At 54.7% G+C, this 139,036-nt stretch overlaps 4 protein-coding genes across 6 annotated transcripts; 2 read left to right on the forward strand and 2 right to left on the reverse strand.

The window, feature by feature from the left end:
- The first annotated feature begins 10,131 nt into the window (after nucleotides 1-10,131).
- ARSI (arylsulfatase family member I) lies at nucleotides 10,132-16,404 on the forward strand. Its single transcript, XM_070417108.1, has 2 exons — nucleotides 10,132-10,442; nucleotides 14,225-16,404. The coding sequence occupies exons 1-2, from the start codon at nucleotides 10,132-10,134 to the stop codon at nucleotides 15,627-15,629; spliced, it is 1,716 nt and encodes a 571-aa protein (XP_070273209.1). The 3' UTR covers nucleotides 15,630-16,404.
- A 6,490-nt stretch (nucleotides 16,405-22,894) lies between these two features.
- CAMK2A (calcium/calmodulin dependent protein kinase II alpha) lies at nucleotides 22,895-83,324 on the forward strand. 3 transcript variants are annotated; one of them, XM_070414601.1, is made up of 19 exons: nucleotides 22,895-23,117; nucleotides 37,145-37,239; nucleotides 44,027-44,086; nucleotides 49,481-49,535; nucleotides 50,312-50,377; nucleotides 50,472-50,544; nucleotides 53,423-53,525; nucleotides 54,788-54,871; nucleotides 55,006-55,100; nucleotides 56,100-56,222; nucleotides 56,546-56,629; nucleotides 57,968-58,010; nucleotides 60,473-60,513; nucleotides 65,179-65,211; nucleotides 66,190-66,238; nucleotides 73,300-73,375; nucleotides 75,933-76,027; nucleotides 79,684-79,912; nucleotides 80,146-83,324. In XM_070414601.1, exons 1-19 carry the CDS (start codon nucleotides 23,056-23,058, stop codon nucleotides 80,147-80,149), a joined length of 1,470 nt encoding a protein of 489 aa, XP_070270702.1. In that variant the 5' UTR covers nucleotides 22,895-23,055; the 3' UTR covers nucleotides 80,150-83,324. The 3 variants fall into 3 exon arrangements, with proteins under 3 accessions (XP_070270702.1, XP_070270703.1, XP_070270704.1); XM_070414602.1 differs by lacking the exon at nucleotides 65,179-65,211 and having other exon boundaries at nucleotides 22,896-23,117; XM_070414603.1 differs by lacking the exons at nucleotides 65,179-65,211; nucleotides 80,146-83,324 and having other exon boundaries at nucleotides 22,896-23,117; nucleotides 79,684-79,916.
- Nucleotides 83,325-90,396: 7,072 nt separating this feature from the next.
- On the reverse strand, nucleotides 90,397-108,914 carry SLC6A7 (solute carrier family 6 member 7). Its single transcript, XM_070414604.1, has 14 exons — nucleotides 108,581-108,914; nucleotides 103,897-104,080; nucleotides 102,124-102,255; nucleotides 101,732-101,966; nucleotides 100,078-100,216; nucleotides 98,431-98,565; nucleotides 97,433-97,536; nucleotides 97,184-97,308; nucleotides 96,405-96,517; nucleotides 95,956-96,087; nucleotides 95,343-95,442; nucleotides 95,044-95,144; nucleotides 94,314-94,481; nucleotides 90,397-91,852 (listed from the first exon to the last, which is right to left on the reverse strand). The coding sequence occupies exons 1-14, from the start codon at nucleotides 108,611-108,613 to the stop codon at nucleotides 91,643-91,645; spliced, it is 1,911 nt and encodes a 636-aa protein (XP_070270705.1). The 5' UTR covers nucleotides 108,614-108,914; the 3' UTR covers nucleotides 90,397-91,642.
- A 5,605-nt stretch (nucleotides 108,915-114,519) lies between these two features.
- Nucleotides 114,520-130,424, reverse strand: CDX1 (caudal type homeobox 1). Its single transcript, XM_070417109.1, has 3 exons — nucleotides 129,911-130,424; nucleotides 116,071-116,216; nucleotides 114,520-115,516 (listed from the first exon to the last, which is right to left on the reverse strand). Exons 1-3 carry the CDS (start codon nucleotides 130,347-130,349, stop codon nucleotides 115,298-115,300), a joined length of 804 nt encoding a protein of 267 aa, XP_070273210.1. The 5' UTR covers nucleotides 130,350-130,424; the 3' UTR covers nucleotides 114,520-115,297.
- Between the last annotated feature and the right edge of the window lie 8,612 nt (nucleotides 130,425-139,036).

Raw genomic sequence — 139,036 nt, forward strand, 5'->3', positions numbered from 1 at the left:
AGCTCCTGGTGCTTTGCTGACTATCTTAGGTGTTCCCTGGCCTATAGCTGCATCGCCCGGATCTCTGCCTTTGTCTTTACATATTTACATGGAGTTTCCCCCGTGTATGTCTGTAGCTGTGTCCAAACTTCCCCTTTTTATAAGGACACCAGTCACATTGGAGTAGAGCCCTCCCTAATGACCTCACTTTAACCTGATGACCTCTGTAAAGACCCTATTTCTAAAGAAGTTCCCATTTTCAGGTAGTGGTGGGTTAGGGCTTCACATATCTCTTTGGAGGGATACGGTTCAACTCATTAACAACGTGATACCATCAAAAAGGGTGGAAAAGTTTACAGTGCATTTATAATTGTATCCATTGTATTACCGAGCCTATTCCTGACAAGAAATAACTTCCATCTACTCTAAGCATCTCTGAGCAGCAAGTCCTCTGCTTACAATTGTGCAGGACTCATAATTGGAAGAATTTTCCATAGCCTAAGCTGCTGGCTCCTTAGATTTCCAACACACACAGTCCTGTTGCCAGGTACCGGAGGGCACGTTCACATCACCACGAAGCTCTGAGCCTGCACCTTTGTGTCATTATGCCAGGTGAGTCAGCTCAGCGGACAGCAAGATGCTTCTGTACCAAGACAGCCGACCTAACTATGCATGGAACCCTGACAGCCACCAAGTGCAAACTAAATGTATCCTGAATTCAACTTCCCCTTAGCCCCAAAATGCCACTGCTATTCCAAAGCCAGCTGACACGAGGAAAATATGACAGTGAGAAAGAAGGTCAGAGTGGGAAGAGTCAGTGATCTCAACTGCTTTTAATTAAAATGACTTGTGCAAATTTCACAGAAGCGCATGACCGTGTGAACATATTGTTGGGCCTCTCCTGGGATTAAGAGAGGGGCCCATGCCAGGAGAGGACCTGAAGCTTAAGCTGTACTCGTTTCATGGTCAGTCTGCCTTGGGATGATGCCCGACACTAATCCATCTCCTACATATCAGATGCTGTGCTAGATATGGATGAGGCAGAGACAGACAAGCAAGCCGAGTGCAAATCCAACTTCTAGACATCACAGCCTCCCCGAGGGGCTCAGCCCGCAGAGCCTGTGCTTTCCCAGGGCCGAGTCACTGGCTAAAGGAGAAACACTAGCCTTAGCCGAGGCTGGAAAGTGGGGCCTTTCCCTTTAAGAAGTGGGAAAGATCCTGTGAGAGGCAGAACCTTTAACAATCAGAATTCCAGCCCCAAGGGCAGGGTTATCCATGAAGCCAGGAGCATGGGAGTCATATCCCTGAAATTAGATTTGGAACCATGCTGCTCCCAGGAACCTTCCCCTGCCTGCAGTCCTGGTCCTGGAGGACTAGAGCCTCACCCAGCCTTCAAGTCCAACCTCTGACCTTGGCCCAGAGCCTTCCTGCGTTGACCTGGGATGAGCAGATACTCATGAATGCCTCAAGCCTTCCTCCCTGCCAGTGGCCAACCAGTCCCAGCTGCCGGCCTCAGCTCCTGCCCAGCCTCAGTGAAGACGGTGGCACTCTAAATAATGGAAGGACATTCCCCTCTCTGAGCCTCAGTCTCTTCATGTCAAGGGGAATGACGATGGACTGTCAACTCCAGAGGGCCAGACAAGTTTGTCTTTCCCACGCCCCTAGTCTCAGCCCAGGTGAGTGGAAGTCACATAGTAGGTGCTCAAGAAGCGTTTGCTGAGTGAATGACTGGAACAAAGAGAGCCTTGACTTCTGTATGGAGGAGACAGCATACTTGTAATAGCTGGTACTGGCTTAGTTGCAAGTGTTAGGCACCAACGCAAATTGGCATGAGAAGGAGACTATTCTCAGTTCATATCACTGAAATCCAGGGGTAGCTCTACCTCTAGGACTCATGTGTTCAACTAATATTATGAATCTGTCTCCACCTTTGTGCTTCGCTTTCCTCTCTGTTAGAGTGAGCCCCAGGCAGGTCCAGGCTTAGAATCCAGCAGAAAAGAGGCAATTTCGTCCTCAAAAATTCAAACAAAGTCTCGGAATTGAGTCTCGTTGGACAGATTTGGGTCACTTGCCCATCCCCGAATGAATCATGGTGTCCGTGGACATGTGATGCTCGAATATCCAAGCCTGCTCCTGCAGACCCACCACAGCATTCGACTAAAGTCTGAACCCTTCGGCAAACCTTTCACTCGCTCCCTGAGCTTCATCTCTTCATATGTCATCGATGATGATGACACTAACAAAAGCTCTGCCCTTCTTCACATCCTAGAGCTTTTGTGAGGTCCAAATGAGACCATGACTCATAATAATAGCTAACATTTGTCGAGGCATCGCTAGGCATCTGGCCCTGAGCTAAGCAAACTCTTTACACGTTTATTTTTATATTTACAACAATCCATTACTGATGAGAAGCAGGTTATGAGCGGTTACAAGGCTTGTACACTGTCACACAGCTAGCAAGGGTGGAGCTGGGGTTTAAAGCAGTGCCCTCAAGCATGAAGCTATATATAAACTGTAAATAATTTTACAAGCATAAGGGATTATTAGTAATGGCCTGTACTGTTCATAATAGTTATTTAAAAAAAGACTCTGAACGGGAAATTCAAATAAATTCAAACAAATGTTTGTTTAGCACCTACTATGGGCTGATCACTCACCAGGGGCTCAGAAGGAGACACATAAATAACTGTGAAACAGGCAGGCTGTGATCTAATAGAACCATAAACACTCCCCAAGGGAGTGTGGGGAGCAAGAGATTGACTCCACGTGGGGAGGGGAGAGGGGGTCTGGAAAGGTCTCTTAGAAGAGGTGGGATTTGAGCTGAGCGTTAAAGATGAAAGGAATTCCACAAAGGGAGGAAAGAGAAAATCAACTTTATAAGGAACCTGCAAGGATCTAAAGACCCAGAGTAGAGTTCCTGGATAAGAGTTAAGCACTTCTATGCAAAACAACTTTCACACCAGCAAGAGCTTCAAAAAGTGATCGACTAAGTGGAGCACAGCAGTTACCATGGGAACAGAAGCACGCCTCAGTCCCTGTCATTAGTGAGTCTCCCTGGCTTCAAGCTGTCTAGTCAAGGCCAGGAACAGTGGGGAAGGGGGTGGAGGGTTGTGCTACATCCTTTACAAGAAAAGCCCAGCAGGATTGCTGCTCTGGGAGGCTGACTCTTGTTTCACGGGGAGGCTGAGCTGACAGGTGACATCTGGGTCTGAGAAGATAGACAGCTAGGGGAAGCCTCTGCCTTGCAGGGCTTTGGGACATACAGAAGCTACTAAGGAAGTACTGGGGGGCTCAGGGAAGGAATGTGAAGGGCAGGGAACAGGCCTGAGAGCAGGCTTGCAAGGTGGTTCCATTCCCACTTGGAGCCCGAGGGTGGAGAATGCAAAAGTCACTGGATGTTGGAGAGGAAGGGAGCCTCCCAAACCATGTATCTGTGTCATTTCTAGGCCCACTCAGACCTCCTAGGGCCCCTGGGGACTTCCAGGCTATTCCAATGCACTGGGAACAGAGTTGGCATCTAACCACTCAAGTGCCGAGGGGAAGCTGTAAGTGAAGAGCCCCTGACAGGCTGGCTGTCTCTAAGAGGAGAATGGAAGGTTGGGTATCTAATACAGCAGGCATTAGACTCCAGACCTGGGTTCAAATCCCATCTCGGACACTTTCTAGCTGTGTGACTTTGGGCAAATTACTTACTCTTTCTTGGCTTCTTGGTTTCTCCATCTGTAAGATTCAGGAAGTGATAATAATTTTACCCACGCCACTGGCCTGTGTGAGAATTAAGCAGAGTCCTGCATGGTGCCTAACACGTAGTGGATGTTCAATCAATACAAGCCATTATATTCTTATTATTACTTTCAAATGTCAATTCGGTGTTGATTCAGGGTTTTGCACCTAGGCGGGGTCTCCTTATAGCTGTGCTACTAGCCAGTTTCTCCAAATACAGTAGATGATAGGAACAACAGTAATAGCAGTGATGGGACCATTTACCTTCCAGATAGCCAGTGGCTATTATAAAGAAGGAAGTTAAAGTTCTATCTCTGAATGCCAAGCCAAGATGCTTGAGCTTGCTACTGCAGGCAGTTGGTAGCCGCTGGAAATTTTGGAGGAGAGGACTGACTTGATCAGGGGAATACAGACTTTTGTTCCTGAGGAAGCTATATATTTGCAGGAACAGACTCCTAGGGCAATGACAACAGAATCTAAATATAGGAACAATAATAACAATAGTGATCATTTCTGGAGAGCCCATTATGCACCAGGCACTGAGCTAAAAGCTTTACATGCCTTGTCTGTTGTAATCCTCACAACAACCTCATGAGGCAGGTACTGCTATTATTCCCATTTTACAGACAGGGTACTGAGAGGCTAACTCAGGTCGCTAAGTCACACAGCTAGCAAATGGAGGAACTGGGCTGGAACACAGGCAATCTGGCTCCCGGCGTCTCACATTTGACCAGGACACACTTTTGCCTGCTCTGAATCTGGAAGAAACCACTTTTGCCTTCTCTGAATCTGGAAGGAGGGGGTGCTGGTGGGCAGCCTGTCATTCTCACTTTTAGGAGCCCCTCCATCTATTTACCTTGATCTCAGCAGCCCCACTCCATGTGTGTGTGTTCGTGGGTGCATGTGTGTATGAGAGAGAGAGAAATGTCAGCTGACCAGCGAGGAGGGAAGCCTCTGGACATTAAAGTGGGCAGAGCCCCGGATGGATGGGCTGGAGGCAGACCTGGGTCCCGTTAGGCTAATTCTTTCCGAGGCTGGCAGAGCCACGGCGGGAACTTCTGAGAAGACGGAGAACAAGTCCTTTCAGACGGCCTCCCTTTGAGCTGGCCTCGAGATGGGGTGTGGGGCCGGGGTCGGGTGGGTGGAGGGTGGGGAGTGTGAGGAGAGGCGAGGCCGCAGTCAGGCTGGGCAAACAGATTGGGCAGCGGCTGTGAGCACAGAGCACCCATTGTGTACTCAGAGCTCTGCTTTCAATAATCTACTTGGAAGAATGTTTCATTGAGCGCCAGAGAAAGGAGCCATTGAAATGCCCCGGCCGGGGCCCCGTGAAGGGTTAAAGGCAAGGGGCTGCGGGTGCCCGGGCTCTTGCCACTCCTGGCTCCAATGTCTGATATGGGGATTTCGACACCAAGGGACACTCAATGAGACCACAGAGAGAGGACCAGAAGCAAGGGTCAGGGGGCATGTGTGTCTCTCCCGGAAATGCTAACGAGGGTGCCCCAGCATCAAAGAAAACACTTTTCCTCTAAGAATCATTTTCCCCAAGTAATATTCAGGAAGAACTGGGCCTCAGGTGTCCCAAAGCCTGCCCACTGGGGAGAACAGCTCGTCTGGGCAAGCCTGTCTCCACTTGGCCTTCCTACGTGGACTCTTCATGGGGGCCTTTGCAATACATTCTCCATGATGTAGCCAGCATGGCTTTCTTAAACACCCCCAAGCTTTCCATGAATCATAAATAATTCTAATTAATGATGCCTTAGTCGAGATCATGGGAGCTAACGTGAGAACCAGCGGTCACTAGACTAGGTGTCCAGGGGAACCTGTGGAATTTCCCCTGTGGAGGTCTTTTTCAGAGAGAGAAGCTGCTCATTAGGAGGATACGGCCTCACTGTCGGGAAGGGCACCGGAGCTGGAATTCTGTGCTCCACTCAGTGTGCTTCTTACCCAGGGACATTCGCCCTTTCCAGATACAGAGGCTTTGGGGCTCGAAGTGCTGGCATCTGAGAGCTGCGAAGAGGAGGCAGGAGGTGGACGAGCCAGGCCTGCCACTGGGGAGGAGCACGCTATTGGGTTTCTGAGCCTGACCTCTAGCATCCTCATCACCATGGAACCCACTGCAGACGTTGCTGCCTCCTAAGCCTGCATCTTCAGGGAGGATGCTCTAGAACTGAAGCTGAGCTTAAACCATGAATTTGTCATAGTAACCACTTTTGGATGGAAAACTTAAAAAAAATAGCCCATGCCCTCCCCGTCTTCCTTAGAGAGAGGATCCTGAACTAAATTTAAACTCTGGGGGGCAACCCATCATTCACTTCTGTGCTGGGGCGTGATTTGGTGATGCCCTTGGGTCCGTTCAGGTAGATATGGCTCGTTTCTCCTATATAAATGGCCCCCAACTCCCAGCCTTTTGACATTCGTCAGTCTGATTTTTATTCTTTTGTTTCTCCCTAATGTTTCACTTTGAAACTATATTAGTATAAAACCGACAGTTTCCTCACGCCCACCTTATATATTTTTTTCTGAGCTGCTTCCCATATTCTTGGGCTAGGAAACGAAACCATAGGCCTCATAAGAACTGTGCACAAAGTAAGAGCCCACGGGCTTGGAGTGAAGAAAGCCTGAGGAGCGCTCCTCTGAGTTAAGGGACTGAGCTCTGACATTTTTGACTGCTCAGAGGCCTTCTGTATTTTCTCTCAGGTCCTTGATTGGGTCCAGCCTAAGACAAATGGACCTCCAGAGGGTGACAGCAGGCATAATCTGGACATAAGATCTTTGCCAAGGTCAATGAAGTCAGAAGGAAATAATATCTGCACTGAAATAATTTCAGTTTAAAGGTGGTCAAACATACCTACACACACACACACACAACTACATATACATACATACACACACACTAACATACATGTCATGCATAGCAATGAAAGACGAAGCCACAAAACAGACTCACCCAGTTTTTCACTTCTATATCTCTGTGCCCTAAAAAGCTTTATGAGGATAAATAATTAGAATCATAACATTTTCAAGTTGGAAAGAACTTTTAAAGTCCTTGAGTTTTGCTCCCCTTTTTAGTTCAGGAATCTTTCCTGTTACTTCCTGGACAGATGGGCACTCTATCCCCTTCTTGCATAATACCAGTAAGGAGGAGCTCAGTGCTTCTTTGAAGTCTGATTTCATCAATGGAAATTTCTGTCAGGAAGTAACCACACTGGATCCCTCCCACATCTGATCTGCATTTCGTGTGCAGATGTTAGGCTTCTCCCAGCTGTCCTTTGGGGGTTATGGGGTGAGTGCTCACCTGAGTGAATGGATGGACAGATCTTACCTGTATGGGGTAGATACTCCAGCTGTCGATCGTCTTGGAAGCTGGTAGGTCCTGAGTTAGAGACTGCAAAGGCTAGCTTCTGTTTCTCTGAGACCTTGGAGTTGTTGAGAGTCTACCTAGGTGGGAGTAGGGCTGATGGTCATTGACCCAGGAGAGAAGGCAGGCAGGCATCCTGTAGCGGACACAAAGGGAAGATGAGTGAGTCACACCTTGAAAAAGATATGACCTGAATTCACATGACTCTTTGCAGTTATTTTCCCCTTGTCAACTCTGAGCCTTTGAAAATGTCTGGTTTAAACGTTCCAGCCTGGTCTCATTGTGTAATGGCACTAAAAGAAGAACTGAGGTTCAGTATTTATCTCCCTAGAACATTAGAGGGGGAATGGTGTCCTCTGAGGCCACCGTGGGTTTGGGTGATTACTGAGGGGCTCTTAAAAGAAATGTGACTATTAGGGAACAAGAGTTAGGCCCAAGAGCTCCACCCACTCTTCTCCACATTCTGATTCATCCATCACTGTCATCCTTTTATTAAGCAAGCTGCCAGATTACTTACAAAAGTAATTCCCTAAATTGGCCTGAAATCTGTTTTCTAGTCCCTTTCACTCATAAGACGCAGTTTTCTCTCTCAGAACCCAGGAGGACAATCGTGAAAACCACTCACATTCGCTGAGTGCTTACTATGTGCCGGCCACTTTACTGAGCACTGTATTGTAACTCATTAATATTATCATCCCATTTTACAGATGGAGGAACTGAGGCTGATGGAAGTAAAATAATTTGCCCAATTAAGTGGCAAGATTCGAACTCACGCAGTCTGATGTCAGAGGCCACAGTCATGAACTCGCAGAAACTCTGCTTGTCCTGCCTTGTCTTGTCCTTGTGACAGCCTCATAGAGATCTGTGGCCTGTGAGCCTCCTAGACTGCTTTTCTTTTAGGCTGAGTCCTCTCCCCCTCTCCCTTGCCATTTATCCTTGTGCCATTTCTCCAGTTCCTCCTGACCAAGGTCTGGGACAATGCAAAGAGTGCAAAACCCAAGCCCATTGACCCCCCTGGGACTTGTCCCACTTTGACCTCCAGAATTGCCTCTGCCAAAGCCCCATTTTAGCAGCCTTCTCCTCAGGAGGCTGCATTTTTCCCGTCTGTCCTCGACATTTCTTGTGCAGGAACAGGCTCAGTTTTCCCTTTTGATAAATCTGGTCACCCTAAATATGGGCCTTTGAGCAAACAGGAGCAGCGGCCCCACGCAGCCCTCATTTCCAAATGCAGATCGACTATTTTGGAGGCATGGCGGCTCTCCCCACACACCGTGGTTCTGAGGAAGTGGGAGGGATCTCGACAGAACACTGGCAGGGGGAAGGCGCTAGAAGAGAAGACACGCACCTGGGCAGTCTTTGTTTCCCAAAGTTCACAAAACACTGGCTCTTGCAGAGACTCTGTGAAAAAGGGATCCTCGTTCACATGAGACTGAGAAATACAGCTTCACCAGCCTCCCTCCTGGAGATTAGCATATTAAACCTTTGAAGTCCTGGTGGTAAAGAAACCTAACTGGTGTTGTTTAATTCAGTTCTCTCATTTAAAAATGTAGTCGAGTAAACATTTGGAAAACAATCCAAAAGTTGCAATCGGGCACCCAATGGCCTAAAATAGTCCTCAAATAGGTTTGATTTGGCCTGCATGGTGTTTAAATTTGGCTTGAAATTAGGTACTAGCACGTAACACCTGGAATATTTCTCATAATAGACTACAGTTGGGTTTCCTTTAAAAAAAAAAATCAGAAGATCCAGACGCGCTGGTCCGCGTTCTTCCACTGCCTTCCTCGGCCATACAGCCGGCCCCCTGCTTTCCAGGCAGTGGAGATTTTCTTGGGTGGGAGTTGGCATGGACGACCCTTGAGGCCCATTCATCCATTCATTCACGCATGTTACATATACTGAGGAGCTTCCAGATCCTGTGGGTACAAGATGTATACAACAACCCCTGCCTTCTGGATTCTAGCGCCGGCATTCTAAGATTCCAGTTGTGAATTGCAGAATGAGGAGGGGGAGGGGTTGAGGAGAGGGAAGCTGGCAAGGCCAGAACCTAGTTTCCTGATTTCCAGCCCCTGGTGCTTGCCAAAGTCATCTCCTATTTTCCACTGCTCTCTCTACTGCCACTCAAACAGCCACTGTGAGCCCCAGGGAAGAAGCCACTAACTTGTTCCGTGACTTAGAAGAGTTCCCACCCATCGCAGGGCCTCAGTTTCTCTCACTGTAGGTGACCCGGTTGGAACAGAAAATTAGGCGCGTCCTTCAAGGGCTGGCAATTCAGAGACGCCAAGACTCCATAATCGAGGAATGTCAGACCGGGCCACGCCGGAGCGGTTCCATCGAATTCCAAGAAGCCCCCTCCCTCCTTTCCCCAGCCCCGGGGCGAGGGCGGGCGCTGAAGCTGGAGGGCCGAGCGGGCCTGGGCTTCCCGCCCGGGGGCGGAGCCGCCTCCCGGCGTCCGCCCCTCCACCTGGAGCTCCGCCGGCAGATGTTACAACTTTTTCTCATTCTCTCTGGCGGTGTCAACCCCAGACCCGCCCTACCCGTGCCTCCCTCCCCTTCCCCGCTGGGGTCCTGCCCACCTTCCTGCGGGGAGGCCAACTGTTCTCGAGACTCCGGGCGGGGCGAGAGGCCGGGCCTGGGGCTGGAGGGTCGGGGGGAGGAGAAAGGGAAAGCAGAGGCGAGAGAAATTAGGAGGCGGGAGAAATCGAGGGCTAGAAGGAGAGGCGAGTCCGAGGATGGTGGAGAGCACATTTTGGAAGTCACCACGCCGCGTCTCAGGCTGGCCTGGCTGAGCTGGGGGAGAGGGAACGAGGGCGGCACAGGGCGGGCGAGAGGGCGGCAGAAGATAGCTGGGCGCGGGTCTGACCTCCCCAGAGTGCCCGGCTGCAGCCGCGCAGGTCCGGCCTTGCCGTCCGGTCTCCAGTCCCAGAAAATTCGCCGGACCGCCCCCGGGGGCGCTAAGCGCTTTGCATCGTCCGGGCCGGCGGCCGGCGGGCGTGCGGGCCGTGCGCCCTGGGCGCGCTCGGCGGTGAGGCCTGGGGAGCCCTGCGCGCCGGGACGCACGGGCCGGCCTGGCGATGCACGCCCTTACTGGCTTCTCGCTGGTCAGCCTGCTCAGCTTCGGCTACCTGTCCTGGGACTGGACCAAGCCGAGTCTGGTGGCCGACGGCCCCAGTGAGGCCAGCGAGCAGCCCTCCGTCGCTCCACCCCAGCCTCCCCACATTATCTTCATCCTTACCGACGACCAGGGCTACCACGACGTGGGCTACCATGGCTCAGATATTGAGACCCCTACGCTGGACCGTCTGGCCGCCGAGGGTGTCAAGTTGGAGAATTACTACATCCAGCCCATCTGCACGCCTTCGCGGAGCCAACTTCTCACGGGCAGGTAGGCATGGCCCAGGCCACCGGCCGTCCAAGTCCCAAATAAACCCAGTCGGAGATTTCCCCGGCATTTACAGTCGCCCCTCTGGGACCCGAGAAACCAGGGCTCCTGGCCAATTCTGTCTCCAACTAGCTGTGTGATCATTAGTAAATCCTTTGCCCTCTCTGGGCCTCAGTTTCCCTGCCTGTACACTGACGGGGTTGGATCATCTTTGAGGTCTTCTCCCTCGGGTGTTCTAGGACACTCACACTCCACGCCATGTGAAGGGGACATCTGACACTTAGGTCTGAATGGCGCTCCTGTTTACATGCCCTGAGGCCCTGAACAAATTACTTAATATCTCTAAGCCTCAGTTTTCTTGTCCATAAAATGGGGTGAAGAACAGTTTTTATCGTGAGAAACAGTGGTAAGGATGGAATGAATTTCGTGTAACCTGCTTGGCTGTCAGTGCATGGCAGCCTCTATGTCACTGGAGGGATTCGAATCCCCAAACTGATGACTATATTGGGAAGAAACCAAAGAATTGATAGTTGGAGGTGAAAGACACACACAGGATGCCAGGACCTAAGTAGCCTTAGGCTAGTTACTTAATTTCTCCAAAGATCTGTTTTTTTCATATGCAAAAGCCTCCCACTTTGGCTGGGGGTCCCAAGGAGACATGCTGCTTTCTCTTAAGGAGTTGTCCACAGGCAAGGTGGCAGGACTACAGGATTAAAAGAGCAGGGGAACAGGACGTGGGGGTGTGGAAAGCAAACTTTGGCCACTTAAGAGAAAATCCTTTGGCAAGGCTGAAGCTAATCCTCCCTGGATGGGGTCCAAGGCCTGCTTTCTCCCAAGTTCTACCCAAAAGCCACTAGCGTGAACTCGGGAACCAGAGCCGTAATCTCCCCAATTCCTGGATGGGGGAAACTGAGGCGTGGAGTCAGGCAAGACCCAACTCGTTCATGCCCATACCGACTTTGGGGTCTGTCTGAGAGGGGCTGAGAGGCCAATAGCTGCCTTTTCTTCCTGGCACTCAGCATTTCCATCTAAGAACAGAGAGAGAGAACAGGAGGAAGAGGGGCCACTGTATGTGGTGCGCGTGGCAGCGGTGATGAAGACCAAATGGTGACTAACCTCCAGCAGAGGGAGGGGGAATCTGTGTTCTCGGGAGTTGTGCACAAGTTAGCGTTTCTGTCCCAAGAGGTGACGTTGGTGTAAGCAGGGGAATGAGCAGCCAGCAGGGCAGCGTTCCAGCCCCCTGATCGGTGAAGTTAGCTGAGCGTGGCTGGGCAGCGCCCCTTGCAGCTGGCTCCATCTGACTGATGCTGACGACTCTCATTAGTGTTTGTTAATAAGTCCAGTCGTGTCTGGTGAAGCTGGAGAGAGCCAAGGTTTCTCATGTTACTCACTTGCACATGGGCTTCAGGGACTCTGAGCCGGCCCACCCACTTTATACAACAGTGCTCCATGGTGCTCAGCCCCTAGAAAGAGAGGCTTGGCCTCTAACCCACTCTAATCATTCATTAGCTCGGCTGAGGTCTGCAGAGGCCGCATCACTGAGAAATTTTGAGCATGAGTTGCACACACTGGGTTCAAAGCTCAGCTCCACTGCCAGCTGTCTGGGCCCGTGGCTGCACTTTTGGGAGCTTCAGTCTTATCATTTGTAGAATGAAGTTCATAGTAGTCTTTCCTGCAGGATTTTTTGAGGATTAAGTGAAATAATGTATGTGGCATATAGCATTAAAAATGGCAGTAGCCCTGGCTGGTGTGGCTTGGTGGGTTGGAGTGCCGTTCCATAAACTGAAAGGTCACAGGTTTGCTTCCCAGTCAGGGCACATGCCCGGATTACAGGTTTGATCCCCAGTTGTGGTTCGTACTGGAGGCAGCTGATTGGTGTTTCTCTCTCACATCAATGTTTCTCTCTCTTTCTCTCCCTCTTCCTTTCTCTTTAAAATAAAACATAAAAAATGTCAGTAGTAGCTAATGATAGCTAATAATAACAGCTATAAGATAAGGAAACCAAAACAGATCCCTCCCCTACTCCCCCAGTACCTGAGTTAAAAGTGTCAGTTATTCAAGTCTTGACTTAGTTTGGATACCCCAGGGAAAAGGGGGTGAGAGGTGTGGGCTTCTAATACTCCTGTGAGGTTCCAGGCTTCTTATTTACTCTGGACTTTTAAGACTTGAGTAAAGGCAAGACCCCATAAGCAGATCACATGAGGGCCTTTACCGCAGATTTGAATGAATGAATGAGCAATGAGGAATGCAGGCTAACCATTTGCTTTTGCCTCAGGGTGTTAGCCTTTGTAAGTGACCCAGATCCAGGGGCCACATGAATTTACAGGCAGGCACAGAAGAACTAGTCTCATAGAGTTTGGGAACTGAAATGTTTTTATTGATTTTTTTTTCCATTTATTTTAAAAGAGAGAGGAAGGGAGAGAGAGGGAAAGAGGCATGGATCTGTTGTTCCACTTGTTTATACATTCATTGGTTGATTCTTGTATGTGCCTGCCCAAGGGATGAAACCCACAACCTTGGCATATCAGGACGATGCTCTAACCAACTGAGCTACCAGGGCAGGGCTAGAAAGACTTGTAAAAATCTCCCATTTCAACCAACTCACTCCTGCACATGAGCAAACAGGGCAGGGAAGTGGCAGCCTAGTTTGCTGGAAAAGAGTCTGTGCTTGGACTCTGTTTATATTTATGTTCAAGTCCTGGCTCTGCCCCTGACCAATGAATGACCTTGGGAAGGCCCTTCCCCTATTCTAGATCTTAGTTCCTTTTAAAAACAAGGCGACTAAGCTAGAAGATGACTTAGGTACCTTCTGACTCTAAATCCTGTGAGCATCATTCTTTTATTCCATAAGTAATTGTATGTTTCTTTAAATACCACATGAGCCCTGACTGGTTTGGCTCAGTGGATAGAGCGTTGGCCTGTGGACTGAAGGGTCCCAGGTTTGATTCCAGTCACGTGCACCAAAAATAAATAAATATAAATACCACCTGAGTGCTAGGAATACAGAGATGAGTATGTACACTGAGTAGAATCTCATGGCCAAGTGTGACAATGATCATGGGTACTAAATGCTGAGGGAACTCAGAAGCAAAAGTGACTCAGTTTTTGAAAGATTTGTGAGAGACTTTACAGTGGGAGACTTTGGGCTGGGCTTTGAAGAGTGAGTAGGAGTTTGCCCAAGAGAGCAGGACTTCTCTAGGCCCCATAGCAAGTTAGTGGCTTAGAACTGAGGTACTCAGAAGTCTCTAAAGACTGCCAGGGATACAAAGCCCAACGCCAGTTACTAACTGTATGAATCACTGGGTGAGTGATTTATGTTACTGAGTCTCAGTTTCCTTATTTGGGAAATGGGAAAACAATGATATGTACCTCCTAGGTTGCAGCTAGGATCTTGTGAGATAATTCATATAGGGGCTTCGTTCAGTACTGAGCACATAGTGAGTACTTGTGTTAGCTATTATTATTTTGTTGTTAAGATGAACCTGGGTTTGACGCTTAACTCCCCAGCTTCCTAGCTGTGCTGTCTTGGGTGAGTGGCTTAACCATTCTGAGCTTCAGTCTCCTCAAGTGGTAATAATATCCGCTTCGGCTGATTTTGATGATTCAAAGAGATAATGCATTTGAAGTGCTCAGCACATTGGCTAATACCTGCTGGTTACTATTACTATGAATGCTCGTAACGCTGGGACCAGAGCCCACTTCAGGGTGAGTATTGGGGTTGGGTGACCAGGGCAGTGGTTTGTAGCTCACTTTGTGCCTTCTGTGCCCTCTGCTCTTGTCACCAGGTACCAGATCCACACGGGACTTCAGCACTCCATCATCCGCCCTCGGCAGCCCAACTGCCTGCCCTTGGACCAGGTGACGCTGCCCCAGAAGCTGCAGGAGGCAGGTTACTCTACCCACATGGTGGGTAAGTGGCACCTGGGCTTCTACCGGAAGGAGTGCCTGCCCACCCGCCGGGGCTTTGACACCTTCCTGGGCTCGCTCACGGGCAATGTGGACTACTACACCTATGACAACTGCGATGGCCCTGGGGTGTGTGGCTTTGACCTGCACGAGGGCGAGAATGTGGCCTGGGGGCTCAGTGGCCAGTATTCCACCATGCTCTATGCCCAGCGTGTCAGCCACATCCTAGCCAGCCACAGCCCCCGGCAGCCCCTCTTCCTCTATGTGGCCTTCCAGGCGGTGCACACGCCCCTGCAGTCCCCTCGTGAGTACCTGTACCGCTACCGCTCCATGGGGAACGTGGCCCGGCGGAAATACGCAGCCATGGTGACCTGCATGGACGAGGCCGTGCGCAATATCACCTGGGCCCTGAAGCGCTATGGCTTCTACAACAACAGTGTCATCATCTTCTCCAGTGACAATGGCGGCCAGACCTTCTCCGGCGGCAGCAACTGGCCGCTGCGAGGACGCAAGGGCACTTACTGGGAAGGTGGTGTGCGGGGCCTGGGCTTCGTCCACAGCCCTCTGCTCAAGCGAAAGCGACGGACCAGCCGGGCACTGGTGCACATCACTGACTGGTACCCGACCCTGGTGGGTCTGGCAGGTGGCACTGTCTCTGTGGCCGATGGGCTAGATGGCTATGACGTGTGGCCAGCCATCAGCGAGGGCCGGGCCTCGCCACGCACGGAGATCCTGCACAACATTGACCCGCTCTACAACCACGCCCGGCACGGCTCCCTTGAGGGTGGCTTCGGCATCTGGAACACGGCTGTGCAGGCTGCCATCCGTGTGGGCGAGTGGAAGCTGCTGACGGGAGACCCGGGCTATGGCGACTGGATCCCACCGCAGACACTGGCCGCCTTCCCAGGCAGCTGGTGGAACCTGGAGCGGATGGCCAGTGCCCGCCAGGCTGTGTGGCTCTTCAACATCAGTGCTGACCCCTACGAACGGGAGGACCTCGCTGGCCAGCGGCCAGACGTGGTCCGCGCCCTGCTGGCCCGCCTGGTGGACTATAACCGCACAGCCATCCCTGTGCGCTACCCGGCTGAGAATCCCCGGGCCCATCCTGACTTTAATGGGGGTGCTTGGGGGCCTTGGGCCAGTGATGAGGAAGAAGAGGAGGAGGAGGAGGAAGCCAGGTCTCGAAGCCTCTCCCGGGGGCGCCGCAAGAAAAAATGCAAGATTTGCAAGCTGCGATCCTTTTTCCGTAAACTCAACACCAGACTGATGTCCCACCGGATCTGATGTAGGAGGAGTGGGGGGAGGATCTCTATCCTCCTAAATGTATTCCTCCTCTCAAGCCTGGTCCTGCTCCTCAACCAGGGAGGGGCCTGAGGTCACGGCTCCATCTGCAGGGACATGTAGGGTATATAGCCGCTCAGTTGAAGGGTAGGGAGTTTGGCTTGGGCGTAGGGGTAGAATAAACTAGACGGGATGGATGCCCGGATCCCAGTCCTGCCTCTCCATTGACTTACTCTGTGACCTCGGGTGACCTGCACAAGCTCTCTGGGCCTCACTTTCCTCATCTGTGAAATGATGTTGTGGCTCTGTGGTGTGGACCTGGTGCCGGTGCCATGGTGCAGTTCCTGGGACCTCACCACCTCCCAGCTCATTTAAGGTCTCATCCTCGAACCCTGCCCTCTGCGGTACTGCTTGGGCGGGCGAGGGGCCACATGGAGGCAAGTCCAGGCCTGGACCCCAGCCGAGGCATGGCAATCTGGCCACTCTCCGAAGAGACCCCTGAGTGCTGGGTGCAAGAGCAGGGGTCCAGGGAGGTGGCCCTCCTGGTTCTTCACATGGCCTGGGGCCGGACTGTTGGGTGGGGGTGGCTATGGTAGAGAGCTCTCCTTCCTGTCCCCAGCGCCCAGAGGAATTGGCCCGGCTGTCAGCTGCTGCAGGACCAACACTCAGGACATCTGGGTTCTGCTTTGACCTTGGGCCCAGTCCTTTCCCTCTGGGCTTCGATTTCCCCACTTGCAAATGGGGATGCTATCTCTGGCTCTGCCTACCTCACAGGGCTATAAAGGACTGGCCCAGCTAGTGGTTGTGGAGGAGCCCATGAACTTGATTAAAATGCAGTAACACAGAAGCAAGGGCTGTAGTGCTGTTTATGAGCACAGGTGGGTGTGTGCACGTGCATCCAGGTGTGAGCTCACCACTGGCCAACTGAATGGGAGAGGAGGTGGGCAGCCTAACCTGGAGGTGGAATGTGTGGGTTCTGGGGTTCTGGTCACATCCTGGCACAAATCCACTATGTACCCTCAGGTAAATCCCAGACCCGCTCTGGGCCTCAGTGTCCCCTGTGTATAGTGGATGATCTAAGAGCCCTTCCTACCTGGCTGTTCTGGGTTCCCCTGTGAATGTGTGTGTGTTGCAGGACATGGGCTGAGTGGTGGGAGGAGGGGCATGGGGGTTTCAGAGCCTCCTTGCTGCACAGCGTGCCTCATCCGCACACTGCGTTCTGCAGATCTCCCTTCAGGTTCCAGTCGGCACAGCGTGTGTAGGCGAAAGCCCTGCTGTGAATTTTGAAAATAGTTATTTTTGTCACTGGCAAAGGAGGCCTGTTAGGACTCGTCAGCTTGTGGATGGGGTGGGGTGCGGTGGGTGCGGTGCAGTGGAGAGGGTTTGGGTTTTAAGAGCTGCATCCCCACTGCAGAGGTGGCTCAACCCAGGAGGGAGGGTCTGTCCTGGGGCTGCAGGGCAGAGGCAACCATTCATGTCCTGGGCTCCTTACTTTCAACCTTGGTCCCCCAACTGAAACCTTTCCCATTTCCCAGGATGTTGGTGCCAGGGCCATGGTGGGCAGGGACCAGGAGTGGCTGAGGCCTCTGATTCCAGCCAGCCCCAGCTTCTGCCTGCTCAGGAGGGAGACTTGGAAGAAGTCACCCATTGGGATGTGTCCCAGACCCAGTGTGCCCCAGGGAGGGTTGTCCACAGTCTGCCCATTACCCAGGATACCCCTGCTCTGTTGGAGGCTCGTCCCAGCTTTGTGGGCTGGGCCATGCCAGAGTGACATGGAGCCAGGCTCCCCCGTGGCTCTAGGCTTGTACCAGTTGAGTGATAGGCTTGCCCATGCCTGCTGAGTTGGCTCTGCCCAAGGTGGCCCAGCCTCCATCTACAGCCCTGCTTCTCTGCACAAGTGCAGAGCCATAAAAAGTCCTTTCTACTCTTTCCTACACACCAAGGCCCACCGTTTGGTCAACCTGGCCCCAAACAGGGAGCCCAGGTGGGGTTGGAGGCTTGCTCCATTCTGATTCCTGAGAAGGAGGCTTGGTTTAATCTCCAACTCAGCCTAGAGCTCACCTGGCAGAGTCCTACCTAACTCAGAGCCCAGCAACAGCCCAGAAGCCCCCCTCAAGCTTCAGCTTGCCATCTGATCCACAGCCCAGCAGCCCCCAAGCCTGCCCAGCAGGGGTGCTGGCAGCTGGCCCTGACCTGAGATTGAGGGAGGGCTTGAGATGAGAAGTGACCAGGACCTAGGACATTGTGACAAGAGGCTCAGTCTGCTTGCTGTGGCTTCTGCTCTGCCCAGCAGTCAGCATGCTCCCTCTCCCCCCTGTCTTGCCTCTCATGGCCCCTGCATTCCCTCCAGCCAGGGCACCTTGGTCTGGACTCTGTGTCAAGCCTCTGACTGGTATCAGCAGGCAGATGCTTGCACCATGGGAGGGATGGGCGGCAGGCAGACCAGAGGCAGCTCTGACCTCTTGGGTCTTTGATCTGGGGGAGTGCAGCCCAGGGATGCCAGACAAGCCCCGTTTCCCCCTTGGCTGGACCAGATGGCAGCAGGTCCGCCGGCCTGATGGGTTTGAGCCAGGGGCAGCCCTATCTGAGCTGGGCCCCACTTACAGAATCCTGAACAGTGACGGCCAGTCTCCTAGAAACCAGGAGAGAGCCCCAGACCCGGCTGGAGGGGCTTGAGCCCCACCCTGGGCCTTGGCACCGTTTCCTCCTCTCCTCAGTGCCTGTTGTCTCTCTTGGGACCTGGGCAAGCAGCCCTGCAGTGTCAGAAAGGGGAAAGGCAGAGCAGGGTAAGGGAAGGAGCTGGGAGTCAGGGGTTCAGATTGTGGCCCTGGCTCTGCCCCTGACTTGTGTGACTGCGGGAGGGCAGCTTCCTTCCTCTGTGCCTCGGCCACCGAGCTGTAGGGGACATGGGCTCCCTGAGGGCCCTTCCAATCCTAGTGGAGGCCAAAGAGCTCAGGGCCGGGTGCTGAAGTCACACAGACCCCAGATGGGTAAATCACGTCTCATCTCTGCAAAACAGACAATGACTGTACCTGTCTCATGGACATTCGTTGTGAGGTACAAATAGTGCAATATGTCAAGTGCTTAGCACAGGACCTGGCTTTAAAGTGGAAATAGCTATTTTTCATATCCTTGAAGTCTGTGAAGGAACATCTTGTCCCCATACTTCTCCGGAGGAAGTGAAGGCCCCAATGGAGAAAAGATGTGCCACGAGTACTCATAGCCAACAGGAGGACTTGAACTTGGGTCATCTAACTGCAGGTCGTGCTGTGCAGACATTGGCCCGGCAGCTGTTGTCCTCTGTCCCGTGGCTCCCTGCTCCCTCTCCCCTGCAGGGATGCCTCCTGTGGGGGACATCTCAGAGGACGGTGCTGCTCCCTGACCCCCGACTTCTCTCCCTTCTGAGTCAAGCCTGGCATTACTACAACGAATTCACCACATCACCCTCTGCCTAGACCCTCTGCGGGAGCATTTCTCTCTTGGCCCACTTTCCACCGGTTCTGCCCCTTATGCTCACTGCCCTTAGTGGGACAGGCCTCATGGGGACCCTTTGGCTGGCACGTTTCCCGGGGGCCCTGCAGGACCCCGAGGCACTTGGGCATGTGCACATGAGCACCTGAGAGGCTGTGGAAGGTGGACTTGGAGTCAGCTCTCATGGTGCTACTGGGACTCCAATCTCCCCCACCCCCCATCCTTACCATGGCCTAGGAACTTGGCCCTGGTCCCCAGTTGTCCCTCCCCATATACAAGGGGTACAGCCTGTATTCATGCTCACATTTTCTATCCTAGCATGTCAGAGCTGTGCTCAGTGCCCTGGAGGGCTCCCATTGCTGGCCACCAGCCCGCAGCATGCAGTCCTGCTCTTGAGTACCGCACACATGTTGCGGATGGGGGCACACGTGCCGGCTCGCATGCCTGCCTTGGCCCTGGGGAGTGGAGAGTCTGGTAGGAACAGTCTCCCCTGATGCAATCATCAACTCATTCTCTCAGCGCCACGGAGGCAGGGCCAGCTCCTTGCTCCCTGCAACCACTGGGCACAGCTGGCAGCCTTTCTGGCACAGGGGAGGCAGTGAATTAGTGGGGCCTTACACTCTGGATGGGGTGCTCGTCCAAGGCAGCATCCGCATGCCTGTGCTAGGTTCTCAAAGGTTCAGAGGTGTGTGTGTGTGTGTGTGTGTGTGTGTGTGTGTGTGAGAGAGAGTTGCCAAGGAGACCTTTTTAGCTTCTTTCCCTTCTCTCCCCCCCGCCCCCATCTCCTCTCCAGCCATCTCTCTACCATCAGGATCCTGCAGTCTGGGTCCTGCCCATCCCCCAGGATCCTGTGCACTGGGTCCAGCCAGTGCTGGGAAGAGAGAAGAGTGATGGAGACTGACAGAAGGAAAGGAAGATGGAGACAAGAAGGGAGGTGAAAAGGAATGGGAGGGGAGATAGGTAGCACTGAGGAAGAAGAGCTCTAGGGAGGGAAGGAAGGAAACAGGGGAAAGGCAAGAAAGAAAAAAGGAGAGCTGAAAGGAGAAATGGAAGTGGAAGAATAGGCGGATTTGGTGATGGGGGTGATGGCTGGAGTGGGGCTGGACTGACCCTGCCCCCTGAAGCCATCTCCATGGTTTCTGTCAGAGTCAGAGTGAAAGCTGGTCATCTATGCCTCCCTCCTCCCTCTTGTCCTCTAGTCACTGCTGGCTCTTCCAGGATGACCCTGGGACCTCCCCCCATGGGCTCTGCTCTCTTCTGACATGCTCCATTTCATGGGGGAAGGCTAGGAGGAGAAACAGGGTGGTCAGGCCAAGCCATCACCTCCTTTGTTCAGAACATTAGATTCCCATGACTATAGCCTCAGACCTTGTGAGCCCTCTCGCTCTAGCTCCAAGTCCTTTGTTCTACAGGAACTGCTGCAAACCAGGCCTGGGCAACAATGTTCAAATCATGAGCTCTACTCCAGTGGGGCCTCAGAGAATGACACCCCAAAGTGCTGGGACTCGAAGATGTTGGTGTGAGCTTCCATGGTGCAGAGAGAGCAATGCATCGGGAAATCTTCAGAGTCCTTCAATAATAGCAATTCCTATCTATTGAGTACTTTCAAGGTCAGCCACTGGGCTCATCTCATTTAAGCCATAGAATAACCCTGGAGGTAGGGAATATTTTTAACTCTGCAGACAAGAAACTGAGGCACAGAGACGTTAGGATACCTATCCAAAATCACACAGCCTGTAGATCGTGGAGTTGCTCTAACCACTGCACGTTCCCTCTCTCCTGGACAATAACCGGGGTGTCCTCAGTGGTCACTAAGGGGTGTTCCAGCATTTTCATGTGTGGAAGTCTGGGAACCGGTTCCAAGGTCGGCAGGGAGCGGTGGTGCGGCCCTTCCCCCACGTCCCCATTTACATAGCTAGCCTCTAGCGGGCGTTCCCGTGTTCCGTGCCCTGCCTGCTGCCCACCGGCTGTGAGCCCAGAGCACAGGCTTCTCTTCTTTGCCTCTGAATTGCAACGTTGGCGGCAGAAGCGGGAAGCATATTGTGCACAGAAACAAAACTGAGTGGTTTTTCCTTTTTCTGAAGGTGGTAATGGTACAATTAGTGGCTAAGCCATCACCCCTCCTCCCTTGCTTGCTTCTCCTCCTTCCCCTCTGCCTCCCTCCTGTTTCTCTCCTGGGAAGAAGTGGCTGCATCATTCCCACCCTCGACTTCCAGGAATAGGGGTAGAATTTGGGGGATGGGGTACCTGATGTCTCCAGGGACCCCTGGACCTAGGGATGTGAGTCGGGGACCTGCTGGGGTTGGGGATTACCAACAAGCAGACACCATGTCCAGAAAATGAAGTGACCAGTAAGGCAATTTAGAGGTTCTCAGGGGCTGGGCTAGACACCCAGAGGGTTCGGATCCCATTATCCAACCTGTGCTCATTATGGGCAAATGCTGGCCTGAGACCTCAGCCTGGTGGGCTGTTAAATGGGCTTGAATGGAGGGAGAGGGTGCGAAGGGTCTGAGATTCTAAGTGCAAGCTGGGAGTGATGCAGGTGGTCATGGTCCTGCCTTAGACCTTCCCTTTCCTCTTCTAGAAACTAACAAGAGACCTCCGCAGCCATAAGCCCACTCCATCTTCACACCCTCCTCTGAGGGGCAGCTTTGCTCTGTTTTGCAGAAAAGGAGCTGAAGGCTCAGAGGGGAACATTGACTTTCCAAGGGTCACACAGCCAACAAATGTCAGAGCTCCAAGTGAGCTCAGATCCTCAGACTCCAGTCTTCTTCCTTCTTAACCCCCCAGGCCTTGGGGTGAGATTTTGGGGCCACATATATGGCTCCTGCCCTGAAGAGTTGAAGTTGGCTAGGAAAGTACCCACAGGATTTGGTAATGAGGGCTTCAGGGCAGGTCTGTGGCCGCTTCTCTCCATGCCAGGCCATGCTCCCCTCCTCACTGCCTCCTCCACCTCTTTCACCTTGACTTGAAGCGCCAGCAGAAACTGGGACACAAACCCCAGGAGACCAGCTATCCAAGGTCCCTCAGGGGCATGGGCCTGGGGAGAGGTTATGGGAGAGCCTCAGGAGGGATCAACTGTTACAGCTGTGAAAGGGGGACTTCTTCCCCAAGCTAGAGCACCCGGGTGATGGGCAAAGTGGGAAGGAGCAGAGATAAGAAAAAAATAAGAAAAAAAGGCAGAAGAAAAAAAACACAGAGAGGAGCAGAGAGACAGTTATAGAGACTACAGTGAGAGAGAGAGAGAGAGAGGAGAGAGAGATCCCAATGAATTAGCCATCATTTCCCTATAAACCTTAGAACCCCGCTGTTGCCAGGACAACGGGGCAATACCTGTCTCTCCAGAGGAGCTGAAGTTGCCAGGGTAACTGCATCCTGTCTTTCCTGGGGACTATCCTGGAATGTGGCATCCACCATTACCATGGCAACTGCCTTTTTGCCCCATTTAATCCCATCTGAGGGCCCCACAGTTGGAGCTGGGGGAGGTGGGAAGAGAGCAGATCACTTGTGGATGAAGTTTGTTCTCCTCCCCCTCCTGCAGTCCTTTCCCCCACCCCCCCACCCCCAGCCCCCCCCTCCCCACCTCCAGGGTGCTTTAGCCACCTGCCCCCAGCCCACACATGCCTGCAGTATTGTGTGCGGTCAGGCCAGGGCGTCCTGGAGGAGCAGGTTTTGCAGTGGAAGGCAGGCAGGTGTTGGGGAGGCAGTTACCGGGGCAACGGGAACAGGGCGTTTCCGAGTTGGTTGCCATGGGGACCTGGATGCTGACGAAGGCTCGCGAGGCTGTGAGCAGCCACAGCGCCCTGCTCAGAAGCTGGGGGCTCCTCAGTCAAGCCGGTTCTAGGTTCTCACTAGGCAGCACGGGCAGGCGAGTGGCTCCTGGTTCCGGGAGCAGAACAGCAGTGCCCCAGCCCTGGTCCTCCAGCCCTGAGCCTCGCCTGCCCCGCACGGCACCAGGATGGCCACCATCACCTGCACCCGCTTCACGGAAGAGTACCAGCTCTTCGAGGAATTGGGAAAGTGAGTTACACCTTAGAGAGTCCTGGAGGGCCCAGGGGCTCCGTGCCATGGGCGGGGGTGTGCACCTGCGGTGTTTCCTGTGTTCACAGAGGAAGGCTGTATGTGTTTGGGGGCACTTGCATGTGCAGAGTGTCCAGAACTGGCACGGGCATGTTTGTGGGTACACAGATGTGCCCAAACCAGCTGGGCGAATGTGTGTATAGAGGTGAAGGACTGATGATGCAGGCCAGTGAGTGCACACACATGTATGTGCACACACACATCCCATGACCTGGGCGCACACGGATTCTTAGAAACTCGGGGTTAAAAAGGGATTTTCCTGTCAGCTGAGTCTAAGGCTGGAATTCCCTGTGAGTTTCTCGGGAGGTGGCCAACTGGCATCCATGTGGGTGCCTCTGGTGACAGAGTTCAGCACCTCCGGGAAGTCCTCCCTGACATTAGGCAGCTTCCACGATGGCAGAACAGCCAACTTCTCCCGGGAAGCTCATCCTCCCCCGACTCTCCCCTCCCAGCTCCTGTAGGAGCGAGGGCATCGGCACAGCAGGGGTTAATAACTGAGCGAAGGCCGAGGCTTTCTGGGGTTGGGAGGAGGGGAAGGGCGGCCGGGCAAGTTGGGAGGGGGCACTGCAGTTGCAGGGGCCAGTGGTGTGAGGTGCACCAGCGCTGGTCCTTGGCAAAGTTGTCCAGCCCAGAGCTCATTTACTGCCTCTGATGACTGGTGTGGAGAGAAGGGTGGGGAGATGGGGGACGAAGAGCCCCTGGGGGTAGCCCTGAGGCGATGGAGTGCTAGGGAAGCATTCCTGGATGCCCCCAGTAGAATTTGAGGAAGGTGCAGGAATGGATCCAGGGTAAGGGTACAGTTTGGGGGCAGTTTGCCCTTTGGGCAAAACCACTCCAGTGCCCTGGGTGTAGCGGCAGGGGTGCAGGGAGAGGGGCTCTGTAAGCAGGTCTGGGCTGCTGTGAGGTCAGGAAGTGCACACACAAGTGTTCATTTGATGTGTGTTGTATAAGGACTGACTCTGGCGTACACTCTGTGCACCGAAAGGGTGTGCGAGTGTTCAAGTGTGTGCGAGTGTTCAAGCGTGTGCACCAGGAGGAGGTGCTGGTGTGTGAAGCCTGAAAATGCAAGTGTGCCCTGCAAGCGTGGATGTGTGCAAGTGGCACAAGGAATGCTGTTGGCTGGTCTGCATGGGAGTGAAGGTGTGAGTGTGCGTCACATGTATGGCAAGTCAGCTGTGTGCACATCAGCAGGCAAATATGTGTGAGGTCTGGGCATGTGCAAACATATGTTTGTGTAAGGATGCACATCTGAGACTTAGGCACAGTGGTGACCCTATGAGGTCTGGTCGTGCATTTCCATGTGAGGACCTGGGAACATGCACACAAGAAGGTTTATGTGTGTGCGTGTGAGGCCTGAGCCCACAGGCTAGGGTGGGAGTGTGGGTGTTTTGAGCTCTTGCTGGTGTCTGCATATGTGTAGGAGGTGGGCCTGTGGCTGTGTACAAGTGGGCTGCCTGCACACACACACACACACTTGCACACTGGGCAAGCCTGACACCTACAGGCACACGCCAGTTCCTTCGTACAGACACCCCTGTGCAGACGTGTGCTCACTCTTGTCTGCAGACTACCTGTCTTTCTGAGTGTGTTTTTGTGCTGGGGAGGCAGCAGGAACAAAATGTTTAGGGCTGCCCTGGAGGACTGAGGCTGTCTGCCAAGCTTGTGTGGGGACCCCCTTCTCAGCTGGTTTCCAGGGCCCACTGGAAGGCAGGATTCCCTGATTAGCTGGGAGCTGCCTTTCAGGGTGCGCCGGCAGGACTGCGTCACAGAGCGCAGTGAAAAGGAGTTAAAATGTGACTCAGGTGCTCAAAATGACAATAAAAGTGATGTTTTGCCCCACGAGGAGATGGAGCTCATGAAGACTGGGTGCTGTGGGGGCGACTTGGCAGAGAGCCTTCTCAGCCCCACTGCCTGCCAGGGTGCTTGGAGGGACCTGGGCCATGGCAGCGCTTCAGGAGACAGGGAGCCCTGGTGTGTCCATGGCAGGAACGCTGAGGGTGGCAGGCGTGGCCAGGCCTTGTCTAATCCATTTCAGAGCTCTTCCTTCCAGAATCATCAGTGCTCTTAACCTTTTCTAGGTCACATATTCCTCCAGGAATCTGTCGAAAGGCTAAGTCTACATTCCTCAGGAAAATGCGCAAAACTAAGATGTGTTGCATGCAATGTCAGGAGCTTGCAGGACCTCAGGAAGGCTGCGGCTGGGCCTCAGGTTAAGGATGCTTGCATTGGAAAAAAGGGGATGAGGACCCACACCTCTGATCCTAGCTGAAAAAGGCCAGGGGACCACGGGGAGGGGGTCTTCTGCTCTGCGTGACAGCTGCAGCCCAAGAGGCCAGTAGGAACAGTGCCCAGCTCAGGGTATAGCCTCTGGACCTCACCACCTACAGCTTAGTGACATTGGACAGGCTATGGCACTCCCCTCCCCCCCCCTCCCCCAGCCGCCCTATAAGCTGGAGATAAAAAAGGGCGGCTGTGAGGATGAGATGAGATGGCGCATGTGAAGACGTAGTGACAAGCCCGGCACACAGTGGGCCTTCCAGACAGCATTGCTTCTGGGGACTGGGGCACCAAAGATGCGTGTAGGGCCCATCCTTCAGTTTGGTGACTCAAGGTCCCTGCCAGCTGGGACACTGCAGTCACCACCCAAAGCTGAGCCCCTGTTCCAGGAGCCCACTTCAGATCACTGGCAGGGTGACTGGCAGAGACAGCTGGGTGGGCCCTACAAGGGGACAGGGAGCCTTTAGACCTCCTTCGGCAGGGCCCTGGGCTGCCCAGCTGGAGAGGAGGGCACGTGCCTCTCGAGGGCTTCCTGGTGTCCTGCCTGATGAGGTCTGGCTCGTGACTGCAGGCCTTCCTTCAAGGAGCCCAGGGGTAGGGCTGGCTGTGGGTGGAACCGAAGCTGCCCGTCTCCCTCCAGATGGGCAGCCAGCTGGGGGTGTGGGCTGGAGTCAGTGCCCTGGGCAGGGGCTTCTAAGGGCTTCTCGATGCCACTGGAGGAAGGTCCCACTGTAGATGTGAGTCAGATAAGCCAGGAATTGATTCCAGGTCCCTGAGAGGGGTGAGGTGGGGCTGTCTCTTGGACCCAGAGCCTCGCTCACTCTCCCCTCCCTCAACCCCAATCCTCCTCCCTCCCAGGGAATGAGAGAAATGAAAGCCAGACCTCAGGAGCACAGAAGCTCACTGGGAGGCAGGCTGCAGCGACACCAGCTCAGGGTCAGGGTGGGCCTGGGCAGTCGGGCCATTGCTCCCGGCAGACCAGACAGGCGTTCTCCGTTCTCCGGAGACTGGGATCAGGGGAAGGGGTTAGTTTCCAGCAGGTGGAGCAGGGGGTGCCTCGTCCAGCCTCTGACATTCTCTGGGCTTTGGCTCCCACTGCCAGGGGCGGTTAGGGAGCCGAGCACTGCCCTGCAGCCTGTGTAATCACCAGGCATAAGCAGGAGCCTCGGAAGGAGACGATGCTTGAGAGAGGGAGAGGGAGGGAGACCGGAGAGCGGGTGCAGCCCACTCTTTTCTCCCGAGACACAGGGATCTGAAACTGTCTCAAGGGCGTGTGGGGCTGGGGGAGGGCTTTCAAGGGCCAGCGAGGTTGGCAGAGGGCGGGCGGAGAGCTGGCTCTGGAACCGCTGCCCCCTCTGCTTTGTGTGGTGAACCGGCCGTGGGCTGGGCTGATCAGGGGTCCACACTGGGGTCCAGAGGCAGCTCCCTGCACTTGGGTGTCCAGGGTCCTGGGTGCCCCTCTGGGGACCCAAACTCGAATGTCTGCCCAATGTGTGCAGCTCTCTGGTCCTTCCCGAGCTGTTAGGAGGCTCGATGATATAACACTGGGGAGAGAGGGCACCTGGGCATGGACGCACCACCCCGAGATGGGTGTTGTGCGTTTATTTTGCTTCTAATAACATATTACATTCACAGCACTGTGGGGCTGGCGGGGCTGTTCTCCCCCGATGAGCTCATCTGGGCGGGAGGCCGGGGGCTTACTTATCCATCTCACAGATGAACAGACTGATGCTTGAGCAGGTGGGATGACTGGCTCGGGGGGGCTGGGGACAGGGCTTAGACTTGCATGTAGGTCTCCGGCACCTGCATACGGGGGAAGGTTGATGAGAGGGTCCCCTCCTGGTGCAGTGGCTGGGGAACACTACTAGGAAGAGGGGCGGTGGCCTGGTGGGCGAGGGGACTCTAAGCTGTGGCTTGTTTTCCAATCACGATTCTGCCTCTCATTCACTGGGCCACCCTGGATGGATCCCTTGTCCTCGGTGTCCCTCAACTTTGCCATCTGTATAATGGGATCGGAATAACTTTGCAGATGCTAAAACGCCCCCATTAGAGTTGCTGTCCTCGTTAGGCTCCCTCTGTGGGAGGCACACGCTCCCAGAACCTCAGGACTGAAAGGACCATGGGCACGTCTCTACTCATAGCACAGATGGTGAAGTCAATACCCACAGAGAAATGAAATGGTTTGCCCAAGGCCACAGGGAGAGGCAGTGCCAAGCCAGGGGAGGGGGCCCGATGATGTGCAGGGGCCAGAGGCCAAGGATGGAAAGTTGGGGCGCAGGTCCTCAGGAGGGGGTGGCAGGGACAGGGAGGGTACAGCCTTTCTCCCTCCCCCTGCAAGCCATCAGAGCGGCAGGCACGCACATGTTCTGGTGCATGCAGCAGCCCTCCGCCCCCACACAACCGCCCCCACACAGGCTGAGACACACTGACACTCTGCCGAGCCGCCCGCCTGCCCGCCTCCTGCACAGGCACACAGTGACACTGCTGCCAGCACCCCTGCAGGCTGGGGCCCCGGCTCTCTCAGGGAGTGAGGGCAGAGCCCTGGGATGCAATAGCAGCATCCTTTTGCTAGTGCACACACACACACACACACACATGCACACGCACACACACGTGCATACATATGCATGAGGGCATACACACACCGGCTCCAACTGGGCTTTAAGTACAAGTTCACCTCCCAGTGCAGAGAGAGCAACATGATACTTGGCCGGGCTTCAGGGCTCTCTCTCTCTCTCTCTCTCTCTCTCTCTCTCTCTCTCTCTCATCTCTGTCTCTATATCTCTATCTCCCCTTCCCTCTCTCCCTTTCTCTGTGTCTCTCTGGTCTCTGTCTCCTCTGTCTCTTTTTCTTTCTCTCCCCTGCCCTGTCTTGTGTGGGTCTCTTGGCCACAGTTCACCCTCCTGTGTGCATGTTGCCCATGTCACGTTCTCCTCGGAGCCTCTCTGTGGCTGGTAGGAAGCCTCATATCCCAGGACAGCCTGGGGCAGCCCCCAGACCATGTCGAAACCGGCTGAAGCACAGCCCAGGCTCTCTGGGTGCTCGTGGGGCATGGCTGCCCACCAAGACGGCAGGTGGGGCTGTAAGGCCAGAGGGATGTTCTGTGCTGGAGAAGGTTGAAGGCCTGGTGTCTTGGGGATCACCTAAAAGGAGGAACGTCTATGACTCTGGCATCTATTCAACAAGTGTTTCCTGAGCCCATACTCTGCTCCCAGCAGGTGCCACATGCAAGACTTACGATTTAATGGGAAGCTGACGTTAATTAAATCACCCCAGAAATTATTTAAATGCAACCGGACAAGGACTATGAGCACAAACATGAAGCTATGAGCTACGAAGAGACCCTAACTAGCTGGGGTAAGGAAGGTATCAGGGAGGGCTCCCCTGAGGAGGTGACATTGGGAAGCTGGAGGCTGAATAAGAGTTCATCAGAGGGCAGAGGTGGAAGAGTGTTCCTCAGAGTGGGAACAGCACAGGCAAAGGCTCTGAGGTGTGTATTTTGATGGAACATGTCAGTCCTGGGGGAATGGAGGGTCTCACTCTTCTTAGACCTGCTCAGCCTGCCCCCAACCTTTGGATTCCGGGAGCCTAGAAGGAATGTGAAAAACCTGTTTGTGAAAAACCTGTTGATTGTCTAGAAGAGAGGGCAGGCAGGGTGTGGAAGGTCTGAAAGCCACATCAAGTGAGAGAGGGCTAAGGAGCTGGGGGACTTCAGCAGGAAGAAGGGACCCTGAGGTGGGGGGTGTCCTTTCCCCTCATCTCTGCAGGGATGTCCGGGGGCCCTAGGGCAGAGAGCAGACTGCTCCGTGAGGCCCCGGAAAGCAGAGCAGGACCAAATGTGTAGAGGAACAGGGAGGTGGATTTCAGCTCAACGAAACAAAGAACCTTCTAATGGTCAGAACTGCTCTTCTGCCCCCTGGATGGACATGCCCTCAGGAGGCAGCGGGCACTCTGGCAGCAGGGATATGCACACTCACAGCCCGGTCCCACCCCCACGCCTCTGTCCCCTCCTGCCCACCTCCCTGCCCTCACCCAGTGAGATGCTTTGCTGCATGTGTGATGTGGAGATGGTTTCGGGGCCAGAATATCCTCGGTCCCACTCAGAACAGTGGCGTGAGGAGTGCGCCCTGACTTACGGATGGAAAACTGAGGCCCAGAGAGGGCCAGACGCTTGCCTGAGGTCACACAAGCCAGTAACACAGGAGACTTGGGCACATTATTCGCCTCTTTCCAGTCCGGTGTTTGGCCCTTGCGGCACCTCTCTGAGCCTCTGGGAGCCTTGGGGGTGTGCAGGTGGACGGAGCCAGCCTGGAGGCCATCTGAGTCCGGGGAGCAATCAGCCCCTCAGCACCCCCCTGCTTTGCCTGCTCTGGCCCTGTCTCCAAGTTCTGTGAATATTTTTTTCAGTTCCCTTTTGGTAACCCATTCAAGAAAACCCAGGCACAGCCCAAACAAGGAACTTCTGTTGGTTCAATGTTCCCTGCAGCAAAGAGAATCTTCCGGTCCCCAGGCCTTCTGTGTCCCCCACAAGACTTCTGCTGGGTTGGCGTGGGGCAGGCCCGGGGGTGCGGGACAGCTCCAACACACAATGTCCCTGCGGCATCTTCTGGCGTCTGAGAGTGGGCGGCTGCAGCCGGGCTGGGAGGAGGGATGCGCGGTTTCTGTAACAGGGCTCTGGATTTTCTGGCTGTAAAATGCTGTCATTTGTGGAGTCTGGGCAGAGCTGCTGTGGTGAGCTGGGGAGAAGAGAGAGAAAACCAAGCAGAGGGGATCCTGAGCCCCCAAAGCCTATTTCCTTTGCTCTGTTGGCTATTCGGGGACTTGCATAGCTATCCTTTGTTTGTTATAAAGAAAGGGTACTCTTGCTTAAAAAGAAATAAACAAAAAGAGAGGGGGCTTAAAAATGATGATCAACAGGTGATTTCACAGATGAGTAAACTGAGGCCCACAAAGGTGAAGGGATTTGCTTGAAGTTCATAGAGGTGGATGTTGTGGGAACAGGGTAATCCTTTTGTTTCTGAACAAATCTGACACCAGTTTTTTAATTGTTTTGGGACTCTAGGAGCCCTCACAGAATCTCCTACGAGCCACAGCCACTCTCCCCAGAAAAATGCACCTCACGGTGACTCACACAGAATGTTGTATATTACTTCCCACAGGTCTCCCTACTCTAAAGCCTACCTGTGGACCCCCAAGTGAGGGGCCCTTCTGATCTGAGAGTATGGGTATTGGAAAGAGCACTGGAAGATGAAGCAGGAATACTGGGCTCAAGGTCTTGGCCTCAGTTTCTCCATCTGTGGAATGGGGAGATAGTAGACCTCTATGGTAAGATATTACAAGGCATACAAGCTTCTGATGCAGCCACAGGTGGCCCACACTGGCCCCCTGAGGAGCTGCTCCCATGGCCTACCCCAGCTCTGTCCCGTTCCCCAGACATTCTAACCCTGTCTGCTCTGGGTTCCACATGCCCAGGCCTTACTCTGTGCTGAGTGATTAGGTCCGTTGACTTGGGCTATGAGTTGCTGGCCACCAAGAGGTTTTGGATGAGAATCCTCCCACAGATAGCAGGTCTATCTGCATTAGACCAGGCACTTCTGAAACCACCCTCATCTCAGAGAGGGAGAATGCTTAGGTGTCTTCACTGGCAGTGGGGAGGCCTTTGGGGGGAAGACTGGACTTCGATTGTCTGGTGCCTGTCACCAACATCCAGACAAGATGGAGTAGCTAGGAATCTGGGACTAGAATTCTGGAGAGAGGGGGGCTAGCTAGAAGCAACTTTCCATCTTGGATGATGGCCAATGGCTTCCACCATTTTTTGGGGGGCGAGGGGGGGTTCACAGAATCTTTTGTGAAGCTGACAAAAAATATGCATCCTCTGCTCAGAACAATGCACAGACACAGAATAATTTTATTAAAATTGCACGTGTGTCCACGAATGCCCAGGGCCTCCCCAGAGATCCAAGCTAATGGCCTGGGTAGATGGGATGAAGGGGAAATGGTAAGAGAATGATGGAGAGAGAACGGGGAACAGCGATGTTGGGAGGAAGAGGACGAAGTGAACACAATGTCAGCGAGGGGGGTGCCAGGGAGATGCCATGACCCAGAAACCAAAAGTGGAGGGGGGCTCGAAACTGGGTGGTTAGTGGGCCAAATGCCACCTGATATGGGCAGGCAAGGCCGATCAGCAGCAGTGGGGCTGAGGCTGGGGGCGCAGTGGGTGGGCGGGCCTGGCACAGCTTTTCTCCCAGGGAGCCCGGGGGTGGGAGCCAGATTGTGGTGGGTTCACGGAGTGTGGGAGGTGGGAAGAGGAGGCGGCGGATGTCGGACACTTGTTCTGGAAGTTTGGCAGCAAGGAAGGGAGGAAGGAAGTGGCCCAGGCTGCTGAGTCGAGAGAAAGGTTCTTCCTTTTAAATTTATTTATTTTTAAATATTGGGGGCAGGGTGGTGGTTTATTTTTCCAGAATGAGGGAGACCTGGGTGTGTTGGAGGAAGTATCCAGTGAAGTGAAGACCCTAAAGATTGTCAGGACCCCTGGCAACCAGACCTCCGAGGAGTACAGAGTGGAGGGAGGGGTTGGTGACTGTGCGGTCTCCACAGGCTCATTAACAGTGTCCCTGTCTGCTGAGACCTGCAGGCTCTGAGTACTCGGGGGAAGGTCGGGGGTTCCTCTAGAGCAGTGGTTCTCAACCTTCCTAATGCCGCGACCCTTTAATATGGTTCCTCATGCTGTGGTGACCCCCAACCATAAAATTATTTTCGTTGCTACTTCATAACTCTAATTTTGCTACTGTTATGAATCGTAATGTAAGTATCTGATATGCAGGATGTATTTTCATTGTTACAAATTGAACATAATTAAAGCATAGTGATTAATCACAAAAACAATATGTAATTATATATGTGTTTTCTGATGGTCTTAGGCGACCCCTGTGAAAGGGTCGTTCGACCCCCCAAAGGGGTCGCGACCCACAGGTTGAGAACCGCTGCTCTAGAGGGTGTTGGCAGTGACCAGTCTTGGATAGCAGGCATCTCTCCCCATCCCTACGGAGTAGAGGCTCCCACAAATGGCTCAGAAGGAAGTGGGGCTGGGGCTCCTCGTCTCCATCTTTCAAACAGGGAAACTGAGGCCCAGAAGGATAAGCGAGCTGGTATTCGAGCTGGGTGAGGACCCAGGTCTTTCCACTCCCCAAGAAATGCTCCTGGTGCTGCACCTAACTGCCATGTGAGCATTTCAGGGTGTTTCAGGCCAGAGAGGGTGATGAGCCCCTGTGGGCTGGCAGCCAGCTAGTCCCAGGACACACGCCTGCCAGGCAGCCAGAAAGCAATTTCCCAGTGTGATTCTTGCTTTTCACAGCCCATTAGCACGTTCCCACATTCTCGGCCATGCTGGACCCACTCTCACCGCGCCCTCTCCATCTGTCAGTGGGAGAGGTTGGACAGCCCGGCACGGCCTCCTTCCCGCGCACATTCATGCCCGCACACCCCCCGGGGCAGGCTGCTGTGTTTGGGGGAGCAGCCCCTCCTCACCATGGCCCCCACCTCCTCTCCTAGCTTGCTTCTTCCCTGGGCCTGGCAAACAAGGTCCATTTTGCTTCTGATGATGCCAGCTGTTCGCAGCACCTCGTAGGTAATGATGCCTATAAAAGGCGTTGTTTCCTGAGCATTTACTGTACTCCAGGGACTGTGCTAACCCATCGCGTACCTTATTACCATGAGTCATTGAGGAAGCTGCACAGGGTGGGCACGGCTCTTAGCGAATTTCACAGGGCAGAAAGGGGCTCACCGAGGGTAAGGCACTTGCCAGTAAGCGGCTGAAGCACGATTTGAACTCTGCTTGCTCTGGTTGTGAAGAGCCTGTCATCCACATAGAACGTCACTACCCAACACGGGATCATTCCCCACATACAGTTATTTCCGTGAGATAGAATGCAACACTCAGATCTTCAGTCCTCTAGCCCCATGGCAGGTGCCACAGCCATAGGAAGCTAGCGACTGCCCATCGGACAACGCAGACTCATTTCATCGCCACACACAGCACGTCCTGCTGGGCGGCGCTGGTGTGGAACATTAACGATGGAAAGGCCTCTGCTGGTTCGCCTCCTCCAGACCCCACCCCCATGCTGCAGATGAAGACACTGAGGCCCGTTGATGCCATTCCCCTGCCCGAGACCTCCCAGCACGACGGAGGCCTGAGATTCTGACCCCCAGTGTCTCTCTGTCTCACACGCACCCCTCCCTGCCCACGTTCTGTGACCCTTTTGATAACGTGGATACACGCTTCAGACCCAAGGGTGATGCATCTGTGCTCTGTCCCACCCAGAGCCACGTGGCTTCACGGACACCAGGGCACTGACAGGGCTGCCGACACACACCTGTGAGCAGACACGTTTCCTCGACCCCTTTGCACCCAGGACACGTTCCCAGGCACTCCCAGGACCCTCCCATGACACCCTGCACTCACACGGAGCCCTCACGTGCAGGCCTCATCCCTTCCTCTTGGGAGCCCTGGTCACTTCCTCCACCCTGCCCTCCCCACCTGGGCCTCCTCCCCTCTCCCTCTCTGTCCTGTTTCCAAGCTCCTGCCTACCCACTTTCTGGCCACCTGCTCAGCTCAGGGCCGGGGGAGGAGTGGGCTGGCTCTTCTGTTTGCCAAGGCAGCTGGGCTATGGCCACTCGCTCAGGCTGGACCGGAATGCAGAAGCATGCCCTTCTGACGCAGAAGATAAAAGAGGAGGAGGTTAGGGCAGCAGGCTTGCTGCCCCGCTCTCATTCTTCCTACAGATTCCCCTGCCCCTCCTGTCCCCGGTCCCAGCTCCTGGGCAGGCGCGGAGCAGCCTTCCCACTCTGGACACAGGTTCTTTGGGGCCTCTGTGCTCAGAGCCCCCTGTGACGCCCACCAATGCTGGTTTCCAGGAGGGGGCGGGCATCAGGCGGGACTTCCCCAGAAGGTGGGCAAGACAGTGCCAAGCTGGCTGGGACAACATGTTAGATTAAAATACAGATTCCCTAGGCCCCACTCAGAGGTCTGAATGGGGCCTTATTTTAAAACACCCCCAACGGGTTCTGAAGCAGCCAGTTGGAGGACCACTGATTTAAGGTCTTTACCTAGAATGGGGTTTTATTTCTCTGGTGGGGAAATTCCCTCCCTCCCTCCCTCCCATAGGAATTGAACTCCCGCTCGGACCACGCAGGGCCTGGGTGCTGGTGAGCAGCACTGAACACGGCCCTGCTCGGGAGCTTAGAGCCTCCTCCTTCGCGGCCCTGTCTCCCCCTGGAGATCTCGGAACCTTCCCCAGAAGTCGCCACTTGCACTAGTCTCTCTCCTGGGGCCTTTGAAAATGGTGGCTGAGCAGGGGACCCGGGCAGGGACCTGAAGGTCTATGAGACCAACCCCTGCCTGGGGAGCATGGGTACCTTTGAGAGGCACATTGGGCCCTATGTTCCTCAGGCGCCTGTTCCTATTCCTGATACCTGTGACTGAAAATCCTCTCCCTAGCTCGTTCCAGTCCGTCTCATTGTTGCTCAGATCTACCTCCTGTTCTTGCAAGTGACACCTATGGATAGTAGCCACTGGGTACCTGGGCACGGGGGTGTGGAAAAGCTCATTCAGGCCCTGGCCCCTGGGAGCTCACTGTCAGCTGGGGAAGACAACCTGACCAGCAGCCACACACCTGAGCTAGAGGGGGAGGGGCGGGGTGTCTCGGTGTCTGGGAGAGCAAACCAGAGGCTCCGTCACGGGAGGCTTCCCAGGGAGGGTGACCGGGTCCTGCTGCTTTACTCTGGGTGCAGGACAGGCAGGGGCTGCCCACCCCGGGGAGGGCCTGTTGCTGTGTGAGACTCTCCATCTGCCCGTGAGTTCTGGCTTTCTCCAGCTTCCTCCCAGGTCATGCGCCCTAGTCTCCAGCTCCCTCCCAGCTCTTTCTTCCCATCTTTCTCCACAGCGTCCCACTATTCCCCGCAGGCTCCCTCATGCTGCCCAGACACAAAGCCAGTGACAAGATGGCCAGGGTCTGTGCAGAGAGGGCATCTGTGCCGGCCTGCTGGCTTCCTCGGTGCCTGCCAGCGTCCTTCTCTGTCCCCACCAGCCACACCTTGGTGGCTGGGCCCTGCTCGTATGCTTAGGAGGGGGATCAACATTTGGAGGATATGACGGGGTGCGCCCATGGCAGGAGCCTGGACGTGCCGGCCAGGAAACGGCAGGCTCAGTGGTGGGGGAAAAGCCAAAAACCTGGGAGCGCAAATAGCTGAGTTCTTGATGCGGCCCTGCCTGGCACTGGCTGTGTGACCTCGTGCAATCTGCACTGAGCTACACGGAAGCTGAAGCTCTGAGTCCCACTCCAGACTGAAGGCATCAGAATCTGCATTTTAGCAAGACACCCGGGTCCTTTGTATGAACCTTAAAGATGGGGAAGCCTGCCCCGCAGACTTGCTTCTTGCCGTTAGTCAGCCTGTGTTCAGGATGGTGATGCTGGCGACCACGGTCAGTTCCAGCCCCCCGGCCGCCCTCTGTGATGGGGGGGGTTGGGTCTGATGACCTTTGTGGTGGAGGGCACAACACGACACCGAGATGCCAGCTCTAGCCTCCGACTAGTTTTGTTTGGCCAGAGACTATGTTTATATTTAAAAAGAATAAGGTGCCAGTATTTAAAAATTGAGACATTTCACATAAATACTTCAAATTCTCTTCTAACCACCAATACTTAGAAGATAAAATCCCAGGAACCTCCTAAAACATAGAAAAAGATGCCCAGCCTTACTCTTAGTATGAGAATTACCAATCAGATCTACACTGAGTTGCCTTTTGTCACCGGTCTCGCGAACAAAGGTAAGAAAGTTTGGTAGCACACCATGTGGGCAAGAGTGGAGGAAAATGGGCCCCTCACCGTAAGTCTGCACAATCTCTAAGACGGAAAATCTCTCATTTCTATCAGAATTACCAAACAACACCCACCCTTTGACCAAACAACACAGGTTCTAGAAATCTATCCACAAACACTTGCACACATGGGAAAAGTAATTATAACACACACGTGGAAGGTTAGTGGTTGCAGCGGTGTTTGTAATCGCTACAGGTTGGAGCTAACCTGATGGCCCGTCAGCAGAGGTTGGCTAGGTAAACTACAGCCATATGATTAAATACAATCTTGTGAGGAGCTCTTTGTGTAACGGAAGGAGGCTCACCTAAATATCTAATGGAAAATAGAGGATGCAGAACAGCTTGCAAGATCCAGTAGCATTTGCATGGGGGAGAGTGTTTGGAAAGATGCTCTAGTAACACTGGCCATCTCTGGGGAGGGGACCTCGGAGACTGGGTCCAGGGGTGAGAGGGAGTCTTTTCACCATCTACACTTTTGTATTTTTTGAGCTTTGAAGCATGTCAATGTGTTACCTATTCAAAGAAAAAAAAAAACACACTAAACACTTTCAGGGACCTAGATTCTGTGATTCTAACACTACGTGATTCTAATGTTTTATAATTTGGTGAGTCTAACTTACTAGGCCTCTGGAAGGCTCATCAGCCATGGATCTCCTGGGTCTCTGTCCCTGCTATGTCCCTGGAGCGGCCACAGCATTCCCTCTGAGCTCGAGCAGTCCCGAAGGAGGGCTCCCTACCCACCACGGTGAAGCTGCATCAACACCAGCATCTCCTGGGCCTTCCCTCACCCTCTTTGGCTTCTCTGTCCTCCTAGGGGAGCCTTCTCGGTGGTGCGCAGGTGTGTGAAGGTGCTGGCTGGCCAGGAGTATGCTGCCAAGATCATCAACACCAAGAAACTCTCGGCCAGAGGTAGGTGGGAGATCCACGCCTTCCCTTCACCCCTCCCTCTACCCCTTGGCTTAGCACCAAGACCGCAGTCTGTCCCCAGGGGCAATGCTGCGGGCAGGGATGAGAGCTCTTCTGGTGGGTGCTATGAAAACAGACCCCTCCATTTTCCACCCTTATGGGGTCTAGGCTGGAGGCCGCAGCCTTTCTGATAGGCCAAGCTCTCTGCCTGAACATCCAGGTGAAGGCGAGGATGCCAAGCGGGACTTCCTTTCCCTTCTTTTCTGCCTCTCGCCTCCATTCTCACCTCCAGACCTCTGCACCCGCTGTTTCCTCTGCTCGGATGCCCTTACCTGGCTCCTTACAAGGCTGGCTTCAGGTCACATACTTTGAGAGACTTCCCTGACCCCCAAATCTGAGGGCGTCTTCCCCATTTTATATCTCTCATTACTGTTTATTTTCCTGTGGCTTCCCCCCATCCCCCCCACCCACACACACACACACACACACACACACACCTGGACTTAATCCATTTACTGTCTTGGTTCCTTGTTTAACATCCATCATTCCTCCTGACTAAGTTCTAAGAGGGTAAGGACGGTCTCATTCCCTGTGACATGCTCAGTACCTAGGACAGCGCCCTGTACAGCCAAGGTGCTCAGCTAGTGTCCATCAAACTCCAGGTGCTTGGTGTCAACCACACCAGCCTGATCTCCGGTCCCTGATGCTCCCTGGGACAGTGGCTTCCAAACCTGTGCTCACCATGGAATCTCCTGGAGAGTTTCAAACACTCCTGATGCCTGGGCACTCCCAGGGGTCGTGATTAAATTAGCTTGGGATGTGTGACCTGGGAAAGATCCCCAGGTAATTCTAATTTGGAAGCGATCCTAGACCAGCAGCAGCATCATCACTAGGAGATTGTTAAAAATGCAAATTCTTGATTCCAGACTTAAGCAATCAGAGTCTGCATTTTAACGGCACATCCGGGCGACTCACGTGGACGGTAAAACTTGGGGAGCCTGCCTAGAAGTCTTGCTTCTTCACTGTAGCAGGTGACTAGGGCAGTCATGGTGGTGGCCATGGTCAGGGTGTTGGGTGTTGGTGAGGGTTCCCTTCAAAGATTCCATCCCTGGTCTCAACAGCTACCTGGGGGGGATCACTGGGTGGTGGAGGGAATTCTGGCGGGTGGCACGGTGCAGGTGTGGGCTGTGCAGCCCATGGCTTGTGTGGTGGGGAGACACCGTGTGCTGTGTTAGGGCTGGCATAGTCCAGCTGTTTGCCTGGTGCAGGCGGCCACTGTGTCTGGGCTGGGGCCCAGCAGGTGTGGGGCTCATGGAGTCTGGATCAGGATGTTCCCGCAGTCCCCCGCAGGCCTTCCAGCAGGCCCCGTGTTAGACCTCGTGTTGCTGCTTTTCATCTCTCCGACTCAGTGTGGTTGGGAGCCCAGCACTTTCTCCTAGTTACCAAGCTCTTCTATAGGCAAACCAGTGTCCTGCAGGGAGAAGAGGCTGGGGGTGGGGTGGGCGGCAATCTTTGAAAGCCCAGGGCCCCTGGTGGCACATGGTCAGCATGAAAGCCCATGTGGAAGGAAGGGAGAGACCTGTCGGACGAAAGGTCTGTAGCCAGAGCCGGGGGAGGGGGGGGGGGGGGCAGGATAGGCAGGAGGGCCAGCCAGAGCGCTGCCTCCTGTCCAGATCGTGGAACTGGCCTTGCTGTTGCTGGGTGACTAGTGGCAGCCTGGTGCCCTCTGTGTTTTGTGTCTCTGACAATCAAGGGAGCTGTCCCAACCCCTGAAAAATAGTGGAGGCAGGACCAGAGTTATGACTTGGGGTGACAGGTTGACGTTGCCTCGAAACAAGGGAGGGTCAGGAACCAAGGTCCTTCATGGATGCTGGAGGTCTTGAGTGGGTTCAACACACACACACACACACACACACACACACACACACACACACGTGTATGGGGGAGAATAAAGAGAAATTGCCTCTTTTTCAGAAGGTGACTAAGCATTCCTGGACAGTGTATGCAATGGGCTGTGCCAGGCAGTAACTGCCATGCCCCTTCTTTTGATTTGTTGAACCTTTGACCTCCTGGGAGGAAGGTGGCCCAGGCCTGGGGGAGCATGGAGGGTGGGAGTGGGGATGTTCTTGGGGGAATCTTTCCAAAGGAGCCTGCCAGCTGCCAATGCTTTCTCCCCAGCGGGAGGAGAGCAGGGCTCCTTTTTGCTGGTTTCTTTGTTTGCTACTCAAGGTGCCTGGGGTGGGCAACGGTTTGAGACTATTTGGCAATGCACGCTAAGCTTCTCCTTGGCAGCTCCCGGCGGGGGACTGTGCCCACCTGGGGTGTCTGTCCGACCCCCATGGAGCTATGGCTTCCCCTTCACTGGGGCAGCCTCTTCTATCCAGCGGTTCCAAAACCCAGGAGATATTTGTTGTATGTATTTTTAAACTAGTTTTTTTCAATAAAATGCTCATAGGATAGACAATTCCAAGAAACCATATAGACATGAAATGAGAAGTAAAAATGTTGCCTGTCCGGCTCCCTGCCAAATCCCCTGGGAGCCTTTATAAAATTGCAGCTGCCCTGGGCGGTTCCACCCCCGGACTTGGATTCAGTAGGTGAGGCCCGGGCCCCGCGTTGACAAAACCCTGTCAGCGAGTATCTGCTCGGCGAAGTCCCTGCCAGGGGCTCTGTGTGCTTTCCAGCCCCAGCTCGCCGGGCACACCCAGAAAGAGCTCATTACCATGGCTGGGCACGTGGGCCCGGCTGGTGCAGCCAGAGGTGACTGGCCTGGGTACAGCGACCTCCATAGGCCTCACTGTCCACCCTGGCACTGAGGGGCCACTTGTCAGCTCCCTGGTGACCAGCCTCCGGACATGGGGTGGGAAGCAGGGCCTGCGCTCATTCAGCTGCCCCAGAGCTGCAGGCCCACGTGAGGGAGCATCTCTCCTGTCCTCCTCATCTTCCTCCCACCCTACCTGGCACTCAGTCCTCGGAATGATTTCTCCAACCTCCCAGGATTGGGAGCCCTGCTGAGGCCCATGGAGGGTGGGACACTTCCTGTCCCAGACTCGGAGGCCTATTTTCTCTCCTGTTGCCCGTGCCTCTGGTCCCAATCCCGCCACCCACCTGCCTCTGGAGCCCATCTACCCCTGGAGCCCACCTCAGCAAGAACCTGCCCCTCTGCAGGCAGAGAGCCTGGAGCTGCCTGATTGTATCCCCGCAGCCCCCCGCCCCCACCTCTGCTCTGTCCCACCGCACCCTGCTCGCCCCCGTAACCTACCCCCACCCACCCCTGCCTGCTGAGCTCTGGGCAGAGCTGGTCCCCACAACCCCAACATTCTGGAGGTCTGCCCCCTGGGAGGGAGGGGGAAGGTTCACAAGGCATGTTGAGGTCATTGGGGGGCGACCCTTCCAGGGCTGCAGACTTGCTTCCCTCAGACCTCTCACCATCATGGGGCTCTACTGAGCTGGGTGAGTGGATTTAGCAATGAATTAATTATTCGAATGGGAGGCAAGATGGTGTAGTCTTTGTGAACATGCATTGAGGTCCGAGTTCGGCCAATTCTTAGCTCTGGGATCTTCGGCCAGCTGGGCTCTAAGCCCTGGGAACGCGGTAGTGACTGACGGACAAGCTCTTGCTCTCATGGCACCTGTTTTCAGGAAGGGGGACCGAAAAGAGCATTAAACACAGACAGATAAGCTGGGCAATCTCAGGAAGCGACGAGTGTTGTGAAGAAAATAAGACAAGGTAATGGGGAAGTGATGGGGCAGGAGGGACACTCAGAAAAAAAGAAGGATGCAGCCACGAGAAGGCCCAGGATATGAGCATTCCAGGCAGAGGGCACAGCAAGTGCAAAGGCCCTGAGGTGGGAAGGGTTTGGTGTGCCTGAGGCTCAAAAGGAGACCAAGGTGGCTGGAACTTCAAGGCCAAGATGAGGCAGGACCCAGCAGGGTCTTGTTGGCTGTAGTGAGGAGTTTGGACTGTATTATAAGGACATTAGGAAGCTGTTGGGGAGTTTGAAGCCTGGCAATGACAGGATCTATTTTATATTTTAACTAGAGGCCTGGTGCACAAATTTGTGCATGGGTGGGGTCCGGCTGGCCTGCCCTGATCAAGGCCAATTGGGGCCAGGACAGTGAGGGGGGAGGGGGGCCACAGGAGGTTGGCCAGCCTGCTCCAGCCCTGATCAGGCCGGTTGGCTGGCCACAGTGCATGTCATAGCAACCAGTTGTTCTGGGTTCTGGTCATTCCAGTCATTCCGGTCGCTTGGCTTTTATATATATAGATAAGAGCTCCTTGGCCGCTAAGGACTTTTGACAGATTAGGGTTAGAGGGTGTGTCCAGGAGTGGATTCTCAGAGCTCTGAGTTCTAATAAGGCTGGACCATCTAGCTGAGTGAGTTTGATAAAGTGACTGCTTCTTTATCACCGTGCTTCAGTTTCCCCATCTACATAACAGAATGAGGCCTCAGAGGTCAAGAGAAATACAATCCCTACATTTCTTGAGGTTTTCTATATAGTATTAGAAAATGAGAACATTTTCAAACAGAGTTACAAAAATTATTGTGCAATATGTATGTTTCTATTCAAGTTAATGCTTTTAGCAAGTGGCAATGCAGTGTAACTGTCCTACACACAAGATGATTACAAGATTTATAAAAACAATTAGTCCCTAGCATTTCCTGCAGTGAGGTCTGGTAACCAGGCACAAGTTAGCTGCATGGCCAACAGTTTCTTCTTCCATTCCTGGGTATAATTCTGTTCCTGGCTAAGCTCACATGGAGGAAACACCGGAATTCTGAATTTGCCCCTCCCCATGTGTAGCCTGAGCCAGAAGGCCCCCAGCCCCCTATGATAGGCCCAACTTTGACCTGCCTGATTTCTGGCTCTGCTGGAGATGGAGGGATGAAGGGACAGGGTATGGAGCAAGGGGTGGGCCCAGCCTTCCTCGGTAGATGGGGATTCCCCTCCTTTGCCTTGGCATTGCCCTTCCCTCACCCTAAAGGGTAAAGAAGGAGACTGGGAGGGAAGGGGAGTTAGGGCGATGCCCCTGGGTCCACCTCCCCTCCTTAGCCTGCAGCTGGTCGTTAGCTGGGGAGTTGAGCTTACACTCTATGAAAACTTGATTGGATTTAATTGCTTTGCTGATGGAAAAGCCACATTTCAGTATTGATCTTGGCTTCTGCAGCCCTTGGAGGATGGCCAGTGATTGTTCTCATGGAGGGAGGGGGAAAGGGGGGCTGGCTGCCAGGGGGCAAGGGCTGGGGCTCCATCCTCATCACCCTCCCTGGTGCTTACCTGCTCTGAAGAGGCCCTTGGGAGACCAGGGTTCTAGTCCTGGCTCCACCTCTGAGTATCTTTGTGAGAACCCTCCCGTGGGGCTCGATTTTCCCCTTTGAGAATGGGGGGCAGGCAGAGGTGGTGGAGATTTGTCAGGGCGTGGAGAACAGTATAGCACAGGGCTTTAAAGCTCACTCCTAGAGTCTGGCTGCCCGGGTACAACACATGGCTCCACTGCTCACCACGGGTGTGACTTTGGGCAGGTACTTACCTCTATGAACCTCTGTTTCTTCCTCTTAAAAGGCAGAATGGTAATTATACCCCTCAAAGGGTTGCAGTGAGGGCTTGACAAGCATATAAAGCTCTCTGCACAGTGCCTAGCACATGGTAAATATTCTACATTTGTAATTGGCTCCGTTTTATTGGTGTTGTTTTTTTAATTAAGGCATTAACGACCGAATTGTGTGTAAAGCACCAGGAAAGGAATTAGAAAATACATTTCCAGTCCCAGTTCTGCCACTGATGAGGCCCCGGCTTCTTGGGCTGCAGTTTCCTCATCTGTAAAGTGGGGTCAGTGATGCCCACGGCCAGGTTGTTGGGAGGACTGAATGGGGTATGACTTGCCCAGCAGCCTCAGGGGGCAGATCCTGAACCAGGCCTCTCTCCCAGGTGAGTGGGGGAGACCCAGGGGGTTTGGACAAAAGTCCTGGAAGGCAGGTGTGAGAGCTCTGGCTCAGCCACATACAAGTTCTACCCTGCATTTTTTGGGGGGGCTCTGTGTCCTCTGCACAGGAGGTGTCTTCTGCAAATTAATACAGCTCTTCTGCTGAGAATACCCACTCCCTCAAAAAGGTTCACTCATTTCATCATTTGTTTTTTTATTCAGTTATTTTTTGAGCAGGGGTACAACAGAGACCAAGTCTCCGTACTCAAGAGTAGAGATATCAACGAGAAAGAGTGAGATGTGCTATCCAGGGGCCCTGAGAGCACAGAGGAGGGGCCCACCAGCCTAGCAATCAGGGCAGGCTGCCAGGAGAGGGCGACATTAAGGGCGGGTAGGAGTGAGTGATGGCCAGTGAAGGACCAGTGGGAGGTTGAGGGGGAGTGTTCCAAGCCGAGAGAATCGCTGTGTGAGGGCCCCAAAGTGAGAGGACTGAGCAGGATGTGCCCAGAGAAGGGAACTTCAGCGATTCGTCTGACGGGAGCATAGTGTGATGGGCAGCGTTGGAGGAGGGGCAGCAGAAGCCTGGCCTGGCTTCATGGAGTTTGGGTCTAATACAGGGAGGGGCTCAAGGATGCTCTTCCTTTGAGGCCCTGGGGCCTGAGGCCCACAGAAGGGAAGGGACTTCTGCATCATTGCAACCCGGCCTCTCTCTCACTGCCCGGATAACCCAGAGCTGTGCCTGAAAGGGCCCGGGGCTGCCCTGGGAGATGGTGATCATAAAAGGCTGTAGGAGGGAGACATGGAGAGGGTGGAGGTTCCTCCTCACCTGGGACTCACCTGGGCGTCTATCTATCCCTGTTTCAGACCATCAGAAGCTGGAGCGCGAAGCCCGCATCTGCCGCCTGCTGAAGCACCCCAACATCGGTAAGTTCTTGAGGGACAAGTGAGGGGGGCAGGGTGGGGCTTGGCCCTGCTCCCCTGCCCATCTTGGTGTGTGTGTGTGTGTGTTGTTTTTTTTTTGCTGATGGGGTGAGGAGGCAGCTGCTCTCTTTTCTGGGGATGGCGGCAAGGGAGATGGGAAAAGGGGGTGTCTTTGATGGTTTCCACATTCTTCAGAGACCAGCTTGGTTGGGGGGAAGGTGAAGAAGGGGCCCTTCCTCGCAGCCCACGCTGCCGGCAGCCTCCTTCAGAAAAGCTGTTTCAGGAAAACTCCCGAAGCCTTTCATCTCTCGAGAGAGACAAAAATAGGCCGAGCTTGGCCTTGGCCAGTGCAGCCCACTTCCCTAACCCACCCCCATGCTGAGTCAGCCTGGCACGGTGGTCCTGCCCACCTACCTGGCCCTGTGGCTGGCCTGCCCCTTCAAGGCAAGCGGCAAGGTGGCCCCTGCCCAGAGATAGAATGCATGCAGGTTGTGTGGAGGGGCGGGGCCCAGGGCAGGCCGGACTCGCCTCCCCACCCCTGCACAGTCTGAGGGGCTGTGTCCCTGCCCATCAGGGTTCGGAGTCCTGAGGGGAAGAAGTACAGATTCTAGATATAGTTCTGCAGGAAATGGCTGTGTGACCTTGGGTAGGGCCACTACCCTCTCTGAGCCACTTTCTCCCACCTTCACAAGGAGAGTGCTGTCGGAACCACCTGAGCATTGTGTTAACAAGTAGATTCTGGTTCGGCAGATCTGGATCTGGCTGGGGCCCAAGGCTTAGCATTTCTAATGTGCTCTGTGGCAATGCCAAGGCTGCTGGTTCCCAGACCACACCCTGAGGAGCAAGGCCTCGGTGCCCTCTAAGGACTATTCCCACTCTGACAGCCACCACATCTTCTCCCTCCAGGGAAGCGTTTCTCTGTGCCCAGGGCCCCAAGGGTTAACTCTTCTGCTGGAGAGAAGCATCTCCATCTGCTATTTATACCCAGAAAGCACCTCCCCTTCCCTGGGCCTGGGAAGGGGAGCAGGGCCGCACAAACAGCAGCAGCCGTGGAGGCTCCAGCACCAGAACCAGAGAGGGGCAGCTGGCGGCTGGTGGGAGGAACTCTGATTGGACTCTGGCCCCTGGTCTGCTCCTGGCCTCGCTGTGTGGCGCCCTCCCATGCTCCAACTCCCCAACGGTATCTCGGAGGAGGTTGTGAGTGCCCTCCGACTACAACATCCCACAGTTCCTCTAAAGGAGGTGTGAGTGTGTGTGTGTACGCGCGCGTATGTGTTTTGCTACTTCATTGCTGCTGTCTCAGGTCAATGCTGCCTCCTCCGATTTGCACCCCATCTCCCTCTCATTCCCAGCTATAATGGGGAGCAGTAAGTATGGGTCCTGGGGCTGACAGACTGTAGCTCCCTGTATCATTACCACCTGCAGACCCCAGAAGGCCACCCCAAGGAGCAGGGGACACCCTGAGGGTTAGCAGGTCATTTGGGATGCCAGGCACTGTGTTGAGTACCTTGCCAGCTCCCTTGCTGTTAGGAGAGGAGGCTCAGAGAGGTTATGGAATTCACCTGAAGTTACACAGCTTGTAAGAGGTGTTGCTGGGAGGTGAACCCAGCAAGTCTGACTCTAGGGCCCCTCTCAATCATTCTATTTAGCGTCCCAAGTGGACTGCAAGGGTGTGCTGTCAAGGGGGGGCGTGTGGATAGGGGGAAAAGTACTTCCCTTCAACTTCTAAGAGAAAAATGATAACTGTTAGAACTATAACAGGAATGTCAGAGATTCGTGAGTTCAGCCACATAAATGAAAACTAGGTTACAGAATGTTTGTTCTATGACAATGTTTTAAAAATTCAAAAAAGTGACAGCATAATTCACTGGGCACAGACATGCCGATCTCCGCACTGGGGGTGGGCCTGTCATGTAGCCCGTGGTCCTTGGGTTCCGCTGTCCTCCTGGGCGCTGGGCTGAGCTTGTCGTCAGGGAGGCCTCTACCGATGGGAGGGGAGTTGGAGGGGAGGTTTTGTATGTGAGAACAGCAGTGAGAGAAGAGGCCCTGTCTGCTGGGCTCCGAGCGGTGTCGGCCACCCCCCAGGGACCGAAGCTGACTCCAGAGTTCTCCCTGGATCGGGCTGGAGTCCAGCCTCCATTGCTCGCCTGGCTGCTCAGAGGGGCAGCCTTTTACAATCAGCACAAAGGCACCGTCTGAGCTGAAGTCAGCTCTTCAGAAACAACACCCCCATCCAGTTCTGTCCGTTCCCTTGAACCCCAAGGACCCTCTCTCAAGGGGCTGAGGCTCCTAGTGAGAGGGTGGACCTGGAACCCCATCTCTTTGGAGCTCCCCGCAAATGGCTGCTGGGGCAGACCCCAGAAGGCCTTTCTGAGATGGTTCTGGTTGCAACTTGACTTCTTAGAGCTTCTCACGCTCAGGAAAGGGAAGTCAAAACCTCTCCCACCTGCTGGAGCAGAGGAGGTAGGAAGGAGTCTATCGCTGAGAGTCTACCCAGTGGTTCTCAACCTTGGCTGCACATTAGAATCACCTGGGAATCTTTTTAAAATCCTGATTTCTGGGCCTCATTCCGGATGAGGCCCAGAAATCAGGATTTTAAAAAGATTCCCAGGTGATTCTGGTCTACCCAGAGGAAGGTGGGAGAGAAAAGGGTCTTTTTTTTTGGTTGTTAATCCTCACTTGAGGATATTTTTTCCATTGATTTTTAGAGAGAGTGGAGAGGAGGGAGGGGAGGGAGGAAGGGGGGGAGAGAGAAAGAGAAACATTGATGTGAGAGAGGCACATCAATTGGTTGTCTCTCGCCTTGACGGGGCCAGGGATGGAACCCGAAACTTAGGTACATGCCCTTGACTGGGAATCGAACCGGAAACCCTTTGGTGTGCGAGCTGACACTCTAACCACTGAGCACACTGGCCAGGGTGAAAAGGGTCTTTTCCCACCCTTGGCCCTGATACACTAACAATGCAAGTTTATTGTCCATAAGTGAGAAGACAAATAATTTTAAAAGTATCTCCTATAACCTCAGCATCTAGGGCTAAGACTGTATGATTATGCTTCCACATGATAGCTAATGCCTGTACCTCTCAAGGACACCTATACAACTCTCCCTGGGTCGGGTTTCCTTGAAGCAGAGCCTGAGGCAGGGATTTAGGTACTTGTACTCCCAGCGGAGACCTGTAAGGGATGGGGATGGGGGAGCAGGAAGGAGAAGGGGAAGGAATGGCCTGAGGTCAAGTCTAACTGACTTAATCCCAGGTGAGGGGTGCAGTGGGGAGGCCTCTGGAGCATAAGTTCCATCTTGGAGTTGTCCCTCCTTAAGGCAAGGAGACTGGACCTTTGCAGCGACCTTGCCTCCTCACGGTCCTCAGTCATTGGCTGGAAGCTGCAGGTCACCTGCTGGGCAAGGTGGCTCCCTCAGCAGTGGGCAGCTCTCCAGAAAGGAAAGGCAGCTGTGTGCTGTGAGCAGGCCGCCTTCCCAGCAGCGGCAGGTGGCTGCCCCGTCTTACCGAGGGGCACCGGGCAGAGCCTCAGTGCAGGGTTGCTATAGTCTGCACACAAAAAAATGCAGAATGCTCAGTTCAAAACACATCTACCTTCTAAAAATGAAGCCTGCGTTTGCTTTGACGTGCATTCAAAAATTAAAATCAGTGAATGGATGGAGGAAGGGATATAAATGTAGTTAGGCACGTATAAGGAAACATTAATGGTAGAACCCAGGTGGTGGGCACATGGGTGTCCACTTGACTATACATTTAAAATTTTTATAATAAAATGTTGATTAAAAAATCAAAACAGGATTATATTATATGTCCTCGGAGGCAACCTGCTTTTTAGCTTTGCTTTGAAATAGATTTAAAACATCTTTCAGGCATTATTTATAAACATATATCATCATTTAAGAATTAAACATTTTTAAAATTTAATCTTGTGTCCCTTTCCTCCTCCTCCGTCTCTGGTCCCCATCTCCCCTTTCCCCGGAGTAGGCACCCAGTCTGGGGTATTTGATGCCTGTTTCTCCAAACTTTTATGTGCAGATATGAGAGCCATAAAGAATGTAGGGGATTCAGTATTGAGTCAGAAATCCATGCACGTGGCAAAAATTCCAATGGCATTAGGGTTCACAGTGAACAGTAATTCTCACCTATCCATGACCCTTGTTCCTCCAATTCCCCTCCCCAAGGCACCCCATGCCCACATCTCCATCTCCTCCAGGGAGACTTATGACATATACAAGCTTAAATGCATCCTTGAGAAAAGGACAACGCACACAGTTTTGCATTTTGCTCTTCACCAAACAACATAATTGAGAGCTGATTCCGAACGAGTGAATAGACAGCCTCCGCGTGATCCTCACAGCTGTGTAACTTCCCGTCGTGCGGTACATCATAATCCTCCGGCCCGCACCCGCACCCGCACCCGCTCGGCGCCCATTTCTAGGTTGTGGCGCAGGGGAGGGTGTGAACCTGTCCGGGGAGAACCTGCGCTTGGCTGGCAGGGTGCAGGCCCCCGAGTCAGCCCCAGGCCTCGGGCCCCTTGTTTCAGAAGCTCAGGGGTTATTTTCGGGAGCTCTGGGCTCCTGGGAGCCTGGCTCTGTTCTTGGTCAATGAGGTATGAAGGGAGGACAGTTTTTCAGCATGCCAGAACTCGGGGACTGCTGTCACTGCCGCCTCCACATACTCTATTATCTGCTCAGACCTGGAAGCAGATTGGGGATATTCACTTGGCCAGGGCCAGCGCTGAGTGAGCACCGACTGTATGCTTCCAAGTCCAAGAGTCTCATTCCCATTGTCCAGGCAAAGAACGAGAGGCTCAGAAAGGTGTAGCAACTTGCCCAAAGGCACACAGCCAGCAAGTGGCAGAGATTGGAGCTACAGGATCATTCCGTGATGCTTGTCTGCCCAGAAAGGAAACGGAGAGGTGGGGCGTGGAGGAAACCGAACTTTGACCAAAAAAAGGGGTCTGGCCCAGCCAGTGTGGCTCAGCAGTTGAGTGTGTCGACCTATGAACCAGGAGCTCACGATTTGATTCCCAGTCAGGGTACATGCAGAGTTGTGGGCTTGATCCTCCGTTTGGGGTGTGCAGGAGGCAGCCAGTCAATGATTCTCTCTCATTATTGATGTTTCTATATCTCTCTCCCTCTCCCTTCTTCTCCGAAATCAATCAAAATATATTATATTTAAAAAAAAAGGGGGGGGGATCTGTTGTCCTTAAGCCCAGGCCCTCTTGGCAGTGCCTGAAGTGAGGGAGCCCCTGTTCACCCGCATTTGTCAAAGCACCTCATACCTCATTGTGCTCAGTGACTAAGAAAAAGCAGTGTTGTTGCCGGAAGGATGAGGGAGGGCAGGGGTAGGGAGCAGTGTGCTCTCCTGTAACCGGCTGCCTTGGCTCCTCCCACAGTCCGGCTCCACGACAGCATCTCCGAGGAAGGGCACCATTACCTGATCTTCGACCTGTGAGTTTGGGCCCATCCTGGGATGTACAGGGCACATCAGGGCGGCCCGAGCAGGGAGGACTTCTCTGGGTCCCAAATGCCCCCAGACTGGGCTGGACTCCCTCTCCTGATAGACTTTCCTAGAAGTGGCTGCAAGTTGGTGATCCTGAAACGCCAGCACATTAGCTTTGTCTCTATTTGTGGCTACCGGCGATAGAAAGTTCCCTTTTGGAATAATGTTAAAGTTTTGAATGCCAGTCGACTGAGTGAAAAACCATAATTAAATGAGAGGCCTGGTGGTTCCCGGGCTGGCAGCGGCTCTGTGATGACACTGGTCTCATTTGTAAAAAACCCCAACAGCCCTTGAGATGTTGATAATGGGGGAGACTGTGCATGTGGCAGGGACAGCGATGTGTGGGAAACCTCTGTGTCTTCCTCTCAGCTTTGCTGGGAACCTAACTCTACTCTAAAAATAAAGTCTATTGAACAACAAAATCAAGACCCGGCCCTTGGGCTTCTAGGAACCTAATGAATCCTAGTGATGTGTTCTGAGGGCCCCACCCTAGCTCCCACCTGGGCTTGGTGGGGGAAGAGCCAGGAGTGGGAGGGAGGGCAGTGAGTGGAAGGGTGGGCTGGAAGCCAGGAGGGGGGTGCAGCAGGGGACATCCCTGTGAGTCCCTCCCTTTGGGGCTGAGGTTCTGAAGCCCCCAGGCCCCGCCCTTAGCTCCCTGGAGACTCTTCCAGCAGAGGCGGCACCTGGGGCCTCTGTGGGAGGGTGACGGTGCCTGTGTCCCCAGGGTCACCGGCGGGGAGCTGTTCGAGGACATCGTGGCCCGGGAGTATTACAGCGAGGCTGATGCCAGGTGAGTTCCCCATGTGGCCTGGCAGGGCATCTCACCTGCCAGCTTCCCAGGGGGAGCCGTCTTCACCTGGTGACGCCTGCCTTTCTCTCCCCAGTCATTGTATCCAGCAGATCCTGGAGGCCGTGCTGCACTGCCACCAGATGGGGGTGGTGCACCGGGACCTGAAGGTGAGCCACCAGGGACCGCTCCTCCGCCCCCTGTCCTTCCCTCCACCTGCAGAGCCACCGGTGGTGTCAGATTCCCTTTTATTTCCCCTTGTTGGGCTGGAGGGAGAATATTCCCCTCACTGTTCAGATAAGGAAACTGGGCTTAGGGAGGTGGAGCATCTGGGCTCGGGACCCAGGCCTCCCGGCTCCCAGCCCCGCGTGCTTTGTGCCAAGCCGGTGAGACACGGTTAGAATGCCAAGCGTGGCTATGGCCTGGTCCAAATCCCAGCTGGGCCACTTTCTAGCTTCACAGTGTCAGCTTCTTTATAGTGGGTGTTGCCATAGCAACCTCTGCACAGGTTGGCGAGAATGTCAAAGGAGACAGCACAGTGCCTGGTACACAGATGCGGTTACTCTTTCCAGGTCTCTGGCAGCTGGGGGCGGGGGTGGGGGGAGAATGAAAACAGGCCCTCGGGCCCTCTCTCTTTTCCCACCTGAAGAAGGAGATGGGCAGGACAAGCAGATGCGGAGTCCTGGGGTGGCATCAGCGCACGGTCTTGCTGGGTCAGCACAGACTTCACAGCTCTCCTCTGCTGGGCCTCATGGCCTCAGCAGCTGGTAGCTCATAACATCACTCCTTTTGTGCAGAGCAGGAAACTAGGCCTAAAGAGTCCCAGGGCTTTGCCTGAGAACATGCAGTTCAGTCGCGTCTGAGCTAAGACTGGAACCCTGGCCTCAGATCCCAGGCCCTGGGTGGTCTGAGGCCAAAAACCACTCAATCCAGCTCCTGCTTCTGCAGTAGCCCCTTCTAGGCGACCATCAAACTTCTGGATATCCATCAAACTTCTGCTTTTTGGTCTTCAGTGACTACAAAGTCACTTCTTACAGGGTAGCCCCTGTACCATTGGGAAATGCTCCTTCATTCTTCCCTGCTATGGGGGTTTCCCCAGTTCTACCCTCTGGGGCCACACAGATTAAGCCTCCAGCTCAGAGCAGCCCTGGAGGCACTTGGGTGGCGTTATGGTAGCTCCTGAGTCACCGCAGGCTGTTCTCCCACTCGGGATAGGACTTCTAGGCCCTTCTCACCCTGGGCACCCTCTAGTCAGGCCTGGTTCCTCTTTGGGCTGAAATGCTCTGAGCAGAACCCCTGCCCACCTCTGACTGCCATGAGTAGTCCATGGCTCCTCACCTGAACACAGGTGAGCTCCCTGCGGCTCAGTCTAGACTCATAGGCAGGAAGGTCTCTGGCCAGACGGCCGGGTGGCTCTCCCCAAAGGCCTGTTCCCATTATAGCTACAGCCCCTGCACGGGAGGAGGGGGGAGGAGAGGCAGCACAAATTTAGGCCACTCTGGATGGAATAATTAGTGGCACATTCATCAAATCAGGGCAGGACGGCTACTGAGACCCAGGACATGTTGGGAACATAGTCCCCAGAGGACAAAAGGGGCCGTAATGAGCTATATTTGTTTGTGGCCCATCTAGCTGTGGGCAGTGAAAGGTCAGCTGTGGGACCCTCTTGGAAATCCAAGTGGAGAAGGGGTCAGAGGAAGCCAGCTGTCCCCAGAGACTTGGAGCCCCAGCCCCTCCCCATGCAGGAAATGAGGACTGATGCTTATCAGGCACTTGCTGTTGCCACTGTGAAGTACTTTACGTGGATGATTCAAATTAATTCGTCTGCCACCCAATGATAGGCACTGTCCCCATGTTCTGGGAGGCAACTAAAGCATAGAGAGGTGAAATAATTTATCCAAATTCCACAGCTGGGATCAGAAGCTAGGGCTATCTAACTGGAAAGTTCACGCTCTTAACTCCTCTCCATCCTAACTAGGGCGATTCCCTTTCTTCTAGACCCAGCAGGAGACAGCAGCCTCAGCACCCCAGAGGCCAGGAGGCCTGTCTGAGGCCCCCATGACCTCCGTTCCCCATCCCTGTCTCTCAGCTTAGAGTGGTTAAGAGCCTGGCTTGGGAGCCAGACTGTGCCGTGATTCTGGATCTGTCTCTTATCAGCTCTGAGATCTTTGTCAAGTCACTTTACCTCTCTGAGCCTCAGTTTCCTCCTCTTTCTACATATGACAAATGCTTACTAAGTACCTGATATGTGCGGGCCTCTGTCTTAGGTGCTGGCAATGCTGTGGTGGACAAGACAGATAATTCACATACTACAGGGCGATAGATAATGTACAAAAGCACATAGACAGATGGGGAAAAAACAGTACAAATCACAATGAGATCTATGAAGGTAACAAGAAGCTAAGATAGAAGATACCTGGGGGCTCTTCATAGAGTAGTCATGGAGGGCTTCCTGGAAGGGGTGACATGAGGGTGAGAGCCAGAGGAGGAGAAGAGCCCAGCCCTGTGAAGCTCAGAGGGAGAACAAATTAGGCAGGTGGAACAGGAAGTGCAAAGGCCCTGAGGTGACAACTAGCATGACTATCTCAGGGCTATAAGAATAGGAATAATTATGCCTACCCCAAAGAGTTGTTGAGATGACAAATGAGGTTATGTGTGCAAAGCCCTTCACCTAGTGGCTGGCACATTGTAGGAACACAGTAGATGTTGCTTCTTTTTTCTTATTGTGGTGGTGGCTGTCCCCTGCCCCCACCTCCCACCCTCCCCTCAGCCCCAGGTCCAGACCCTGAGGGGAGGCTAAAGGAGGGGATGGATGGCTGGTGGAGGAAGGTTCTTACTGTTGCAGAAGACTTGCAGTGAGGTAGTCCTCTCTCTGGGGACTAAACTCAGGGTCCTGGGGTTGGAGCTGGAGGTGGGGGCAGCGTGCCTCTGGATTATCCAGCTGCTCCATCTGTAAGCCTAGGCCCCTGGAGATGAGGTCCTGAACCTGCTCACTGTCCTCTGGCCCTTTCTTCCCCACCTTTCCCACTTCTCTCTGGTCCTGGGAAGCCGGAGAATCTGCTGCTGGCCTCCAAGCTCAAGGGCGCTGCGGTGAAACTGGCAGACTTTGGCCTGGCCATAGAGGTGGAGGGGGAGCAGCAGGCATGGTTCGGTGAGTGGGGGCAGGGGGTGTTGGGGGTCAGCCTTGTGTTGATATGTTGGCCTCTAGGAACCTCTGCCTGAGCAGGGGCAGGTTGGAGAAGGTGTTGGACCAGCCAGGGCTCAGGGAGCAGAGTTAGAGGTCCCTCCCCACCCAGCCTCTGGGTCAGTGGGTAGGGCTAGGCTCAGGGACATGGTTACCAATCGAACAGAACATAGCTTCTTCACATGCATAAATACCTACACTGTTGGCTAGAGGCTTCCAGGGGTTTCCCCCACGTCCTGAGTGCTGGAGCTTATTATCCTGATGTTACAGATGAGGAACAGAGGCTACGAAACCTGGAAAAGGTCAAAGTGGATTACAAGGGGCAGCGCAAGGTTTTAAGCTCAGATGATCCAGCATGCTCTGAGATTTGGGCATAACAGTCTTTCCTGCTATCCGGGGACCCTTTTTAGTGGGCAATATTGCCCAGTGGTTAAGAGCCAGAGCTCCGGGTTCCAGTTCCGCTTCTGCTACATATGGGGTGTGTGATTGGGCCTCCTTGCACCTCTCCTAGCCTGTTTTCTCATCTGGAAAATGGGGACAATAATAGAATGTTCCCCAGGGTTGGGTGAGGGTTAAGTGTGATCAGGCATAGAAAGTGCTCAGCCCTGCTTAGCACACACACTCAGTAAACAGGAGCCATTCTTATGATTACTTGTTAAAGTACTTGGGGTGTCCGTTATTTCAATTGATCCTCCCAACAGCGCTGGAAGGTATTTAAAATAGGAATCCCTAAGCCCTCATTTGACAGATGAGGAAAATGAAGCCTAGAAAAGAGACCTACCCAAGGGGTTGAGGGTAAAGGCCGAGTGAGGGACAGCCTCCTGCCATCCCAGGACCAGCTCCTCAAAGGGTAGAAGTGGGCAAGGGGTCATTCAGCTCAGCGTGGGGCCGACTGGCAAGGACATTTTATCTTGAGTGCCACCAGCTATTGATTGGTAGTGGCTGCTGGGAGGATGTGCTAGAAGTTCATGGAGCTGAGTCAGGAGCCCATGGGAAGGGCTCTGGGGTTGATCAGTGACTTCTGCCCTAGGCTCTGGAGTGGGGGCAGTGCCCAGTGTACTTTGTACTTGTCCCCCCTGGTCTAGAGGCATTGCTGGCCCCATCTGAGGGCAGGCGGTGCTGTTGCCATCTCCAGGGCAGCCCTCATCCCTCCTCCAGCAGGACCTTGCATTGGTTTACTCATGTGCCACCTCTGTGTGTGTCTGCCTGTCTGTGTGTCTGGGGAGCAGGGTTTGCCGGGACACCTGGATACCTCTCTCCAGAAGTGCTGCGGAAGGACCCGTACGGGAAGCCCGTGGACCTGTGGGCCTGCGGTGAGTCCTTCCAAAGGCCCCTCTATCCCCCTGGCCGGCGGCATCTCTGGTGCCCTCTCTCCTCTTTCCCATCACTCCCCTCCCCATTGCTTCTCCTCACAAGGGGCTGAAGTTCCTCCTGGCGCTCTCCCCAGGAGTCATCCTGTACATCCTGCTCGTGGGCTATCCCCCGTTCTGGGATGAGGACCAGCACCGCTTGTACCAGCAGATCAAAGCCGGCGCCTATGATGTGAGTGTCTCTCTTCTCTCCAGCCTCCCTGCCATCCCCGGAGCCCCTTCCAGTGAGAGCCAATGGCCAGTGAGGTCAGGACCTGAGGATGCCCCCCTTCTGCCCTCCCAGTCCATCTAGGTCTCCTTGCCACTCTCTAGCTGTGGGCCAGGGGGTGAATGGCAGGCGGAGCTCGAGGGCTGACTGAGGCCAGGCGATGAGCTGCCTGTGTCTAACGACCGGGGGGGCCTCTAAGGGATGGGGTCTAGCCCATGGGGCTCCAGAAGGCAGAAGCAGCAGCAAAGTGAGGCGAGAGGTTGGGGGGTGGGGGTGGGGGCGGGGGCAGGCCCTAGATCCAAGTTCTCTTTCTCTTTCTAGGTATAGATTTATAGAGATAGATAGATCTATATACACACAAATAATGATAGCTGACACCTATATAGCACTCTTCTAATGCTTTCTATATATTATTATAGTTAGTCCTCACACCAATCTGTGGTATAGGCACTGAGAGGTTCAATAACTGCCCAGATCCTATAGCTAAGAAATGGTAGAGCTGGGATTTGAACTCGGGCAGTCCGGCTCTCGTGTCTAAGCTTCTAACTACAAACTATACTGCTTTCTTACATGGCTGATTTCTATGAAGCTATGTGCCCTGTGTTTTATACCATACTTAATCCTCACAACACCTCTAGGTCACATGACTCGCCCAGGGTCACTCAGCCCAGGAAGCAGACTTGAACCCAGCCTTGTGATCCTGAAGTCTGGGCTATACCCACAGGCCTGCTGCTTTCCAGATAAGGCACAACCTCAGAATAGCAGAGGGAGGCCCCCTTTTCCTATGCCCATAGTTCTGATTTTTCCTGGGTGAGGGCACCCTGCCCCAACTCCTCCTGGTTATGGATGCCCAAGTGGATGGGCAGTAGGACCCCTGCCTGCTCCCCTGCCAGTCAGGGGCTGGGGGATCGCAGGGGTGGCCTGGGGTAGGCTGGGCAAACCTGGCCCCTCTGCCCCTTTCAGTTCCCATCACCAGAATGGGACACCGTCACCCCAGAAGCCAAGGATCTCATCAATAAGATGTTGACCATCAACCCGTCCAAACGCATCACGGCCGCCGAGGCCCTCAAGCACCCCTGGATCTCGGTGAGCCTTCCTCAGCAAGACCTTTCCCAGGACCCCGCCAGACCTCAGGGTTAAGGCCTTCACGGAGTCCTGTCCCTGGGGTGAGGGGCTTTATCCAAGAGACACTGACCCTGCTGTGGTTCTCAGGGGAAAGTGCATCAGGATGGGGGTGCTATTGGCATTGAATGTCTAGTGCACCAAATGCTACAACAGAATGTTTACAACATCCCCTAGAACAAAGAATTATTCCCCCAAGATGCCAACCACACCCATAAGACACCCTGCTGAGGGGCCCTTGGGTAGGCCTGCCTTCTACTCACAGACCTCTTCCCTACTCCCTCCAGCACCGGTCCACCGTGGCCTCCTGCATGCACAGGCAGGAGACCGTGGACTGCCTGAAGAAGTTCAACGCCAGGAGAAAATTGAAGGTAACAGGTCCTCACCCTCCATGCCCCCACACATGGGAGTAGCGTGGCCTGGGCCTCCACAGTGTCCAGGAGACCACTCACTGTTCTTTTCTTCTCTGATTCAACAAACATTTATTGAACACCTGCTGTCTGGGCAGGGCGGTGAGCAATGGAGACAGACACATAACCAGGACATGATGGGGCCGTGGTGAGTGCTGTGCTTGCACGCCCCGAGGCTGTGGGTGTACACAGCAGGGCTATGAGCCAGGTCTAGAAGGACCCAGGAAGCCTGCCTGGGCAAGTAGCATATACGCTGAGGCCCCAAAGGAGAAGCAGGCATTAAGCCACGATGGGGGTGAGGCCCCAGCTGCCAACCACTGGTGAGGAATGGCCCAGAGGCTTGGGTAGGGGTCGTGACCCCAAGGAAATTACATGGAGACCCAGGTGGGCCCTGAGCTGCAGCCTCTCAGCAGGTCCTGTGTGTTCTCGGGGCCATGACAACTCCTGGCCTAGACCTTGCCAGGGTCCCCATGAGCAGGTAGGAAGAGCGACCGAGGGGTCCCCATCTGGTTGGAGGAGAGAAGCCATCAGCATGCTGAGTGACAGATACTGAGGCCCCGGCTCATTGGGAACCTTCTCACCAACTGCTCCCAAGCTTGGCAAGGTGGCTCAGGATGGGGACCTGGGCCAAGGGTGGCGGCCAGCATGATGCCAGGAAAACTGAGTATCACCCCCAGCCCCTAGTGGGAGCTGTCACAGAAGAAGTCTCAAAGTGTCAGAATCAGGGATTCTTAAAACCAGGGGCTGTCAGACTCAGAGAGTGTCCAAGTCAGAGAGCATCAGACTAGAAGGGCCACTGCCCCCCAGCCCCCTTGCTGACGGAAAGGGATTTTCTGCATTAACCTTCCAGGGTTTCAAGCCCAGGGATGTACTAGTACTAGAGTGGGTGCTGAGTGCCCCGGGCGGACGGTGGACATGGGAGGGGCCCTGGGGTGCAGGGTCTACTGTCCTGGCCCAAGCAGGACACCTCCGTGGCCTTTAGCAGCCCCCTGACAGGTGTCCCCGGGCCCATCCACCAGCTCTGGCCAGGCCGGTGGGACCTATTAATATCTGCTTCTAGAATGGCCCTGTCCCTGGAGCGGTGCCAGCTAAGGTTGAGTTCACCCTGGTTTCTCCAGGGAGGTGGGGGTTGGTCCCTGGGCTGTGGAATGGGGGACTAATGAGGGGCAGCGGCTTTGGCTTTGTGTATGACTGGAGCACCTGTCTCCTTTCCCACTCATCACCCATTTCTCTGTCTCTCCTCTCCCCACTCACCTCTGGCTTCTCTCCCCACCACACCCTCTCCTCTCACCTGTGCAGGGAGCCATCCTCACCACGATGCTGGCCACCAGGAACTTCTCTGGTAGGTGGTAGGACCTCAAAGCCACAAACACATCCTGTAGGAGTGGGGACATTGCCATGTCGGATACCTGGGTACCCTCAGGCCCGGGGGCCTGGGAGAGCGGGGGCTGCAGAGGACCCGGTGACTGGGGGCTTTGCTCACGTGATGCAAACCTGCACCCAGAAGTGGAGAAGGGTCAGAGGTTGGCAAGCTACGGGCCCACGAGGAAGGGAAGGGTCAGAGGTTCAGTCTGTGTCCCCTGCCTCACAGGAGGGCTGGGTTCTCAGGCTGGGCCAGCCAGAGGGAAGGCCTCTCAAATGTGGGTCCAGGTCCGGGTGGGACTGAGCAGCATTCCTGTTCCCCGTGGTTACAGAGCCCTGTGCTGAGCAGTCTCCACGGCCTTTACGACAAGGCAGTGGGGGCCATCGCCATCCCTGCTTCCTGAAGGAGGAAACGGAAGCTCAGGGGGGTGGACGTGGGCGGCCCAGCTGGCATCGCTAGGGGGAGGCAGAGCCTGTGATCAGCACAGGTTTGACCAACCTCAGTGCAAGTACCCGTAGCCAGGGCAGGAGCCTTCGGCCTTGGCCAGAGCCAGGCTGGTTAGGGCAGGGAGCGCCCGCTGACCTGTGGCATGTGGCCCCCGAAGAGAGAAGGGGAAGGGTTTAACAAGAAGCTCCCCCTGGCACACTGGAGAGTTCTAGGACCAGCGCTGCCAGAGGCTTCTCTCTGGGAGCCCCGAGGCTGAGTGGGCAGCTGAGCAGATATGGCAAAGCTCACCCGAGGGGCCCTCTGCCTGGGGCTGGAGCCAGCCTGAGAAGGTTGCTGTGGTCACGTGGCTGGCTTCGCAGCAAGGGGTCGACTCTGGGCGGCTACAGCCCAGGCCTCGTGAGAGGGCCCCCCTGCCCATTTCACGAGCTGGGAGAATGAGACCCAGCGTGGGAAAACCTGGGACTTCGGATCTGAGCTTCTGCCACTGCCTGAACTGCCTCCCCATTCTCTCCCCAGACAAGGATCCTGCAGCTCCTCAAACTGAAACATGAGCCACCCAGACAGAGTCTTTTTTTAACAACTGAAGTGCCCCTAGAGAACTCTAATCCAGAACTTAAAAGATGGTGCCCATGGGGTTACTTCCAATCTCTAGATGTGCTTGGGGGTGGGGTGGGGGGGGGGGAGCAGGGGTGTTTAAAAATTTTTTGCAAAGTATTCCCAGCACTTAAACATCAGGAGATTTCCCAGAAAAGCCCAGATCTCTGTCTTCTCTTGAAAATCAGAATATGTGGCCTCACAGACCCCTCCCCAGTCTTGCCATAGTGGCTGGAGCTGAGAGGGCCCCCCGGAGGCTGGAGGGGCAAGCACTCCCGGCCCCGCTGAGCAGCCTGGTTCAGCCCACAAGCCTGTGGGGCAGGGACAGCCATTCCTTTTGGCTTTGGATCCAGTGGTACCCACTTGCTTACAAGAGGGTAAATTTTGGACGAGAGCCAGGTAGGGGTCATTGGAAATGTGAGGGTGATTGGGAAGCTGGACAGACCAGGAGCCCCATCCTTCAAAGCCTCTGGGGCTGCAACGTCTTGTACGCCCCTTGTGGCCGGCTCACTCTGCAGGCCACCAGGAGACGCACAGGTGGCACCATTTATTGAGCATCTACTGCACAGAGGTCAAGCGCTGTGCTAAGTAAGCACTTTATAGACACCCCATCTCATTCAACATAAAGCGTCCGCTTGAGGTCTGAGCAGCCGGTTGTCAGGTTGGGCAAGGCTGGGCACTCATGCCACTTCCTGGCTGATGCCCTCCCTCTCCATGGGCTCTGGCCAGGAGGTGAGGGGGAGGGAAAGGGAAGTGACAGAGGTGGAGCCTCCCTGAGACCTGTTGCTCTGCTTTTCCTGGCTACCGGCGGCAGGGCCAGCCCCAGCCTGGAGCTCTGGAGTTTGAGGGTGGGGAGGCCTCCGCCAGGATGGGTGCTCTGGCAGCGGTGGGCCCCACAAGGGGGCATCTGCTTCTTGTCACTGGCAAAACACGGCTCGCAGCTGTCCAGCGTGAGTGGGCAGGGCTGACACATGACCTCTGCAGCAGCATGGGGCTAAAATTAGAGCGGCTGGTTTGGGGAGGGAGCATCCTGCCCCGGCCGGGCAGCCGGGCCTCCGGGTTGGCCACACCAGCACGGGTGGTGACCGGGACCCAGAGGGAATCCCCGGGCTCAAACAGTAACTCACCGTCCTGGGACGCACTGGATACCTTCCTCACCCTCACCCATGGGGCTGGGGGGTCACACTTGCGATCGCTGAGAACTGTGGGAGCCCAGGCCCACCTAGGGGGCCACTGGCAGTCCCAGGCTCCAGAGGAGGGAAGAGAAGCAGGAGGAGGTCTCCCAGATCGCTGAGCCGGCTCCCTGCCCTCCGGCTGCCCGTGGATGCTGCTCTTCCTTGCCCTCTGGGCCCTGGTGCCCTGCCTGGTGTTGGTAACCCTCTACTTTCTCTCCTCCATAGGAGGGAAGAGTGGAGGAAACAAGAAGAACGATGGTGTGAAGGTAAGCCCCCTGGGAGCCACCAGGGCCTGCTCTGGCAGCGTTTCCTTCAAGAAGGCCCGGCTTTCAGGCCTGGCGAAGACCAGGCCCTGCTGCTGGTGTTCTGGGCAGATGCGGTCTCTCCTGCAGCTGGGCCATCCCCAGACCCAGAGACCTGGGCTTCGGTGCCCACCTCTCACCAGGATCAGGGGAGGAAGCGGGGGAGGGGGAGGGTTGAAAGCCGGTGGGAGACGCAGATGGCCTGGGGTTGCAGTGGGCACAAGGAAAGGGACAGGTCAGAAAGAGGTTTCTGGGGTTCTCTGGGGCTGGAGGACTGGTGAGCAGGGGGGTACCAGGAAGGGATAGAGATGACCATGAGGAGTAACTTCCCTTTTCCCGAGTGTGGGCTGGCAGGAATGGATCCCTGACCCAATACACCCCAGTCCAAGAGGATGGACATCAATTTCTCTCCACTTTGGAGTCCAGAGGTGCCTTCTCCCCCTGAAGACCTGCGGTTCAATGCTAAGCATTCCCGCCTCCCCCGACCCAGGCCTGCCCTCTGTCCTCCCAACCAGCCCTGAAGCCCGAGCTACTTCCACACACACCCCTGACCCCGCTCCCCTCCTCTCTCTTCTCCCTCTGCTCTCTGGGGCCTGGTCCCACTCTCTGCAGCCCCCTTCTCCCTGCCACTGGCTCGCCTTGTGGGTTCTCCTTTCTTGAGACCCTGCCTTTCTCTGGGCTCAGAGCCCTGCCTGGCCAGGGCCCCAGGGCTGGGCTGTGCCCAGGACACTGGAAGGTGTGGGACGTTGTCCAAGCACAGCTGCCAGGCAGGCTGGTGGCTCTGTGGCTTCATTTGTAGTGGCATTTACAGTCTCAGGTCGCAGGCTTTGGTCTGTCACGGTTACATGGGAGGGATCTGGGCTGGTTCTCGGAGGCCAGGGTTCGGGCCTCCCCTCTGCTCTTAGCCCTCTGTAGGCTTGAGTTTTCCCATAGGTACAATGGGCAGGTGGAAGGGTGTGGACTGCATGATTTCCAGGATTTCAGCTTTAAAAACATACCAGCAAACAAACAAACAAACAAACAAAAAAACAAAACAAACCGACAAAACCCTATCTAATCACTCTCCCTCCCGTCTTGGGTGCTTGAGGGATACCTAAGTATTTGGTTATCAGTTGAAGTCTGTGGTTTTCAAACTGAAGTCCTTGGAACCCAAAGGTTCTGGGGAAGCACCTCCAGCAGCAGATGGGGTGGGGTGGGATTAGAAGCGGCAAGCAGAGAAGGTTCTGGGCTTCCCATGCCCACTTCAGCCAGAACGGCTCCATGTTACAGCCAGCACCGTGGGTAAGAGAGCCTGGGCGGGCTTAGCAGCCGCAGACCTTGGCTGGTTATTCAGGTCCCCTGAGCCTGTGTTTCCTCGTTCAAGCAGAGAGGGTCACAGCGGTGTCCACCTCGCAGGGCTGTTTGTGAGGATGAGCCAAGATCACGTGTGTCGAGGGCTTAGCACCGTGCAGGGCGTGCGACACACGTTCATGAGGTGCCGGCCAGTGTTATTATCTTTTCTGTTTTATCTACTGGACTTCCGGGTTAAGATTTGTCTTGAAAACAAAGTTTGCTCAAGAGAATATTTGGTAATCCACAGGTCTAAAGCCGACACAATTTCTAAAGTTGTCACGCACCCATCCCGAGTCCCGTAGTGGAACTCAGAATTGAGTTTGGGCTCACCTGCTGTTTGGCTCACCATTTGAAAGGGAAATGGGGGCATGTACAATGTGGGGGTGGCCGGTTTGGAGCCCCTGGAGCTCTCACTGGCCCTGGTTGGTAGACAATGGGGCACGGGGTTCCCTGGGGGAAAATTGTATTTGGGAGATAGGGGGCAGAGGCCACAGGTGCTGGTGTGCTGTGGCCCAGGTCAGTGGAGGAGGAGGCGGCAGAGGGAGGGTCTGCTTGGCTCGTGGTGTGGCCCTGGCAAAGGCTAGCTCAGAGCCACTGCTGTGAGGTCAAGGCCTCCCTCAGGCAGGGTCTTGGGACAAAGCTCTGGTCTGGCTCTTCCCAGGCAAAGCCAGGAGGCGGAGCCTGCCCGAGGGCAAGGCCGTGGCATGGTGGGGCTCTGGCTAGTCACAGTGGGTGCAGCTGAGGAAAGTGCCCCTCCTTCCAGCAGCTAAGACAGACCCTGAGTGACTTCTCAGGGCAGCCTGGGTGGATGAACAGAAGCTCAAAGGCTATTCCTGGCCCGACCGTCTCTCTGTAGTGCAGCCTCCTTCCCCTCCTGGGGGCTGGCCAAAGGGGAAGTCCAGCTGGAAGACAAGTCACCCGGAGCCTCGCCCAGGATTCGGGGCACCCTGCCTGCCATGTGTCACTCGGGGTCCAGTCATGTTTTCACCGTGAGTGAAACTGGCTCTAGTCAAGAAGCCAAGGGTTTGACTCTGGGCCCCGCCGTCCCTCCCTTGGGGACCTGGGTCATCGCTTCTGTCATCTGTGCAAAGGAAGATGGCAGTGGCTTGCGAGCCTGGTGGTCATCCTGTGCTTCTTCCACTGACACACGTTCAGCTCAAGTGAGGAAATCTTCCTACAACACTGTCCTAGAGACAAACCACCGGTTCCACCCGGGGCTTTGCCGAAGAAGCAGGGATTGGTCCTGCCGCTGGAGGCCAGCCAGCCAGCTGGAGTTAGAGACATGGCACAATACTGTACTGTAAGGGCTTTTGATGGCTTTTGAGGCTAATTTCGACCACACTTCTCATTTCTATCATCCTTGCTAACCTTAGAACCATGCTTTCTTCCAGGTGGTTCTAAGAGATGTGACTCTACTTTTGGTGAAAGACTTGTAAATTAGACGCTAACGTACCGGTCAGTGTGGGATTATTGTTAGTATCATCATTTGTGACTCAGGGAAACTGAGTCTTCCTATTATCAAGAAGCGATGCCCCCCTCCAACCACCCCAAGGCCTCCACTGCTATGAGGAGGGGCCGCCTGCTCCCACCCCTCAGTCCACTCACTGCCCCTGTTGGTGTCCCATCCGTGCCGTTGTGACTTCTCTCTCCCATGTCCCATCCTGTCACTGTACGTCCGAATCTGATATAGTCTCTGCTCTGTGTTCCCTCCTCGTGTCCTGCCTGGAACCTCCTGGCCCCCCGGGCCAGTCCTCAGGTTTCTGCTGTCAGCCAAGCTGAGAGGGCCTGTGCCCTCCCACAAACACTGTGCCTGGCTTGGCTCCATCCAGGAGTGAGGCTGACTCTAGGAGGAAAGGAGAGGAAGGGAGAGAAGAGGAGAGGAGAGGAGAGGAGAGGAGAGGAGAGGAGAGGAGAGGAGAGGAGAGGAGAGGAGAGGAGAGGAGAGGAGAGGAAGGGCTGTCTATAGGCCGCTGGCTTCGGAAGTCACGCTGTCCGACCCAGCTGAAGCAGGTGCAGGGGCTGTGCCCAGTGAGTCACCCCTGCCATGTCTGCAGAAGCCCTGGAGAGAGAGCACAGGATCTCAGCCAAGAATTAGACCTGAGGACCCTCAGAATATTGTGCTTCTCCCTGGAGGACCCACCCTAAGGGCATCTCTATTCCCTCCTCAGCTCCCCCTCCCACCCCCTGCAGTGCAGCAAGGAGAGCAGCCTCCTGGCCTCAGATGTGAATGGTTTGGGAAGGATAAACCTTTGAAGAGCATCCAGAAAGTGGTGCCTGAGGCCTGGACAGAGGAGAGAGCGGCACTCAGGGGTTCTGGCCTCTGCTCTGCTAGCGGCCAGCTGAGAGACCCCAGGCAGATCACTGCCCATCTTTGGACTCCAGTTTCTCATCTGTGCACTCCAAGTGTCCGTCTTGAGCTGCAGCCCTCTGTATGAGTCTTTAGGACTCTTGGCTTAGAGCTGAGAGGAAAAGATAATCTACCTTTGTCCTTTCTCCTTCCTTCCCTTGGTTCCATAGTCAATAATACAGGGAAAGCTACAAACTCCCCACAAGCTGGAGCAGGCTGAATGGCAGGGCCTGACGGCTCAAATTCTGGGCTCCGCTCTATGTCTGGCTGTGCCTCGGTTTCTCTCTCAGCATAAAGGAGTTGGCTAGGCCAGTCACTGGGAAGCTGGGAACACAAGCGGAAGTTCAAAGGCCATTTGAGAGGACTGGTTCCCGCACTTGGCCCTGTTCTGGAATCTCCTGGAGATACTGTTTTAAGCGGAGATCCCTTGGCCCCACCCTAGGCTGAGTTCCCAGACTCCTCGAAGGGGCCTGGTTATATGCGACTAGGACACTTGGGGGCCTTTCAGCAGAGATGCATGGGCGTCTAGGAGGAGAGATTGGGCCTCACCCCCAGACCCAAGCACCCCTTTATCCTTCAAGAGCTGTGGATTCTGGAGGCCTTAGGCAACTGGCATCCGAGACCCAGGTTGACTTCCCCCAGCAGAGCGGGGCGTAGTGGGAGCCCTGGTCCAGGGGAGGCCTGGCCTGGAGCTTGGTGATTAGACTGTGAGACCCAGGCAGCTGTGCGTGAGGCCCCAGAACTTTAGGCTGAGAGAGGACTGGTCCCACCAGGTCCACTGTTGCTGGTGGCCCTGACTCCTTGCCACCATGCCCTGCCGGCACAGGCCCACCGAGGATGACCCTGAGGCCCATCCTCCTTCCGAACCTCCCCTGTCGTCCATCCCTCTGCTCTCTGCCGTTTTCACGCTGTGTCTTTTCCTGTCCCATCTCTTCTCCTTGTTTTTCCAGAAAAGAAAGTCCAGTTCCAGCGTTCAGTTAATGGTGAGTGTCTGCCGTCTCCCCAACGCCGGTAAATGCTGGGCCTCGACCCCTTGCTCCTGCCTCCCTCCTGCAGGCTGCACTGGGAACCTGGGGCGGGGAGAGGGTGCTCAGGGCGTGCTTGGTACGTGTGCCTCGTGTGACAAATATGTGTGTTGCGTGTGCGTGTTGTTGGCGTGTTTCTGTTGACACCTCCCACTCCATGGCCCAGACCTGCAGCCTGACAGTAGACCTGAGAACTCTGTTGGGTATGAAGGTTGATTTGAACCCCATCCCACATCCAGCCCTTGGCTTCTCGCTTCTTCCCACCCTCTGCTCTGGAACTCATCTCAGGGCTTGGTTTGTGCCAGTTGTGACGAAGGGTGGAGGGGCTTGGTTTGGCCAATACAGTGGGTGCCGTAGAGGCCCTTCTTGAGCAAGGCTATACAGGGCCTGCCGGTGGCAGAGGAGCCACCAGCCCTGCCTCTGTCTAAACGTTCCAGTGGTGGCATGGTGGCCCATGTCCCTCTTCTTCTGATTCCATTGCTATCTCCCTCAGTTGTGTGGTTTTTCTCTCCCTGAAAAGCCCAGCTCTCTCACACTGGGCCTCCCTCTCTCTCTCTCTTTTCCTCTCCTGCCAATGTGTGTATTCCTTCCCCATTCTGTGGCCACCATGTGCCTCTCTGCCCCTCTACACCCCCTCTATGATCCCTTAAGCAGAAAGGGCCCAGGAACCCCTCCCAGCCCCTCCAAAAAGTCCAGGGTTCTCCTTGCATCCATCCCTCCATCCACGCCCCAACCACCAGCCACCTGCTTAGCTGGGCCCTTCCCCTCCTTAGGTTCAGAAGTCTGACAGGTTTTCAGGGAAGCATCTGGATGGCAGAGCCAATGAGGCTTACAGAAACTGGGCCGCAGCATCAGGCAGCCGGGGCAGCCCCCCACTGGCCGTGTCCCCTCCTGCTGGCCAGGCAGGCCTCAATGCCTCCCTGTTCTCTCTGGCAGGAATCTTCAGAGAGCACCAACACCACCATTGAGGACGAAGACACCAAAGGTAGGGGGGCCTTGCCTTTGGCGTCTGGGCCCCAAGGCCTCCTCAGGCCCCCTTCACTGACAGCCCCTGGTTTGAAGGGACCCCAGTGCCAACCTGGTGTCCTGCTGCTCTGCACAGAACCTCCCTTTGGTTCCTTCCAGGCTGAGTACACTGTTCCCGGCGTGGGATACTCAGCCCACTGGTGGTACACAGCTGGACTTTTCTTATTGTGGGGGTTATGCATTAACTTTCAGATGTGTTAGAAAAAATCAACGTAACACATTCACGTCATAAATGTATCACAGTGGTATGCATTTGCCTTTTGAAATAAGCATTTTTGAATTTTTTTTAAGTGTGCTGATTTTTAAAACATGAATAATTGTAAGGAAAGGGAAAGCAAAAATGCAGAATGTTCAGTTGTATGGGAAGCATGGGAAACCCTGCCCAGGAGCAACCTGGAACGCAGGAGCGACTAGCAGCCCTCAACCTCGGAGGGAGCAAACCGCATATAATTGTGATCAGATAGTAGGAGAGGAAGTAATAAGGACAGTAACAGAAACAATGGCTGTGCTGTGGGCTAACCTGGAAGTGCTTAATATTGACCTGAACTTCATCACAACCCTCTGGGGAGGTGCTGTAATTAACCCCATTCATTCCACAGCCCCAGAAACAGGGGGAGTGTCTTCAGGTCCTATAGCTCCCAAGGGCGGAGTCAGGATTTGAATCCAGGCAGTGTGACTCCAGGGCCTGACTCATAACCACCACGCTGGGGGCCTTGGTGTGTGGAAAGCGTGCGTCTTCTGGCCAGGGGACACCAAATTGCTGGATGAGTTGGTGACATTCTGTGCTGTCTGCACCCGGCCCTCCTCATCCGCCTGGGACAGGGAGACCTGAGAGCTCAGGGTTCTCACACTTGGGCACGTGTCAGAGACGCCTGGGAGCCCTTGAAATCTAGGAAGACACCGTTGACCTGGGGAGATCGCAGCTGGACCAGTTTAGCCATTTTTCAGTAGTTTAGGTAATTTTCCTCTCAAAGAATATAATGATGGGGAAAAGAGCATTTCATTATGCAATAAATATTTTTGCACAATTGTAATTCAGGTTTTAAGACTGCTTTGATACAATAAATGCCATGACTACCTCTTGACTCTGCCAGGATACCCTGGAAGATCAGCCCCACCCTGTATGGCCCTCTCTGATCAGTCCCAGCTGTGGGGGCACGGGGGTGGGTGGGTGGGGACTCACTAACGCCATAGCCTGGCACTAGAGCAAATCCGTTTTCCATGATGGCTCTAGTGCCCACCTTTAGAAACACATGGTCTTGAAGAAGAATTCCTTGTTAGGGTCAAATCAGCCTTCTAAGTCCCTCAAGTATAATTCTCCACCCACGCCTGGCCCTGCCCCTGTGGATTCCGATTCTATGGTTTTTCGTTGGGCTGAGGCATGGTGTTCCTGTGACCGGCCCCATAGTTGAGGGCTCACTGTCCCCATGGTAAGATTGGGATTTTTGAGGAGACTTAACGTGGCCTCATAATTCTGGTCTCAGAGCAGTTAGGGACCAGAGCAGTTAGGGACCAGAGCAGTTGGAAAGCTAGCTCTGTGCTTCTTCACTGGGGTCCATTTGCTGGTGGACCTTGGACAACCTACTCAACCTCTCTGAGCCTCCTTAACAATAAAGAGTTGATGATAATAGTTCCAACCTCAGAGGATTGCTGTAAAGGTGAAATGAGAGGCTGCACATAAAGTGCTTACACGGTGCTTGGCACATGGAAATTGTTTAGTGAATCTTAAATTTTTTGTGAAGCTAGAGCTTGTGGTTGACAGGAAGCCACATGCCATTTTTGGAACATCAATTTTACTGAAAGATTATTTTGAGGCAAATATTTATATATTAAACAGACAGAGAAATATTTGGAAGAGAATGCAAAATTCGTGTGCGCTGTACATGTAAAATATGAGCTGCCAAAGACATTTCCACCCGGGGGAACGGCTCTGGGTTGCGCCCCCAAGCCCCCACGTTTACAGTGATCATTCTCTGCTTTAGAACACAATGGGAGATTTTGTGAAGCCTTGAATTTTATTTAGTTCATCTAGTCCCCCTTTTTTTCGCCCTTCTTTTTTACTTTTTAAAAAAATGTTATTGATTTTAGAGAGGGGGAGGAGGGAGAGAAAGAAACATCAATGTGAGAGAGAGATGTTGATTGGTTGCCTCCCTTATGTGCCCTGACAGAGGATAGAACCTGCAACTTAGGTATGTGCCCTGACCAGGAATCGAACCCGTGACCTTCAGGTGCACCCGACAGTGCTCCAACCAACTGAGCAACGCCAGCCAGGCTAGGCCCTCTTACAGGAGGAAGTCTGAGCTCAAGGAGGAGGAAGGGCACATCGGGTTATTGATGGCAGAACTGGGACCCATTCCCTGCCTCATTTCCCCACATGCAGAAGGCCCTGTCTGATGGGAGAGACACTGGCTCAGGCAGGAGCTTCTCCCGCGTTTGTCAGGAAAGAGGAGCCCTGTGCCTCCCACAGCTTCTCCAGGCCTCAGAGAAACTTTCCAGAGAACCATTTCCTGGTGTTGATCTGCTAAGTCTTCTTCCTAAGTGAGAATAGCAGCTGGTGGGGTGGATTCCGACCTAAAATTAAAATTAATTAGAAATGTCATCCTCCAGGGAACATTTTCCCATGAGCAAAGGAAGGGACATTAATATTTCAGAGCACCTCGGGCCTCATGCACAGGACTCTCACCCTCCAAATTTCACTGGGCTCTGCCAGGCTTTCTCCCCGTTCCCCCACCTCCTCCTGGTCAGCTCCATGAAAAATTAATTTCCTCTACAGCCCAAAGAGCTGCCTCAGAATCTCAGCAGAGACATTCTGGGGGATATCATCCAGGAATGCTGATCCCATCTCAGCCTTGGCATGCTGTGTAACCTTGAGAGAGTGCCTTAACCTCTCTGGGGCCTCAGCTTTCCCATCTGTAGGGGAGCACTCCTGGACTATCTGGATGAATACCTGGCAGGTGGAAGTGCACAGCTTGCTCCTGAGCAGCTGCTGGATGAACCCCTCACACAGCAATGGGATTGCTGAGGGCATGAGAAGGTCCCAGAACCAGAGTGAATTTATCCAGATTTAAGGAACACTAAACTCCCAGACTTTTTTTGTCCCAGAGAATGAAGCTAGGGAGATTCCTGCCCACTAGGCATTGACTGTTGGCATAATTGGTATCCTGAGTGGCTGGAGGCAAAACCAAGTTAGGTACTATCTCAGGCTACATTAATAGAGGTATAGTGTCCAAAATGGGGAGGGGAGAGAGAATGCTACTCCCGACTTGATATTGTGTAAAATCCAAGCCACACCTGGGATTATATGCTTACACTCAGTGAGGCGTTGATGAATAGATGGCCCGCTTGAGTCAGATCCTGCAAACCACATCCTGGAGGCCTTCAGCCCTGAGGAGAGAAGACTGGCGGGGGAAAAGGCATAAATCCAGGCAGCAGACAACTCAGTACAGGGCCCCAGACGGCGGAAAAGAACCAGAACTATAGCTAGGGGCTTTCAGGGTGACAGATTTCAACTTGAAAGAAGAGGGAGGCTGGCACCAATGGTGAGAGCTGTCCCACAGTGTAGTGGGCTGCCCAGTGGGCTGCAAGCTCCAAAATGTCAACCAAGACAAAAGCCTCACATATAGGCTGCTGGGAGGCGTCCTAGCTGAGGTTAGAGGCCATCCTCAGGAGCAGCTTCCAATTCAGAGACTTGCACACGATAATAACCACAGGCCCGGCTGGTGTGGCTCGGTGGCTGAGCATCGACCCATGAGCCAGGAGGTTACAGTTCGATTCCCGATCAGGGCACATTCCTGGGTTGTGGGCTTGATCCCCACTGGGGGGTGTGGAGGAGGCAGACAGTCGATGATTCTCTCTCATCATTGATGTTTCAATCTCTCTCTCCCTCTCCCTTCCTCTTTGAAATCAATAAAAATAAATTTATGTTTTAAAAAAGAAACTAACCACAGCTCTCATGTAGGAAGTGCCAGCTTCTGCTCTAAGTGCTTTATATATTGCATCATTATTTACATAAAGAAGTTGTTATAAAGGGCTGGGAACAGTAGCTGGTTCCTAGTGAGGACCACATATGTATCAGCTATTTTTTTTGATATATTCTTAACTCACATAATCCTTAGAACCACCCTATGAGGTAAGTGCTATTGGTAGCTCCATTATACATATGGGGAAACTGAGGCATGGGGAAGTCCCTTGCCCAAGGTCCCAGAGCCGGGATCCAAACACTGGGATTCTGGCTATAGAATTCATGCCTTTGACCACTTTGCTATCCTCTCTGAGATGGCATGGGAAGCAGCCCACAGGGGACAGGGCATTAAGCACAGGTTCCTGGGATGTCAAGCTGGACGCATTCTTAAAGTCCAGATGGAGGAGATAAGGGAGGTGGCACTGGCCCCATGCCTGCCGTGAGCACGTGGACTCGCTCGGGGTCATCACCTTGGTTCCGCGTGGGAGAGGCTGGGATGAGGTGTCTCCTGGCAGCAGTGGCTTTTTTCCATCCTCAGTCTCCAGCTTCTATGCAGGAGGGCAGAGTTGACCAGGAGGCCAGGCTCTTGGATTCCCAGGGACAGGCCACTAGGCGACTTGGGCAATTCCAGGAAGCAGGGCAAAAACAGCAGCCCTAGACCCTGGTTTGGTGCCATCCACTCATTCATTCATTCTTGCTGCCTCTGCCCCAACCTCAGGCAAGACCCCAGAGTGACCTGGCAGAGCTCATGGTCTCAGATGGACTCCCATCCCCAGCCCTGGTGATTATTCAAAGATAACTTGTTGTTCATGGTGTAACAGACATTGAAGATGAACATTTCTATATCTGCTGAGCACCCACCATGTGCCAAGAGCTGTGCTGGGCAGGGGCCCCTGCCCTGAGGGGCATGTGTTGTGGGGGAGAGTGTGATGGGCTTTGGAGCTGCAAACGCTGGGCCGTTGGTCCACGGTGCAGACAATTTAACTTCTCTCACCTCCAGATTGCTTACCTGTGATGTGGAAGTGATAGCCACATGAAGCTGTGCTGTGAGCTTTCAAGATCCTGCAGGTTGAGCACACAGCACAAGGCCTGGTGCGCTCATTTATTTAATAATGAGTTCCCCTGGGGGCAGGCCTGTTCCAAGCTCCTGGGATCTAGCAGCTAAGGGCAGTCACAGCCCAGCCTCCATGGAACTTGTATTCGAGTTGGGGAATAGACGGCATACAGGCCCCGAGCGTCAGGAAACATGGTGGGGTGCTGGGGCCCGGTGGAAGGGTCCTGGGCTGGGAGCCAAACTGCACCCTGTCTGCTCTATGTCCCTGGGCAAGTCGCAACCCCTCCCGGGCCTCCGTTTCCCCAGTAGCGTGATAAGAAGGCTGAGTCCCTGTCTCCAGGGGTTCTTCCAGCCTGGCTGTTCTGTGACTCTGTGTCCTCTGGGTCTGAGGTGAGCTCCTGGTGTGAGATGGGGTGGGGTGACTTGGGCAGTGATGAGGAAAAGGGCAGGGACAGCCTCAGCCAGGCATGGTCTCTCTCTCTCTCTCTCTCTCTCTCTCTCTCTCTGTCCCTCTCTCTCCCACATTCCAAACTGAGAAATGGGCTGCGTATCCATCTACCTCACCTGAGGCTGCTCCATAGGCCAATGAACTGACCGGACTTGGAGCTGAGCTTGAACCTGGGGGAGGAGGCGGGGAGGGCGTACCTTTGGGAAACCATGCGAAGCTTCTGTAAGAACTGTCCTTCTGGGACCAAGAGACCTGGCCTCAAAGTCCTGCATTACCGAGGCTTAGACTCCTCAGGTGTCGGCTGGGGGAAACCGGCCTCGCCAAGCTCCCAGGGTGTCTGTGAGGAGCAGATGTGGCAACCATGTGGGAGGATGCAGGAAAGGGTACTTACACCGTGTACCTACTGTGTGCCAGGCTTTGGTTTGAGTGCTTCGTGCTCATCACCTCCTCCCAGCTTCATGCCAAGGAGGGGAGCACTATCATCTCATCTCATAGACCAGGGAACGACCTTGTAGCCCACATTTGCACGCCTTGTAAGGGCCTTGGTTGGAATGTATTTATTTTCTTTTTTTAAAGAGTACAGCCTAGAATGAGAGATCCTTCTACCTATAATTGCTCCTGAACTTTTTTTTTCTTTTCTTTTCTTTATCAATTTTTGGAGAGAGAGGAAGGGAGGAGGAGAGAGAGCGAAACATCAATTGGCGGCCTCCCTCACACACCCGACTGGGAATCAAGCCCACAACCCGGGCATGTGCCCTGACAGGGAATCGAACTGGCAACCTTTCGATGCATGGGATGATGCCCAATCAACTGAGCCACACTGGCCAGGGCCTGGGTTGGAATTTAGATGAAGCCTGTCTGGTACTGAAGCCTGGGTTCTTTCCACGATACTTTTGGCACTGAATGAATGAGAGGTGATGTCCCCATTTACAGATGGGAAAACTGGAGCTCAGAAATCACACATATAAGAAAAGTGACGTCTAAGCCTCTACCAGAAAGACAGCAGCTGTCTGTATTGTTTCGGTGGTGGCAGGGGAGGCCGGGTCTCATTATGCCTAGAAAGTTCTGGAAAGCTCAGAGCCTGTTTCCTACAGGCACCCAAATGGAGCATAAAGCTCCCCATGCCTAAGGGGTGAATAAACCATGAGACTTTTGTTAGCGGCCCCAGTTTGGGCATGGCTGCTAGTGACAACCATGACAATTGACCTTGTTTTGATAGGAAATTGTATTTGGAGTCAAAACAGGCCTAGAGTCGGAATGCCCTCCATGGCTGCTTTTTGGAGGCAAAGGCTGCCAGCTAAGACACTGGCTCCGTCCTTTGTAGCTGAGGGAATTTCGTACCATTCTCACCTTTCTGGGCCTCAGTTTCTTCTTCTGTGAAATGGGAGTAATGATACCTACCTGTCATGGCTACTGTGAGGATAAATGAGACAATGTATATGAGGCCCTCAGGTCCCAGGACAGGGTCTGGCACATGATGAGGACTCAGGAAATGGTAGTTGGTGCTTCATTACTGTCACGATTGCTACTATTTCTGTGTCCCCTCCTGCCTTACAGTGCGGAAACAGGAAATTATAAAAGTGACAGAGCAGCTGATTGAAGCCATAAGCAATGGAGATTTTGAGTCCTACACGTGAGTCGGCTGGGCCCGTCCTGCATGTCCTGCCTGGATTGTTGTTCGGGGGGCTGATGGCTAACTTTGGGGTCCTCGTCTCTGACCCTCAGTCACTCACTCTGCATGTGCTGTGAATTAGAATGAACTCGAGTTTCTGTTTTGCGTTCAGACTTTATGCTTTTATTAAGCTTTCTGTCCAAAATGCTTCTCTATACCTTAGTCCTGCTCCTCCTGCTCCTCATTCTCGTTCCCCAGGACTCTTTTGCTTCCCTGAGGAAAGAGGGGGTGATCTCCACTGCAGCACGGGCCTCCTCAGGAAATGTGCTGGGAAGGAGGAGAGGGAGGCAGGTCCCTCCTTAGTCTTGCCTTGTGGGCCTGGGTCTTCACCCTGGACCTTCTCAGACCTCTGACCTCAGCTGGGCAGGAGTGGGCAGGAATCCACAGGGTGTGTACCTCCAGTGAGCAAGGGTGAGCAAAAGAACCTCGAAACGGAACCTACAACTCTCTAGGGAATAAGGCAGTGTGCAAAAATAACATGAAAGGAAACAGGTGGTAGAAGATGTTCCCTGCACACCGGGGCCAGCCCTCAGAGGGGCAGCTGTGTGCAAAGGCTGAGCTGGAGCGCCCCCTGGTGGTCACCGACACCCTTCCTGGTCTGGCCCAGAAGCCGGGCCCTGAGCCTGTCTTCAACTGCTGCAGGGAGAGCCAGGATTCCAGGCTGAGGCCTCAATCTCTTGGTGAGGATTGTTACGGTCTGGGCCCGGAGACCCCACATATGCTTTCAGTGGACAGAAACTGCCAACTAAGGCAGAATAACCCTTGCCTGTGGGGTTCAGTGAGGGGAGAACAACCTGGCTAGGTTTGCTCCTTGGGCAGCCCGTTCTTGGTTTCCACTGTGCCCAGGAGCTGAAGTAGGTTTCCCAAAGGCCTGGCAGTCGCTGTGGGAGGGTTTCCACAGCGATGGGTGGCAAAGCCTCAGAAATCTATTGGTTATCTCTGGAGGAACAGGACCTTGGAGGGTGCAGGTGTTAGACTGAGGCCACAGGTACATGTGTGTGCATGCACTTGTTCATGCATGCAGGTTTGCGATTGTGTCCACAGGGGTGTGTGCACTGGGTGTTGCACAAAAGCATGGAAATGCGCTATTAAATCGGTTTTGCAGCGGCCCTAGAAAGAGTTAAGTCAGCCACAGGAGAGCCAGAGAGTGGCGCCGGGAGGACACAGCCAGGAAAGGGGGGAAAGAGAGGTGGCGCCTGTGGACCCCAAGTCTCTCAGTGCCATTTCTGGGGACTCCCCCACTCTGTGATGTCACTGTCACTTTCTCTGGCATCTGTAGTGTACTCTAGGTTTTGACCCCGTGCCCTTTGATGCCCGTGAGGCCCTGAGTCTGGCCCTGTGTGCCCCTGGATAAGTCCCTCCATGTCATGAGCCTTGGTTTCTCTACATGTACAATGAGGCTGAAGCAGATGGTCTCCTTCAGAGGCAGGGATGCCCAGAGACCTCCTGGAGAGGGGCTTCCCCAATGGTGCTCAGTCTCCCCGATGTTTACAGCTCAGACTCCCATGTGGTCTGAGCACAGCCCCTGGCCCCTGGCTAATCCACCCGAAGAATCTGAGGTTCTGAGTGGAAAAGCCATTTGCCTGGGGTCACAGCGACAGAGCAGTCAGGGCAGCCAGGGACAGAGCGCCCTGCAGTTGCTAGGAAATGCTGGGCCTGACCCCCTCCTCCAGTTGTCTTCAGCACCGCCCCCCCCCCCCCCCCCCCAGCCCAGATTGGGACCTCTGCTTTTCCTGGGGTACTTTCTGTCCGTGGCTTCACTGTCATTGTCACAGGAGTCCACGTTGTGCCACAGAGACCTGGAGGTGGGAGAGACCATTACCCCCCCACCCCTCACCCCCCACCCCCCACCTCCCAGCTGTTAGGGTCTCTCAGAAAACTGAGAACAGGCAGGGAGCATTGCCCTGAAAATACACAGCGAGGGCCTCCCTGGCCACACCCCGGGCGCCCTCCTCCCAGGCATTGCTTTGTGGAATGCTGTTTTCCTCATCTCATAGTGAGGGCTGCTGTTCAACAAGGCACCTCTGTTTAAAGTAGCAAAATGCACCCTCTCCAGGGACAGACCTTCTTGGTGAGCGCAAGTCACTTTAATGTGAGTGGAAAGGTCCCCTTCCCAGGAACCCAGGACAAATTAGGAACTCCCCACCCTGTGGATCTGCTGCCTGGGCAGGATGGGGTGCAATTTGGAGAGTAGCCTCCAGGCTGGCCTGTGCAGGGCACAGCTCTGCACGCATTCATGGGGCTCTTGCTTGGAGAGGTTAAGCCGCCTGCTGGTAAAATGGCAGAACCAGGACCTGAACCAGGCCTCCAAGTTCTAAATGGCACCAGCCAGTCAGCGATGCTCCACACTACACAGTTCGCAAGCCCCTTCCCCATTCATCAGCCTCACTGATCTTGCGAGGCGGGTGCAATTACTCCAATTTGACAGGCTCACCCTCTGTGGGTCCAGGCCCCTGGATGAGAGGGTGGCTCTGGGAGGCCGCCCCAGCCCCTCTTTCCTCTGACTTCCTCCCCCCAGGAAGATGTGTGACCCCGGGATGACAGCCTTCGAACCCGAGGCCCTGGGGAACCTGGTCGAGGGCCTGGACTTCCATCGATTCTATTTTGAAAACCGTGAGCAATTCCTTCTGTCTGGGGTGCCTGTTGTCTGCTCTCGTTCCATGTCCTGCCGGATGGCACAGCAGGGTGACGGGCAGGGCCCCCGGGGCGGCTCAGGAGCCAGCGAAGAGGAAGATCCCGTGTGGACAGGGGTTGGTACCACCTTGGTTCCCTCTCCTAACCCTGGTCTGCCCGACTGCCAGCTGCCCCTCCTGTGGCTGAGGATGGGGATCTGGGATAAGCATGACAAGCCCTCCCAGCCCTCTCCTGCCCGCGACCCTTCCCATGAGGGCACACATCCAACGGATAGTCATCTTGACACCTGGGACCACCCCCGCTGCCCAACTGGTCACAAGCTGGCTTGTGGGTTGTTACGCAGGTGCCCCCTCTGGGTGGGGAAGAGGAAGGCCCCGAGCTCACACTGCTGTGCCCTGCCTGTTTGTCTGGGTCTCTGTTCGCATGTCTGTCCTCTCTGGGCCTCTCCCCTGCAGGAGAGACCCGGCAGCTTTGCAACCAGGGGCTGTCGGGGCTGAGGCTGGGCCTGACCCAGGGTGCTTCCTGCCTGTGTCCGTGTCTCACCTTGGCCAGGGGTCAGACAGGGATGAACCAAAGTGCATGCAGGTTAGGATCACGCAGCTCGGGGCTCGGAGGAAGGCCTTGGAGGTGACATGTCCAGGGTCTTCCAAAGGGAAGGCAGGTACCACTGAGGCTTCACCAGATGATTTCCGGGGCACGTGGGCACCGCTCCAAACCACATTGGTCCTCACAGTGAGAAAGTTGGTCCCATTCTAAATTCTCCTTCAGTACATCTGGCTCCATCAAGGGGAAAGGCTCAGTTGGGTGCTAGTCTGTCTTGAACGCCCCGTAACACTTTCTAATTTCCCTCTTCATCAAAGAGAGTGGCTCAGATCTCTTGCAGGCAGGAGTGCGGAGCTAGGATTACAGCACTTCATTTCATTTCCGCTGGACTTATTAAAATTGTGTTCTGTGATACTGGTTGTCACGAATGGCTGCGCTAGAAAGTTTTCTTTTAAAATATCCATTACTAAAGTGAACTGATTTAAGGAAATACTTTAATGAAGTATAGGTGGCAGTCGTAGGTTAAAATAAAGGAGGTATTTAAGTGGCTGAAGTAGGATCTAGTCCAGCTCTTCATCACACAGAAGGGGAAACTGAGGCTCACAGAGGGGAAGTGACGTGTCCAAAGGAACCCAAAAAGTCGGTGGCAGACCCCGGTCCTGACTCACTGCAGCGCCCTTCCCTTCCCTTCCCTTCCACGTGCTGCCCCTCTCCCCTGTGCACCAGCGGCCTTCAGCTCGACACTGCTGCCTGCACCCACTCCGACTGAGTCTTACAGGGTACAGGGGCTCAAGAGCACCCCAGAAAGCTGTGAAGAACAGCTGCATTTTCCGTGATCAGTCAAACTGATTCTTTAAGGCTAGCAATGGCAGTTTAATTTTCATGTGAAGAGAGGTGGCTGGACCACCCGCCCCCCCAATCGGTCCCCATCACCCTAGAGCTCCCTGGCTGGTCACCGAGGCCATCTCTCTACTGGTGTGTCCTCTGGGGATGCTAGTTCTCCAGTGTGTACTCCAGCCTTCACAGAGCAGAGACCAGGCTGAGCTGACTCTCAGGGCTTGGGGAGCCAAGGGAAAAGAACACAGAGAGAAGCTCGTGTAGCCCTTGGCCTGCGGCATCGCCCCAGCCCCCTAAACTCTAAGCTTGACCATCTGGTCACGTCACAGGACCCCTGAGAGCAAGACCCAGAGTATCTGCCTGCTTCTGGCTGAGTCCCACTCTACTCCCTGCCTTTTCCTGCTGGAGGCCCCGGCGGCTTCCTCCCATGCTATCCACCACGGCAGATATTAAAAGTCTCCAGCCTATTCAAGAGACACCACATCAGGGTGATTGCTGCTTCAGAAAGGCCCCTCAGGAACTCCGCCCTCATCACCAACATCAAGGCCCAGTGCCCTCAGCAATGCGAAGCCCTGTCTGCCCCCCTGGGATTGTTCTAGATTGCTCTAATTCAGTCCCACAGAGACACTGACTTCTTTTAGGTTCTACTGCTTTTCTTTCAAAACCTGGCCCAGCTTAGAACAAGTCAGGTTGCTTCTCTGGACCTCAGTTTCCAGATCTGCTAAATTGACGCATTAAACTAGACCACCTTGACTACCTTCAGCTCTGGATGCTGTCAAGGATGCTTATGGAGGCTTCCTTGCATTTGGAGGAGGGCCACTGGTGACCTCTGACCTCTGAAGTCACTCCCAAGCCTACAACACAAAAGCTGTACATTCTCTCTACGAGCCCAGAATTGTAAAACTACATTAGTCTACATACCTAAGACTCAGTGATTTTGAGTCCTTTATCCAAAGCCTGGGTAGCGTGTGATTATAATATTAAGGGTGGATACTATTGGAGGCTTTCTACAGTCACGGGGGAAAAGAAGACATTTTAGATTTTTCAGGAAATCAGTGGCTCACAAACCTGGCTGGGCATCAGAATCAGAGAGGGTGGGGAAGGGGACAGGGGCTTCTTAATATTACAGATTCTTGAACTGGCATCTCCAAGGGGGGACGTGTGCTTTCTGTGGGGTTTGGGCCTACCTTTGGGCTATACGAAGGGAAAGCTAAGGGTTATTCCCGAGACCCTGTCCAGTCCCTCCCTGGGTCATCATCATCTCTCTGTGCTTTTGTTTTCAATCTTGCTGGAAAAAATAAGAATTCCTAGAATCAAGTAATAATAATAATAATAATAATAATAGCAGCTAATATTTTCCATAGAGAAAGATGTTTCAGATCTTTCAAAAGATGCATTTGTCAGTCCTATGATTGTAAGAGCTATGCATTTCTCTCTAACTCTGGAAAGCTCCGTGACCTTACCGTATGAACCGCAAATACCATCCTTACAATCCCAAGAGTCTAAGGTTCTACAATCTTAATATTCCCCAAGTTTCCTTCATTCTACATGCTGAGAGCAGTGGTGTCCAATGAGGGGCCCACAAGCCATACCTGGACTGCACACATGTTTTATGTGGCCTGCATGACGTTTTAAACTTGAATTAGATGCCAATAATTAAAAATGAGACATTTCCACATAAAAATCCAGATTTTCTGATTCTCTTGAAAAGTCAGAAAGTGTGGCACCAGGGGTCCCAGTTACTCACATAGCAACCTCTAGGGGAGCTGTGTACAGGGCTCCCCCTGTGGATGGAATGTGGTCAGCTATTCACCAGTGTCCACCACTCGCTATTGTCTCCCTCACCCAGAGGCAAGTGGTCAGTTGTCATTTAGCATTTTGTACCTAGCTCAGCCCCTCACTTATGTACTTGCCTGGCCTCTGTAGGGATCTGGGTTCGAGACTCTGGTCTCAACTGATTTGATTCTATAATCATCTAAGTTCTCTTTTTCTGTGTCTGAGACACTATGATTCTAAAATTCCATTTCCCTGTGCTTGAAGACGTCAGGGTGTCTGAAATCCATCATCCCTAAGCGGGGATGTGACCTAGTCACCTAGGAGTTCTGCCTCGACATCCAGGTGGCTGAGCCCTGTCATGGAGATGAGGCAGGCAGAGGGGCTCTCCTGGGAATGTGCTGGGAGTTGGGGGAGTGAAGGACACGAGGCAGAAGTCCCTCAGTTGCATCTGCTCTGCTCACTCCCGTCCCCGCCTGCAGTGTGGTCCCGGAACAGCAAGCCTGTGCACACCACCATTTTGAACCCCCACATCCATCTGATGGGCGACGAGTCAGCCTGCATCGCCTACATCCGTATCACTCAGTACCTGGACGCCGGCGGCATCCCCCGCACGGCCCAGTCGGAGGAGACCCGCGTCTGGCACCGCCGGGATGGCAAATGGCAGATTGTCCACTTCCACAGATCTGGGGCGCCCTCTGTCCTGCCCCAGTAAGAGCCCCTCCTTCCTGCCTCGTCATTAGGACCATCTAAAGGGAGGCCATGGGATGGGGGCGGGTGGACCGCGGGAGGAGACCAGGCCTGCAGGTCCCAGGGGAAGAGCTGGGCGGGTCCCTTAGGTGGTAGCTACCTCCATCTGAGGAGGCAGGCCAGGGTGGGTGCCGGAGGAGAATGGGGCACCTCGGATGCACCTGCATGACCCACGGCATTGTTGTGTCTTACAGTTGAAGGGCCAGGCGGGGGCGCGGTACTGCAGATATCTGCTCGTCGTCCTCCGTCCGTCCGTCAGTGGAATGTTGCTGCTGGTTCTCCCACCTTGGATTTTGCTGGAATCCCCCCACTCACATCATCCCACCACCACCACCACCATCACTTTCATACCTGCATCAAGAAAACCTACCCACAAAGCCATCACGTCTTCAGAGCAAATGGCCACATCTCCCTGCCGCCTGTCAATCTCAGTCTCTGTCCCCAGCCAGGGCGGGGCTTCCTCAGGCCTCGGTGCCTTGGGTGCTGGCCCTGAGGACCCCCCCCCCCCGCCCCCCGCCCCGCCCGCCCCGGGCTGCCATTGGCCTGACTTGCCTTGGCTGCACAATGCCCAGCTGTGTGTTCACCCAGGGGCTGGGGAGTCAGGAGATCCCTGATCTCTCCTCTTCCAGGATTCCTCTGGGAAAGGCAGATGAACCCGCCACCCCGTGGGAGAGAGTGAGAGAGGAGCCGATGCCAGGAGCCTCTGGCCTCAGACGGCCTCCCTAACTTGTCTCCCGTCCCGTCCTGGCCTCCAGGCCCCACCTGACACTTCTCCCTCAGTGTGGGGAGCGCGTTCCTCTCAGGGTGCCCCCACTCTTCTCCTTCTTCCTTCTCTGATGTTTACCTCCATCGCTGACCACCCATTCCACCCTCCATCAGGCCCGGGGAATTCCAGCCCCATCATATCTGAGGGAGAAAACCTGATTGCTTCTTGGGGGCAAAAGAAAGCAACACCTAGGTTATCACTTCTACTTGGACCGCATGCCTTTTTATAGCCAAACTCCCATGTGTTTCGTAAATGGATCTCACGTTCACTGATATTTATGTAATAACTAGACCTCTCCATTATTGTAAGAGGGTTGGGTTGGGTTGGGTTGGGAAGGGAGGTGGGAAGAGGACAGAGGGGTAGCTTTTTTCCTGTTCGTTTATTTATTTATTTTTCAATGTCACCTCTGAGATGGACTTTGTCACCAGTGGTTCCCCAGCCTCAGCGAGGAGGACCTCACCGAAATTGTGGTCCCAAGGTTCTTTTCAGGACGGAATCAGATGTCAGTGCTGATAAGACACAGTGGATGGGGGCCGAGAGCCTGGGGGAGGTTTTCAGGATGGAAATAGCTGGACTTTTCTTCGCTTGCCTCCCAAACGGGAGTCCTCACGACCACGATTCCCAAGCTTTCATCCCAGCTCCTCTGTGTGCCACCCCCAGCGTCCTCACCCGTCTCTGGCAGAGGACCCTGAGCACGTGTCTTCATCACCCACCCCTCGGTGTCTGCTGGTCCACGCAGGGCACCGGAATGTCCGCTCTCCACGCCTCGTCCTGCAGCCGCGGGTTCGCATTGCGCCCTCCTTTTTTCTTTTCCTTGCTCTTGCCCTCTTCCCTGGGACTGACTCTGATGTGGAAGGCCTTGGCACACCCACTAGGATCTACTGTCTGCACTATTTTCTTTGCATGACTTTATATGCAGTAAGTATGTTGAAAAAAAAAACAGAAAAGAAGAAAATCACAGCAAAACCAATCTACACGTTTTGGACAAAAAAAAAAAAAAAATAGAGGTTGTATTCTCAGCGTCCGACTCGGAAATATGTTGCTGCCTCTCTGTGCTTCTGGCCTCTATGTGGCCGTGTTTTGCCAGCATGAGATATTGTCCCCTCTGGAGGATTTAGGGGAGGAAGAGCCGCATCCCCAAGGCTTGGAGGAGGCACTGATTCCCCCAAACCTCCCGGGAGTCCTGGGTGGTGGGTGGAGCAGGACTGATGGGGATATTTAATCCATACCTTTCTGCGTTTTCCCCGAGGGTGGGCTCTTCTCTCAGTTGCTGACGCCCTGGGGACAGGTGAGGCAGGCAGGCTGGGGCCACAGGCCAGTCAAGAGGCTGCCCAGGCCTCCTGGTCTCCAAACTGGTCGATCACTAGCCTCTATTCTTGGTAGAGACCCTGCTGCCGAGGCCCAGGGGTGGGCACTGGCTTGCCCCAGGCCCAGAGGGTTTCCCAGTAAGGCCCACTGATCCCAGCACCCCAGCAGCAGAGGCCTGCCTCCCTGTGAGCTGCCAGCTCCCACAGCCATGCCCAAGCCAGAGGTGTGGCCTTCCCCGGGGATGCTGCAGCCATCAAGGCCAAGTCTGGTCCCTTCCTCAGGCCTGGTTTCCCCATCAGTGATAGGGGTTAAGTACTCTTGCCCGGCCTGTGTTGCAGGGCTGATGGGAGAATCGAATGGGGTGGCACAATCGACGGGGTTAGGCACTGGCTGGACTCCCGTTCCGTTCTGAGCCTGGCCAGTCCCCTCCCCCGCCTGCCCGCTCATTCTCCTCGTTCATGCCTGTCAACTGCTTATCAGCGGTGGACTGCGGAGGGTGGGGCAAGAGCTGTGGTTTGGGGGTCATTGGGATTCCATTCCCAGCTCTGGCCAGACTTGCAGTGTGACCCCAGGCAAACCCTTTCCCCGCTCTGGTCCTCACTTTCCCACCAGAGGAAACTGAGCTGGAGGACGCCGAGGTCCTGCCTCCCATTTGCTGACACACTTCCTGCCCACCATGTCCCTCTCCAAGTACCAGGGAAGTGGAGGCAGGTCCCTACCGCAGGCTGAGATGGCCCCAGTGTGAAGGCCTCGCCTGCAGGTGGGCGGGCGGCCAGCCGGTGTGGACTGCAGGGCACCTGCGCTGGCACCCGTGTGATCCTGAGGCAGCAGGCAGGGGAGACGGACAGACCACGCAGCCCAGAGCCCATGCCCCTCCCTCCCCCAAACACAGTAAACTCTGTGCTCCTTCCAAACATCCTATAGATGCAAAAAATCCAGACCTAAGACAAGGCCTTGGTCCCAGCATGCAAACACGTTTACAGGAAAGCATTCTCCCGGGTTCGTGCCCACGTGGCGCTAACCCTGACCATGGCCTCCCGTCTCCCTTCACGGGAAGACCCTCTGGGGGGATGTGTTTGCCAGGCTCCCCATGCTGGTTTCTTTGTTACTATTTGTTTGGGGTTTTGTTTCAGTTCTTTCTTTTTTTTTCTTTTCTTTTCTGTTTTTAAAAATATGTGGCTGTGAACTTGAATGACCACTGCTCAAACTTTCTGCTATTGGGGGGGAGGGGGGGAAGGAGGGGCGTCTGTTTTATTCTTGGTGTTTTCAGTGCAATAAATAGCTACAAACTTCTGTGCAGGCTGTCTCCCTGTCTGAGTCAAGCACACGCCGCCGGGAGGTTGTTTCCTGTTCTGGATCTTCCTAGATGCAAAATGAAAACCCAGGCCTTCATTGTGATTGGACCAACTTGGTCACATTCTCAAGGCTGAGCCAATCACTGTGACATTATGCCTGGACCACCTGCCACAACCTTAGAGACAGGGATGGGGCTCTCAGGCACCTGGGGGCCCTTAACAAAAGCAAAGGGGATGCTCTAAGGAGCCAACAGCGAAGTCTCCCTCGGGGGCCTGGGGGGAGGCTCTTCTCTTCCAGGCCTGGGTTCCTTGGTTCCTTGTATAATGAGGAGGTTGTTCCAGAAGTCCCTTCCCACCCATTCTTTTCTCACAGACAAGCCCCAGGCCTCAGAGCCCCTGGAGACTGAATTGGACAAGGGCCTTTTTATCCACAAACTATCTGTGGACAGAGTGCATGGGGACAGGGGCCTTGGGGCTGGACAGAGGGAAGGCGTGAGAGGTTCCACTGGCTCATTTGAGGCCACATTTGAGGCCAGTTCGGTTCCTTGAGCCCAAGATGCCCAGACTGAGCCAGGGGGTAATGCAGAGGCTTTGGTGACCCACCATCCTGGTTTGCAGGCAGGGATTTTCAGTGCTAAGCCTGGGACAGTCTTGGGCAAACCAGATGGGTTGGTCGCTCTAAGCCATGTCCCCTAAGAGGTGTAGATTCCACAGGACCAGGGAATGCACCTTCTGGAGCCCACAGTCCCCTCTTGATCATGCTCCTGGTGTCCCGGGGTTCCAGAATGTTTGTACCAGCAACTTTCTGGGTCTATCCTCACTGCTGCTATGTGGGGTGGCCAGGGGGCATGTCATGGGCATGTGCCCCTAGCACACACGTGAGGACCTTCTCAGTGACAGCAGAGGCCAAGGCTGATTGCAGAGGGGCCTGGGGGCTTCCGCTGACACTCTTGCCCTGGAGCCTGCAAATCTTAGTGCCAGGCCGCCCAGCTCTGCCTTCAGAGGCTGGGGGTGCCATTGCAGACACTTGCCAGCAGGTGGAAGCACAGGAGCAGGTTACAGGATGTCCTGGGCCCCGTGGGGCTACTGTGCTCTGGGCGCTCCCAGTTGACCTTTAACTCTCCAACAGTGCCAGCTCCACTTAAAACTCTATTAATAGCTAATGGAGCATGACCTTTTATAGTTCACAGGCCTCTCACCACACCTCTTGTCCCAGCCACAACAGCCCTGTTCTGAAGATGAAGACAATGAGACTCAGAGGCAAAGGCTTCTCGAAAGACAGTCAGGGCTCCAGGGCTGGGTTCCGCTTCCTCCAGGATCTCCCTGCCCTGGCTCGTTTCCCGGTCTGGTCTCCGGGCAGCCAGCACATAGTGACTGGGGTTCTTAGGAACTCATTTGTCCCTTCCAGCTATTGCCTCATGTCTCAGTTGTCTACACCCCCGTCTCCACCTCCTCACTGCCCATGTGCCCCAAAACCCACCGAGGATGGCTGGTTACCCCGCGTCCTCCTGCTCAGCCCAACACCTCCTTGCCCTCAGGACACAGCTCTGGTATCTTCTTGGGGAAGTCTCCCCTTCTCTCCCAACACACACCGGGGTAGGTCCGTCTCTGGGCTTCCATGGCTCCTCTACCACCTCACACAGCCCTCTGATTTTTTTGTTTGTTTGTTTTTTATATCTTATTGATTTTTTACAGAGAGGAAGGGAGAGGGATTGAGAGCCAAAAACATCGATGAGAGAGAAACATCGATCAGCTGCCTCCTTGCACCTCCTACTGGAGATGTGCCCGCAACCAAGGTACATGCCCTTGACCGGAATCGACCCCGGGACCTTTCAGTCCGCAGGCCAACGCTCTATCCACCGAGCCAAACCAGTTAGGGTACAGCCCTCTAGTTTGAAGTCACCTTAGCAAGCATCTGCAAACCTATGCACTCCTTGAAGTCTCGACAGCATCTCATCCAGGCTCAGGCCACCTGCAGCAGGTGTTGTCACTCTTACACGGAGGAGACCCCTGGCAGATCTCTGCTGCTGGAACGAAGGAGAACTGGCTGCTGTGGGGGCTTGAGCTTTACACCCACCTCTGCAATAACATCTGCACACCCTCCCTCCTTTATGTGAGCTCTCACCCTCTACTGGGCACGACTGTTCTCTTCACCCCATGAATGAGGAGCCTGTGGTGCAGACGGTGAAGGAACCAGCCCAAGACAGCCCCACATGTGAGGGAGGGAAGTGAGATTCTGACTCTTGGCCACTCTAAGTTCCAGGCTGCAGCCAACTGGGCCCCTGTCCCAGAAATCCCTGACCCCACCCCAGTAAGCATGAGCCATGCAGAGCCCAGAACTCAGGGCAGGTAGGGACGGGGGCTGGACCTGGAGGTGCAAAGTGTGTGGAAGCCAGAAGCAGCAGGAAGCGCGTGACAGCAGCTGGGGGTCCTGGGGGGCTTTGTGCAGGTGCTGGATAGGTTGGCTTGTGGGGGAGAGTGGAGGCAAAGGCTGAGGGGTCAGGGAGAAGGGGCTGGGGAGGAGGCTGAGGAAGGCCAGAAGTGTGCCCCAACCTACTGTGCTGAGGGCATGCCTTTCCAGGGCACAGGTGGGTCCCCAGCAATGGAGACGGCCTTCCCCACCCTGAGGCCCTAGTGAATCTTTTAGGAAACACCCCCCAGCAGGTTCTGGGAGTGTTTGCACAGGGCAAGGCCGAGCAGGCCCAGTCCTGTGGGAATGGCCTCCTCTCCTGTCCTTCCCCGGGGCCAAGCCCCACCCTTCCTTCTCCACCTGGGCCTGCCAAGGTCTCAGAGGCCACTTCCCCCTGGGCAGCCTGGCCCCGCCATCCCTTCCTGGGCCCTGCGCCACAGCTGGGGGTGGATAGAGCTGTCTAGAGGTAGACTATTCCTTCCCCTCAAGAAAAGGGGGGAATTATCATCAACCCCCGCCCCCCACTGTGTGCCCTACCCTGGTGGGGTTACTTTCCCCCTCTGGATCTCAGTTTCCTCATTATTACTACAATGGGGTTGAACCTGTGTCCCCAAATACGGGAACTGGGCTGGCTGCCACAGAGTCATCCCAGGAGTTTGCTAAAAATACAGATGTTTTAGGCCCTACCCTTAGAGAGTAGGCTATGTGACGGCTGGGCAGGGCTCCAGGCAGCTGTAGTTTTAGTAAGCACCCTGTTTGGGAATTCTAAGCACCCCCTTCCCCAGTTCCCACAGTCACACTGGAGCTGGAAGATCCAGTTATCGGCAAGCCCCACCCCAGCCTTCCCACTTCCCCATGGCGCTCTCCTGACTCAGCTAGGTCAATATTGACCATAGGCCCCTCCCCTGCCTCTGACTCCCGAGCCACCCCAAAGCCCCATAGCTGAGACCCTGACCTCAGGTCAGCAGAGTCAAGGTCAAAGTGACACTTGGGGCCCAGAGGGTTTTATTGCTGTCCCACTCCCATCTCCTCTTGGTTTGGCAGGGCGTCCAGGCTCCCTGGAGAAACCACAGGGCCCCTAACCATTAACTCCACCTGGCAAGAGGAGCCAACCCCCGAGTCCAGCTTCAGAGAAGGGGCTCTGCTCCCCCTGCAGCCCTCCATGATGGGCTCTAGCAGAAGGCTGAATTGGGCAGGTGGTTCCCTTCTGTCCAAGGCTCTTCCCCCAGGCACCTCTATGGGGCACACTGTTTCTGTCCATTCATTACAGATGGACACACTGAGGCCCTGCTTCCAAGGCACCTTGTCATGGAACCGAAAGGTGCCGGCAAGCCCTGGGCCTCTATCTTGGCTGTTTCTGGCTCAAAGCAACACCACTCCTGCCCTCCTTCTGCTGGGTTGGCTGGAGGCAGGAGATGGGCCTCAGTTTCTTTCTTTTTCTTTTTTGTTGTTGTTAATCCTCACTCTAAGATATATATTTTTTTTCCCATTGATTTTTAGAGAAAGTGGAAGGGAGGGGAAGAGACAGAGAGAGAGAAACATTGATGTGAGAGAGACACATCGACTGGCTGCCTCCCACACACACCCCGAGAGGAGCCAGGGATCGAGCCTGCATCAGAGGTATGTACCCTCAGCCGGAATGGAACCCTCAACCCTTCAGTCTGAGAGTTGCCACTCTAACCACTGAACAAAATGGGCTGGGACAGTTTCTTTATCTAAACAAGGGCCAGCAGGCTCATGAGAAACCCACCCAGAGGGTTTCTATATGGCGTGTTTTTCTCTAAGCACTCTGATCAGTTTTTGAGCGGTGGATCCCAGACAGGTGATGTCCAAGTTGGCCTCGGCACCTACCTGCTACAACTCTCGAAGAGATGCAGCTCAGAGATGCTGTGGACTTTACGGGAAAAGGCATCCTTTCCCCCAAATAAAAGTGATCTTGGAGGGAGTGTAGGGAGGAGGCCTTCGAGTGGCCAGTGGGGCAGGCTGCTGCTCTGTCCTGGGGGAGAAGGTCAGGCGGAGATGAGCAAGGGGGTGCTGGAGGGAGGGAGGGCAGCCATGGACGCCCTCCCAGGGCAGGGCCAGCGTCAGAGAGGCCTCAGCCCCAGAGGGAGTGGCCTGAAGCTCAAGGAGCCAAACTTTCCATGAGCCACCAGCAAAAAATGAGTCTGGAGAAGAGCGTCCACCGCAGACCTGAAGGCTCAGCAACCCAGGGTCACGTGGAATTCAGAGGGACTGGGAACATCTTAACTCTTTGCTGGCGGTCTCTAGAGCCACCAGCAAGCTGCTTTCAGCGTGATGGGGCTGTGATGGGGCTGTGTGCAAAGCTGTGAACTGGCATTGTGGGTCCCCAAGGACACACAGGCAGGGAGGGGCAGAGCCAGGAATGAACCGGGGCCTGTGTGGCTGAGCAGCCTGCGCTCCCTGCCCCCAAGCCCTGTGGGGTCCAAGGAGCGTGATAAGAGCCTTAATTGCCCGGAAATAAAATGGGTCGTCTCAGAAGGTGGTGAGTTCCAGCGCCCTGTGCAGGCGGGCTGGGCTGTCAGGGCTCACCAGAGGGAGGACTGAGCCAGCCCGCTCCCCCTGCCCCCAGCCCAAGACTCTAGGAGTCCATGTTCACACCTAGTGGGAATGGAGGGTATATGGACTCAAGACCTACAAGAATGGCAGGATTCGCATGGGTGGATGGGAAGACCCTGGGTCAGGAGCCTAGGCCTGCTCAGGATACCATGCAGATGAACTTGGCCGGGCCGGCCGTGGAGAGGAACACCTGGGGCAGAGCCTACTGAGGATCAAACACTAACCCTTGTGACCCCTGGTTTTGTCTGTTGACCCTCACTTGACCTTGGGAATGTGGCTGGCCCTAATGATAAGGTGCTCCTCCCCTCTCTCCCCTCCCCCCCACATTTGCTCTCAGATCATGGGTTGGAAGTGATTACGGATCTCAGCGCTTTCCAGCACCGTCCAAGAGACCACCTTCTCTGACAAGCCCCAGAACAGGAATGAAGGGCCCAGGGCACCCCCCACCACATCCAGCAGGCCCAGACGCTGCCTCGCAGGGCCCCCACCAGCCTCTCAAGGTCAAGGGACTATGATTGCAGAGATTAGCCGAGGAGACCAGAGCGCTGAATTGGGTGGGGAGCCCTGGGACAAGCCCTGCTCCTCTGGCTGCTGATCCCCTAAGACTGCAGAGTGGCCGACAGGAGGCCCTAGCTGAGCCATGCCGTTGTACATCTTGATATCTTACAACCTGGGCCCACACTTCTGAGGGTAACCTCTCTTAAGAGAGGCAGGCCTCCCTCACTTGCTCACACCTATAGCCTTGCTCCCCCGAGCTCCCCGCCTGGCCCTGAAGGCACTGGGTTTCATCTCCTGTTAGGACCGTCCAGGATCCCCGGCTGAGCTTCCATTCCAGACAGGGCTGTGCTTCCTTTCAGGTGCCCACTATGCTGCCATGGAGTCCTCTAGCTGGGGGTCCCTGGTCCCTAGTCAGCTCCCACTGAGGACTGGGAGGGGCGCAGCTGGGAGATGGTGCGGGCGGCAGAGGGAGGGAAGGGCAGTGCGGTAGGCCGGGCTGTCTGGGAGCAGCGGAAATGGGAAAAGCAGGACAGCCTGGAGGACTGGGCCAGGGAGGGCAGTCCAGGAACCACAGGCCCAGCACAGGGTAGTGAGCAGGGGGAAGGGAGGCAGGAGGAAGCAAGTCAGGGAGATGAGGCAGGGAGAGGTGAAGCTGGGAGTGGCCCAGACGCCTAGGGTGCTCCAATTGCAGACTCAGAATCCAGGGCGAAGCCTAGACTTCTAGGATCTTCCGTTCCTGACTCCCAATATGCATCTGTGTAAGGAGTACAAGCAAGGCCATGGCAGCCTAGAGTCTGTCTGAGAGCTGGTGGGGAGGGCCTGGGACAGGCACCGGGACAGGGTCACTCTCAGGGCTGACGCCAGGGGCTCAGTCAGCAAGGCCGGAGCCTACCCCCTGGGTGTGGGGAGAAGCCCGCTGAATTGTGAAGTCCATTCTTACATCCTCTGCAAATTAGCAAACCCATCTCTCTCCCCCCACCTAAAGCCCCAAACAAAGAAGAGTGGGAGGGGGGCCTGGCCCTTTGTTAGGGGAAATTTATTAATATCCGAAACATGCAGCATGCAGGCCCTTCCTGTCCACCCCCAATCAAAGTCTTTGAGAACACCTGGGCCTCGCATTTGAAAGGCTCTGGGCTCTTTTATATGGCAGGTCCTGCCAGGAGGGGGGTGGGGGGGGGGGTGGGGGGGAGAGCCAGGACATTCTTCCAGCCTGGGAAACTCTTGGCTCCTCCCGACCCTGGTCTCCCAGCTCCAGCTTCCCCTGCCCGGAAGGCAGAACAGCTGGAGGGAGAGGACATGCTGCAGGCCCTGGTTCGGCCCCAGCTCTGCCAGCCTCAGCTGAGTAACCCTGACCGGGGGCCTGGGCTTGTTCGTGTGTATAATGGGGAACCAAGTGGTCTTTCGGGGCTTTCCTCACCTTCTTCATCATCCTTCGTCAGCCCCACCCACCCACCACTGCCATAGAGAAACAGTGTGTCAGGAGAGAAGCCAGGAGAGCCAGGACAGGAGGCAGCTGAGCCTCCATCTCCTCATCTGAGCAATGGAGCTGGAAGGCCTGTGCCGCCCACCTCCTGGCTCTCTGCAATAAGGAGGCAGGGTAAGGAGGGTGACCTCATTGGGTTTTATTAACAAGTAACCAACAGAACACAGATGGGTTGGGGAGACACCAGGAGAGAGACAGGCGCGGAGGCTGGCGTAGCTGCACGTGGGGGCCGTGCCCCACTGGTGGGGAGATCGCCGTGTGCAGACCTGCTCAGGCATTTCCACTCCCCACCCTCCTCTCTCAGGGAAGGAGGGACCCAGGGCAGCCCCTCCGTGCCTGGGGATTGAAGATACCAAGGCTTCTGGCCTCAGGCCTGGGGTATCAGCTGCCTTCTGCTATCTCCACCCTCATGCTTGGGTGACCTCCGTCACCCTTGCCTGGGCCACCAGCCCCTCTTGCCTGTCCTCCACAGGCCTCTCACCTCCACCCCGTCCCCTCTAACCACCCTGCACACTGACCCAGAACAGCATTCTTTCTAAAGCACACACAGATTGTGCCAATCCCCTGCCCACCCCGTATCCCCTCCCCAATATTCCTCATCCTTACTTAGACCTTATTGTTACCTAGAACCTTCTCCTGCCACTCTTCCTGCTCCTCAGCTCTTGACCTCCTCCTGGACCCGGGGCAGGAGGAAGAGGCTACAGGCTGATATCTACTCGGCAGGGTCAGCCCCTTGCCCAGAGGCCTTCCCCACCCTGCCTTCCTCTTCCTCTCTTTCCAACTTGCCCACCCTCCAGGAAACCTGACCTGCACACACGAACCAGGAGGGATCTTTCTCCTACTCGACTTGTTAACCCTCGATGCCCGGGGCCCGATGGGCCTCCAGACACCCCGAGTGTCTGCCTGCTCAAGGTTCTGGCTGTGTGGAAGGCTTGGGGGCAGGCTCCCTGAGAAAAGGGAGGGGCCTGTGCCCTGGACACAGATGAGAGGGTAGTGCCAGCTGCCACAAGAGAAAGGGAGCTGGCTGGTCAGGAGGCCTGGGGTTCAGTTCCCTCTGCCATGAGACCTCAGGCAAGTCCTCCTCCCTGGCCTCGGTTTATCCATCTGTGAAGTGAGGGCTGAGCCAGATCATTCTCAGCTTGGAATGTGTGTGTGTGTGTGTGTGTGTGTATGTGTGTGTGTGTGTGTAGGGGGTAGATGGAGGTTTCAGGGGAGGCAGAGACCACAAAGAAGGACTTGCATCGAGAACTGGCAACACCATGGCAACCTCCCACAGCCTCAGGCCTCCCAGAACCCCAGAGGTCGCGGCTGCCTTTGCACTGGGGCAGGACCTCCTGTCCACCTGCTTCCTGCCTCACATGATGGACTCCTCCTCCTCGGCAATCTCTCGGTCCACCTCGATGGCGGTGTTCTCGAAGCTGGTGATGCCCCCGTACTTGCGCATGTGCACCATCAGCGGCTTGGGCGACTGGCTACCTGGCAGCGTGGCCACGTACATGCCTGTCCGGTTCTCCTCCAACGACGGGCCCCAGTCCATGGCCGGCCGGCTGGCCTGTTGGAGCCTCTGCAGCGGAGCAAAGACAGCGGTGGAAACAGCCCGAGCTCGAGCAGTGCGTCCTGGGGCCCAGCACCCGGCACCCAGCACCCAGCAAAGACCTTCCGCATCCCCTGGGTTACTCCTTGCAACAACCCGGGGATGGGGGTGCTGTTACCCGCCCTGGGGACTGAGTCACATGCCTGGATGAGACTCGTACCCTGCCTGCCACTCTCAGGCTGGGTGGCCTTTGGGCACAGAATGTAAGCTCTGTTTCCTCGTAACTGGGACTCAGGATGCCAGTTAGGGTTGCCGTGCAGGGTAAGGTCCAGGAAACGGTGGCTCTGGTTATGGCTGTGTGGCCCTGGGTCCCTTTCCCTAAAATGCCCCGTCCTAAGGAGCTGGCAGCTTTGGGGAAAGAGCCGTGGACTTGGAGAGCTGAAACAGGAATTAGCTCTGACCTTCCATTCGGCCTCATTCTGACTCTGGTGTCTGACCTCTCCCTCTCCGAGGCCCCATTTTCCAAGGAAGGAGGAAGCTGACTACGAGGATGAGTAAGCCTGGACATTCTAGGTTCCTTCTTCCCCAAACCACATTTCAGAAGCCCTCTGTCCTGCCAGGAAAAAGGGCCCCAGACTCGCCAAGGAGGAAAAGCAACCGACAGTAAGTGGAGCCCAGGGGGTGCAGGTTCAGGGGCGAGAACGTATGCCATGCCCTCAGCCCAGGGCCTAGCACGGCTCTGCACTCAAACATGGCGACACTTACTAAAATCTACAAAGAGCATGTCACCCCGCCGCTCAGAAACCTGCCAATGGCTTGGCACCTTACTTGGAATGAAATCCTAAGTGCTCGTCACGGCCTCCGTGTCCTGGGCCCTGTCTTCCTCCCTGACTTCCTCCTGCCACTCTCCCTCTACCCTCTCTGATCCAGTCACACTGACCTCCTTGCTGTCCCCAAACATGCCAGCCCCTCCTGCCTCTGGCCTCTGCACTAATTGTTTTTCTGCCTGGAACGCTCTCCCCTTATCTTCCATCCCGATCACCTTGTCAAGTTAGGCAGGTGTCTGTCAGGGCTGGAAGCCCTGGTCTCTGAAGGCTTCACTCTGGAGCTGGACAATGACTCTTCTGCAGTGCCCCCCCCCCCCACCCCCCGCCCCGCCCCCTGCCCAAGGACATGCCTCTCCAACCGGCTGTGGGCAGCTGGGGCAGCAGAGCAAGGCTTGGGAACCATAACCTTCCAGGGGGACTGGAGCCCTTCACCTGAGCAACCCCTCTTCCTCCTTCCCTTTACAGACACCCTGGCTCTCAAGCAAGGAGACACGTTTTCTGTAGTAGCACGAGTGCGGCTCCTGAGGTTCAGAGAAGGCAAGGGGTTTGCCCCCAGTCACACAGCAGCTGGAGGCAGAGCAGTGGCTGGACTCCAGGACCCCTGTGGTCTGGGCAGAGCAGCCACAACCCACTTCTGCCAGGAAAGGGCTCTGAGCCCCCTGAGGGACAGCTGAAGGGCAGTGCCGCTGTATGGGGAGTGGGGAGCAGTGTGCTGGTAAGCAGGCTGGGGAGGAGGGTGAAGGGTACAGAAGGCCTGGTGTGTAGTCAAGTTCAGTGGTGCAACTATTCCCACCAGTGTCCTCAAGTTATCAACGGTTTGACAAGTGGCTAACGACATTCCCGAATATTTCACAATTGGCTCTCATGAGGCAGTATTAGCTGGACCCACACTCTGATGGGGTGCGGGGGTAGGAGGTGGGGTCCCCAGGCTCTCTCTGCTGCCTTGCAGGCTCATTCAGCTCTGCTCACTATGACAGCCTCTTGCCACCAGAGGACTCCACGCCCATGGCCTCAGTGGTGAAGGGCTCAGTATAAAGAGGGCACCCTGAGGCTCAGAGGGGGGCAGGATCTCTCTGTGACCACACAGCGTCACAGCAAGCCCATGCGCCCACAAAGGGTCACTGCTCCCCTCTTCTGAGGTTTGCAGATCCCTGTGGGTCTCTCTACAAAGCCCTGGCCATGAGGAGGGCTCAGGCCATCCTCCCTTTCCCAGGAGCCCCACAGCAGGGCTCCTGGACACAGGAGGAGGGAGACAGCCCCCCTCTGGGGTCCCTCAATGTTGCCTTCAGCCCCTGAGTCCCTTAGGGAAGCTCTGGGCTGGCGACCAGAGTTCATGTCCTGACCCTGCCTGACTCACTGTGGGGTAAGTCCCTTGTCCTCTCCCCAAGACAGTCGTTGGCTGACATTGGTGGTCTTTGGATTGTGGCCCCCAGAGTCCCTGTGTGATATGAGAGGCCGCAGGGCAGGCCTGCAAGCCGACCTCAGCCCAAACAGATTTGAGCTGATTCATAGCTCAGGGTACTGGTTAGAAAAACTGCTCTTGAAAGAAGCCTGCAAAGCCCTGGATCAGGTATTGGTGCAAATCTTTTCTGTTTTAGCAGGTGAGCCAGGGCCAGGCCACAGGTCGGGAAGGCTGAGGGCAGGCAAGGTTGCGGTCGACTCACCTCCCAGAGCGAGCCCTCCTCTTGAAGCACAGCCACCAGCATGCCGGCGGGGATCAGGAGGCAGGACAGCAGGCCCATCAGGATGCCCAGCAGCTCCGCCCAGGCTGGGAAGCGGTAGCTGCCGTACTCGGAGGGCTGGTACTTGACGATGCTATACACCAGCAGGGCCTGCAGGGAGGGGGCTCCCAGCATCACAGTGTGCCTTCTGGCCCCAGGGCTTAGGGTAGCCCGGGTCTCAGCTACCTTAAGGCCTGAGAAAGCCCAGCCCAGGGCCAACCCAAAGCCTGAGACAGCCCAGCCGAGACACCCAGTGTCTGAGATAGCCCAGCCCTACGTGGTGCCAGAACCTATGATGGTCCATCTTTGTTTTGGAGCCTGAGCTAGCTCTGCTCAAGCTCACCCGATGCCCAGGCCGGAGACAGCCCAGCTCTGAAGAACCCTAATTGCTGAGATGGTCTATCCCTGACCTGCTCCCACCCCATGGCTGAGAAAGGAGAGCTTCAAGAGCCAGCCTAAGGCCCAGAGGCCTGAGAAAGCCGCATTCATTTTGCCAACCAAACTGAGGACTAGGCCCAGCACAGACACAAAGGCTGGGGGCATCTCTGGGGAGGAGAGTAGACCCGATCCTGGTGCCCAGCCCACCCCTCAGCCCTACCAGACTGAATGCCCAGAGGGGCCCTGCTCTCAGCCCTGGGCCCCAGCCAGCAGCCCTCCCACCCACCCCAGTTACCAGGAGGGTGGCCGGGGTCAGGAACAGCCAGCAGGCCCTGAAGTAGAGGCCCGGCTTGAAGCCCAGCATCATATGGATGTCCCGGCAGAACCTCTGGATGCCTGCACCGGGAGGAAAGGAGCATGGCCCCACCCACAGGTCCCTCCCACAGGTCCCTCCCAGAGGCCCCACAAGTGCCAGCAGCCCCTCCTCCACCCCAGTGGCCCCCATCCAAGACCCTGGGAACAGGGACCCAATTGCTGGGGGACTCCCCTCTCCCATGGGAGGAGCCTCAACTCCGCCCCTCCAGCCCCTCTCACCATATACCCGGGTGACAGCGAGGCATGTGGTGATCACCACCACCATGAGCCCGAAGCTGGCGCTGTAATCGTCTAGAAGGACCAGCCAGTACATGCCCCCCTGGAATACAAGTCACAGCTTTGGGGTCCCCTCACCACGGCCAGGCTTCCTGCTGCAGCCCCTTCTCCAGGCAGGAAGCAGCCAGGCCGGTGGGGAGAGCCAGCTGATGTCAGCACAACCCCCCCGCCCCCCTCCCTATCCACCCGCCACCGCCCCCCCCCCCCCCCCCCCCCCCGTCCACCCGCCACGCCCTATTTGAGTCTGACAGCAGCCTTAGGTGCAGGCCCCCCATTTAACTGATGGGAAAACAGACTCAGGGAGGTGAAGCCACTTGTCCTGAGCTCACTCAGCAAGTGCAGGAGTGAGGCTTGAACCAGGTCTTTCAGACTCCAAAGCCACGACTCTGCATCATAGGCCAAGGTGCCCCTTGGGAGAGAGGGTCTGAGGTGGTTTAGGCTCCTCCCAAAGAGGGCAAGAAAGTGGGTGGTTCAGGGAGTGCACAGCCTGGCCACAGACGCGCCAGAGTGTCCTCCCCGCCTCGCCCACCAGCCACCTGTCCCCAAAGCCACTCACGTCAGTGGTGAGGACCAGCCCCATCAGGTACATGGCCACGCAGATGAGCCCCGAGAACACGACCTTCTTGGGTCGCAGGTAGTAGGGGAACTCATCTGTCACAGCTGTCACAATGGTCTCCAGAAAGGCAAACTGGGGGGAAGGAAGGGGGTTTCTGAGTTCTGTCTCCGCCACACACATACACTCACACAGACACGGACACACACCACACAGACACACACATATACCACACTCCAGACACATTACACATAGACACACAGACAGACACGATACACAGACACACACACACATCACACACATCACAGACACACACAGAGACACAGACACACACATCACACCCACAGACATCACAGACACACACAGATCACACACAGTCACACATCTCACGCACACACAGATACACACAGCACATGTGCCATGAGGCACCTCGTGGTATGGACAAGGCTCACCTGACTGTCCAAACCGAGAGTCAGCAGCATGAAGAAGAAGAGAAAGGACCAGAAGGGCGACAGAGGCAGCATGGTCATGGCCTGTGGGTAGACGACAAAGGCCAGGCCGGGGCCTGGGCCAAGGGCACACGGGGTCAGCAGCCTGGGGCACGTGGCAGGCCCCACATCCATACTCACACACTCATGGTCGCTCACACCCACCTGAGCAAACCCAAAGATGTCCACTAACTGCACACTCCTGATACTCTATTAACTCCTAGGACACATGCCAGCACATTGTCAGTGCTCAGTACACAAGTTGATAGAATAAATGAATTAGTAATGAATAATGAGTACATTAGTAATACCTCCTTTGAATACACTTATGTACACAACCATTTGCACAAACCATCCCACTAACACACATGCTTAAACATGTCCATTGGCACAAGACACTGATTCCCAAGATCACTCACAACATCGATTCACTTGCACACAGACATCTCAATTCAGGATATGACTCATTTGGACAAGCAAGGAGAGTTACTAATGTGACAAATATAAGACAGTCTCATACAGAAGTTCCTATATCTCCGGACACAGGTTAATGCACACTCACTTGCACATGGCCACCCAGAGACCAGCCGAGACACGTTCATCTCTGCGCACATGCATGCATGTGCGTACACACACTCAACACGCCCATCCACAACCTTGCTGGTCCACACACAGGCTCACTTTCCAGCCCCAACTGTGCCCAACACACACCCTTGCCTACCAGGGCCGGGCAGCCTGCCCACCTGCTTTGGCAACTTGGTCCACAGGCACATCCAGCTCCTGAGACATGTAGCCCAGCACGGAGAAGATGGCGAAGCCGGCCAGGATGCTGGTGATGGCGTTGCCCAGAGTGACGATGAAGGTGTCTCTGCCAGGAGAAGTCCAGGCGCAGGCCGGGTGAACCTCGCCCAGAGAAGTCCTCCCTGGCCCTGCCCCCCCAGCACCCCCTCTCCTCCCAGCTGCGGCCCTGGGGTCCAGGAGGCTGCACTGACCGATAGATGTTCTGGTGAAACGTGTTATAGGAGGCAAAGGTGAGGAGACCCCCAAAGCCCACACCCAGGGAGTAGAAGATCTGAAGGGCAGCTTCGATCCACACCTGTGGCAAGAAGGATGCAGATGGAGCACAAAGAGAAGCAACTGGCACACCGTGGTGTCAGAGGGCCAGGGAAACAGGAGGAAGGAGGTGGGGAGAGAGCCAGCCAGTAGGTCCAGGGATGGCGTGGGGAAGGGCCTGGCCCCCAAGTGACTTGGGCTGGGAGCAAACCCAGCTTCAACACTTACACTGTGCCTCTCAGGGCCTCAGTTTCCCCATCAAGGATCTAGAAGGCAACCTCTAAGTTTGGTCTCGTTCTGAAGGAAGTAGTTCCTCATGTAAAATTTTCAGGAAATTCACGTGGACAACAAGCCCATGTAACCCTTAAACTTCCTTCCTGGAGTCAGAGGGACCTGGGTTTGGACCCCAGCTGGACCACTCTCTGGCTGTATCGCGTGGGAAAGCCCCATCACCTCTCTGGGCCTCAGGTCCCTCTGCAATAAGGGAATGGGAGTAGGGTGGTGATGATTAAATGACTACATATATGCAAAGTGCTGAGAGTGTGGTTAGGCACAGTCATTTGTCAATAAATAAGAAATGATAGCCGTCAGTAACATTGTTGTGACTAATATTACAAAATGCCCTCCGTGGGGTTTGGAATCAAACAGATCGAGGTTAGAATCCCAGCTTTGCCACTCCCTATGTAACCGTAAGCTGATCACTGACTCTTTCAGGCCTCAGTTTTTTCATCTGTGAAATGGGAGAATAATGTCTACTTCATAGAATTGTCAAGAACAATAAATGAAGAAGACAGGACTGAGCACAGTGCCTGGTACTGGAGGCTGACCGTGTGAGGGATTCCCACCCCCTGCCCACTTTTTCCTCCAGGGATCCCTATTTCCACTTCCCAGGTCAGGCCTGCTCCCTCCCTCCGCACCCTAGTCCCGATGGCCTCACCTTGGAAGACAACAGGTAGTGGAACTGGGGGGTGAGATAGAACTGGATGCCCTTCCAGGCCCCTGGGAGAGTGACTCCGCGGATCAGCAGCATGACCAGAATGAGGTAGGGGAACGTGGCCGTGAAATACACCACCTGAGAGGCGGTAAGTGGGAATGGAAGGCAGGGTGACTTCCTCTGCCCTGCTCCTCTTCTACTCCCATCTTACTCCCAAGGTGGGAAACAGCCATTAACCTATGATGCTTCTTTTTCCCTCCCTCCCTCCCTCTTTACCCCTCTCCCTTCCTCCCTCTCTCCTCACACTGATCCCATCAGCAAAATCCTGTCACTGCTTCCCAAGGCTGTCCAAATCCATCTACCCGCTCCGGCTCCACTGTGGCCCAGTCCAGGCCACCATCACCCCTCCCCTGAAGGTCAGAAGAGCCTCCTGTCCCTCATGTCCCCTCCCCCCGGCAAACCCACCCCATGTGGTCATCAGCCAGCATGATCATCAGCTGGACATTCCCAGACTCCCCGCTGCCCTGTCTCCGCCCTCAGCAGACACCCGTGAGTCCCAGGCTCCCCGCTGTGTTGGCTTGCACCCGATGGCCTCTCCTCTCTTTCTAACGGCTTTCTTCTCTGGCTTCCTAGTGTTTCTTTTAATGGTTCTCTTCCAAATGGACATCACTTCTGAGTGCTTTGCAGAGGAACCAGTTCTGATTTATAAATGATTAAGTAAACCATTCAGGTTTCCAAGTCCTTCCAAACTGCTTTATGGCCTTCTCGCTCTTCATCACCTAAAGTGGACACCTGTGGCTTAGTCCGCCCAGCGTCTCATTGACCTTCTTCAGATAACAGCCCCCTGACTCTCCCCAGGCGGGCTGACTCCATTCCTGGCTCCTGGGGTGGGCCCAGCACTCCCCCCTCCTGGCCACAGTGGCTGGTTCAGGGATGGGTATGGCGACCCAGCTTACCCAGTAAGACTCACTTCTAGGATTCTGCAAACTGGGGAGAGGGAGAACCCTTCCCTAAGCATGTCAAGTGTAGCCCAGAGCTGCTGGGCAACCGCATACAGAATGAAGCCCGAGAGCACTGCTGAGCGACGGGAGAACCACAGTTCTGGTAACATTGATTGAACCCCTAGACCTCTTTTCTGCCGAGGCCCATTGGGCTATTTATAACATCATTCGTAGGCCACACAAACTTACCAACTTAAAATGAGCCTGCTCTGTTTGGTCAAACATTTCATTAACTCACCCCTAATGCTTTGGCAGGGCCGGACCAAATGATTTCTAGGGCCTTATGCGGCCCGTGGGCGGGATGTTCCCTCCACTTGCCTCCTAGACCCAGTCATGCCTGAGGCACACACTCTGGATTTTCCAATTGTGACAACTGGGTTCCGGCCACTTGCATCTCAAAGGGCTCTGATTCACAGCCACCCTCCGAGCTTCCAAGAAACACTTGCCTAGCCGCTTCAGAGTGCCAGCACTCGGTCAGGACACAAACCTGAATAACAAATAGATCCTGCCCTCGGCAAGTTCCTAGCCCGTCCTTACCTCCACATCTTCCCCAGCTCCATGCCCTTTCCCTTCCCCTCACCTCTTAGGTTCAGTCCATGCCCTGCCTCCTCCCAGAAGCCCTCACCCCTCCCAGCCCCTCGGGCCTCACCTTGCCTGAGGACTTCACACCCTTGAGGATACAGAGGAACACGATGACCCAGGCGAGCAGCAGGCAGAGGCAGAGGTTCCAGCGGATCCCCCCGGGGCTGCCGATGCCCTGGCTGCCTTGGATGTGGAGAACGTAGCGGCTGTGGGAGATGAAGGTCTGAGTGTCTGCTGGTCACGCTCCACTGACATGGAGGAAAGCCGTCGCCAGCCTGCGAGGCGATCCTGGCTAGCGTCCACTTGATTTGGTCTGTCCCCAGACCAGCTCTGCACCTGGAGGCTGCTTCTACAGACCACATCGCCCAGGCTGCCATCCCCTGATTTCCATTTGGATTTGGTGAGTGGGAGGCAATTGTAGGAGACTGGAGGGTGGGAGGAGTGAGGGGTTGGGGTACTTGCACACACACGTGTGCACATGCTTACGCACGCACGCACACATGCATCAGAAGGCCGGGCTGTGACTGCCTTCTTCCCTAGCAAGCTCTGGTGGGCAGCCTTTCCTCCAAAGCTCCCAATCTCTCTGGCTCCAGTTCCCTAGGTCCCCCCGCTTGCTCCTTGGCTCAGGGGTGTTACAGCCGACCCCCTTGCTCATTCCTGGTGCCTCACTATTCTGTGTGGATTACCTCACACTGTCACCTCCCTCCACTGAACTCCCTTTGCTAACGTCTTGGGAGAGTACTGTCTGCTTTCTGCCTGCACCCCCCAACGCTTCCATGGAGACCCCAGCAGCTGCTGGACCCCCACGTCACAGTCTTTGGCTTTAAGCTGCAGACCCAAGCTTCGCCTTTCCCACTGGCCAGACATACTCCTCAGCAGGTGCACACACTCTGGGTGGACTTTACACGGACAAACGGGGGAACCGCATAATACATGTAGGTTGGAGACCAAAATATTTCAAGACATGGGGTCCATCTGGGGGCAGATTCCTAAGAGCAGCCCTCGGCAGATGAAGGTACCTGGTTGGGGGTACCTGGTCTGTGTCCTCTGGTCAGCCAATGGGTGACATCCTATGAAGGAGGGACTATGTTCATCCCCTTTTACAGAGGCAGAAACTAAGGCTCCAAAAGGTTACTATTACTGTTAGTACCTTCACCATCGTCAGTATGATCAGCTAGCATTTATTGAGCACTTGCTAGCCACCAGACTGGATGGCAAAATTTATATGCCTTCTTTCCTTTACTCCTCATGGCAACCCTCTGAAATACTATTATACCCACTTTAAAGATACAGTATCAGGCCATAGCTGTTTTTTCTCAGTGGATAGAGTGTTGGCCTATGGACTGAAGGGTCCTGGGTTTGATTCCAGTCAAGGGCACATGCCTGGATTGTGGGCTCGATCCCCAGTAGGGAGCGTGCAGGAGGCAGCCAATCAATGATTCTCTCTCATCATTGATGTTTCTATCTATCTCTCTCCCTTCCTCTCTGAAATCAATATATATATATCATATATATATATATATATATATATATATATATATGATAAAGCATCACAAGCCAAATAAGTTGTTTAAGGTCACATAGCTGGTCAGGTGAATATCTGGGATTAGAACCTAGAGTCCACCTAATACTAGCATCTTTGAAGTGAACACTGGGCCCCTTGGGGACTCAGGCTCATTCCTGCCCTCCCCCGACCCCGCAGGGCATGGGCCCTCCCAGACCTCCAGTACTCCTCGCTGGGGCTGACGGTGCTGGTGAGGTTGAGGGGCAGGGCCCCGTTGCCATCCTTGGAGCCTCTGTGCTCAAGGCAGAGATCTGTGTTCCACCAGTTGCCACAGTGCTCCCAGGGCAGGTCGCTGGTGAGGGAGGCGAAGAGGTAGAAGAGGACGTAGGCGATGATCATATTGTAGTAGATGGCCACCAGGCCCACAATGAGCAACATGGCCGCGCCGGCACCTGGCGTGGCGACAGGGGCTGCCCTTAGGCCATGCTCTCCTTGGGGCCGGCTGTGTTTCCTCCGGGAAGCCCTCCCTTTCTGGAGGTTAAAGGGTAAGGGGGCAATCACCTGGCTTCCCCCAGGCCCAGACCACTCCGGGGACCCTTGAGGCCTCACCTTTGAAAAGGGGGCTGATTTTCCAGACGGCCAGGGGTCCCAGGCTGGAGAACTGGCCCAGAGAGAGCTCGAGGAAGAAGAGAGGGATGCCGCAGATGGCCAGCATGAGGAAGTAGGGCACGAGGAAGGCACCTGTGGGGAGGGGTGGGGGCAGGGTCGCAGGGGGTCAGCTCCCCCAAAGCCCAGCTCTAGCCCCGCCCCACCCCTGACCAGTGGACACCACCTGTGACCTGAGGGAACACTTCTCCTGTGGCTTGGGACTGTCTTCTTTTCTACCATCAATCACTGAGAGCCAAGGGGTGGACAGAGATTCACTCACCTCTATAGCCCCAGTGCCTAGACCAGGGCTGGGCTCAGAGCAGACACTGAATGGACAAATACATGAATAAACGAGTAAATTCCCTGCTGAAGAAAGGGCAAACTCCTCAGTGCCGAAATCAAGCCTCCCATTTACCTGACCCCCCACACCCCCACTTTGCCACCTCAGATGCTCGTGGCTGCCACCTGTGGTCCCATGTGTCCAACATCTCTGCCCCCTTTCTTCACATATTGGCAGCCAACTCCTTAGAGAACTTCCCACCACCATATGGCTCTGGAGGGGCTGCCAGTGACAGCAGCCAACCCCTGCCCACCTCCTCATGGGCACATATCCCAAGCCAGGCCAATTAGAGACCTTCTCTGCAATTCTATATAGATTCGTTCAGATGGCAGTTCCGAGGAGGAAGTCATTCCAGAGTTGTCTCTGGCCACCCAACTGCAAGGAGGAAGCCTGTCCCAGGAGAAAATGAGGCCAGCATACAGAAGGAAAAAGAGTCGGGAACCGGGGGATGGGGTGGGGGGAGTGGGGTGCAGAGAGAACTGTGGATACTGTGAAGTTCCTGGAGCTTCAGAGCCCAGCTCCAGACCTCTTCCCAGTCATATCATTCATCTGTCGTTGCTTCGTGTAGGTTTATTTGGATTTCTGTCGCCCTGACAATATGAGCTTCTTTAACAGGTTTGGTAGAGATGGGAGGAGATATGGATTGCTGGTGGGCGTGCACTGGCTCTGCGGAAGATAGTCCTGGGGGGGGATGTTGGGTCGGCCACTGTGGGACCCTGGGCAAGGAACTGGCCTCTCCAAGCCCAGGCGTCCTCGTCAGGACAAAGGTGCCCACCCAGGAGGGCTGTCGCCAGGGTTAGATGAGACAGGCATGGAGAGCATCCAGCCCGGGGCTGGCAGATGGTGAGTGCTCAACCCCAGCTATTGTAATAAGACTAAGAACAGTCACTTGATGGAGAAACAGGGACAACAGATAATTTGTTTAAGATGGCAGAGACTCTGTGTTCGCAGTCAGAATGGAAGGAACCAGGAGAGGAAGAGAGATAGAGGATTCACGAGCAGGAATTAGACAGAGTAAGGTTCTGGAGGAGGTGTGGCGGTGGTGGTGGTGAGAATATTGAGAGTGCAGTGACCACTGACAGGCAGATTCAGCTCTTCCTCATGAAGTAGAGGCAGAGAGCCCATCACTCAGGGCCCAGGAAATGCCCAGGCTTAGGGCTTACTGTGTCATACCCATGCTGGGGTCAAGAGAGAGGGAAGAGGGGCCTGGGTGATGAAAAGGGACAAGGCAGACAACTCCCTCTTTCCAGTCCCAGGTTGCTATAAAACCACTTTCAACTAATTCTGCTCAAGGTTCAATAGGAGACGGTAGCTAAGGCCACTTCAAACCTCAGTCCACCCGGAGCCTTGACCCATCACTCGGCTGCTCCTCAGGCAGGAGCTCAGGCCCATACCTCCTCCGTTGGTGTAGGCTCTATAGGGGAAACGCCAGACGTTCCCCAGGCCCACACAGTAGCCAATGCAGGACAGCAGGAAGTCCAGTTTGCCTGTCCAGTTCCCCCGGTCTGCGGCAAAGTCCACATCCAGGTCTACGTCACCCTGGTCACTGGGGGTCATCAGCAGGTCTGGAGTGACGGGCTGCCAATAAGAGAAACCAAAAGGGTGAAAGAGAAAGGTGAGGCTAGGATGGATCTGTGACCACCAATACAAGAATATAGCCTTGAATAGGGCTCCAAGAAAGACATTCTATTGGTTCAGGTGATCAATTCCTCTCATCTGGGCTAACATGGCCCATAAGCAGGCGCTCCTCGAGGTTTTCGGTGACTGCAAACTTATGAGACCAGCAGGGTTGCTCGGGCACTAAGAAAGCTACCGTGGTCTTCGCTTGGCTAACACAGAGGTCAAATCAAGGGATGGTCTTATTTTGAAGATGACAACAACGATGATAATGATGGTGAACTTACAACAGTCACCATGCATTGAGCACTTACTATGATTATGCAATAAACGTTTTACTCCCATTACTGGATTTCATTCTCAAAGCCACCTGTGAGCTAAGTATTCACCTAAGCTCCATTTCAACGACAGGGAAAACTGAAGGTCAAAGAGGAGTCCTGCCATACCTGAGGTTTTTACAAGGCTGGGGAGTGGGAGAGCTTCCTGAAGTTCAAGCCCATGTCTTCAGACACAGTGCTGAAGTTTAGCTACTTCATTCTGGGCACCATATTTTAGAAAGACACAGTTTGGAGGGTGTCCAAAGGGCGGGTGGCCAGACTGGAGGTTGCTCAGGAAAAGCGGTTACTTGAGGATAAGAGGAAGGAACTGGGAAGGCTGAGCATAGAAAGGAGAGGGCTCGGAGGGACCCTGAGCTCCCCTGAGGAAGGGAGTAGATTTATGCTCAAGGGGGCCTACAGAGGACTGTGAATTTTAGTTCACGAGCAGGAAGTTGCTATTTAGGCACCAATCTGTCTCAGAAGTCGTAATCTTCTTGTCACTGAAGGGCAGATGTATACAGAGGGAATGGAGGCCAGCTGTCCCTAAGGGCTCCCCTTGTGATTCAAGGAGGGCGGGGAAGTCCACCCGGCATTCTCCCTTCAGGCTGGGGCTAGGAGATGGATCAGCTGCTTGGAATCCTGGCCCCAAGGGATGTGAGTTAGCATGTCCATGGACTGCCTGGGCTTAGGACCTGGAATTAAGCCCAAAGATACCAGGATGGCCGCCTAAAATCCAGAGAGCAGTTTCCATACGTGACTCCAGGAATGGGTCAGGAGAAAGGGGTAATCCTGCCTTTCCTCTGAAAGTCTCACCTTATGGCAGAAAAGATAGAACTGCAAAGAAGGCCAATTATGAAAGACATCCATGGTTCTCAGAGAGAAAGAACCCCCTGCTTCCCACTGAGGAATGGTTATGGGGAAACAGTGATGCCACTGGGATCACAATTCTAGTCCCAGGTCTGTGCCAATTCACTGTATGACTTTAGGAAAGAGTTTTCCAGGCCTCAGTTTCCCCATCTGGACACTGGGAGGATTAGATAGGCAAGTGTTTCCAAAAACACATCCCTTGGTATTCAGTGGAAAAATGATTCTTGATTCAAAGAACTTGGGAAAAGCTGAGTTAACACGGGTAAGACAGGTTTCTTTTCACAGGACTTGTCAAATAGGGACTGGAATAGACAGTATTTCCCAATCCTATTTAAGAAAAGGGTTTCAAGGAGCTGGCCTGCCACGATATACTTGGGGAAATACAGGTCTAGACAATCTCTACCTAACAGTCTCTGGCTCTGATGTGTGAGGCAAGATTCTTCGCTGGATCAGGTCAGATTCACACATGGGGGCTCAGGAAAGAGCTACTAATCAGGGTTGTGTTTTCCCCTAAAATTGCCCTTCCTGCCACCAGACCAAGTAGGTGTCTACACACAAATCAGCTGGCAACAGAGGAGGCTTTGCTGGGGATTTGTCACATGAGCGTTGCTGGGATGAAGGGTGCACGTGTCAGAGGACTGGATGTGTCTGCCTGTGGTGACAGGGTTGGTGCATTAGGCTCAGGTGGCAGAAATGGGGTAACAGTGTTGGGTTGACTCTCAGTGATAGTGACGAGCATGGGGGTGATCCTGCCTGAGGAAGGGTAGTGGTGACCGGGACAGCCTGGCATGATTATGGGTGATGGTGACAATAATGAAGAACATGAACAGCTGCTTTTTTAAGAAAATGGGCTCCCAGGGTTGAAATATATGCCCGGCGGTTCTTTAGCTGCGACCTCGGCTGAGGTTAGGGTGGCAGCAGCTCTCAGACCTATCTGAAAACTGCCCCTTCCCCGACGCCTTTCCCCTCAAGGCTCCCTCACCAGCTGGGTGAGCATCAGCACGCTGGAACCACGCCCTCCTAGGTAAGCTCCAGGAGAGATGGGTAATGCCAGATGACACGGATGGATACTGAGTGGTGAGGCAGGCCTGTCACCCTGAGAGCCCCCCAGCCCCATCCCGGCCAGCTGGCAGGAAGGCCCGATAATGAGGTTCCTCTGATCCCTTCTGAGAAGCTGCTGCCCTTTCTATGTTCACAGAGCGGCCCGGCTCTCTGTTTCCATGGTGACAAGAGTTCCAAGAGCTGGATGCTGCCAGCTCTCAATCCCTCTCTTCCCCCAATCAGAGGGAAGCCTGCTTCTGCTCCAGGGGCAGGGAATGGGGTCCTCCATCGCTGGAGGAGCCCCCAACCCCACCATGGAGTGAATCCCAGGGGCTGGAACAGAGGATGGAGCCAGTTGGGAGACAGAGGGAAGCAACCACATCAATGGGGCAGGACTGGAAGCTTAATGAGTCAGTGTACACTTCCACTGCGTGTGAGGCTCCCTCTCCAGATTATCCCTCCCCCCCATTCCCCACCCAGAGTCAGAAGGAACACACCTGAGTTTGGCAGACCTACACCTCCTCTTTTAGGGACCAGCAGATATAGGTCACCAGCAGCGCCAGGGGCTGGGAGAGGTAGGACCGCCTACGCCAAGGCTCTCATATCTTTTTCAGGATGAGAGGCGATAGGAATCCTGAACCCACGTTCATCAGCGTGCAGATGAGTTTCAGGGAGGGGGAGGGATGAGCCCAAGGTCAAACAGCAAGTTAAGGGCAGAGCAAGACCAGGACCCAGATCCCTGACTCTCAGCTCAGTACTCATTTCTGAACATTGTTGCTCCTGGCATTTCCTACCTCCCTGCCCCCTTCTCCTTCAGACCAAGGGAGGGGACCCTGAGGCTAGGTGGCCCCACCCCTGCTCTGCTGGTCCTAGGTTGCTCAGCCCACCTTCAGAAAAGCACTACGCTACACCCGTCTCTGCTTTGGTTTCCTTGTCTATAAAATGGGGATAATAAGCCGTAGCTCCCAGAATTGCTGGGGGATTACAGGAGCATCGGCTTCACAAGACATGGCTATTTACATAATGTGTGGTCCTACGGCAATGAGGGGAGGGATTCTCCTGGGGAGGGGAGGAGAGGGAAGAGAAGAAGAGAATAGAAAATAGCCAGGCAGAACTCAAGACCCAAGAGACCCTCAAATGGCCCAAAGAAGTTACTCATGTCAGGAAGGGCAGAGAGCTTGAATAAATAGGGGAGACCCTTGGAGGAAAGGAGTGGTCAATAACACCGGCCCCGATGGGCAATTGTCTCGCATCTACTAGCACCTTTGACCGGGGTCCTGCTTTGGTGCTGACACGGGGGATGGACAGGCAATGGTCTAGGTTAGAGAATGGACTTGCCCAAAGCCACTGGGTAAGGGGCATCTACAGGAATAGTGCCCTGGAGTTCTGACGCCCTGGCTGGGACTGGTAGTTTTAAGCCCAAAGCCAGAAAACATGGCCAGTACTCTCCCTGTCCAAGCCTGTGCCACTTGGCTGGGAGGTCCAATCCCATAGGACAAGATGGGGAGGGGCTGAGGGCTGGGCCCAGGGCCCAGGGCCCAGGAACACATAGATTTGGCCGCCTCTCTCATGCCAGCTCTCACCCCCATATCCCTTGGGTCTCCAAGTTCCTCACTCCTTGCCTTTGCCTCCTTCTGCCCTGCTGAGGGGCAGCCTGGGGTCTTAGCGGGGACACTAAGCTGCCTAGGGAAGGAAGTGAGCGGGAGGAAGCAGGTGATGGGCCCGGCAGGCAGGAGCAGGGGCTGGATGGCACCGGCTGCTTCAGCTTAGAGTGCACAGGGGAGGACCAGGCCCACGCCGCTTCCCCGCCACCCCCACCCCCGAAATTAATCAAGTTCAAGGCTGGTGCTCAGCAATTCCCCCCGCACCGCCATCAACACCCCCCCCCCCCCCCCCCCCCGCCCCCGGGCCTCCCCGGGGTAGGGCGATTGGAGAGGGGTGGGTGCCTGGCCCTAGCCACCCCTACTTCCTGCCTCCTGGGCTGCAGACACCTGTTCCAGGACCTGGCCCAATGAACCCCAGGCCTAAACACGCTACCTCCCGACCCTCAGAGGGGGTGGGGTGGTATGGGGTGGCACAGGCCGTGACCCGTCCCTCCCTGCTATCCAACTCAGCCCGGCCTTCCCCGGAGCTCTGAACTGGGTCCTGGTGCCCCCCTGCCTTCCCCGGGCCTCGCTGGGGGCGGGCCTCCGCACTCCCCTCTCAGGTGCGCCCCCAGCCCGCCCTCGTGCCCTACCTTTCGGAGTTGAGCTTCCTGGAGCTTCTTCATCTTGGAGGGCAGGTTGCTGGGGCTTCCCGGCTTGTCTTCCCTTCAGCGCAGAGAGCAGGGAGCGAGCGGGAGAACGGGAGATGCGCCGCCGGCCAGCGCCGCGCCTTTGCCCCGGCGGCTCCGTGCACCGGCTTTGGGGGCGCGAGCGCAGGCGCTGCCGTCTGTCGGCTGCGGGTGTGGGGTGCAGAGCGGAGCTGCGAACGCCAGTCTCTCTCTACGCAGGGCCGGAGGCTGGGGAGGGGTGCACGGCTGCGCCCGCGTAGACACCCAAATGGACAGACAGCGGAGGGGTAGGGATGGGGGGATGCGCGTCCCCTCGCGCAGAGCTAGGATTGGAGGGGCCAAGCGCGTAAGGTGGGGGTGTCTGCGGTGGGAATCCTCGGAGGTCTGGAGGCCTCCGTCACAGTCTCCTGCGTGACCTTGGGCAAGTAACCTCCCCTCTCTGGGCCTCTCTTTCCTCGGCTGGGCACTAACAGTCCGCTGTGGGTTCCAGCATCCCAGTGCCTCCTCCTTTTGGCTGTGTGACCTTCCCACATTGCTTAACTTCCCTGCACTGCCACTTCTGCATCTGGAAAATGGGAATAAGAATCTTACTTCCCCGCCCTAGCCCGTTTGGCTCAGTGGATAGAGCGTCAGGCTGTGGACTGAAGGGTCCTGGGTTCGATTTCTGTCAAGGGCACATGCTTGGATTGTGGGCTCGATCCCCAGTAGGGGGCGTGCAGAAGGCAGCCGACCAATGATTCTCTCTCATCATTGATGTTTCTATCTCTCCCTTCCTCTCAGAAATCAATAAAAATAAAAAAATAAAAGAATCTTACTTCCCTTATGAGGAACTCAGGGAGATGGTGCATGGAAAACATTTAGCACGGGGCCAGGGACATAGTAGGGGCTCAGTAATATTTAGCTGCCCACTCCTGCCAACAAAAGAAAAACTGCCATTAGTCAGATATTTACCCAATCATCCAATCCACCAATATTTATTGAGTACCTAACGTGTACGAGATCCTAGGCTAGGTCTTAGTTCATCAACACAGTGACCTGGGGAGGCAGATGGCATTATCCCTATTTTACAAATGAGGAACCTGAAGCACAGAGAGGTTAAGTTCCTCACCCAAGGTCACACAGCTGGTGAATGTCACCAGTGCCAGAGTCAGGCCTCATGGAGATTCCAGGCCAGCAGTGGTCCTGAACACTCCCTTTTCCCTTGAGCTGAAAGTGAAACAGGGAGGTTTGGGCAAGAAGAAACAGGGCAAGCGCCACTGGGCCATTGTGATGGTTTGTGACTTAGATCATGAGCACCTGGGCTCCTGTCCACCACCAGCAGTATGACCGTGGGAATGTTATGATTGCACATCTGTCAAATACTCAAATGGGCCACCAACCAGCCCTTGCCTGGCTGACCTCATACAGCAGCGATTTTCAACCTTTCTTCATCTCATGACACATAAATGCGTTACTAAAAGTCTGCGGCACACCAAAAAATATACTATTTTTTGCCAATCTGCAAATAATAAGTATAATTTCGATACATTCACATAAGATGGCTATTGTTGTGTTGGCTGTTGTCATTTTTTTATTTGACAATCTAAGGGAAAAGAGGTCAGTGCCCCTGACTAAACAGTCAGGTATTACATGTTTAAAAATTTCTTGCAGCACACCGCTTGAAAATTGCTGACTTAGAGTGTTATAAGGTTCCAGAGAGCCTGTGGCTAGGATGGAAAATTATTAGCTAGAGTGAATATATGCATTGGTTTGTGGGACTGAACCAGTATATGCTAGTGAACCTGGCATATGCATTAAAAATTGTTCCCCTTTCACTCTTGAAAAAAAAATTTTTTTTAATTGATTTCAGAGAGGAAGGGAGAGGGAGAGAGAGAGATAGAAACATCAATTGTGAGAGGGAATCATTGATCGGCTGCCTCCTGCACACGCCAGTGTGCTGGGGATGGAGCCTGCAACCTGGGCCTGGGCCCTGACCGGGAATGGAAACGTGACCTCCTGATTCATAGGTCGATGTTCAACCACTGAGCCTTGCCAGCTGGGCCCCTTTCACTCTTAAAAGTGTCCCAGCTCAGACACTATTTCACAGGGTCATCCTACCATCAGCCAACATGGGGAGGCCTTGAGGAGAGTGAAGATAGGAGCTGCTGTTTGCACCCCTGGAGCCTGGCAGGAGGTGGGAAGGGTTAAATCAAAGCAAAAGCTTGGGGAAAAGGCCTGGTCTGGTCCATCCCGAGCCCACCTCTCCTCCCCCAGTTCCACCAGCTGCTCCTTCCTTGAACCTGGCCTCCCAGGGCAGGCCAGGGGCTCTCCGGACCCAGGAGGAAGGAGCCCCTTGGCCGTGAGTGAGAAGGGAAGGAGCATTCACCCAGCCCTACTGTGTGTATTAGATGAACTCGTATCCAATATTGATTTTCAACTCTTTCTAGCAGCCTGGGAGGACAGGTTTGTACAGCCCCATTTGGCACCTGAGGACACCGTCTCAGAGGGGTGATGTCACTGAATCTTTGAGTTTTGAGATAAAACAAGGGGGTCATGGGCTGTGCCTGGGGATCCCAAGGAGGCCCAGCCAGTACCCTTCTTCCCCCCTCCCTGGAGGCAGCTTTACTGAACCACCCCCTCCCATTGGCACCCTGGTTTCATTAGACCCCATGGAAGGCACAGAGAACCATAGGAACAGGAAACAGTAGCAAGGCATTAGCTCCAGAGCCTCTTATGACCCCTTCCCAGCAGCACCTGCTCTCTCTAGATCCAGCCCTGGAGGGAGCCAGCCCTGGGGGACCGGGAAGGAACAGGGCCGGGGCTTCAGCCTTCCTGAAGCAAATGCATCTCGGGGTGACTCCTGAGCATCAGCCGTAGTCACTGGGCGCACATGGTCCTGGCCCACACCTTTCATATGGGGAAACTGAGGCCCAGAAGAGGTAGGACTTTGCAAAATCACCCTGTGGAGTAGAGGCAGGGTGAGGCCTGGAATCTAGGAGTCCGACCCCACCCAGGCTGGGCCCTCAGATCACACCTTCCTGCCGTCCTCTCCCCACCACAGCTGCTGTGGGGGAAATCTGTACTTTATAGAACAAACAAAACCCAGCATCGGAAGACAGGGTCCACATAAGTCAATCTACCCACTGAAGCCCCGGTTTTATGATCATACAACTGGCCACGCAGTCAGCTACCAAGCATGGTGGACCATTGCTACCATCCCAGAGGAAGTCGGGGTACTACCTGGCAAAGGAACTACTTAGGAAACCAAACCAGGGAATACTCAATCTATCTCCCCCCACTCTCCCCTCCTCTCTCTCTTCTGGTCTCACATCAAAAGAGAGATGGAGATGTGTGCTAATTTAAGGAAAGTGCCAGATGAAAATGCACTTCCTGTTATTATATAGGGAGATATTTTTAAATGCATATAAATAAACATTTTTAATTTGCTTTAATGTTCAGGCTTTATAGCTGTAGAGCATGTGTTTTGTTGTACCCGTGAGTGGCGACTGTGAAGAATGAGGATCCAGATTGTTAGCCCATCTGGTGTGGTTCCGAGGAAGTGGTTCTGGAGCAGCCAGGCTAGGAGAGGATTGCCCTCCAACGCTGCCCTGTCCCAGGCCTGCTGGGCCCCAGGCTCTGCATCCCCTTAGCTGGGCCTCTCAGCCACCCAGAGCCAGGCTGGTTTTCTTGGAGCCCCACAGTCCTCTGTCCCCCCCATTGTAACCTGTTACACACACACACACACACACACACACACCCGGGCTGCTGGAGACTTCCCATGTGAGAACACTCCACTCCCAGCCCTGAGCTGGGTCCTTCCTGGGGCTGGGCTGTGACCCTCTCTGCTCAGCCCACACCAATCTCTGGGCAGTCAGTGATGGCCTCCACTAGACTGATGTTCTCAGCATGGCATGAAGGGTCTAGAAGGGAAATCGTGGTGCTGATGGGCATGTTTCTGGGTCAGTAGAGGCCGTGACCAGGCCCACGGCCTTCAGGCGAGGCCAGATCTGACTTTTGTCTGGACGCCGGGTCTCCAGTATCAATGAGCCTGCCAACCAGCTGGAACATCCCGCAGCACTGGGGTCTATGAGGACATGAGGGGGTCCCTTTCCTGAGTCTTACAACACCTGGTGGAACTCTCCAGACGACAGGGAACTCACTGCCTCACAAGCCAGCCGGTGGCACGGCTTGGAAGTTGTTTTAGAGAAGTTTCCTTTCTCACAGCATTCACCCCACTTGACAGGTGATCACCAACCCAACCTGAGGGCCCCACCCAACCCCTGGTCTCCCATGTAGGTAGCAGCTGCGGCTCACCCAGCCTGCCAGGCCTGGCCCCTGACCTCCTGCCAGGAAGGTCTTCCGGTAGCTGGGGACAGGCTCGTCCCGCCTCAGATCTTCCCAGCCACCATCTGTCCGCAGCATTGGGGGTGGGGTAGGTAGAACATCAGTCAGGCCTGGCAGCCTGTCACACGGGGATGCAACAGCTCTATGAGCAGGTGGCAGAAACCCAGAACTTACTATGTGCTGGGCCCTGTTCGGAGATAGGTTATTTTTTTTCCCCCTCCATTTGACAAATGAGGAGGCTGTGGCTCAGAGAAGCTAAGTAACTTACCTGAACTCTCACAGCCTGGACGTAGTTAGGCTGGAGCCCAGGGCACCTGACAAAACCTACTACTAAACACTGAGTCACAGCTCAAGTGTGGCCCTCCAGCCCACAGAACCCCCACTGCAGAGCGCAGGGTGTCCAGTGGGGTGCCGGCAGGTGCTAGTAGGGGGCTCCTGGGCAGTGAAGCATGGGGAATGCTGGACTAAAGAAGATTCAAGGGGTGTCTTTGCTGTGGTTAGAGCCTTTGCTGTGCTGATGCACCACCGTGACTCTCCCAGAAGGGTCGAGTCTGTAGGACTTTCCAAACTTACTTGACCAGAGCCTTTTGTTTTTGGTCAACCAGCTCCCCAGTTTTAGATGGGGCACGAGGCCCAGAGAAGGGAAGTAGTTACCTCAGGTCACACAGCAAATGTTTTTGATGATCAGAAAACTATATTCACTGCCAGCCACCCTCCCACCAACCCTCTTCTGCTCCTGGGACCCTGGTCCTTTCCCTGGTACACCTGGTTCCCGTGCTTTAGATGCCCAGCACCTTCAGTGAGGCCGCCTCTCCCACGCCACCACCAGGAGGAGAGAGAGGAGTGCCTGCTGCCTTGCAGGGGCTTGTGTGTGGGAGGGATCCACCCCGTGCCTTGTTGTCATGTGCCCCAGGAGCAAAGGGCAGGCTGTGCACACCTTTTATGGCTGGGCCACCTCCCAGAACAGTAAACAGAGGGGCAGGCAGCTGGCACTGGAGCCCTCCAGGTAGCAGACTCCTGGCCACCTCTGAAAGGGAGTTGAGAACAGCAGCTTTTCTCAGGCGTTTAAAAAATTATACATTACGTTCATACAGCTCAGATTCTTTATTATCATTCCTCCCTTCTTGGCCTGACAGCACTAGTCCTTTAGGCACCTGTTCAGACCTCACCTCTTCCAGGAAGCCTTCCAGGCCCTCCAGGAGAAGCGCAGTCCCTGAATGCTCTGCTCTCTGAGGCCCAAAACATAACTCAGACTGGGGACTTCTGGGGGGCACAACCATGCCTGGCACGTGCGGGTGCCCAGTGAATTTTGTAAAATCCTGAGCTGAAAGTGTCTGAAAAATTCAAAAGACTGCTCTATTGAGTCTGATGATTCTGCTTACAAAACGGACTTAAAATTTTACAGGGTCTCATAGACTTACTCTAACAATGTCATGTTTTAATCGTTCAAATGCATTTTAAAGGTGACCTTGTTGTAGGCCGACGGAGGCTGTAAGGGCTTATGCAATTGTCAGGAAAGGGGGAGGATGATTTAGACTTAACATTTCCTTTAATGCTACGTAAAATGATTTTTATACACCTTTAAAAAGAGGAAAAAAGTTTATTCTTGAAGCTGTATCCAAGAGGTTCCACTCTATGTACAACACTTGCCCAGCTGTGAGCTCTACTTGGTCCAGAGAAGTCCTCTGAGGGCCCAGGGGCAGCCTGGTGAGGTGGGACTTGGCAGGGAGGGCTCTGACCTCTGTCCCCCTCCAAGGGCCTCCCCCACCCTGGAGCCCCATTGAGAATACTAGTGAGGGGACAAGGCTCTGCAACCCGGAGGGGACAGTCATCAGAGCCTCTCGGGCCCATTCCTGTGGGCTTTTGCTCTGCGTCAGCCTGGAGAGGTTCAGGGTGTGTTAGGATGGGGGCAGGTGGAGGCGAGGCTGCAGGACCAGGCAGGTGGGAGCTGATCACCTTCCTCCCCACAGGCCAACATTCCATCTTCCCTCAGCTCCATCTCCTTTCTCCAGGATCAGTCTAGTCCCTATAGCAGCCTTCTGCCCTTGAACCTACGGAGAAGGAGATAGGGATGGGGACTTATCTTGACTCCCACACCCAGCCCTCTAGGGATGGAGACCTCCCACCCTGGGTTCCTTTATCCCCCTGAGGCCTAGAAAAGGAAAATGTCCTTATCCAAAGAGCTCGCTGCACAGATTGGCCAAGGACACACAGGGGTGGGGTGGGTGACTTGTCCAAGGTGACGCAGAAGGTCAGTGACAGGGCTGGGACTCAGACCAGGCCTCCTGAGCCCCAACGGGAGCCACATTCCCAGCATCTGAGTCCCCAGGCCCCCAGCCCACAAGGCTGGGCGGGGGGCTAAGGCAGATACTCCTCCTTGACAGGCATTGGGGAGGAGGCGCCCAGGAGGCTAGCGGAGCTGGGGCACAGGCCCCCCAGGGGCGGCCCAGCGGCCGTGGGGGTGACTTCGTGGGCTGGCAGTGGTGGCTGTGGGGGCTGCTGCTGCTGCTGCTGCTGCTGTTTCTTCTTGTTCACTTTGCGCTCCTTTGCTCTCCGGTTTTGGAACCAGATCTTCACCTGTGGTTGGAGAACAGAGGTGGGTGGTGCGGAGACCCGGTGACAGTGAGAGGAAGGGAGGGAGGACAGCTGAGCTCTCACTTCTTGATGTGGCGTTTGTGGCCTCCCTCCTGCTCCCGCCACCCAGACCATTCGTGGACCCTGAACACATTCTCCTTTCAAAAACGTGCTCCCCTACTCTCATGACAAGCTTTCCTGTAGCCTTCTTCTTCCCCATCTCCCAAGGCCATCCTCTAACACCCCTCCTCCAGGAAGCCTTCCCTGTTCTGCCTGTGACTACTCCCTTGTCTGTATTTAAACAGCACTGATCATAGCTGGCTTTGGTCTATAACTAATCAGGTCCCCTGTCTCCCTATTGGGAATTAGGGATATTGGGTTTTGTTGAGGGAGGAGAGGATTTGGCAGTGGCTCAATGTCTGCTGTGCTGTGTGACCATGGCCAGGAGGCTCGACCTCTCTGTTCTCCTCCTTTGACTGAGCTCCGTAATCTGCCTGACAGCCTGGAGGCCAGACTCCCAGTGCTGCTCCTGTGGCTTAGGTGGGGGTCCCACACACCTGCCGTTCAGTTAGCCCCAGGTTGGCAGCCAGCTCCGATTTCCGCCGGATGGTGATATAACGGCTGTAGTGGAACTCCTTTTCCAGCTCCAGGCGCTGGTGGTCGGTGTAGACCACGCGGTACTTGTCTTTGGTCCGGGTCTTTCCTGAGAAGCAGAGGGACCAGGAGGGGAGGTGAGTGTGGAGGGGCAGCCTGCAAAAGGCACAGGCAGGGTCCCCAGCCCTTAGAAGAAGGACCCTGAGGCGGGGAGGGAGGTACACCCCAGCCCTGGGGGTAACAATCATTCCCCCCAGGCGCAGGCTTGACGACTTCCTGAGAGGCAAGCACTTTGGGGAGGCGCTGAGGCACAGAGAGGGGAAACAACTCTCGCAGGGTTACACAGCAAGCTGCTGGTGGGGGTGGGTTTCCATCCTGGTCTGCTGACCCAGAGCCCTGCTCTGATCACCAGCTCCTCCAGCTTTAACCCAGCAGCTTTGGGTGTGGCTACATGACAGGAAGTCGGGGAGCCTGTGGAAAGTAGCTTCCAGGGCTTCCCTGACCATGTGAGTCAGAAAGCCTCGGCGTACAATCTGCATTTTTAATATGTTCCCCAGGTGGTTCCGTTCCAGGTCCTCAGACCACAGGTGTGAACACCAGTGAGATGGAGGGACACCTGGCAGGCAAAGGCAGGTGGAGGCTAATGATGGCAGCTGTTCCTTTCTCCTGTGCAGAGGAGAGCAGGGAAGAGCCACTGTAGGCAAGGCGGACGCTTGCTGGACTGTCCTGGGTGTATGGCACCTCAATTCCTATTGAACGTGGCTGCTGATGACCCTTGAGGACCTAGAAGTTACCTTAAGAGGCCCTAGCCCTGCCCAGCCAGCGTGGCTCAGTGGTTGAGCATCAACCTATGAACCAGGAGGTCATGGTTCAATTGGCCAGGTTGCCGGCTTGATCCCCAATGCGGGGCGTGCATGAGATACCAATCAATGATTCTCTCTCATCATTGATGTTTCTATATCTCTCTCCCTTTTCCTTCCTCTCTGACATTAATAAAAATATATTTTTTAAAAAGAGGCCCTAGCCCTGAACACCAAGCCCTGAGCTAGTGGTGAATAGGGGCTGATCTTCCTGAAGCCATCTACCCTTCTGCCTGGGCCCGGGCACAGAGCAGGAATGACTGCTCAGCTCACAAGTACTTACTGAGCTCCTGCTGTGAGCCAGGCACTGGGGTACATCAGGAAAAGCAAAACTGAAAGATTCAGGGCTCCAGGCAGAGTGAACAGCAAGTGCAAAGGCCCTGAGGCAGAAACATGCCTGACATCTGACATGGGTAAGAAACAGTGAGGCGTGGCTGGAATGTACTGAGGAAGGGCGGAGGGGTGGCTGCCCAGAGCCTTATAGGCCATTGAAAGGACTCCGGGTTTTCCTCTGTCTGGGATGGGAACCATTGCAGGGTTCTGAGCAGAGGAGACACGAGGTCTGAAGTACGTTTCAATAGCTGCTGCATGGAGAACAGATTGGCAAGAAGAAGCAGGAAGCACAGAGAGACCTGCAATAACGCAGGAGAGAGAAGGCGGTGGGTTGGCTTCTACATGGGACTCAGCCTGGGGCCAGGAACTGGATAGGAGGACTGACTGGGGTTAATGTCAGGGCTTATTTTGGGGCTGGGATCAGAGGTCTGTCTGGAGAGAATATTAAGAGTCATGCTTGGACTGGGCTGGTGTGGAGGCCTGACTAAACATGAGTTTTCTTTGTAAAAAGCTGAGCACATGGCTATAAATAGGAGGCACATGCAAGCACTCAGACCAACACATGCGTCCCACCAGGGCATGGTAGGTCTCTGAATCCCTATCAATCCCCCCTCCCTCACCCAAGTGCCCCCATAACACCCCAGCCTTCACCTCTATCTGGGTCACAGCTCTGGTCTCCCCTGTCCTTCAGCACCCCTGTCCTAACTACCCCACACCCCGATCCAGGCCCCACCCCCTCCACCAAGCCCACGCAACTTGGCAGGACAGCACTGGGCTCCTCCAGAGCCAAATGGTTTTGTGGAGAATGGGAGACAACAGATCTTACTGGGCTCTTTTCCCTGGTTTCCTGCCAGAGCAGCGGAACCACGCTGGACGCTCCCACATCTACTGCCCTCAGCTCACTGCCCGACGCAGCACGGGACAGCCTCGGCTCGCCGCCCGGCCTGGCCCAGGAAAGGGACAAGGGAGTGGCTGCTAAGGCTTTGGTCCAGATGGAGCCCCTCCTCGGCCTAGAAAATTCAACGCCAGCTCAAAGTCAGTTCTGCCTAATGCCACCACCCCCAGAGCCCAGAGCTCTGCACCCACAGCCCACTGGGCTCGCCGGGCTAAACCCAGAAGGGGTCTCTATAAATGAAGAGACCACAGTTCAGGATGGTTATACAGCTGCCAGAGATCCAAATAAGAGAGGCCCGGTGGGTCCTTCCAGTCCAGCCTCCCTGTGTGGTCAGGGTCACTGAAGGCCCTGGCAGTCGGACTCACCCAAGACCACGTCCCATGGCCTAGAGCTCGCGCTCTCCGTTATCATTCACAACTCCCCACCCACCAGGTTTAGGGGCTGCAGGACTTGCCATGGACCCCACGTAAGCATTGGCAGCAGAAGCTCAAACAGCTGACCACCCATCTACTTGTACTTCTGGGGGCCTTGGAAATGCCCAGAAGACTCACAGCCTGAGGTGGGGAATGAGGCTCCCTGCCCACCCAAACCTCAGCCTGAGATTCCAAGGAGTGGTTATGCAGTTACCTGTCCCCCAAGACACCCAGCTCTCACTCCCATCCTTTCTCATGAGCAAGCAGGGAATCATTACACCCATTTCATAGATGGGGGAAATTGAGGCTTAAAAAGGGGCCCTTGTATGAACCCTGACCTCTAGCCCAGCTCTTCCCAGAGTCCAGGTTGGGGGTAGGGGGTGAGGCCAGTTGGGAAGTGGGACTCTATCTGCATAATTAATTAGTCCTCTCTGTTCTAGCAAGGCGGCCAGTGAAGACACAGCCCATAGACCTGGTCTTCCCCGTCCCCCTTCCCCCTCTGGGCCCAGGAGAGGGGCTGGAGGGCTCAGGAACCTACTGACCAACTTCTATTGATAGAGCTGCTCAAAACACAGAGTTTAGAAAATGGCTCTGCTAAAGAACAAACTGTTTGCTGTCACACCATGTGGTCCAGGAGCCAGGGAGTCCCACAGGAGCCCAGCTCGGTGATGTGTAGCCTCATTGAGCATCACATACCGCTTACCCAATCAACCCACCTCCAGGAGCAGATCCCACAGAGAAATGTCTAAAGCTGTAGCTGTTTGAAGCGATGTAAGACTAAAATCACTGTACATGCTACAGGTAGGGAACATGTTAAATAAAAGATGGCACATCCATGGAGACGAGCTTTATGCAATCATTCGGAAGAGACTGTAAAGCTCCATCTGTACCAACATGGAGCAATGCCTAAGATATTTTGTTGAGTAAAAATAAAAGCAAGATATTGAATGCTGTGAATAATGTTATTGGTTTTGTATAAAAATGGGGACACACACACTCACATATACCCCATCACATGTTTGTGCACCCGTAGGGTTCTTTCTGAAAGAATACACAAGAAGCCATTAGCAGGAGCTGCCTCTGGAGAGAGAACTGGGGAGCCCCAGGTAGGAGGGAGTTTTAGGGATGCTTAAATTTTTACCATGTACAGATGTGAACTTGTTTTTAATGACAGGATCCCTGGGCTCCAGTCACAGCTCTGGGCCAGAACTCCTGAATGCCTGCCCGAAGCTACCCTCACTCCCTTCCCCCTCCTAGGAGCACCTGTGCCACCCTGAAGCCCAGGAGGGAGGGAGCAGGGAGGTGCGTGAGAGTGGCGGGGCGGGGAGAGGGCCCAGGATCAATGATTTACAGGCTGCTGGGGTGCTGGGGCTGAGGGGGAAGTCCAGGCTCCAGTAACAGGTGTCTGATGGGGGCCTCCGCGCCCAGCCACCTAATAAATAACTCTCTGGGCCAGATGCCAGTGTGAGTGGGCAGGGGGAGAGTGGGGAGCCCCCAGATCTTCAGGAGTGAGCATGGCAGAGAGAGCATTGGGTAACTCACCCAACTGCGAGGCTCTCTCTCTGCTCTGGCTTTGGGACTTGAGGAATGGCCACCCATGTGCACCAGACCACCGTGGAGGTCAAGATCCCCATCCCCTCAGTGTGCACAGCAGAGGCCCTGGAAGTTACAGGCTAATGGCACAAACACCTGGACAGCAGCCTCAGAACTGGCAGGGAGCTTGTTAGAAAGCACAGATTCTAGCCCAGACATTCAGACTCAGTGGCATTGAAATAGGGCTCAGGGATCTGAGAGTTGAAGAGCTCTCTGGTGACCCTGACGCGTGGCTGTGCAGTACAGCTTCTCACTGGCTGCGTGACCCACAACACTCACCTCACCTCTCTGAGCCTTATTTTCTTTACTATAAAATGGGGATAATTATTATTCTAATAAGGGCCAACATGTCCACAGGTCAGGCAGCTTGTATATACCTCTCAACAACCTATGAAGTTGTGCAACTATTATTCCTATTTTATAGACGGGGAAACTGAGGCTCAGAGAAGTCCACACATCTGGCAGGTGGGATTTAAACCCAGGTCTGTCCAGCCTCAGATCAGCACTAGCACCTACCACAAAGTGTAAGTTCTCCTGGAACCACCCAACCGTGGTATGTCCAGGGGATCACGGGAGATGGATGGAGGACGCCTCGCACAGTCCCTGGCATGCAATGGGTGTGTGGGGAAGGGTAGATCGCATCCATTTCCAATAGTGGCAGGACAACCATATGGCAGGAATGTTGGGGAATGATTTGTGCAATGGGTGGTGTGTTAGACGAGACTGTTTATTTATAAGGTCCTTCCAACTTGGAAACGCGAAGCTCCCAATGTTTGTTGATTCTCTGATTGTGTTTGTTATTGTTGCTGAAAGAATTCTAAGGCTGATTTCCCTGTCTGAGAGTCTAGATGCGGAGCCTGCCCAGCTGGAGGACAGGGGGCAAGAGCCACACAGCCTTCAGCGGGGCCTCCCCATCCAGCCTGGGCCAGGGGAGGACAGAGTCCAGACTCTGCCTCAAGGGCGGGGTGGGTAGCGCCAGGAAAACCGAGTGGACTCTGGGTCAGCACTTCCTTTGCCCTCTTGTGGCCCTGAGGGATGACACTGCCGGCTCTGGCTCTCAGAGCCTGGGACACAAATCCAGCCCTGGACCCTCTGTCACCCCTCCCTGTGTGGTCCAGCCCTGGCTGTGCACCTAATTCCCCCAACACACAGGCGCTCCACCCCTGATCTACTGCATCTGGCCTGTCAGCGGGAGTCAGCGGGGCCTCGGCCCAGTTCTGTGTCGTCTGTATGGCCTTGAGTGAGTCCCTTTCCCTCTCTGGGCCTCAGTTTCTCTTGTGCATCAGAAGAGGGTTGGGGTGTCAGCTTTGAGGGCCCTGTAGTTTCCGAAGTTCTGGGAGGGCAGCTCTGAGCCCTCCCATAAGAACCAGACACCGCCACCCTCACCCCCTCACTGTCCACTACCTGGGCAGCACCCTCAGGGTGGGCATGGCCTGCACATCCTCCAGCCAAGTGCCTCAGACACATGAGGGGCAGGAGGCACCTGTCTGTAGCGCTGGTCTGGGGAGGACAAAGAGAAATGGAAGCTTAGGGACCTTTTGCAGGAGGGAGCTCGGGGAAGGGGGAAGGACGGGGTGGCCATGGAATCCCACCGCCAGGAGTCCTGAAACTGGAGTGGGGAAGGAGAGACGTACTTCACTGGAAGGAGGGTGGGCAGTTTTCAGTATACTGAGGAGGAGGAAGGAATTACATATATGTTGAGCATGCAAATAACTTTAATATAAAACATGTGAGGTACTACCCAGATAACATATATAAGAGGGCTGCAAAGGTGGCAGGGTAGCCCTGAGGTGGTGACGCTTCTGGTGAGGCCTGATCCTAGCAGCTTTGCCACTGTCCTGAGATTTGGGGAAGGCTCGCTACACAGGGGGAGGGGGAGGAGGGAGGGCCCGAGGGGAGTGGTCCTCAGACCTGGCTGGCCCCTGTCTGACCACCCTTAGCTGAAGGAGTTGACAAGTGGCTGAACCTCTTTGGGCTTCCTTCCCCCTGGGGAACAGATGGACGTGAAAGCAGTTTGTAAAGGGCAAAGAGCTATGGAGACGACCAGGAGAACTGAGCTATTTGTAGAAGCGGATGCTGGAGGCTCCCCTGGGAGAGGGAGGAATGCCGCCTGATGGGGAGCAGCAGGGCAAAGAACACGCTGGCCTGGGTGTGGGGAGATCTGGCTGGGCCACTGACTGCACATGTGGTGATCGGTTTGGGTCTGTTTCCTCATCTGTGCCGCCAGGGGTGGGACCTCTGCTGTGGCAGCCCTGACCCGGCCAGTTCCATGATGGATAGACGTGTCTCGTGGGCCATGAAGCTTTCTTTTGGGTTCTCGACTGGGTCCTTGTTCCTGCTGATGCTCTATCATAGCTCCTCATTCAAGCCCCGGAGCAGGGGTGAGGCTGGCATGGGGTGGGGAGAAATGGCCTGGCCAGCCACACCAGGATCCTTGCAGCCTCGGGCAAGGTTCTCCTCCCCACTGTCACCCTCCCCCCCGCCCCCCCAGGCCACCTGTGTGCCATCCCCTGCCCTCTCTTCTCCCTGCGGGTCCACAGCCTGGCTTGGCTCTGGGAGGCAGCGAAGAGGACAGAGCCTTCAGAGTCAGACAGACCCGATGGCTCTCACCCGCCCGGCCACGGGCCGGCTGTGTGAACCCAGACAAGTCACTGAACCTCTCTGAACCCCAGTTTACTCATCTGCGAAGGGGGGACATGAATTCCTCCTTATACACTGTAGTTGCGGAGATTAGATGTGACGATCTATTTAGCGGGTAATTAATGAAAGCTAGCTGTGACAAGGAAGATAACGATGAAGAGCACTTCGAGATGGAAGAGGCCGGAGAGATTCCGCGACGGAGAGAAAGGGGCCCATCTGGAGTGGATTACCACCCTCAGAACTCTTGAGAGGGGCTTTCCTGCACTGTCCCCTGGGATGGCTACCAGCCACACGTGGCTATTTCATACTTAAAGTAATAAAACAGAATTGAAAGTCAGGTCTTTAGTCACATCAGCCATATTTCAAGGGCTGGAAAGACACATGCAGCGAGTGGCTAGCATTCTGGACAGCGCAGATAGACAGCATGCTCATCGCACAGGAAGTCCTATTGGACAACCCTGCCCTTTTCTAGCTCACTGTGTGACCATAGCAACCCCCTCCCCTCAGTGCCCGGCCCCTCCTATGTTCTGTGAGGGCAGGCACCATGCCACCTTGCTCGCCCAGTCCGTACCAGTGGCTGTCACACTGCGAGTACTTGCTGGATCTCGTTGAGTACATAACACAAACCTGCTGTCCTGGTCTTCCTGACCTAAGAAAATAGCCCCATCCTTCAGCCACTCAGGCCAAAGGCCTTGCTGGTACTTCCCCACTCCCAACATCCAATCCATCAGCCGGTCAGCTCAACGTCCTGTCTGTCCACCAGCACTGCTTCCACAGCCGTCCTCAAAGCCACTAATCTAGTGCACAAATGCGCGGTTCTGGGGTCAGAAATACCTGCATTTGAAAAAAGGCTGAGAAATGCAAGGCTCAATAGATGCTAGTTCCTTTATTACTATGGTAGATGCTTGGTATTTGTTTGTTAAAGAATTCATTCCCCTCTCTCACTGGGGGGTGGCACTGTATTAGAAACAAACAAATGAAATAATTACAAACTGTGATTAGTATGAAGGAAAGCGAGCACAGAGCTGAGAGCTGGGTTTGGTGGTGGGAGGTGGGAGGCATACTTCATTTAGTTTGGGCGAGGTCTCCTGGAGGCGGCAGCATTTAAGCCAAGACTTTTAAAGGTTGAGAAGGAGGTTTCCATGTCACCGATGGGGACGAATATTCTGGGAAGGGAGAAGAGCATCTACAAAGGCCCCAACGCAGAAGTAAGCAGAGTCAGGGGCAGACAGTGCCAGCTCCCTGAGGGGACCCTGTCTGCCTTGTTCTGGAGGGAACCCCCAGCACCTAGAAGAATGTTTGGCACAGAAGAGACACTTGGAGAAGATTATTGCCCACAGGCCAGCCTGCCTGAATGAATGAATGAATGAATGAATGAGGCACATAATGAGTCTGGAGAGGCTAGCAGAGCTGAGCCCTGGGATAAGGGGTTTGGATTTGATTTCAAGAGCAATGGGAAGTCACCGGAGGGTGTTGAGCCTGGAGCATCAGCCCGGGCTTTCAGGAACACCTGCTCCCTCTCTGTCACGCGGAGGGATCTAGCCGCCCCTTTACGCACTGAAGGGGTGAGTGTGGAAAGAGGGCTTAGCTTGTTAACACAATGATGGACCTGATGCCAGATGCAATTGTTTCCAAGTCCCAGGAGCTCCCAGACAGACATCTGAGGGGTCAGCCCATTAAGATAACTTCCTCCTGACAAGCCAGACACTACTGCTAACAAAGCCGTTTTGGACCTTCAGAAAGACTCCCTCGGCTCTCAGCAGCAGTATCTGCCAAAACGGGGGCGAGAAAACACTCGACCAAAAACAGCCTTCTGCCACCTCCTAACTGGGTCATCCCCCTTCCCAGCTACATCTGAGAGATGAGGTGTCACATGGAGCTCCTGCCTTGAGAACCAGTTTTAAACAGCTCGGCCCCTGCTGTGCCCACCCTCCCCCTCCAGCCTCCCATAGCTCCTCCCTGACTGGCCTCCTTTTTCCCCACCTGGGCCAGGGCGCACATGAAGGGGGCTTGGGCTCCTGTGCCCAGGGTGTTGCTTTGTTCGATAGGGGCTCCTTCGGCCGTAGTGTCCGGGCTGGAACCCTATGTCTGAGCTGTGTGAGCTTGGCAAGCCACCTTACCCTCTCTGAGCCTCATTAACTTTATCTGTAAAATGAGGTTAATAATAGAACCTCACACCTCTGAGGGGTGTTATGAGGCTTAGGTGGAATCACTCAGGCAAAGTTCTTGGCACAGTGCCTGGCACACGGTAAGGACTCAGCCAAAACCACAGTTATCAGGTTTATCATGAGCTCCTACTATGGGCAAGGGATGGTGAGAAGGACGGAACTGATAGAGATAAATACAGCCAGTGGTAAATGTTGTTAATACAAGGGCCTGAGGGAGTGCCAGGAGGGAGGAACCAAGGAGGGCTTACTAGAGGAGGTGACCTGGGAGAAGGAGCAGCATTTGAACAGGTTGAAAATGTAGAAGAGGAAAGGGAGGGTTGTTCCGGTTGAGAGGCCCAGACTGGGGAGGCAGGGTGTGTGCTTGAATGCACCTGCTAAGGACGAGAAGAGATGGTCAGAGCTACCGATGGTCACTGAGCACCTACTATGCCAGGCTTGGGGGTCTAGGTACCATTGCTTCACGGTGCAATTCTATTGTTATCCTTATGTTACAGTGGAAGAATAGGAAGCTCGGAGAAATGATCCAAATTAGCTTTCTTGATGCTCACACAGCTTCTAACAGAAATTCATTCACAGTTAAGGCCCAGATCTTAACTGTTGCAAATAAGCATCTCTTCTCTGGGAAAACCAGTGGGAGAGTAGCTTCAATAGTGGGTTGGGGGCCAATTCTCAAAAGGGCTTCAAATGCCACAAAAATGGAGCTGGATTTTACAGCAACAAAATGGCATAAAATGCAATGGCAATTCCATGGCAGTGGGGAGCTATGCAATGCTCTTGAGCAGGGGATGTGTCTGGAAGAGGTAAATCTATTAACGGTGTAGAAGGCAGCTGGGACATCAGAGAGGCTGGAGTCTCGAGGCCAGTGTGGTGGCTGTGGCAATGGGCCAAGGGGGAGGGTCTGGAATGTGGTGGGCAAAGGAGTGGTTCATCTCTCCATGGACCTCAGTTTCTCCATCGGAAAGCTGAAGGGGTTGGACCAAGATCTAAACCCTGTTGCAGCCGTCTCATCATCTGAGTGAACATCTCCCTGGTTGTGTGGGACCTCAGCCACCCTAACGGGTCATTAACCAGTGAAGCTGTTTATTTGACAGAAGGCTGAATTAGGACCCTCTTGATGAAAACGCTGGTATTTATAGATGCAAAGGGGGGAGGCAAACAAATAGAACCCCTTGTAGTCACTTCCTACCCTGGCCTCAGTCAAGTGACAATAGTCACTTGGAACTGTTTAATATTTTGATTGTGGAATGAAGGCCAACAGCCTCTCCCTTAGCTTCCCCATTTTCACTGGCACCTCCTTAGAATAAGGCCAGGACTTAGTCCCAGCCTTAGCCATGCCAATTCCCAGGTGAGGATGGCACCTCACTGTCCCAGCAGGGAGAGAAGAGCAATCATTGGCATGAACTGCTTGCCTGGACAGTCATAGGTCCCATAGGGTCGGGACCTCAGAAATCTATATCAAAGCCAAGATTTCACACTTGCCCTGTTCATCCATTCAACAAAATGTATTGAGCACCTGCTAAATGCCATACACAGAGCTGGGTGTCTGGAATGTAGTGACAGGCCAAATAGACATGGCTCTAGACCTCATAGGTGTTTACCTTGGTGGGTGGGTAGGGGAACAGACCACACACAAACACACCAATAAGTGAATACATTGCAGTCGGGGTTAGTGCTCTAAAGGAAACATGGTAAAGATTATTGGTGGATACAGGGCAGTGATGGCGAACCTATGACACGCGTGTCAGAGGTAACACGCGAACTTATTTTTTTGGTTGATTTTTCTTTGTTAAATGGCATTTAAATATATAAAATAAATATAAAAAATATAAATCTTTGTTTTACTATGGTTGTAAATATAAAAAAATTTCTATATGTGACACGGCACCAGAGTTAAGTTAGGGTTTTTCAAAATGCTGACACGCCGAGCTCAAAAGGTTCGCCATCACTGGTATAGGAGGAGTCTTTCTTGAGAAATCATGGAGGGCATCTCTGAGGAGGTGACCATTAAGCTGAGACCGGAAGGGTGAGAAGGAGATAGGCCTACAAAAAGTCAAGGAAAAGAGGTTTCTGGAAAGAAAGAACAACACATGCACAAGACCTGCAGTAGGACATGGCATGCCTGAAAAGCTAAAGGAAGGCTTGAGTGACTAGTTTGGTGGCTGAAGGGAGAGTGGCCTAGGTTGAGGTCAGGATGGCAGGAAAGGACCAGGTGCTGATGCTCTACAGTCTCAGAGCTCTCAGGAAGGAGTGAAGATTTTGCCCTAAAAATGATGGAAAACCTTTGGAAAATTTTTAACTGACTCATCCAGCATCTATTCTAGTCCAACATCCACTTGTGTGAAACTAGAACATTCCTTCCAGACTCTGGGCTTCAGTTCTCCATCTGTATGTCTGGTCTCTAAATGTCCAGTTCAGATATTGTAGAATGCTAGAGCCTCACAAGGGAGGGAAAATGGGCTGGCCAAAATGGCACCAGGAGATATGGTGACCAGGGAGCCACATTTGCAGGAAATCCAGCGGGGGGCGGGGCGGGGGGGGGGGTGGGCAGCATGCATGACTTTCCCTCTGCCATCTGAGACAACAGCGTGGACACAGCAAACAACCCTGAGAGAGCCTGTATCTTCCTTGCCCAGAAGGAAAAACTGAGGCCAAATAGGGGAGGGACTTGGCCTCTTTCTCAGGGAGGGTCTGTAACCCCACCCCAATTCTGCCTGAATCTCAGGAGCACTGGTCAAGAGCCAGATGCCCCCTGGGCCGACGGGAAGAGTGTCCAGCTTTCAGAAGGCTCTTGCCTCCTTGGCAGAATGGGTCCTACCTGACTCCTCGGGGCAGCCACTTTCCTCAGCAGCCCCCATGCCTCCCTTAGCCCTTCCTTCTACAGTCTGGGAGCAAAGGGAGAACGGTCCTTTGCCTTTAGGCAGAGTTACTCCTATGCCCCCTTCCTCCTGGGAACAACTGTGTCCAAATGACTTTTGAGACCAGAGGCTGAGTTGGGCTCTCAGCTCCTGTGCCGAGAGAAGAGGTGATTTACCTGACTGACATCGCATGGCCTGCAAGCTCCCCCAGGCCTCTGACCCCCACTGGCCCACTCTCTCCGCTTCACACAGTGAGGGCCTCCCTGCAAGTCCCGCCCCTACGGAACCTCCCATCCATCTCCAAAGCCACCCAATCAGCAGGAAGCAACAACTGGAATAGTGGAGCAGGAAATGCGGGCTTCCTTCTCCAGGGAACACACACAGAACTGCAGGACCCTGAGGGTGTGGCCCCACAACCCTCTCTTATATAATCTAATGCAAGGATCTCAACGGGGGTTTATGGATAAAGCTTCTAGAACTCCTGAAACTGTCTACCAAATTAGGCAACACTCTTTTCTAGAGATTTGTACTTTCCATTAATTTTTCAAAGAGGTCCTTTTGTAACTCAAACAAAGATACGAGACCCTTCCCTTTCCTGTCAATGGTAAAACTGAGACTCAGAAAAAGATGACTGACTTAAGAGAAGCTGTTTAGAGAATTAGCCCAGAGGCTTGGTGATCAGGCTGCCAGGTTTCAAGCCCCAGGCTCACCATTTGCTGGTTGTACCGCTTTGTGCAAGTATTTAACCTCTCTATGCCATCCTTTCTTCATCTTAACACTGGGGTGATAACAGTACCTACTACAGTGTAAGAATTAAATGAGTTAACACATGCAAGATCTTGGGTCAGTGCCTGGTCCTTTAGTACGTGTTCTATAAATGTTAGCCAAGGGGCAAAGCTGGGCCATCAGTCCCAGTCCTCTGAGGCCTCTGGAGGCAGCTAGGATGTTATGTATCCCCGAGCCTCCCAAGAAGGTGGTCTGATTGCAGCCAGACCTGTAGCTACCGATCAAGCCTTCCCCAGCATCTGCCCCCTGGGTGAGCTGGGCATGTGTGGAGACTTGGGGGTGAAGAGAGAGAGGAGGTGGGGAAGTCCCAGGCTCCCTCCCAGCTGGGGGAAGGGGAGGAGGGGCTGGACATCAAAGGGTGGGCAGGCCAACTTCCCGCCCACCAGGCCAGGTGGCCTTTGTCAGGACAGGCCCGACACAGTCAGGACAATGGGGTATCGTGTTCACTTTCCGGCCAACAGGAGTCACTACCGAGCCAAGGCGCAGCCTGTTACATGACAAAGGGGGGACCTATAAAGGAGGTCAGGCCGCCCCTCATTAAAGCTGGGCCTTTGTCCTGCCCCCTCCCCTGCCTTTGAAGAGGGTGGATCAGAGAGGCCTGCCTGGGGGCAGGAGGTTCACAGGCTCAGGAGCCAAACAGCAGCCACCTTCCCAACTGCTCCTGCTTTCCCCTCCCCCAGGGTCAAGAGTTCAGGAAGGACCCTGGATGGGAAGGTAGGGAGCCCCCCAAGCGCCAATCTAACCAAAGAGACTCTTTTTCAGTCCAGATGATATGACCCACCGATCTCTTCACTGTCAGGGGGATTGAGACCGGGAAAGGGAAGAGCCTGACCGCATCCTTACCATCAGGGCACCTTCCCTTCTGGGGTGGGTGTGCAGCCTCCGCTTGGGGTTGGGATGGGAGTGGAAGAAACCGGTGTGGCTAAAAGAGCCCTGGGATAAAAGTCTGGGGCAGCGTTCTAGTTCCAGCCTTGCCTGTACCCACACTGCACGCATCTCTACTTCTCAGGGCTCAGTTTCCCTATCTAGACAGACAGGCTGTGCTTCCGCAGGCTGGTATTCGGAAGGGGAGCTGAGAGAGCAGTCCCCAGCGCCAGAGTGGTCGGAGGCTGCACTCCAGGGACCCCAGCAGGGCCGGAGCAGAGGTCAGCTGGGGACAGACAGGGGGTCAGACAGGGGGCAGCCGGGCCTCGCCCTAGCACCTGCCGGTGCCCAGGGGAGCCGTTCCTTGGAGGCGCACGGCCAGGGAGGGGTCCTTACCGCTGCCACCGCTGCCTCCCGCCGACACGCTGCGCCGCATCCACTCGTAGGGAGTCCGCCTTTGCGCTCCGGGCGAGGACGGTGCGCCCGGGCAGCCAAGGGGCTGCGCCAGGAGGCCCGGGCCAGGCCCAGGGGGCGCGGGCACCGCGCTAAAGTCCGGAGGGGGCCCGAATGCCAGCGGGACCGGGCTGGCAGCCGGGGCCGCGGGGCCCGGGCCATAGGCGGCGGCCCAGTCGTCCTTGGGCACCGAAAAGGGCGCGCTCCAGGCCGCAGGAGGCGCGGGGGCCGGTTCCACATGCGAGTAGCCGGTGAAGTCGGGGTACTGCGGGGGCCCCGGGGGCGGGGGCCCGTAGGCTTGCGGGCCCAGGCCGAGACTCGGGGGCCTGGCGGGGCCGGGGTACACGGGAGAGTCCTTGTCCAGCACATAGCCCACGTACATGGTGGCCGCAGGGACCCCCGCGCATGCTGGGCCCGGGAGCCGCCGCTGCGGGCCGCCCCGGCGAGCACAGCTCACCTGAACTCGCCGCCCGCGGCCGGCGCCCCACCCAGCCTTTTATAGCCCCGGGCCCGCGGCCCCAGCTGGGGCGGGTTTGCATTTCAAAGCGGGGGGAGCCTCAGGGCCGCGAATCAAAGGGGGAAACCCGTCGGGGGCGGGGGGTTCAAAAGGAGACAAATTGCCACCCCAAGCGGGAGGCGGACGGGCCGGGGCCTGAAGATGTGGGGACGCGGAGGCGCCTCCCGGGCCCGCGTCGAGGCGCGCGAAGTGGAGGAGCCTCCGGAGGGGCCGGCGGCCCAGCGGCTGGCCTGGCACCTCCATCTCCCCGAGGAGGACAGAGATCCGGGGCTGCCGGAGACTCCAGGCCTGCGGCACACAGCCACCAGGCCTGCGGCACACTCAGCAGTGACCAGCCCGAGGGGAGGGCGCAACCTGACTTCAAACAGGGCTCCTGTCTGGAAGGTAGTGGAATTCTTCATCTTTTGGGGGCAGGGGTCACGACCCTTCTGAGTCTCCGATGAAAGCTGTGGATGTTTTTGCCGGGAAAGTGCACATATGCACATACACAAGTTCTTCCAAGAGGTGGGGCAGGGTCATCCTCGGGAGGGGCGTCCTAAGGAACTTCTCACAATTCTCTTGGCGGCCCCCTGCCCCCTTTGTTTTAATGAGAGGTTACGCGAACGAACGTAGAATTGTATAGTGAACCGCTAGATACCCGGCACCCAGCTTCAGCCATTATCAAGATTCCTTTCATCTCCTCCCCGTCTTTTTTTGCTAACGTATTTTAAAACAAATCTTAAACAGCCTGTCATTTTACCCCCACATACTTCAGCCTGCAACACATGGGCATTTTCTTACATAATTTGCCATTGTCACATCTAATAAAATTAACACAAACTCCTGGGTATTATCTAGCACCCACCACTCCCAGACTGGCAAGCATTTCACCGCAACCCAAGTGGAGGGGCGGGTGGGCAGTTGAGGGGCCATGAGTGAGCTGGGAGTGGGGAACAAGGCTGAGGGATCAGAGGAAGAATTCCTGAAGGGCAGGGCTTTGGGTCGGAAAGGCTGCGGAAGGAGGGTCAGAGCCAAGGAGCTGCTCAGAAGCCCCCTATGGGGTTTGACCTCTGACATTTCTTGGGGCCCCCAAATGTGCAGGAACATGTGGGCCCCAGAAGTAGACAGAATGAGACAGAGTCTTATCTATCCCCTGATTCACCACATGGGCCCGGGGCAGGTCGGCATATCTCAGGGCTAGACAGACGTGTTAGGATCAGGACAACATTGACGGGGCCCAGTGAAAAGTGACAATGTGAGGTCCCGCATTCAAAAATTATTAAGGGGGAGAGATCAACCAAAGGACTTGTATGCATGCATATAAGCCTAACCAATGGACACAGACACCAGGGCAGTGAGGGCATGAGTGGGGGTGTGTGGGGGGGGGGGGTAAGGGGGAGGATAAGGACACATATGTAATACCTTAATCAATAAAGAAAAAAGTATTATTTAAAACAAACAAACAAAGAAAATTATTAAGAATTTCAAGATGGCAACGGCAGAGAGTTCAACCAAGCATAGGGCCCTTCTAAACACCGGGCCCTGTATGACTGCACAGGTGACCCATCCATGAAGCTGGTCCCAGTCAGGATCTTGTTCTTCTGGGGCTCTGATGGACACAGAGCAGGGACAGTAGGCCCAGGGCTCCCCTTCCTGCTCAGAGGAACTCTTCCCATTATACAGGTGGAAACACTGAGGTCTAGAAAGGAAAGAGGCTGTGCCCAAGTTTATGCACTAAAACGAAGGCTGCTCTTGGAGAGGGGAGCAGAGACTGCCTGGGTTGTGGCTGACATGGATTCAGACATGGGTGCCTCAGCAGGGAAGGCCCCCTTCCCGTGTCAGGAATTGGATGTGTTGGTAACATTTTACTCAGAAGTCATGTAAAATCTTTCACAGGGTCAGTGAGAAACTGGAAAGGTACAGAGAAAGGAGGACTGGGCTCTTCCTCTCTGATCTGAGGTAACTAGGACTGCTGCGGCTGGAGGAAGAGAAAACCTGGAGTGGGACTTGAAGGTCTGAGTGTGGGGAATGGGATAGGGCAGAACTGGGACCTGAGAAGGAAAAGAAAGAAAGAAAGGAAGAAAGAAAGAAAGAAAGAAAGAAAGAACGAACTGCAGGCACAGACATAGATTTCAATTACCCATAATAAAGTGCTCTCTAAAGGGCCATCCATCAGGAAATGGGTTGTCATGAAAAAGAGAGTGAGCTCACCATCACAGGACGTATGTAAGTGACTGCTGGAAGTCCCTGGTCAGGGATGCTGCAGAAAAGATGCCTATCCTGGGGGGTGGGAGGTGGGGTGGGAAGGTTAGTGCCCTCTGACTCCAAGAATATGCTAAATCAGATCTAAATGGAAGGCTTAAAGGTTGGGAAAAGGCATAGGTATTCATTTGTGTTCATTCATTTGACAACTATGTATTAACACTCCTCCTTTGTGCTGACACTGTTAGGTACAGGATGAGGCCCTGCCTCAGGGTGCTTACAGAATGGGAAGGGGAGATGCAGAGATGAATCAAATAATCACAAATAAAGGTAAAATTACCTCTTGGTGAGCGCCAGGAATCCACAGATTTGGCCCAATTGGAGGAGACAGGACAGTCTTGCAAGAGAAAGTGACATGTGAGTCAAGGCCCTGGGAGTAGGGAAAGACATTGTGGGCAGAGGGACAGTGTTGAGGCCCAAGGGGACACATGGTCCCTGGATCTGAAACTCCAGTTTGGTGTTAGTGATGGGGGCAGGAGGTGGGGGGCAGGAGATGAGTCTGGAGAGGGGTGGAGCAAGGCCCAGCAGGCCAGGCATGATGAAGGATGTTATCAAGGGTGAGAGTGGGATTGATGGCTGTGGCTGGTGTGTGGAGAATAAGCCAGAGGAGAGCTGAGAGGGTAGGGAGCAGCATGGACGCTGGGCAGGACTCAGGAGTGAGGAAGATGGTGTCCAGGACTTGGGAAGTGGCTGAGAAATGGGGGACTTCTCAGCAAAGCAGGGTCTAGTTCCCTGATCAGGGAGAGTGCAGAGCCAGGGAGCCCTGAGGTCTAGGGGAGCCACCCCAGTTGCTCTGTGGTCCCCTCAGTGCTGTCCTCTCCCAGGGTGAAGGCTTGACTTGCTTCCTATTCCACGCACACCCCTAGGGTGAGCCTCCCCAGCCTGCTCTTTCCTGAGCCCTGGGTGTTGGGAAGGATGGGGCAAATTCGTTCCATTTGCTGGGTGATAAAAGGAAGCACAGAGAGGTCCAGGTACCTGGCCAAGGTCACACAGGTGCAGGGCTGGGTACAGAAGCTGGGTTTCCTGACTTCACTGGCCATTCTCAATGCCCAGATTACCTGAGGGGTCCTCAGCCCAGCCCTGCAGATCCTCCAATCCACCTAGGGTGGCAGAGCAGGGGTGGCCTGGATCCAGAGCATCCTGACCATGGAAGACCCTCAGAGAGCCAACCCGCTCGCTAGACAGCAACATGAAGGCCCAGAAGCTTACAGAACGAAGGTGGGTTTTCCTATGTCCCCACAGCAGATCAGTGCTGTATTGGAAACAGACCCAGGTATTCTGACCCCCAGCACAGTGCCCCTCCACGGCACCTCTGAGATTGCAGAGTTGGACCCTTTACCTGTGCTGGATAAAAATAACAATAGAATGACTATTTATTGAGCATCAGTAAGTGCCAGGCACCATGCCAAGTTGTTTGCATGTACAGGTCTCCCCCACTTTTTGAAAGTTCACTTTATACCACTTTGCTTTTAGGAAAGACCTACATTAGTACCTGGTTTTGCTAAGGGACAGATAGAGGATTTTCGCTTTTATGAAAAAGGTAAAGAATCAAGTAGCTTTCAGCATTTGTTTTGCCATGAGCCCTTAGGCAGTGTGTACCCTGAGCAGGGAGGGTGGCCTCGCCAAGCTCCTTCCCAGGAGCGACGCTCAACATCTCCGCAGCAAGCCATCACAGCTTTGATCTGTGTCTTAAGTACGTGTGCTTCATCCCAATCTATTTTGTGCATCCGTTAGTAAGATGCGTCCTAAGGTAATTGCTTCTCTGCTTTACGCTACTTCTGCTTAAGAAATGTTTCATAGGAACGTTCTACTTTCCGATGGGGGTGGGGGCCTGTATTATCTCAGTTCATCCTCCATGAGGTAGAGTTGGATTGTTATCTCTATTTTGCAGATGAAGCACCTGCAGCTCAGAGAAGTGAAGTCACCTGCCTGAGGCCACCCAGCAAGGCAGCGGCCTGCGGGCCTTCGTGGAAGTTCTTTGCTCTCCAGCTGGACCAACCTGGGAGGATAGTGAGCCTGTGTGTGCCTCACAACACCCCCACCCCCATCCCAGGGTTTTACTTAAACAAATAGCTGGTTCTTCTTTCTCTGGCTTCCTCGTGCAAAAGACCCTCAGGAATCCCCTCTGGGTGGACCACCCCCCCATCAGAGACCTGAGCCAGCCCTGGTGTGACACCCCCAGCTTCTTCCCAAGGACGCTGGACCTTGTTTGAAAGTCCCAGGCTGGGTGGCTGAAATCGCAGGTCCTCCCCTCTGACTTGCCCTTACCTCCCAGGGCCCCAGTGTTCCCAGGTGACCACTAGGCACTGGGTGGTTTAGACAGTGGTCTAGCAATGGCGCTGTGACCACGTGTGGGTGGGGAAGCACCACCCCCCTCCGTCCACCACGTCTCTTGCTGGCGCAGCCTCTTCCTCTCTGACAGCCCCTTATCTCTGGGAGCGGCTGTTTATTGGACCTCTCCTTCCCCCTGGCTCCCCGGGTGGGCCCCTCTTCCCTCTGGAAGTCCTCCCTCTGGGCTGCTCCCACACACCCCACCACCAGGGCCTCCTGGGTGGGGTGCAGAGAGGATGGCCTCATAAAGATCTTGGTGATAACTTGGTTTTTAAATCAGGTTTATGGCCCTGAGAGAGAAAAGGTTCTGGGCTCAGCTTTCTGTTGGAAGTGGTTTACTTAAGAGTAGCTGGTCGGCACCAGGGCCAGCATTAGGCCGACCTGGACTGCGGGCTAGTCCCAACCACGCCTCCACCTCATTCTGTGACCTTGGGCAAGGAAATCTCCCTCTCTCAGCTGTGCCTGAGGTGCAAGCAGGGGTGGTAATTCCCACCTTGTTCACCTTCAGGGGGCAGATGTGAGGCTTCTGTCAGGTGTCTTTGCAGCCCCGCCTTTCCCCTGGAAGTACCTTTCCTTTTCTCTTCCTGCCCCTCCAGAGGCTGGGGCGCCATCTGCTGGCACTGCCAGGTACTACTGGGGGGCTCACTGGCTGCCTGGTCTCAATCGTGGTCCTAGCCTTGCTGATTCTCCTTCCGCTCCCTGTGGGGAAACAGTGTCCTGGAGGACAGAGGCAGCCCCCCAGAACACTGCCACTTGGGGAGCAGAGGGGACAGATGTCCTTATTTGAAGGAGCACTGTGTCTGACCCTCTGTTCAGAGGAGTTAGAGAAGTCAGGGGAGGAAAGGAAGGTTCCAAGGTGAGTCAGTGGGCAGCATGGACTGGGGCCCAGAAGTCCCAACTCCCTGTCAGGTGCTCTCCTGCAGCCTCTCAGATGGTTGGGGGCGAGCAGCCAGCCCATGCTGGACTTCAACAGCGTCCCTACTGGCCCCACCCCCTCGCCTCTTGCCTCCATTAGCAAGTGCACTTCAGTGGCCTGATCTCATTGGTCTCCTGTTTAAAATCCTGCAGTGGCCCCTCCTGACCTTCAGGATTAGAGTCAGACTCCTCTGGGGCCCAAAGGCCCTGACACCTGGCCCCTGACTACCTCTCTAGCCTATAGCCCACCATGTCCTCTCTCTGGGTCTCAGCCATTCTTTTCTTTCTGTTCAAGGACTCCAAGCTCTTCCTGGCCTCTACACTTTTGCACATGTTTCCTCTACAAAGAACATGGTTTCCGGCCCTGCATTATGTGTGTCCTCTTGACCCCAGGTCTCCAAAGAAATATTTCTTCCCCAGGGAGGCCTTAATCTGTCTAAACAAGAACCCTCACCTGTCCAGCCGATTATTCTCTCTCTTTCATCACACATCACAATTTGATATTATTAATTTGTGGTTTCCTTGGTGTTAGCCCGTGAGCTCTAGGAAGACAGGGCACACAGTAGGTGCTCAATTAAGTTTGGTTGCATGGAGAAATGGTGAGAGAATAGGATGGCCTTGGAGTCAGAGTCAGAGGCCCCATTCTAGAATTGCTGTGTGCCATTGGAGCAGGTTCTGGCCCTCTCTGGGACCCAGTGTGTCTGATGGAGGGAGCTTTGTGGCCTCTGAGGATCCTGCTGTTCTGATGACCTTGAGACACCTGTGTAGGGCACACAGGACACACCCTTGTTCCCTGGGGCACGGGGGCTGAGGCTAGCTGGAGAGGCTGAGGTAGGCAGGGTCTTTTTTATTATTATTAAGTATATTTTTGTTGATTTCAGAGAGGAAGGGAGAAAGAGAAATATCACTGATGAGAGAGGATTATTGATCGGCTGCCTCCTGCATGCCTCCCACTGGGGATCGAGCCTGTAACCTGGACATGTACCCTGACTGGGAATCAAACCATGACCTCCTGGTTCATAGGTCGACACTCAACCACTGAGCCACGCTAGCATGGTGGCAGGGTCTTGAAGCTCTTATATCCTGGGACCCTGTCAGGCCTTGGTGGCTACAGTCTGGCCCAGCAAGAGCAGTCCTAGGTGTCTAGGGTAGGAATGTGGCCTGAAGTCCCCACGGGTCCCTGCACTCAACTAGACAGCCACCATGCTTAGTGTCCAGGAGGGAAAGGGGCAGTTCCCCCCGCATGCCGCACCTGGCTCCCCAGCTGCAGGAATAAGGATCTTCCTGCTCAGGGTGTGCAGTGGGGAGCACACTGAGCTAGAGGTCAGGTGTCCTGCATTCCAGGCCCTTTCTCTCTCTGCTGACCTCATCCAAGTTCCCTCTGTGCGCTGGGCCCCAGTTCCCATGCCTGTACAATGGACTCACTCTTAGGACTCTTGGGGCCCTGATATCCATCCAGGATGACTGTGCTGAGGCCTGGGACATGTGCGCTACTTCCTCGGCCCAGGAGGAGCCTGGGGTGGGGGGTGGAGGGCTCAGTGCTGGGAGCGTGGGAGAGACAGATGTGGTGGCCGCTGGCCCTGCCTGGATGAGTGCTGAGCAACCTCCTGGGAATTCTCCCACTCAGGCGCCCTTTCCGGACCCCTTGTTCCCCGCCCCCCAAGCCTGCCCCACTGAGAACTGTGGCTTCCGGCTCTCACAGGGAGGGGGGAGATTGAGGTGGGGGTCAGTTCAGCCTGGTTCCCTCCTTCAGGGAAGAGCATGGGCCTGAGAGTATAGACAAAACACTCATTTCCAGTCCCGGTCGCACACAGTCACTTGAGTCACTGGGCCTCAGTCATCTCGGCTGTAAAACAAGGGGTTGTCCCAGCTTCCGGAGGATTCCATGACAGTAGCTACCTGAGAATCCGTCAACTTGTGTGGATTTTTCTTGCTTTTCTCTGTCCCTTGCATAAAGTGCTTTCTGTGCATCAGTTATTCAGGCCTCTCAACAACTCTGAAGTAGGCACTTGTGTCCCCATTTTACAGCTGAAAACACTGAGGCTGAGACAGCTCAGATCAGGTCATTTGTCCAGGCTCCCACGGCTAGGAAAAGGCAGAGCTGGGCTGCAACTGCCCACATCAGAGCTCCCCTTGAGCGTGCCACCGTGCAGTGGGGAGGGGAAGTACTGAACCCCAAAGCTCAGAGCTCCTCTCTCCCTCCGCTCCGCATCCCACTGCACCTCGGGCAGTGTTCCCCACATGCTATGCTCACCCACTCTCAGCCCAGCTTCCCCCAAGACAGGGCTCCCAGCATCTGGGCAGATGGGATACTACTAATGGCTCCTCCTGTTCACAGTAGGGCTGGGGCCATGCTGACCACCCCAGAATGTCGGTGTTGTATGGCCCATGGGCACTGCCCACTGCCCACCCTTCAGATGCACAGAGGAAACAGAGGTCCAGGGAAGGAGGGCTCAGCCCAGAGCACACAGTGATGGGCTGCAGCCAGAATGAGGGAAACCCACTATTTCAATCGTAACACTTCCAGACACTGTATTAAGCCCTTTAAATGCATTGCTGTTGCTTCACTTTCCTGAGGAGCAAACTAAGGCTCAGGAGTCTAAATGACTTGCCTAAGACCATGCAGCTTGGCACTGCAGAAGCTGGGATTTGAACCCAGCTCAATCTCTAGTTTCTGAACCTGCCCTGCCAGTCATGACCCTTCTGCCTCAACTGTCCAGCCCTCAGAGAGCGTCCTATGGTGTTCTGTGTGACTCTGCACCCCCCAACACCATCTCAGCTGAGAGGAGGTGTAACAGCCCTGATGCCTGCCAAGGGTTAATGGTAATAGGGGCTAAGTGATTCCAGATGGGCCAGCCGGACGGCTGGGCTGGCCGGAAACTGGCGGCCGCCAGCTTCCCAGGGGAGGCACCACCAGCCACCCCCTCCCCTCTCTGCTGCATCTCTGGTCCCCAGCTGTCCCCTTGCCCTGGGGCCCACGAGCCTCCTCTCTTTAGCCAGAGTCCAACTCCAAGGAAGTTGCAGACAGAGCATCCCAGGGGCTACCAGCGCAGTGAGTCCCCTGG

This window comes from Myotis yumanensis, unplaced genomic scaffold, assembly GCF_028538775.1.
Source record: "Myotis yumanensis isolate MYYU_CA2020_CCGP unplaced genomic scaffold, mMyoYum1.0.hap1 SCAF_5, whole genome shotgun sequence".
Classification (NCBI taxonomy): domain Eukaryota; kingdom Metazoa; phylum Chordata; class Mammalia; order Chiroptera; family Vespertilionidae; genus Myotis; species Myotis yumanensis.

What these genes read in the sequence shown, in the direction of transcription:
- ARSI (XM_070417108.1), top strand. Translation starts at nt 10,132, where the DNA reads ATGCACGCCCTTACTGGCTTCTCGCTGGTCAGCCTGCTCAGCTTCGGC. An exon ending in AGCCAACTTCTCACGGGCAG is followed by an intron (nt 10,443 to 14,224) that starts GTAGGCATGGCC and finishes TCTTGTCACCAG; the next exon opens with GTACCAGATCCACACGGGAC.
- CDX1 (XM_070417109.1), bottom strand. Translation starts at nt 130,349, where the DNA reads ATGTACGTGGGCTATGTGCTGGACAAGGACTCTCCCGTGTACCCCGGC. An exon ending in GGGAGGCAGCGGTGGCAGCG is followed by an intron (nt 116,217 to 129,910) that starts GTAAGGACCCCT and finishes TCTGCTTCTCAG; the next exon opens with GAAAGACCCGGACCAAAGAC. An exon ending in TGGGGCTAACTGAACGGCAG is followed by an intron (nt 115,517 to 116,070) that starts GTGTGTGGGACC and finishes CTCCAACCACAG; the next exon opens with GTGAAGATCTGGTTCCAAAA.
- CAMK2A (XM_070414601.1), top strand. Translation starts at nt 23,056, where the DNA reads ATGGCCACCATCACCTGCACCCGCTTCACGGAAGAGTACCAGCTCTTC. An exon ending in GGAGCAGCAGGCATGGTTCG is followed by an intron (nt 53,526 to 54,787) that starts GTGAGTGGGGGC and finishes TCTGGGGAGCAG; the next exon opens with GGTTTGCCGGGACACCTGGA. An exon ending in ACGCCAGGAGAAAATTGAAG is followed by an intron (nt 56,630 to 57,967) that starts GTAACAGGTCCT and finishes TCACCTGTGCAG; the next exon opens with GGAGCCATCCTCACCACGAT.
- SLC6A7 (XM_070414604.1), bottom strand. Translation starts at nt 108,613, where the DNA reads ATGAAGAAGCTCCAGGAAGCTCAACTCCGAAAG. An exon ending in GGACCAAGTTGCCAAAGCAG is followed by an intron (nt 96,518 to 97,183) that starts GTGGGCAGGCTG and finishes CCCTTGGCCCAG; the next exon opens with GCCCCGGCCTGGCCTTTGTC. An exon ending in AGGAGGGCTCGCTCTGGGAG is followed by an intron (nt 91,853 to 94,313) that starts GTGAGTCGACCG and finishes GCTCCGCTGCAG; the next exon opens with AGGCTCCAACAGGCCAGCCG.